Source organism: Gordionus sp. m RMFG-2023, chromosome 1 (assembly GCF_954871325.1).
Source record: "Gordionus sp. m RMFG-2023 chromosome 1, tfGorSpeb1-WG-v2, whole genome shotgun sequence".
Classification (NCBI taxonomy): Eukaryota; Metazoa; Nematomorpha; class Gordioida; order Chordodea; family Parachordodidae; genus Gordionus; species Gordionus sp. m RMFG-2023.
Window position 1 is genome coordinate 10,903,073 of NC_088775.1, and position 132,288 is coordinate 11,035,360.

The window sequence follows — 132,288 nt, forward strand, 5'->3', positions numbered from 1 at the left end:
CTTTTCATGAAAATCATTTTAAGCTAATGAAAATATCTTCCTTAGCCCCCTTACTCCCTTTTATTCAAGAATATTTTCAATATCTTAAACAATCATTTGAAAAAAATAATGTAAATAATAAATTTTTAAACTAAAACTAATTTATAATTCATATTTTTTGAGAAAATATATTTAAAAAAATAGTGAAACCATAAATAATTTTTTAAGAAATAAAATAAAAGCCAAAAATAAGTCGGTTATTGCTACTTTCGTGGGGTATATTATTTTTTTTTATGTTATTTTTTAAGTTAATATATCATCTTTTATTTAAGATATTTTAATTTTTGGTAGAGGAAACTTTACATTTTACATTTTTTTTGGTGTTAATACTATAATTAAAGGAAGATTCCATTATTAAATTTAGCAACTTTAGGAAAATTTATTTTTTTTGTTGATATAGCCTACAAAGTTTAGGATCTGGGTAAATTTTTAGTAGATGAAACTTTGCATTTTATATTTTTTTTGTTGATAATGCTATAATTAAAGGAAGATCTCATAAATAAATAAGATTTAAGCAACTTTAGGAAAATTAATTTAACTTTATTCTGAAAATAAATAATAATCTAAAATTATCAGGTATAAAATATCAGTATCTTAATTCTGATTATTCTCAGCATTCAATGCGAAATTTTGTTGATCCAAATGACAGATCGATCCACACCCAAAAGTTGAAAGGCTGTGGAAGATTTTAAAGCAAACTATAAAAGACATGGGGATAGATAATATTCATGAATATCTTCTTGAATATAGGTGTTTTCGAAAATATGGATTATTAAATTGTTTTCATATTATTATTCATTTTATTAATGTGTATAAATTTTAATACTATATTTCAATTTAATAAATAAAATATCATTCAATACTATATTTCATGTAAGAATTTTAATACTATATTTAATTGCGCCATTTAATATTTGATTTAACCCATTACTACAAAGGTTAAAAAAATTTATTAAACTTCAAAGGTGGTGTATATTTTACCCCTAATACAAAATTTTAGATTATTATTTATTTCCAGAAAAAAAGTTATGCTAATTTTCCTAGAGTTGCTTATATTTTGTATATGAGATCTTCCTTTAATTATAGTATTATCAACAAAAAAATTTAAAATTCTAAGTTTCATCCCAAAACCTTACCTCTATGCCCTCTTTAAAAACTTTGTAGGCATTATAAATAAAAAATAGTAATTTTCCTAAAGTTTCTAAATATTTTTTTATTTATATGATCTTCCGTTAATTGTAGTATTTACACCAAAAAAAAATTTTAATTCAAAGTTTCATCTACCAGAAATTTTGTAGAAAAAACTTTTTTAAATATTTTAAATAAAAAATGAAATATTAATTTTAAAAAAAAATAACAAAAAAAATAACAAAAAATAATATCAAAAAAAATAAGAAAAATAATTCAACATCTAGGTCGCAATAAGAATATTTTCCATAAAACCTTTTACAATAAAGAACAAGCAATGAGGTTTGTGATAAAATAATATACCGCCCTCCCAACCGAAAGTGGCAATAACCGATATGTCTTAAGACAAAAGTAATGTTGCGTTATTCTAATTTCTTAATCTTATTATATATTTTTGTAATCTAATTTTTATTATTTTTTGTAATTTGATTTTATAACTTATTTGCGTAACCTTGTTTTTATAACTTTCGGCGTAACCTTACTTTTTATATTTTATAATATATTTACTTTTTGTTTTTTGTTTGTATTCTAATTTATATTTATAGAAAATGTACATATACCTTAAGAAAAGAAAAAGAAATTAGTTAATAAAATATATTTTTACTGACTCGCACCTCGCGCTATATCGTTAAGATCTTTATTCTTTTCAAGTAAAAAATTTTATATAAATTTCCAAGAAATTACTATTTACTTAAGTTTTTATAAAGTGAATAACTTTAATTTATTCTTTTAAATAAAAGTATAATTAGTTCTACAATTATTAACAAAATTAAATCATAAATTGAATAAACTATAAAAAAAAAAATTAACGCACAATATAATTTTAATTTCAGTGGAATATTAATGACATCTTAAAATACCTTTTAAAAGTAATTCTAGGGTTTTCCGGTAACAGATAATAGAATAGCAAGATCAAAAAGCTCCAAAATGTATTAGGAATTTCAATTATTTATTTAATTATGTTTTAGATGGTCAACATGATAACAAGATTTTAATTATTCATAATGCTAACATTAACATCCAAAATTTCTTATTTAACAGTAGCATTTAAAATTAAAATCAGCCCGTCCTCTACCCCAGTAATTAAATATATGCGCAATCTCGGGTTAAGGCTTTTGTTTTGCCCAATTCTTTTTATCTTAGCCTATAGACGTGTAAGTAATAGTACCATGTAATGTCTAAAGGTAGTCCATAGGCGTAGCCAGGGGGGGAGGGATCCCCCCTTCAGAAATTTATCACTTTTTGTGAATTTTAAGCTAATAAAAAATATCCCCCTTAGTTCTCCCCCCACTCCCTTACCCCAAAAAATGTATGCATATATCTTAAACAATAATTTGAAAGAAAGAATGTAAAAGTTGATATTTTTTTAAACTAAAACTATTCATCATAATTTATATTTTTGGAAAAAATATATAAAAAAAGTGAATCGAAAATGTTTTTTTAAAAAATGGAATATAAGCCAAAGATAAGTCTTAAGTCAAAAATGAAATGTATTATAATTATTAATAATAGATCCAAAATTACTAAATAATATAATATATCAAATATAATTTTTTATAAAGAGTAATTTTAATTTATTTATCTTAATAAACGTAAAACATAATTATAAAACTATTGATAAAATTAAATAAAAAATTAAAGCACAATACAAAATATTATATGTCGTAGATTTACAATATATCTAATTTTATCAATTATCATATGACAATCAAATAATTTTTACCAATATAGAGAATTATATATTTTACAGAAAACTATAAAATATAGATAAGGACATCAGAAAATATCTTTTAAAGACATTGTGGGTAAGATGAAGATTAATTTTTAATATAATTTTTATTTAAAATAAATAGATGGCGGTAAATAATTGAATACAAATTGTTGCTATATTTATTATCAAGAGAATTGATTAGTAAAATTTGTTAAAATATTAACTGTAATATATTCTATAACTCTCAAATATGTCTGCAAAAGTATAATTTTACCTAGTATTTTGTAACCAATTCTATATAATAGAAGAATATCAACGTCTACTTACATTTACTTATTTGGAATAAATTATTACCAATACCATGCTTTTATATTAATGTATATACAAGTAATTATATTTTATATAAACTAATAGAAATATATTTCATATTTGTTTCATACTTGATTTTTTATTAAAATTAACCTCCTATCTTGTAAAAATATTTTATGACTATATATAGACTAAGGTAACCCGGCCTAAGGCCGGGAAAAAGCGAGCCGATTACCCGCACAAAATGGGGTATTGAGGCGAAGCCCCCTGGAATTTTTTAATTCCCCTTCCCCCTTAGGAAAATCCTGGCTACGCCTATGAGCTAGTCCGTAAGAACAGTTTGCTTACAATTTTTATAAAGGGGGGAAGGGGGGTAGGATCGAGGTCGCCTAAATTTATTGGGAGGTTTTCTATTAAATTTTTAAGAGAACTAGGGCAAAATTTATTGCTGTAAAAAATTATTTAATATTTTTATTATAAACTTATTATTATAATACAATGATGTTACTAAACAATGACCAAATTTATCTGTTGGATACAATCATAGTGACTATTTTTCAAATAAAACTTATTTATGGATAATTTTTAGTTATCTTTTCAAATATGAATTTAATGGACTAGACCAGTGGCGTAGCTAGGAATTTTCCTTAGAGGGGGTCCATACATATATAAGACTGGGGGGCTTCGCCCCCCAGACCCCCTATAACGGGCCTTCGGCTCTTTAGCCCGGCCTTCGACCGGGTTTATCTTAAAAATCATAACAATATCTTCGATATTATATAATAAATATAGTTAATGCATCAATAATATATTATTATAATTTCGTAGATTATCTCAAATTATCATTTCACGAACATCAAAAATATAAATATTCATAGTATTTATTTGATATAAAGTAACTTTTAAGTCTTTTGAACGTATAATCTAAAAAAAATATTTGCTCTGGGAGGGGTCCAAATCCGAAAACCACCCCCGTAGCTACGCCACTGGACTAGACCTTCTATCCGCATCATGCCAGACAATATTATAATAATAGATTGATTCATTGTAAATAAGGGGGTTGTTTTTAATTATTCATGTTCCAAATAATAACTATTTTACATTCACTTTTTTTATAGTTGATAATAGAGTGATAATATATAATTAAGGGAGGATATCTGCATTTTTTCCTGTTTAAAAATGCAAATTTTAGAGACCTCTAATTTAATATACTCATTCGCTTAAATGAAGCTAGGTAAAAGACTGTTACAAGAACCGTCGCCAAGGTACCAAAAGAATTATTGTCAAAGTGTCATAAATTCAAATTTAAGATTAATTCATTAAATTTTGATCAAGTCCTGAATGTATATAGTAAAGTGCAAGGGGCCTAGTAATTTACCAATAGATTCTTATTAAAATTAAACTCTACTCTCCAGATTTAAATAGTGTTGTAAGCCAGAGCTAGAGCTGAAAAAATTACCATATATAGGAAAGTGATTAAAAAGAAGGCAAGAACGAAGCTTTTTAATTTCTGAAGTTTAATTTACAGAAAAATTTATTCAATTCATTATTATAAAAATACATACAGTATGAGAAGTCACTTAGTAACAACTTCTTAGTTCAAACCTATATATGATGACAATAGAAGACAACTTACCGTCTAACGAATTTTGTTTGCTATGTGATTGGCAACTAATAAAAGAAGGATCGACCCAACAGCTGTGATTTGTTGTAATACCACCATCTGGTTACTTTGGTTAATGGCCAAATACATGTATCAAAATGAATAGGACTGCTGAAAAGTTAAGGTAGGTAGAGAGTTTAATAAGATGACAAAAAATAAAACGAAATAATAAAACAAAATTTTTTTTTTATTTTATTTATTTTGAATGTCACTATTTAACTAAAAAATTATATCTCTATATATACTTTTTCGATTCAATTTAGTGATACAATCGATGAAACTATTAATATTATGTCAAGTGAAAGAAGTAATATAATAGGCCCGCGAGGTATATATTAAGTTAATATAATATAAAACATGTTTGTATTGAGTTAAATACAATGTTGATATCAAACACGAATGAATGAAACAAACAACTTTTTATGCTACACAACATCTAGTATAATAATTATATGTATAAATCCATATTTAACATTTCACCCTCCAAAGGAACCCCATCGAGGTTCTCCTTGGGCAAAAAAAATAGTTCTAAGTCTTTGAACTTGCGCGCTAGCTGTTAATTGATAAAAATAAATAATTGGTGGCGTTTTATTTTTTTTTTATATTATATATATTGCGTATTAAATAATAGCATTTTATGTTTATCCCAATTTTGCCGATTTCATAATGTATCATTTTATATTTATTTTTTAATTCCGCATTTTTTTTATATAATATATCACTTTATATTTATTTTAATTACGCGTTTTTTAAAAAAAATCAATAATGATTTTTTTATTTAACTTAAATTGTTATTATAGCCTTAAAATATATATTTCGTTATTGTTTTTTTTTATAATACATATATATATATATATATACCTTATTTTATATTTATTTTTAGTATCATTTTTTAGTTTTAGAATCTTAAAACCGTTTTTCTTACCATCGTTATTGTTATATAACATGGTGCCCTCATATATATTGTGCATATGCCGTTAAATATAAAAAATATATATATATATTTTTTTGAAATTATGTAATAAATTATAAAAAATATTTGACATAAAGGACATACAAGGTTAAAAAAAAAATTTCTTTATGCTATTGTAAATAAAGTTTTAAAATAAAAATTTGCAATTTGGAAAAAAAAAAATTGAATACATAATAGTGACAATATGTATCTTTGCTAATTTAAATAAGTTTTTAAAATAAAAATCTGCATTATGGATGATAAAATTAGCATATTCTCCAACAGGGAAGTTAAGTTCCCAAAGTTGGAGGGACCCTTAACGGACATATTTCTCTCAAACAATTTTATCCGATTCAGTAAAAATTGAAACATTGATGAGCAATTTATCTGATGACCTATACGATAAAATTAAGTCATTATGTACTAAGGAAGATATCAAAGATTATAAAATTATTATTAAAAAATTAAAATTTTTATTACCCAGTCAAGATGTTTGGATATTGACTGGGAAGTTTAACCTTGCTTCACAAGGTATTAATGAATCTTTTTTGGATTGGTTTTTTAGATTGTCTAAATTAAGTAGACAATGTAATTTAATTAATGATGATCGCATAAAAGAAATATTGAGAACATCTAGTGTAAATGACAATATAAAAAATAAATTAAATAAAAATATTAACTACACATTAGATGAAATGATTGAAATAGGAAGAAAATTAGATAGTATTAACATTAAATCAGAAAGTGACAAAGTTAATTATGTTGTTAGTAGGGATAAAAAATTTAATAAAAATAATGACAATAATAGAAATAATGATAAGAATTTAGATACCCAAATTATTTCTAATAGGAATGAGATTAATAGTAACTATAATAGACCTAATTATTATTCGAGGCAAAATTTTGATAGTAGGAATATAGAAATCATGGTGATAACAATTTTAGTAATGTTAACGACAACAGGAATAGGAATTTTAGTAACGTTAGAAACAATAACAATATTATAATAACAACTATAGAAATGATCAGTATAATAATAGTAACTATCAAAATTACAATTATCGGTATAACAACAGCAACAGAAACTTTCATAATAATAATCATCAATCTTATAACAACAACTATGGAAGGAACAACGCCTGGTTTAATTATAATTAGAGGAGGCAGATTCAATGTGACGATCAAAATCATAATAATTACCGATATTACAACAACAATTCAAGTTATGAAGGAAACAACGGGTGGCATAATAATGATAACCAAAGAAAACAAATCGAATATGACGATCGTAATCGGAAGGATTTTAACCAAAGAAAACAAATCGAATATGACGATCGTAATAGGTGGAAGGATTTTAATCAAAGAAATCAAATCCAGTATGATAATCAAAACTTCTACGATAGCAATAATTGTAATATGAACATTGAAGAAATTGGGGAAAATAAAGTTGACACTGCCAAAGATAATAATGAGAATGATTTCAATGTCAACAACCTGGCTGAAAATACAGACAAAAGTGATGACAGTGCTTTTATGACTATTGTGAAATTAAATAATATTACTACTACTATGCAGGTCGACACTGTATCAAAATATACTATCATACCTCATGATATGGCTAAAAAAATTGGTATATGAAGAAATCCAGTGTGCGGCTTACAGCCTACGACGGAAACTTGATTAAAATTATCGGGACAACTCATGTTAACGTAAGTTATGAATGAAATATTTACTAGCAGTAGTTGTAGAGTCGAGAAAGAACGCATTATTATGAAGGTAGGCGCAACATTTCGAAAAATGTTGCTTAAACCTCTATAGGCTTATAAAAAGGAGTGGGGCAAAAAAAAGAGCCTATAACCGAGAACTACAGTATAATTTAATTACTTTAAAGGTGGGTGATGGCTGATTTTAAGTTTAAATTCTTTAGTGTAAGTTTTGATGATTACTATCAATATTGAGATTTAATGTTCATAGAATCTGTAAATAAATATGATTAAAATAAAAAAAATTTGCCTGATCAGTAGATGAATTAAACAAACAATATCTAGTATAAATAAAATAATTATATGTATAAATCCATATTTAACAAGGACTTACAAGAAAACTTATCTTATAAGGATATTTTTACATGATTAGTTAATATTTTAGAAAAAGTTTTAGAAAATATTTTGTTTAAAATCTTGAACCAAAAACATCAACGGATGCTTAATATTTTTATTAAACTTTGATAGAGTTGTTTTCGAAAAGAAACTCGTATTTTGAGAGCACAAAATACTAAAAACATTTTTTATTTTCGAACAAATTCCCATTTAAAACGAGAATTATTAAATTATATAATTTTTTACCATAAATTCATAATTTATTCAATAAAAATCAGCGTAATATATATATAAAATTATATAAAAAAAATTTCAATAAATTTTTGCTTATAATAATTTAGTAAAATAAATTGTAAATCGTTTGTGCTTAATTAGGTGAAACTTGGTGGAACATTAGAGGATCACAATGGGCAAATTTTAGCCAAAATGTCTGCCCACTCCAAAATTTTTGTAACCCGCCCATCCAAATACATGAAAAAATATAGATTTCCTTGCCCACTAGCTTAAAAAAAATTTACCCACAGTTTATTATTTAGAAATAAAATTTATAATCTGCTCGTCTTTTTATTTTAATTTTATTAAACATCTAATAATAAAAATGATTCAGATATACTTGCAATATATTATGAGAAAATACAATAATCCCATTTTATAAATAATGTCACATAATTGTAAAAGCACAGAGATCTCTAATATTTATATATATGCTTTCTTTTCTGTAATTCCATCTTGTTCTTGTTTAGATATTTTATATTCCTACTTTTTTTAAATATGTTGGCAAAGATCTTGCAGTTGACAAAATATTCCTTATCTATGGAGTATTTACCAAAATATGATTTCGTTTAATGCATTATTTCGAATTGTGAACAACTTAGAGCTAAACAATTTAGTCTAATAATGTTTTAAAATTAAAAAGAAAATCTTTATATATTTTTTATTTAGCGAGGAAGCTTAGACTCAAATATTAAAATGAGCTTTATGAAATTCACCCTTCCAACGCCATCTTTTTTTAATACAAAAAAACATATTGTATTATATATAAAATTATATTGCAAAATAAGTAATAAATTTAATTTGCAAGTAATTTTTATTTATTGAATCACAATATTTATACTTTATAAAAAAAAATTAATTTAAAAAGATTTATGATGTTTATTTATAACTCGGATAAGCAATTGCAAAAACATTAATAAAATGGAAAGTATTCTAATTTTTACGTGTGGGTACCCGCTAAATCTTAAACAAAAATACTCCGCCCGCTCATTATTTTAAAAGTATTTTTAAACCGCCCATCCGTTCTCTGAGATTTAAAATGAAAATTAACTATTAAATTGAATTCCATTGATATCACATCAAGATTGTGGGGGATGGATATTTTTTTAATATAAAAAAATATAACATTTTTTAGCCATGATGTCCAGCCATTTAATTTAAAACAACAATAAAAAAATTTTTATTTATAAATATTAATTCTTTTAAGATTATTCCTTTACTTTATTGTATTTTGTGATAACAATAAGGCACATTTATTTTAAGCAATTAATTTTTTCAGAATTTTTAAATTTTTTTTTTTCTAATTTTGATTGAATAAATTATAAGTTTATAGTGTAAAAAAATGATATTTTTAACAGATGTTGGTTTTAAATTTCAAAAGAATAATAAAAATAGAGGCAAATACATTGATTGTTCATTATTTCCTTCTATGATGTTCAAATTGAATGGGAATAAATTTAAAAATATGTTTCACGTATTTTGTGCTCTCGTAATGATTTATTGTTCGAAAACAATGATAAACCATATAAATGAGAAAAAAGTAAAGATATGAAAAATAACCTTTATCAATATTTCTAAACATGAATTATGTAATCTGTCAGAATAATTTAGTCAATATTCAGAATAATATATTTATCTAATCTATTTTATTTATAAGGAATATCAATATGTAATTTTATCAACCTTTTTTCTAAGTGAATAGTAATTGCTGATTATGGTCCAACTCAAGTAAATTATTTTTAATCCCATGATCTCTTAGATTTGACTATTAATTAATAAAAAATGATTAAATTGTATTTTTAAAAAATTTTCCTCAATATACTTTACCTTTAACCACTATAGATAAAACATTTAATTAGCCCTAACCCACATCTTTCTAATCTTTAATCATACTTACTTGTCTAGCTTTATATATTAAATCCAATTAAAAAAATTTCCTTGAACTTCAAATACCTTGAGGTAGAGTATTATCGTAATCATATAAGAAGTGGAAAAAATATCAATATATGTAAAGTCCCAACTTAACACATATGTTTGCCTTTCTTCCATAGAATTAGTCGGTTTCTATCTAATTGAGTGTTGTTAATAATGGAAAAATCAAGTGATTTGAATTATGTTGAAATATTAGTTCCTAGACTGCTTTCTGTATGCCTTTATTATTTATTTCAGGCGTTATGTATTTGTTTTTATTAAAATTACAAGGATTTCTTGCTTTTTGACAAAACTTATGAACCACATATTTGTCATTTATAGGGTTGATATATTTTTATCCCTAACCATAATTGTCACTGCATATCTAAATTTAACTTCTGTGAAAGTAATCTTATTTTTTTAGTTAGATAAGTTTCAAGTCATTCTTAATCAGCCTTTCCATAAGCAATAAACGGGGATTTATAAGCGGATCTGTGTCGCTGCTGGAGGGTAGGTATGTCATTGAAAGTAGGTCTGCGACACGATAATTGCACCCTAATCTTTATATGAACTGGCCGTGGGATAGGTTATTCATACAGCTACATTTGCTGACGAGCTAGGTGACGATAAAATAATTAATCACGGGTTAGTTAAATTAGCTTCAAAACAAGTTATTTGTCACTGATAGAAGACGATATTAATTATATGATTAATGCAATGACATATATGTCATTGGATTTATGGGGTTAAAAGAAAGCCTAGATCAAGTCCTTTATATTTTTTTGGAGGGGTAAATTAAAATAATGTTTATGCTAGATTAAATATTTCCATAAATAGATAGGAATAGATATAATTAATCGTCTCTAGGCAATATATTTTCATATTGTCGTTTTAATTTTTAAACTTTAGAAATTTTGAATCTCCGTATAGAATTATTCTCAGACATTTTTTTCCCCCATTTAAATAGAGCCTGGAATTTTAAAGAAATTTAAAAAATTATAAAATTTGTTTTTTAAAATAAAACTATAAATCATGATAATTATTTTTTCTATTTAAAAAAATGGGATGTGCCTGAAAAAGTTCTAATTTGTACTGGGGAACGCGTTTTATAAAGACTACATCTAAAATTTAAATATAGTAATTAGTAACTTGTAAATAAATCGACCATTAAACTTGAGTAATGCAGGAGAGGAAAAAGGAAGAGATTACTGAGAAAATTTTTTCACTGCCTCTCCTACCAGAATTAATAAAATATATTACTCAAAACGATTTTTTTAAAAAAATATTTAGCTATTAAAAGAATAAATAATTGAGAGGTAAGTAGAGTCAGGGCTTACGGGAGAGGGTATAACTCAAAGTCATAAAATGGTAGAGTGAGTAGGGGATGGGGGGTGGTATTGTTATTTAAAAAAACCCAATTTGGGTAAATTTTTTAAAACGGCCCTATTCCAAAATAATATAGTGTAGGCCACAGGATTTTCAAGTAGAAGCACAAATCTTTCTGCTACTTATGAGCAAAATTATCAGGCACACAATATTATTAAGGTTATAATTTTAATTAGGCCGATTTTAAGATCGACCAGATAGGGCTTATTAACAATACAAAGGGAGAGGGAGTGTAAGGAGATATAAAAATGCTATCATCATTAATAAATATAGAGGGGGTCTAAGGCGATTGCTTTTGTTTTTTTTAGAAATTCTTATAGAGGGGTAGCTGCGCGATTTGCCTACATTAGATAATGACAAGTCATTATACGTAACATTTCTTCTAAACTAATTGCATTAAGATATTAATAATCCGATGAGAGTGAATTAATATAAATACAATATTGTTTTTTATTTTTGCATGTTCTGTTTGTTTTAATGAGAATATATATATAAGGCCTATAATAATTAGGGAATTTCAATTCCAATTATATTATTCTAAAATGAATTGATATATTTTTCATTTCAGTCATAATTGTCATGGTTTGTCTCAGCTGAATTTTAATATATTTCTTCAGTATACATATTGTTGTACCAGGTATAATATCATAACATTAGTTTTAAGATATTTTGATTGTAACTTAATAGGATTGTTCAAATTATGAATGATTTCCAAAGTATTGATCCTCGTAAGCAAGAACTATTGGAAGCAAGATTTTTAGGAAATGCTAAAGTAATAGTAATATATTTATATATATTTCATTACCAAAAAAAACGATTAAAATTTTAAATATATATTAATATCTCGATTACCTCAAAATTATTCATAATAATTCTTATTTTTTTAATAAAAAAAACTTAAACAATATATTTAGATCAATAATAATAGCAATAATTCAAACGCTTTTCACAATCCTCCCTCTTCATTATTGATTAAATCACCTATACCTACTCCCGTTTTAAATGCAAATATTATAGCTCAAAGTCCAAATATTTATTCTCACCATTTGTCAAATGCAACTATCACCAATGATTCTAATCAAAGTACAGCTAGTACAGAATCTAGTATGGGCAAGGAATTTATGCCTGCACAACCAGGAGATGTTGTAAACTTTTAAATTATTTTTTATTCAGATCAAATGATAATATATATTTAATTATCACATCCTTTATACATTTTGAATTTATATATTTTAATTATGATCATAAACATTTATATAATATTTATTTGAAATCAGTATTTGGAGATATATATAAAATTTAGAGTTACCCTTTTATTAAAATATACTTTATTCTACTTAATTTGATAATCTTGAAATTTGATACACATATACTACCCTGCTCCATTGTATTTGGCCACATATTATTTAGATTATAAAAAATTTAAATTTAAAATATTTCAAAAATAAATTATTATAAAATACCAAATATATAATGAACAAAATTTAATATAAATTATTAAATTTAAAATAGAGTTTGAAATGGTTTTCAAAATATAAAATCTTCAAAGATTAATAAAAATATATGAGAATGCTTGTGCCATTTTTTGATCAAATTATATTGACACTTCCAATTTTTTTGAGATTATTATATATAAAAGATTTTCCATGATGAGATCACAAATTTTTAAAAAAATCTTGATTTATTTATAAAAATATTAAATTTTGTGATCTTTCAAGATTTTATGCTTCAAAAAATCTAAACTCTGATTTGAATTATTAAAATATATATTTAAAATAAATTCTATTCAAAATTATTGTCCTACAATGCTAAAATATAAATATTTTTGCCCTGCGATTTAGCTTTTATAGCAGTGATGTTGTTTGGCATTGAATTAATAAGATTCTGGCACACATTTTAAATCAAATTTATTCTTTAAACAATCATTTGATTTTAGATGATTTATAACCTTTTGTTTGAGTAACCCTCAAATGTTTTCAATATGATTGAGATATGCTGCATGATAACTTAAAATAAAAATTATGATTCTTTCAAGGTTCCCAGATATAGCAGTATGGAAAATATATTCTTATTACTAAAAGGTAAGATTTGTTTCATGTCTTAATAAGAATGGATGTTATCAGAACTTAGATGATATATTGATATTAACAGTAATTGTTATATTATTTATACATAGAATACTACCTAGGCCTTTTGCATTTGCACAAACCCATACTATTTTACTATATGGATTAATGTTACTTTGTAAGCAATTAAGATGGAAGGTGTCTGCTTATATTTTCATAAACCCATTTTGTTATGTCCCAATATCTATATAAAATTTTGATTTATTGCTAATTGTGTTACTTGTTTATTTATTTAATTTACATATTATAGAGATGATGTAAACAAATTTTAAAATGAGTTTTTTTTGCCTTATAAATGGAATATCATATTGAATATAATTTCATTGATGGGTTGAAATGGAGACTTGTCTTTTATTCACATAAATCTCAGCATTTTTGAAGAAGATACTAACCAATTTTGACAATTATTTTTCATAAAATCTCATTTATGGAATTAGTGTTCTTTATATATCCCCAGGTAATTATATTTCCTTAGTATATACCAAATGTATTGACCAATGGCTAATTACTTTGGTATATTTCTCCCATGATTTACTCTCTTATATGAGTTAATGACCTCACTAATTTTGGAGATGCCTTTTTACATATACCCATTTAAACAAAAATATAATTTAAAACGACCATAAATTAATTAAACTATAATTTAAAAAAATAGGGCAGTTAAATTATCCTGGGCAAATATTTTGATGATCATAATATAGTAGGAAAAAATAGCAAATTAGGTGACAATTTCGGTACTTTGGTATTGAAAATGTTGAAATTTCAGAAAGCATATTTTTTTTAAATGTTTGATTAAGGCAGTGTCCAAATTTTTTTTTTTAATTTTAATGAAATCGTATGTTAAATTTTCACGAATTACATTTTGGACATGTTTTTATTTTTATATTTAAAAAAATGCCTATTTTTTCTTTTTTGATAAAGTTTCATGAGTTTGTGAAACGAATTTTTTGATATTTTGGACACAGCCTAATATAACTAACAAATAAAAATTTTAATTATTTTAACTCGCCCACACGTTCTTTAAAATTTTTTTAACCCGCTCGCCCCCTGGGCTAAAACCCGCCCAATGCAAACCTCTAGATGGGGTATTAATATAATTAGTTAATTTAAAATTAAATTTTCAAATTTATTTTTACTAAAAGTGCTCCAACATGGATAAATCTGACAAACAATCTCATACTAATTCAGAAAGAAAAAGAAAGCGCAGGGTTGATAACAAAAGTGCAGACGAAAGTATTTATATTTGTATATAAATAATTTAAAAGTTTATCATTTAATGACATGTAGAAGTTGTATTTTTATAAACCTGGCTAAGATCTGTATTTAAAATGTTTTTCCCATTTTCAAAACCCAGTTAGAATTTATTTTTCAAAAAAAACTTCTTTGTGCCCAGATTAAATTTCATTATTTTTTAAATAATTTTGCCATTGTTTTTGTAAATTGTTGTTTCATAAGTAAATTGAAAATATAGTAAATTATTGATTAAGATATAATTGAAATTAGTTAAAGTCAACTGTCCAGTTTTAGAGGTTTTGGACCGGGACTCGACCGGGCCGATTTACGGACTGTTTTTTTTTCGAGGATCGCATCCCGGACTGAATCGGTTATTTATGTGAGGACCTTGATCCGGTTCGGTCAGAACCGTGACCTTCATTAATCGAATATAAATTTTTTTAGATAGTTTTATGAGTTAAATTATTTACAAGTTCTGCTTGGGATTATAAGCACTTTTTAAACATATTTATTGGACTAGCGTAACCTGGATTTCTAAGATTATATAGGAATTTTGTGAGCCAGACCTGCAGATTTCTGATTTAAACGCTTATTTTAAAATTTATCTGTTTGGAGGACGCTTTTAGTTAGAATACTTAAATGTATATTTTTAAATCTATTAAATTATTATAGCTAAAAGGGGCGTTCAACAAGTTGACGTTGTATCCACCAAAAAAATCAACGAATATTTCAAAGTAAGTAAAAACTAAATTTTTTAAATCATGATTGGAATATAATGCTTTATTTATATGTAATGCTGTAAACGTTACTACAAAAAAGAAACGCGTTACAGTTACTCGTTACATCTGAAAAATGGAACGCGTTACCGTTACTCGTTACCATTTTTCAAAAGAAACGCGCGTTACCGACTTTTCAAAAAAGTAACGGGCTACTCGTTACTTAAAAAAATTAAATACATATAATGCAAAAAAATATTTATTTTTTTCCGACAATATATAATAAATATACAAAAAAAGAACGTATAAGATTAGAACTTTATTAGAACTTTTTATAGTAAAATTTTCATATATAATTATAATATGAATAAAATTATACAAAAATAATATATTATAATATAACATCTTTATGTAACAATTTTTTATTTATTTTTAACAACAATTGATTTTCAAAATTTTAATCAGATAAACATGAACGCTTAGTACTCAACACAGCTTTCGCCGTGCTAAACACACGTTCAATTGGCGCAGAGGATGGGAGAGTGGTGTTATATTTAATAAACAAAATTTTCAATTCGGGGAATTTATTAAAAATATTTAAAGAAATATCTTTACTTTGAAAAAAGCTTGAAAGATCTTTTTCACAGAGATCTTCATTCATTTCCTCATCAAAAAAAAAATTTATCTTTATCTGAAAATATTCTAGTGTGTATTGGATAAAGGAATCAAGCCTGTTCTTTCTTTATCAATATCTTTTCTCAAACTGGAAATAAGTTCCAGCATTCTTCCTTTATTGACCTCTAATTTTATCCAGGGCCAATCCAATTTAAATAATAGGTGAATTATTGCCGACAGTATATATTCATCATCATAGATGTGTTTGAATCTATTGAAAATATGATAGTCAAAATATAAATTATAAACAATATTTGAACTGTATACCTTTTATCTATGGCTTCCAGGATTGAATCAATAAGCGGCTTACAAAACTTAAAATTATTTAAAGCCAATTTTTTAAGTTTTGATATGGTTATAGTGGGAGTGAGATATCCCAAATGCATATTATCTTCACTCTCTAAAATTGTAAGTGCCGTAGCTATCGGTTCCATAACCTATAAAATCATAGATATACATATCATATTTTAATTAACACTAACCATACAATATTCGTCTATGAACGACTTGTCGTTATCTGAAAATTTTTTTAATCCAGATTTGTCGCAAGATTCATCGAATTTTTGATAATTCACCTTAATAAGACTATTTATTAATTTTACAGAGTTATAGAAAGAATTCCATCTTGTTATAACTGGTTTAATTAAATATCTTCCCATATTTTCCTTAAATATGGCAGCACAGTTAGAAGATTGCCCATGTTTATTCCACAAAAGCTTACATTTAGAAAATGTAATTTTTGAAATGGTTTTATAATGCACATTGTTGAGTGCCTTTTCAGTGTCAATACTTGCAATTAGATTTAAAGTGTGTGCTGAACAGGAATGATGCTTAGGTAAGTATACATTACTATCATTAATATTGATCTTCAAATAGATCAAATAATGGCAGAGGAACTATTTCATCATCCGATTCCTCTCCTTGTTCATATACTCTAATAAATTTTTAATAAATATATTATATAATTTTTTTTACTTTTTGAGCATTATCGGTAATGCATTTGGTCACTTTATTTTGTATCTTATATATGGTAAAAATTTCAAAGATTATTTTTGCTAGATAATCATATGTATGTTTTTGGTTTAGCTTTCTACAAGCTAAGGCTGAAACCCTCTCAAGAGTGTCTGGGTGTAACAAGTGTACTATCATCCCTAAATAAGAACTGTTTAAAAAGACAATATTATCAATTTATAGAATAATTTATATTTTTATATACTGATGATAAGCTGACCAAGAATCCACAGTTGTACAGACAATTTTTGGGATACACAATAAATCCACTAATTTCTTTGTCATGGTGTCATATGCTTTGTTAATTTTTAATATGAGAGTAGGCCTAGATATCACATTTTTAGCAGTGCTTTCTACAATTGAAAATGGTTTTAATTCTGCAATTACAAAATTAAAAACTAATTCATCAACAATTGATTGTGCTATTTTTGTCTTTGACGTAGACGGATTTAGCATCTCAATGAGTGTTTGTTGATTGGTTTTAATTTTTTTTTATTGCTCAAATTTTTATTTATTTTTTTTATTCTTGAAGAATGTATAGTCTATAATTTTTTAATTTAAATATTATTAATTCCAGAGTATTTTTTAAAAAATGACTAAGCTTTTTCAATTGAAGATAAATCTTTTAAAAATTTAATTGCATTTTTTAATCTCTCACTAAGCTTATTGGAAAACATTAAAATTGAAATTATAATTGCCAAAGATAATTTTTCAATTTTTTATCTTTATCAGATCAGAATTATCATATAAAAAGGAATCAGGAAAAATATCTTGATTCAGTTCTCTAAAACAAAATTTCAAATTCTGATATGAAAATCTTGACAGAATAGAGCACTCTTTGAGACATAAAATGATTTGCAGAACTTTTCCATGTGAATTACACTTTAGATTCCCTGCTTAATATCAAAACATTGTTTTTTTTATTTTATTACCTTACATATTAATACCTGCACTAAAGAAAGGTCATTTTCAACTTTAAAAAGGTTAAATAACCAAATCTATCTCAGAGTTCTCACTTTTTAAATTCAAATAATAAATTACAATATGATTAAATTATAATATGTTCTTTTAGTATTAAAATTTTTATATGCAAAACTTAATAATAATAAATTCTTAATCATAATATTTATATGTTTTTTATAAAGGTTTTGCATTTGCAATAAAAGTTATTTATATTTTGATAATATAATCATTTGTATTAGTGTATATATTTTTTAATTTTTATTATAATAATCTGTATAAAATTTATACATTTCAAATTTTATTGTGTACTATCATTAAAATAAATACATGGTTAAAAAATAATTATATATTAATTCATTCTTTACCTTCAAATGTTTTTCCAAGTTTGAGCTACTTAACATTGACGTTGAAATATTTGCGCTGGAACATAATTTACATTTACAAAGTGTATACTTTGTACCAGGAATCTTCTTAATTGGTTTATAATATAATTCAAATTGGGGCCAGGGAAGGGTTAAATCTTCTTCATCTGAAGATGAAGAAGTAAGTACTATGGACATAATATTCTTTTAAAATAAATTATAAATAAATTAATAATATCATTATATTTACTTTGAATTTTGATTGAATATTAATTTCGACTGATAATTTAACAACGAGAGTTTAAAAAAAATGTTGGAATTTGGAAGTGGTTGATATGAATTAAAAGTCGGCTTAAATTATTAATATTAAGAATTAAAAAATAAAAAATAAATAAAAGTAATTTTATAATACAATAAAATATATTTTTCTTTTTATTGATATTTTTTAAGAAAATATAAAGTAACGAGTAAAGTAACGTTTTTCGTTACCGTTACTCAAAAAAAGAAACGCGTTACCGTTACTTGTTACCTTTAGATGAAGGTAACGAATGGCGTTCCCTTTCTTCATTTTTTGACGTTACACTGTTTATATGTGGTTACAAATATAAGAACCGAAAATTTTAAATAAAATGGTCTTTAAATTGGAGGCCAGCGTAGGCCGGTCTTAACTGGCCTTTGGAAATGTATACATCGGGTTGATTTTGCTTGGCATGGCTCATAAAAATAAATTAGCCAGGGCCCATAAAAAGTTTTTGCGGAAGAATAAAAAAAACCCCATAAATTTGCCGCCTTCTAATACTTTAAAAAAAAATTCTGTCTCTGACCTACTATTTACCCAAAAATGTTGATGGATGCATATTTAGATTTTTATCAAAAAATTTTTAAAATATTAATTAATAATTAAAGGCTTAGATTTTAATTTAGGTTCCTAATTATAAATGAGATTAAGTATAGTTGAGTATGCCTTTTAGCAAAGATTATTGATACCAGATTTTTGCTGATGTATAAACGATTCTTGTGTATAAAAATTGGCTGAAAAGAACATTTAAAAAAAATTGCATTAAAAGTAAACAATGTGCAATTTGATCAAATAAAAAAATATATAACAAATATGACATTAATGGATGATAATAAAATGGGAAATATGAATTTTAATTACATTTTTTTTTCTTTTCAAGTTGTGATTTAGTTTATTTTCTTCCTATTTTTTTTGAAAGGAGTCGGAAAATCTTAAAAAAAAATACTCGCAAATTTTTGAAATTTTATAGAAAAAATTATATAAGCTTTTTTTAAATATAAAAATAAAAACATGTCCAAAATATAATTATAAAATTTCAATTAAAATTTTAGAACTTCTGAAAGTTTTAAAACAATAAATTTATAAAAAAAAAAGATTTTAGATTTACGCTCTATTATAGTAAACGTGTACCTTCAAGCGTTACGTTATTTATTGCAGTGTTATTACAGCTGATTCATTTTTAAAAGCCAATTTAAGATAAAGAATGTGTGCAGCTGTTAAGCTTCTATTTATTATATGGTTTACAGCTGAGTGGCGTTGATGTCGCCCTTGACTAAAAATGCAATTTAAGCCATGTCTACCCTTTGAATCAACGGGTGATTTGCATTTGACGCAGGCATGAGGCTGTACTATATCGCAACCTAGACGTAGACCAATGGTTACTCTCAGTTGTTCATCTATCAACGCCACTCAGCTGTAAACCATATAATAAATAGAAGCTTAACAGCTGCACACATTCCTAACAATCTCGAACCATCAAATTTATCTCAAGTAGATGGTTTAAGACCTGATGGTATGACAACCATACCTTGGGCCCTCGGCAAATCACTCATATGGGACTACACGTGTGTTTCATCATTCCCTTCAAACATACATTTCAATTTAATAACACAGGCTGAAATTAAAAAGATAAACAAATACAAAAATTTTAAAAACTTTTTATTCACTCCAGTTGTGACTTCTACTAACGGGCATTTTTCGCCTTCAACATTTTTGTTTTTAAAAAATCTTGCTAATAAAATACGACTTTTCACAAATGAACCAAGAGAATTCCTTTTTATTCGACAAAAAATTCAAATAGAAATTTTTAGACACAATTATGGTTCCTTTTTGGGGACTCAATTATAGAATTTTATTTTTAATTATATAATTATAATTTATAAATTATAATATTTAAGATAAAGCTAAAATAGAGATAATTATTTTATATGATATTTATGAAAATCATATACCTTTTCATTGAATTCACTATTATTTTATAATCAATCGCATATTTTTTATCAACGCATCGCATATGTTTTTCAAATATTATCATAGCATTTTCATCATAACGCTTCATTTTTATAAATTAAACCCATTTATTGGCTTTATTTTTATAATAACGCTGCATTAAATAACGCAACACTTGAACAAAACGCGTTTACTATGGAGCCTTAGTTTTATTATAATCATAGAAAAGGTAATTTGACTAACTATCATAGGGTTGAATAATTTAATATCGGCCTCTAGTCATGAGAAAAGGGTAATTTTAAAGCACCACTGTTTAAAAAAGAAGAAGCTTTAATTTAGCTAATTTATTTTTTATAGAAAATATTGATTATTTCTATAATATTCAAATTTAAGACGGGCCCAATAATATGGATTTTTTTCCCCCGTTCAATAGTTTCTTTATTTGAGTAATAAATATAATATATTATAAAAGAGGAAAGCATATTTTTTTTGGAATTGTAAAAGAGAATTTGCGCAGATTCGGAACCTCTTAATTTTAAATCATTAAGGACAATTTTTAAATTTGAAAAACTTGATTTGGCCGGAAATATATTCATATGTAAAGGATAACACCCAATGTAAAATTATCATTATTTTTTATATTCACCAATTAATTTATGAAACGTATATTGATTTATTTTTTCAGAATCTTAATGATAGTCCTAGACAAAACGTCTTAGCCAATTCTCACAAAACCTTGATGACCAATAACGTTGTTACCTCTTTTTCGGTGAATTTTTTTAAAAAATTTTTTAAACAGTTGTTTATATTCGGATATTTTACAATTTTTCAATGAAATACGTTTGGTTTGTTTTAAACCTTTTTTAAAATTTTTTTTATCAAATTCTAGTTCAGTTCCATTCCCCACCATGCCCAACACTTTCAACCCATCGTCTTAAATCCCCCCTCTCAAAGTCCCTTACAGCATTTAGCTTCGCCCTTTACGAACTCCAACAGTTCCCATTCTTCCAACGCTAAAGCTAATGCCAATCTGAATTCTTTTAAATCGATCGACAGCGGGGGCCTCGTAAATAACGCAGACACTAACAAATGCGGTTATAGCAGCAACAGCTGCTTAAACAGTCACGGCCTCCATCATAACATGTACCAAAGGTCCAGCAATCCTTACTTAAATACTGCTGCCCCCAACATTTCCCATAGTGCATCTGTTTATCTCACTAAGAATTGTCAGGTAAAAATCGGGATGACTTATCTTTGTATATATATTCATTTATATTGGTTATATATTTATATATATATGTTTACTAATATAATGTGAAGACTGAATTGTCGATTGAAATGATTTGTTCTCTAGAATCGCAAAACTCAGCTGAGATTTTAGAAAAAAACGTTGCAATTGATGAACTAGAAAAAGTTTTTAAATTATTTTACAAGTTATATTAATATGAACCCTTAATTTTTTTAAAAATACTCTCGAATCTTAACCCAAGGCCATATTAAATCTATAAATTTATTTAAGGAGTAGTTTTAAATATACTATGTATACACACACTTATGACTTTAAAATATGGGAAATCTTCGAATATAAATGCAACTTCTAAGCAGACGATATAAATTTTAATGTGTAAAAATTTTAAAATACCCAATTTTTTTTATGGAAATTATATTTAACAACCCTCGATTTTTGGCTTGTTATCTTTTAATGTTTTGCGCTAGAAAGTTCTGGTATAGCCTTTCCAAATATGATATCGAATGAACTGTCATTATTATTGATGCCAAGACCTAATTGTCTTAACTTGGTTACCATTTTTCAAAAATCTTAAAATTTTTAGATTTAAAATAGGTATTTGAATTCCTTTTCTTAAAAACTCTTATTTAAAAACAATAATAAACTTACATACTTCGCACTATTCGATATATAGTTTTAGATGATAGTAAAAAAATTATTTTTTATATAAAGTAATCAAATTTAAGACTTAGCCTTAAATATATATATATTATATACATTTTCTAAGACCAATACAGATTTAGCTCAAATAAATGCCGAACTGACAAAAACCAATTTGATTTTGAAGGAACAAATAGAAAAGCAAAAGGAGATTTTGAATAAATGCACTTACACTAAGAAAAAATTGCTCATCGAAAAAGTTTTTCAAATATATATTTTAAAAAAAAAATTTAAAGTGGATGTACATTTTTACCCTTATTTTAATGTGTCTGTTCCTTTATTTTTTAATATTCTTAAATATTGCCAGGATTAGTAGAACTAATCTGTACTTAAAACATAAAACAGTGTAGCTTCGAAAAGAAAGAAGCACGTCAAAAGTGCATGCAAAACCGATTTAGGTTAGGCCAATTCGTAACTCAAAGACAGGGCGTCCATTTTGTGGAGAACTGGGTTGATGGATATGCTTTTACTGAGTTATTAAAGTTAGTTTTTTTACCTCATATTTGTCTTGTAAATTTTCAAAATTGAAGGTGTTTGGTTTGGGGGTTAGGTTAATATTTGGTAGGGTGGGAAAATTAAAACAGGATTTCGTTTTTTGTTTGTTTTTGAATGTGAATTTTTGGCTTTGATTTTTTAAATTATTCATTTTTTCCCAAATTATTTTATTTTTTCCAAATGAATTATTGATGACAATTATCGAGATTTTAAAATTAGTTTTACTTGCCATGGATTTATAATTATATCGTCTTAAAATAAAGAACTAACCCCACTTAGAAAAAAGGTTAACAACAAGCCCAAATCAATCATTCATTTAGCACGTTGGTCTATCTCCCTCTTGATAAGAACGCACGTGAATTTTGGGGCCCCTCCTCGTAAAATCCAGCAAGTTGTTTTCCCGTGGCGAGCCAACAAAACATTGAGCCCAAATTATTGATTATTATAATTGTTAAAAAAAATAACGCATAAAAGGCGCCAAAACGAAATATGTCAAGAGAAGGAGGAACTGGAACGCCTCAAAAAGGCGCTCACCAAGAAAAAGACACTGGTCGAAGGGCTAACCCCATCCGGTAAATCGAATTCTTCCACCTCCGCCTCTCGTTCAAAACCCACCGCCATCTCGTCATCTAACAACCTCCCTTCTTCCAATCACCCTAACACAAACGTCAATAACGCCCTTGGCAGTAATTGCGGCACGGGAGGAAATAACGCCAATAATAACCAAAACGTCGCCATGCTCAGTCTTCCGGCTCCACCCTACACGGCCGTGTCCTCCGAGGACAGTGGTACGTCACCCCATTCCAACAACAACCAACAATTATACAACATAACTAATGTTAATAACGGCAACATGACCCCTATAAGCTCTAATAATAATCTTCCATTTACCTTCACCTCCGTTGGCACGGGTGGTAATCTGGGCTCAAGCAATATTAATAATCACAATAACAAGTTAGCTATTGTTTATACCACGTTCATGGCTTTGATTTAAAAATACTGAGATTTTGGTTGGATAAGTTTGGGAATGAAAACAAAAGTTACCATAATGAACAGAAAAAAAAATGAAACGTTTCTTTATTAAATCTGTTAATCATAATGCCATTTTATTGTTGTTAAACGGCTAGTGGGTTGATTTTTAAAAACGGCTACTTCAATATTCTATCCAGAAAAATATTCCGTAAGCCCGAAAATTTTTCTCATAGATGATAAGATTTGGAAATCTCGAGGCTCAGGCAATATTTTTCTGGCTAAAATATTGAGTTTGCCCTTAGTCGGTCAAATCTAACCTTTTATCAACACTATGCCTTTTTAATAAATTTCAGCTGCCATTGAATTCGCAGTAACTTGGAATCTCTCAATTTTAATTCATATACTGTAAATTCTAAAATCTTGATTTGACCGAAAATTTAATCCATCGTAATTGAGAGTACCTACCATTTAATCAGAGATTTTTTTAAAAAAAATTATGCAAAAAATTAAATTGCATTCACAGTTCGGCGAATTTGCGGTGAAATAAACAAAATATGTTGTATTTTTATATTCTTCACCGCCGTCACTTTTGTATACTTCCCCGCGAATTCCCTCTAACTGTGAATTTAGGGTGAGTATTCCATACATGCTGGAATATATTTTCGATTAAATCAGTTTTTTTTAAATAAAAAATTGGCATTTTAAAATTGTGAGAAACTGAGTCTCGCGCGGATTCCATATCTTAAAATACGACGCGTTTTTTATTGTTTTAATCATTGCACGCGGAACGTATCATTAGTTTATAATCATAATTTTTAAAAAATAATTAAGTTAAAGCCTATATTTTTACTTTACAATTCCTCGAGTAGCCTCACCCTTATGGAATATCATATTCAAGAAGAGATTTTGAAGCTTCGACAGCTTCAACTCAAAAAAGAGGAGAGCGACCTACAAATCGATCTGGAAAAATTGGAAAGAGAACGCAATTTGCATGTTCGAGAGCTCAAACGTATAGATCACGAGGATCAGAGCAGGTCATTAATAAAAAAAGCATAAATATTATTGGACAAGATTTTTTTTTAAAAAAAAATATCGATGACAACCGATACTTTAACATGGGCCAATCCGATTCTATAAAAAATAAACTGTTATTCAATTGGTTATCGGCAAGCCAACTTAGCAGTCATATTGGATCGGCCTCATCTGTGACACATTATTTCCCCCCAAAAAATTATCATTCAAAAATATTTCTTTTTTATTGCTATGACATTTTCTTATAAATTGTTTTTGATACGAAAAATCCCATCACTCATAAAACGAATCGATTATTCAATTCCTGTTTTTTAAATAATAATCCTTATACTAATTATAAAAATAATTAAAGATATAACACCCCACTTATTATGACAACAGGTGTAATGTACCTTAAAAGCTTGTTAATATTTTGTACAATCTTTTATTAATGATTATGTATATATATAATAGATTCAAAGATAACGTGATATTAAATGAAAGATATCTTCTCCTAAATCTATTGGGCAAGGGTGGATTTAGTGAAGTTCACAAGGTAATTGCTATTAAGGTTAAAAATTGACGGTTAAAGTCTCAAGTCCCATTATAATTTACTCCACATATTTTGAAATAATTTATTTATCTCTTTTTTAATTGTTAGGAATTTGTTAGTATATAAATATTATATGGTGAATTTTAAACTTATAGGGGTACGATCTTATTGAACAGCGCTACGTAGCTTGCAAAATCCATCAACTCAATAAAGACTGGAAAGATGATAAAAAGGCCAATTACATAAAGTTTATACAATATTTCATATGCGTTATTTAGAAGGAGGGTATTGAGCATTTAACCACTCCGAAATTTTTTCTGGATTTATATGTTAAGAAAACTTTTGATTCCCCCCGCCCCCATCTTTACAGCTTAATAGGGATTTAAGAAAGTATATTTGTGGCATAACATGTGAATTTATGCTACTTTACTGCAAAATATTTTACATATATACTACTTTACAATATGGCCTAATATTTTAAAATACAAAATAGTGCTTAAAAAATGCTTTCTAACACTCATAACTGTAAATAATGAACCAAGATACACAATTCATATTATTTTTATATTTATTAATAGGCACGCGGTAAGGGAATACAATATACACAAAGGACTCAATCACGATAAAATTATCAAATTATTTGATGTTTTCGAAATCGACAATAACTCGTAAAAACTAATATAATATGCTAATTATATATTTTTTTATTATTATTTAATGTCAATTATGTTTAATTTTAATGCCAAATTTGTTTATGGCTTTACTTAAAAAATTTTGTTTAAATTTCTTGCTTTCTTAATTTTGGTTGTATGAGTTAGGTTAAAATTGTATCTCCATAACCCTGCATTTATAGTTAGCGGGCGTCTTATAAAAAAATATATTTCAAATTTTATAATATATCTCTGTTATGTAAATAGATTAATGTATATTATATTTATAAGTGATTTATGAATAAAAATATTTTATATACTTTAAGATTCATGAATATTAATTATACAGTGTTGTGCAGATTTAGTTCAAAGCATTTCCATATTTTTTATTCGTTTTATAAATAAAATTATTTAACTTGTAAAAATAGATAAGAATATATAAATATGTTATTTTAACAATTTTTTGCAAGTCAAATAATTTTATTTTCAAATAAATTAAAAAATATGGAAATATTTTCCATCAAATCTACTCAACACTAATATATTTAAATGACTTATGTTATGGTATAGTTAAATTATAGTTGTTATACTATTAAAAGGTATATGAGATGAGTAGATGTATGAATTTTACAGAATACAAAATCCGAGACCGGTAATCAGCCAATATCAATTTAATATCGGATCGGATCGACCTTTAGTGGTATCGATACACTCCTATAAAAAACTTACAAAAAATCGGAATTATTTTTCTTGGTTTTAATGAATTTTTTTTTTATAAAAAATGGGTTTACCAGCTTTTGCACAGTATTAGAATATTGCGATGGTAATGACCTAGATTTTTACCTCAAGCAGCACAAATCCATATCCGAAAGGGAAGCCCGCAACATAGTATTGCAAGCCATAAGCGCCATCAAATACCTGAACGAGATCAAGCCCCCTATCATACATTATGACTTGAAACCGGGTAAAATAAAAATCAAATATATTGATAGCATAAAATGATACCAAGATAAATGTATCAGTTTTTTTTAAAGATTTTATTATCTAGCTTTAAATCTTCTTTAAAAGTAATTTACTATTGTTTTCCCAGTTTACTAATGAGTAATTTACTATTGTTTTCCCAGTTTACAAATGATTAATTATATCTAAATAATACGAAAAAAATCTGTTACATGATTTAATTCATGCGTGTACATTACATACTGATAAAATCGCTCCAATTGAGCCTATTTTAAAAAACGGCTAACTTAATATTTGTGCTATCAAAATATTTTGGCTATATTTTTCTGCATAAAATACTGAGTTATTCGTTTTTAAAAATGTGCTCAAATGGAACTATTTTTGCATCACTAGGTGTACATATTAAATTTTATTTTGTTTGTTAGCACCTTGTTAATATGATATAATATTTTAGTTTTATTTACGGGCTATTTACCAGCTAGTTAGATAGTTTTATCTTTGAAAAGTCTTATATTTTTTTTAAAAAATGAATATATTATTTGATATGAGACAACAATTTCTTATATATTATAATGTTAATTGAATGGGCGGTTTCCTTCGATCAACATTTTGCATATAATTATAACCAAAAATATTTTCCCCAAAACATTTTTTTAATCAAGGAAATATCCTTTTACAAAGCGGTAGCGTTAGTGGGGAAATAAAAATAACCGATTTTGGACTTAGCAAAATCATGACCCACGAAGGACCCGACACATCGCTAGAAATGGATTTGACTTCCCAAGGAGCTGGAACTTATTGGTAAAAATGTTATTGGGGGAAATAATGGCATTTGATATGACAATTTGAAAAAAAATTAGGAAATTCAATTTAAATATTAGTATTTTAAAATTAGATATGAATGTCTCAAAATCACATCATATTTTTGAAATGATTTTTTTAAAAACTTTTATTAATGTTTAAATATTTGATTATAACCTATTTGAATTAATTTTTTTAAAGATAATTACATCGGTATTAATTATATTATGCTGCCGTGAAAATATTATGAGAATTATTATATATTTTTAATCATCCGTTTCTATTGTTCAAAGTATTAAATGGACACATTATTTTTATATGATATATTCTTAAGTACTTTTTTTTTGCTTTATCATAAAATTCAGGTATTTACCTCCCGAATGTTTCGAAATCGGTAAAATTCCGCCCAAAATATCTTCCAAAGTCGATGTATGGAGTGTAGGCGTTATATTTTATCAATGTTTATATGGCAAAAAGGTAATTGGGGAAATTTTTTTTGCATTCTTAAATTTTTTGGATATTTATTAAAATAACTTATTATATTGTTTCTTTGCAATTTTTTAAAAAATGAATAATACAAGCCCTTTGGACACAATCAATCCCAAGCTACAATTCTCCAGGAAAAAACAATTTTAAAGGCCAAAGAAGTTGAGTTTCCTAATAAGCCATTGGTTAGCGCCGAGGCTAAAGTATTTTTTAAACATTTTTACTATTATATCCTAGAACATCTCTAGCTCCTACAATTTAGCATGCTTAAGGAGTCCATTTTTAGTATTAATCCGCTTTCAAAAAAACATTATGAAAAAAAAGAAATTTTTTGAGTTAATTTTTTTTAAAGTGAAATAAAATTAAACTATATAATATACTTTTTATACTTACATTTCACGTGTAATAATTATAAAAGGCATTTATCAGGAAATGTCTTCAATACCGGAAGGAAGACCGAGCCAACATATTTGATTTGGCCATTGATGATTACCTGAAACCGAAAGAAAGGAAAGGCGCTTCAAATCTAACATCCGTTACGTCTAATATCAACACTAATTGCATATCGTAAATTAGATAATAAAAAATTTATTTTCGCGTACCTTAAAAAACAAAATAGCGCGAATTAGGTACTATTTAATCGAAAGATATAATTCTTCTTACAAACAAACCAAATTTATAAATACCAGATTATGTTTATATAAAAATATATATAACTTATAATTGAACATTTTTTTTGTTTGTTTGTTTTTTTGATCGATTATAAATATATATATTTTTTTATTATCGTTTCAATTTTCGCACATTGCTACTTTATTATTTTTTCTTCTCTTTCATTGTTGTAATTATTATGCTTTTGCACCCCTTTAAGTAATTATTTATTGCGGAATCTATGTCTTGTTTTTACATGTTCTTAATATTTAAAAGAGTTTTAAATGCTAACACTCTTTCCTTTTCAAAAATATATAAAATATAGGATAGGACCTAGTTTTAATTTTAAGCGTGGTTAATTTACCATTATTGAAAAATAGGAAACTAGATTTTCACTTTTACTAGCACACATATATACCTTTCAAAGCTCAAATTTTGATTCATCTACATATTTTAAAGTTAAATTTTACAATTACCTTAAAATTATGACCTTCATCGCTCTTTCTGTTTCTTACAATCTGCAGGATTATATTATGTGATGTGAAATTATATATTTTATTTATTTTTTTATGAATTTTTTTCAAAAAAAATTTATACAAAGCGGTGAGCCATTTATTAAAATATTATATAACTAATATCAATTCGTATAAATTGGTAAAATAATTACTTTACCTTCCTCGCCCCCCCCCTATCCAAAACACAAAATGTATGTATGTTCAATTATATTATTGATTATATACTATTATATACACATATATATACATATACAATTATACTATTGCGAACATAACTTATAACTGAAATGAACAACTAAATAAATTTTAAAAAATTTATTATGTTGGGACTTCATTTTCTTAGATAATCTGAATTTATCAATGGTCATCCGTTAAACTATTGTTTATGGCTGAGAAACGTCGATGGTTTTAGGATTTTGGAAAGTTTAGCGGTCCACCGATTTAGCTTATATAGAGCCATCTGTGGACTTGCCAATGCCAAGTATGGGATGCACATGAGTCGGAAATTAGCAAAAGTTTTTATATGGTTATTTTTGTGCTTTATTATATGACCAGGGATCTAAGGGTGCGTTTCAGGACGTATAATGGGATTTAGTTCCATTGCTCCTAGAAGTATTGATTAAAGATTTTTTTTCCTATTGTATCCGTATATCATTTATCGAAGGTAGCTTGTTTGAAAAGGCATAAAGAATTGAGATAGGCCTTTATCCATATGAGAGTATTGTATTATATTGTCAAACAACAAATTATCTTTATCGATTTTTATATAATATATTATTCCTAACTCAATGAGATCGGGAGGGACACCATACTAGGATGGCTAATAGAGGGTTTCAAGTATAACCCATCGAGGTTGGCGTTAGCATAGCATTTGGTCGTGACTTTGATTTTAGAAATATATATTCAGATGTTTAATAACACATATATCCTTTGGAAATCCTCCAATAATAAAAACGATTAAGACGTATGGAGGTAATAAATATGAATATTACAAAAAAAATAATAAAAAGGGTAATAAAATCAAGAAAATGGTTAAAATATCTATAAAGTAATATTTATAAAATGAGGCGGTTAAAGTTTTGCAATGATTTTTTTTAAAATAAAAACATGCAAAATCCTTGTTTTAATTAAGGCTGTATCTTTTTATTAAAAAAATTTCTATTTTTAAAACTTACTGCAACAAAAGAGATTACAAAACTTGATATGTCACTTCGGGAGGGGGGGGGGCAAGGGCTCTAGTTACCTGAAAAATTTGAAGAGCCCCCTTAAAATTCTTATTTTTTTCGCAAAGGCTAATGATGCTCATGGTTGATAGTTAAAAATAGCTATTGACACTTATTTTTCACAAAATAAAATACCTTGTGCTATTCGTTGAATAATTTCTATTTATACAAGTCTTGACCGAATATGGACCTGTTTGGACCTAACCCCAATTTTAATAGTTTCCCAACCTGAACCCCCCCCTCCCCCCGATAATTTTGTCGGATCCAACGCCTCTGTTTTATGAATATTACTTTCAAGAATTACACCTACATTTTTTCTATTAACCGTCAGCATTTAGTAATTTGATTACGTTTTCGTTAAAATATTTCACTTTGTCAGCAGTTCGATAATATTAAAAATAATTTGGACCGGACTTACAAATAAAATTTTCGATCTTTGAAGAGATAAAAAAAATGGTGGAAGATCGGTCGCTAAATTTTTTTACTCGAATAAAGTTGGATTTCATCGATCCGATGCAAGGCTCAATGACATATAATAAAAACTGGAACGTTACATTCAAAATGTATGTCAATATAAATCAGCTGGTGGTGCGCCATTTTGATCTGGCATTGTAAACAACTTTAAATTAAAATTTTAATGCAAACTTTTTTAATAAAAAAATTATATAATATCAGTTTTCATTCATAATAAAAAAATTTATAGGAAGCCAAACTAGCATGCCAACAGCTGATTTGGGTTCAACTATTGTATTTTAATAAATGTCGTCAGTCCGGTAAATGATATAAAGTGATTGATAAGACTTTCATAATTACTGTAACACTAACAAAGGTATCAGTATTTGCTTTCTAATAATTTCAATTTTACGAAGCCAAGATAAAAATGGGTGGCGAGACTGGTAAGTACTATAATTTACTCAGCTATTTTTTTTTCGTTGAGATAAATTCCATAGCCGCGGCTCAATGTCGGTGCACACTTGTTCAACTTGAGAATAATTTTATAAAATTTCCAATATTGATGTGAAAATAAAATGTAATCCCTATTAAAATAAGTTAAAAAAAATAAATAAAGACTATATAACTAAAAAACAATATATTTTATGGGGTGGTCATCAAAAGTTTTTACAGGGCTTGATCAATGCTACCGAGCCGGAGAAGTATAGGTTAATAAAAAAAATTAGGTTAAATTTCTTATATATTGAAAAAACAGTTGTCGTGATATAATATTTTTATTTCATATATATATTGATACAATATGTTCATTAAATATAATAAATGTTTATTTTTTTTACCATTCTGAGGCGATATTTTGTAAAATATAAAAAAATGTAAAATTATTTAAAAAAATATTATAATTATTTTATTACCACTTAAATAAATATCTTTAATTATGTGTAAATCTCAATAAAGCAGATTTTATATATTAAAATATTTATATTTATTTAAAGTACATTTATTTAATTTTAGCAATAGTTGTCTAAAAATAAATTTATACCTTAATATCAAGATGATTATATATAGGGATAATGTTAATATTATATCACCAATTTAATAATCATTCATAAATAACCTTTTTATTTATTTTGTTAGTGTTACATAAGATACGATAAAAAATTCGTATAAATATTTATATGTATATAATTATTTCTACCTAGGTGGCGCGATTTTTTATTTTTTAAATAAATTTATTTATATAAATAAAACATTCATATATATATATATATGATAAAGATGAAATAAATTTCAACCTAATTTTAAAACTAGCTAAGTTTTTATATTACCTGCAACAGAGATACAAACAGAAAATAATAACTACTTTACTCAAGGGGAAGAGAGACTCTTAGTATTTTTTTAAAAATATTTCGAACATTCTGTGGGTCCTTTTTCTATAAGCCAATAATATCAGATTCATCATTTCTAAAATGGCGAATAACCAGCTTGGTATATGCTATTTATACAATTTATTGTGGTAAAATATAAATAATTTATAATAAATTACTGAATTTTAGCAATTATAAAGCTTAATTTATAACCCTATAGAAAATGTTAGTTCTTTGGATGAAATAAATGGGGGATAAATTCGCAGATTAATTGATGAGAGCTGAATTAAAATACTCTCACCTTTTTCAAACATTAATATAATTAAAATCTTTCGTATTTGGACGTTTTACAAAAATTAACAATATTGTAGCCGTTGAATTCAATATTTTTATAATATAGATAGTTTATAAAAATATTTTAAAAAATATATATAATATTATTTATTGAAAAGAAATCATTAGGGATCCATCCGTCATTAGGGTTTGACCTTCCTCGGAGACGATGAAATTTCCGCTCATCTCGCTAATAGCATTCTCGATGACAGCTTTAAAAACTTTATAGCAATAATGCTTTCAATACTATTAAACGACAAGACACATCTTAGAATCCCGATTTGGGGAAAAAAGTTATATAAACTTTTTTAAGCAAATCCCTGAGCTTTGATTATTTTCCACGAATCAATTCTTTTTTTTAAAAAAAATTATTTTTCATATACCTAAAATCTTTTATGCCCTGAGATTTGCACCGATCTACAAATGTAGTGATTTAGTTTCTCATGTAACTCAAAACAAGGGTCTCCTCAAAAATTATAATGAATATAAACTACAATTTCCTGTTTTAGCCTTTATTTTATCCCGTCTACCCGCTCAAGATATCATCAACACTCCACTTTGCTTTAAGTTCGCATATATTTTACCTAATATATGTTGTAAACACACTCTTAATAATAATGTAATAATATTTTAATAAGTAATTTAATTTATTTATGAAAAGATTATATACTGAAATAAAAAAATTGTTTGCACGATAAAAAAAAAGAATGAATGATATATATTTATTTACAACATGATTGACGATTTGTTCTTTAATGGATTTAAAAGTGCCAATAGGAGTAGCGCTATTTCAAAATGGCGTTACAGTCGACTTTGATATATGGACACTTTGTTTTTAGCAGTAAATCTCTCAATTCTAAAAATAATTTAATAAAAATTTATATATTCACAGTAGAATAAATTATCCCAGTACTCTGCAAACTTTGTTAAAGTCTAATAACAGGATCCAAAGTTATGCACAGTTAGACAAAGAAAATTCAAACTTTTCAACATGTAAAAATCCATTTTATATTATATTATATTTTATTTTTTTATTAAATTTTACATTTAAGCAAACAATAATAATACAAATTGCGTTCCCTAAAATTAACCATAATTATCTAAAAATTTCGATTTGAATTTTTTATCCAATGTATAAATTTTTTTAAGCTTTTTTGGTAAAATGTCTAATTTTCTGCTTAAATTTATAACTGAATTTTATTGGTGAGAAAAAGCAGTTGATGGATGTAGCTATAGGAATAAAAAAAATTATTAAGATCTATTTTTTGCTATTTTTGATCTTTTTGGTTTTGTGAATTAATGGCAATACATAAATGGAGGGGGTGGGGGCTAGAGTAGTTTGCTTCCAATTTTTTTAATGGAGGTAGGATATAGGCATATAGAACGATAGGCTAGGGGTGAGATAAATTTATTAAGGAGTTATCAATTAAAAAACGGGCAAAATATATTGCTGAAAAATTATTCAATACCTTTATTATAGACCTATTATAACCATTATATTGCTAAACATTGACCAAATTGATATATCGCATACAATCATAGTCATCATTATTCAAATAAGACTTTGGATTTACGCTCTCTTTTTAAATTTAATTTAAAAGAGTTATACATTATATCAGCAAATTTATATTAGTGCCAAACAATATACTATAATAATTTATTCATTGTGAATGATAGCCTTTTACAAATTTAATTCATGTTCAAATAACTCTTTTACATTCACAATTGTTAGTTGGTGGCAGGATTTTCACTAGCCTTTGCTCCCAGGGGGCTCAACTAATATATTTTTATGGGGACTTTGCCCCCCCCCCATATCCCCTATTTCGCCTGTCTTCGGATGGGTCTTCTTTTAATATTTTACTTTTTAGATGGAATTTGCAAACCATTAACTAGTATTGTAAATTTTATTATCTAGCATATAAATAATGAAAGTAAAACAGACATTTGGTGATATTAGGACAAAATTTTTTAATACAAAATATTTATCTATTTATTACAGTATTAAATATTCGTCGGAATTGATATATTATAATTTATAATATCAAAGAGCATTAAATAATTGTGATCTTGAATATGAAAAAATTTTACAAGTACAGAATTACAAAAGTGGAAAATTTTTCTACAATGCCTTCCTACAGTACTAAATGTTTGGGATTGCTGATATAAAAAAAATTATACAACTAAAGAATTACAAAATAGATAGAATATGTTTTTTATTCCTACACTGACTCATTTAAAAAAACTTTAAAATACCACACAAGGCATTATAAATTTTAGCAACTCACATTGACAAAAGCAAATAATATAACGATCTGTAACTATTTTTTTTATATTTCTATCATTCATAAATAATATTTCTTCACAATCCAAAAAATCTAAATAAAATTAGTTTAAACGTGTATTTCATTAAATGTACTTTGAACTGCAACTTATTCTTTATCCAATATACCTTTATAAATGGATTGTTGAAGTAACATCACTTGGCAAGTGCGCGAAGGGGCTCAAGCCCCCTAAAAAATTTAAATAGCTGCCTGAATAAGAAAAATCTTTTTAATGGCTCACTGATAGCCACCTAAATGGAAAAAAAATCTGATAGCCCCCTCGATATTTTTTTAGAATTCTATTATACGTTATATATAGATTTGTTATTAAAAATTAATAATACTATATAAAATCTATTTTAATGAGTATTATTTTAATTATTATATAATATATATAAATTATATTTTCACTATGTTAACAATAGCAAAAATTCTGTATTAAAAATGGAATATTTATCACTCAGAATGTCTAATTATCAATCAATCATTAAAAGATGAAGCTTAATCGATTTAATATAATTTAAATTATTTTACAATCGTAATTAAATAAATAATTGAAAATAAAATTAATCCACTATAATATTTTGATTTGTGTTGGCCAAGTTCAAAGACATTAATCAACTATATTACTCATTTTTAGATTTAATACTATACCTCTAGTTCTTTGTTAAAACTCAGTATATTTAATTAAATTTTATTCATTTATTTTGTATTTATTAGAAAATAAAGAAAGAATAGATATTGAGTGTGAGATAAAAAATTTTTATGTTGGAACTAGAAGCTATTTGATGTTGATGATATTTACAGAAGATGCGAGGCAATAAAGGAGTAGGAGTCCAACAAAGTACATATAAATATAGTTTTTTAATTTTACTATTCATTAGATAATAAAAGAAGGTAAATTGTAGTCTGATAGATATAAATTGGAAGCAAAAAGGTTAAAAGAAAGAAAATAGGTAAATTAATTTATATATAAAATATTTTATTTATGAAATAATTATAGCTATAAGTGAGGTTTAATCTAGAGATATTAACTATGATAATATTAATTTTTTAATATAATTAAAGATAAAATTAGTTATGGAATCTGATGAGTAAGCTAAGCCAAGTCTGATTCTTGGTAGCAACAATCCATATATAGGGTCACACCTTACTAGTCTTTACTAGTGTTTTTAATCGACAAAATTTAGTCGACTAGCAAACAATTAACTATTAGTTATAGTCTAAAATTCGATAAACTTTAGCATGCTAATTAGTTGATTAAGACTTAAATTAATATTATTTATTTTTAATATATTTATTTTAATAAAGTTTTTAGAAATATAAAAAATCTACCCTAATTTTAATAAAATAATAATTTTGAAAAATATGCAAAACATTAGATTTAGTGTCAGCCAGGCACTAAAAGTAAACAAATTCCGATATAATTGAATAAAAAAAATATAATAGAAATAAAATAAAATAAAATAAAAGCAATTCAAATCAGTTGACTAATCGCCCAATTTAGTCGCTAAAGTTTAATCTATTTTCTCGATTACGACAATTAGTCGTAGTTGGAAGAAGTCGACTAATTAACAACACTAGTTTTTACAATCTCAGAGGACTCAAAATAATTGCTTAAATTATCTTAAAAATTACCACGTTTTTAAAGTTAACTATTGTATTTACAATATATTTTATTTTAATTTTTTAAATGTCCCTTCATTGTTATTGATGGTTGAAGAAAAGTAAAAATATTATTTTTTAATCTGTTTTATTCATAAAATTTGCTTCTATATATATATTTTCTACATCAAGATAAAAACAAAAAGTAATAAAATAAGTAACAAAAAGTAATAAAATAAGTAACAAAAAGTAATAAAATAAGTAACAAAAAGTAATAAAATAAGTAACAAAAAGTAATAAAATAAGTAACAAAAAGTAAAATTATAAAAGGGCAAATACGATTAAGTAACAAAAAGTAAAATTATAAAAGGTCAAATACGATTAAAATTTAAGACAAAACAAAATCATTATTCAACAAAAATTTAAGATAAAATAAAATCATTATTCAACATTCCCCTTCTTCTAAAAGAAGCTTTCCCAAAATTTTATCTAATCTGTCATAGAGAGTTTGTTGTCAAAGTAGTTTATCGTTTTAGTCATCAAGTTGTTTCATAAGTCATCGTAATCGTTGGCTTGTCCCAATCGTTGGTTTGTTTAAATCGATTTTGCACATTGGTTTGTTTAAATCGTTAGCTTGATATCCTTATCGTAAGTTGTCTTTATAAATCAAGATTTTGACATGTAGCTTGCTTGGTAGTACTCAGTTGTTATTATTATCAGTAAGTTACGAATATAATTCATCAAGTTGGATATAAGAATAAGTAAAGAATGATAAATCAATAAGATTGTTATATAATATTTTTAGCGTTTTCATTTTTGCGTTTTAGTGTAAGCGTTTTGGTATTTAATTTACTTTACGCGTTTTAATATTTAATTTACTTTTATATTTTAAGTTATGTAGTCTTTTAAATAAGCAGGTTTTTGTTAAATTCGCAAAGGTCTAGAAATCGGTATTACATTATTTTTATCAGTAATTTTTATATTTTTGTCCACACTTCCCTTCTTAAAAGAATCCTTAGAATTAGAGTCATAATTAATAAGTGTGTTAAAACAATTTCTTATTCTTAATTGATCTAAGTGTCTCCTCAAAATACCTTTATCTGTCTTAATTTGGAACATCATATCACTTTCTTTGTGTGTGACCTGCCTTTACACCATTTATCATCACCTTGTACTTTGTACCAAACAAAATCTCCTACGTTAAAGGTTCTATTTCGTGGTAAAGTAATGTTGATTTTGTTCTCCTTCTTTTCCAACTGTTTTATTAAGTCCCATTTAACTCTAATATCTTGATTGAACATTCTCTTGAAAGGTGTAACTCCTGTAGTATCATTACGCGTGTTTCTATATTTAAATAAAAATTTGTCAAGTGCGATGTCTAAGTCACTTTTGATATTCCTTTTCATATGTGTTTTGAACGTTCTCACCATGCGTTCTACCTGGAATTGGATTGCTGGTGATAAGCAGATGTGAGCACATGTTTGATACCATAATCATTGAGAAATTTTTTTAAATCGTTACTTGTAAAGTTAGTGCCGTTATCAGTAACTATAGTTTCAGGTATTCCATATAGCGAAATAGTTTTGAAAATTTATTTTAAAGTAACATCCGTCGTAATATTTTAACAGGAATAATGATTGGAAATTTTAGGCATCGACTATTATCAATCAATTTCTTGTGAAGAACGGACCCGCAATCTATGTGTACCCTTTCAAATGGTTTGGTTGCCAACCCAGGGTTTTTGTATCTTTTTAGCATTGTCATGATATATATTACAATCGTCACAACTTTTCACTTCCATATCTATGTCATTATTTATACCAGACCACCACATGTAATCTTTAGCTAAGGATTTGATTTTTCCTGCTTCATGTAATGATCTTCATGTAATGACCTTCATGTAATGACCTTCATGTAATGACCTTCATGTAATGACTATAGTACATTTTTTCTCATAGAAGACGGAATTATGATTTTGTTGCTTTTGTAAAGGCTATCCTTAATTATACTTAATTTCAATTCAATGTTTTTATAGATATTGTTCTTTATAGGCCTGTTGTCCTTTATATCATTTGTGACTTGTTTTAAAATATCTTTGAAAGTTTCATCACGTATTTGATTAAAATTGATAGGTAAATCCCCAAAGTCATTTATTATAGTGATATTTTCAACAATTTCATCATGACATTTTTGTGGCAATCTAAAGATACAATCAGGAACAATATTATATTTATCGGTTTTATACTTTATATTAAAATCATATCCTCCTAATGTTATATTCCACTTCTGGAGTCTTAAGAACATAGTACTATTATCATTAAGACCCTTGGTAAAGATGTGAACAAGAGGTTTATGGTTAGTAATAATTGTAAATTTTGTGCCGATTAAGTATTCCTGGAACCTTTTTATAGCGAACATAATAGCGAGAGCCTCACGCTCAATATTGGTATAGTACATTTCGGATTTTAATAAAGTTCTCGACGCGAAAGCTATTGGGTTTTCTTTGCCATCTTTTTCAGTATGAAATAATTCAGCTCTTAAACCACATTTAGATGCGTCAGTGGCTATTCCTATAGATAATTCAGGGTTAAAATATGTCAAAGAAGGAGGATAACATAGGGGCCAGGGGGAGCAAGAGGAAATCCCCCCCCCATTCAGAAATTTATCACTTTTCGTGAATATCATTTTAAGCTAATAAAAAATAACCCCCTTAGTCCTCCCCCCACTCCGTGACCCCCAAAAATGTATGCATATAACTTAAAAAATAATTTGAAAGAAAGAATGTAAAAGTTAATATTTTTTTATAAAAATATTCATCATAAGTTATACATTTTTCGAAAAAAGCATTTATATATGAAAAAAAGTGAACCAAAAATGCTTTTTAAGAAATGGAATATAAGCAGAGTTGGGCAGGTCCTCCAGAAAAAGAATATAGATACAGATACAGATTCTTTATAAAAAATGAATCTTAGATACAGATACTAGTATCTTTTTCAAAATATCAAAAAGATACAAGATAAAAGATACTTGTATCTTTTACTAAATTAGAGTATCTTAAATACAAGATCCTTTTAAATTATAAATACCAATTAAATTAGATGAGTTTATAAAATACAGTTTTTATTATTTATTTGTGAAGAACATAGCAAACCAGTGGCGTAGCTACGGGGGTGGTTTTCGGGTTTGGACCCCTCCCAGAGCAAATTTTTTTTTTAGATTATACGTTCAAAAGACTTAAAAGTGATTTTATATCAATTATATTTTTTGGTTTTGATGTTTGTGGAAGGATATTATATTACTATTGAAATTATTCTGGATAGTATTATTATAAAGTCATTGAGAATAATCTACTAAATTATAATAACATATTATTGATGCATTTAAAAAATATATTTATAATATATTATCGAAGATATGATTATGATTTGTAAAATAAACCCGGCCGAAGGCCGGGCAAAAGGGCCGAAGGCCCGTTAAAGGGGTTTGGGGGGCGAAGCCCCCAGCTTTTATATGTATGGACCCCCTCTAAGGAAAATTCCTAGCTACGCCACTGTAGCAAACACATATAAGAATTATTTGCAATAATTAATAAAATATTTATAAATTAATTATAATAACCAGGGATTTTAATATTAGTTTTTACCTATTAATAGCTTAAACAGGGAAGGGAGAGTAGTATATTTAATGGGAGTTGAAAATTTGCAAATAAGAAAAAAAATAAAATCAAATGATTTATTAGAATTGCAGGTTATTTTCTGTGTTGTTTTAAATATAGCTTATATTCGGAGTATATGGCTAAATGGCATCTCTAAAAAAAATATACTAGTTTTATTTTATTCATAATCTTTAATAAGTATTTATCATTACTTATTTGTGATTTTTATGTATTATTTAAATTAGTTTATTTTCTAATATGACTTATTAATTCTTGCGTTTGTAATATCATATATATATATATATATATATCATGTAAATATCTTTTCAAATTTTTTTTATATATTTCTTGCAAAATCATTAATTATATATAAAAAATATCATAATATTGTACAACTTTATATTATAAATATTAAATACACAATTATTATTAAAAAAAAATATACATAAAAATGGATTTCGATTTATTTATAAAAATAAATGATTTTATATATAATTTTTTTAAAAATTTTATAACATTTTATTTTTGTTAAAGAAGCCATTTTATATCGGATCAAATTTTATAATATTGGCGGATAACCGATATTTTAAAATGGGTGAAACGGCCCGATCCGATCCGATAAAAAATCGGCGCATCCCTAATATATTTTATATATAATTATTTTAAGTTCTTATTAGAGAAAATATTTAAGCTACAATTGATATATAAAAATATTAGATAATTTTAAAAGGCTCTTAATAAAATAATTATAATAAGGTAGAATTTAACTTTATTAGTTATATTTTATTTATTTATAATATAAATAAAATTACATTACAGTATTTATTTACAAAATTTAATCAATTTAAAATGCATTAAAGAAAATTATTATGTTTAATAATTAATTAATAAATATTCTGCCATATTGTTATTTTTTTTGCGCATTCTGTTTATAAAGGTGTGCGAGATTCTCTTCAGAATCTGTTTTTAGTGAAGCTGGTGATATTGACAGTTATTATCGCCGCAAGCTGACCTCTGATAAATTGGAAATATTGGTATTTTTAAAAAGAAATCTTCGTTATATTAATGTTAAATATTTATTTCAAATTTCATAATATAATTGTTTATTACTTATTATGTATATAGATTAATGTTATTATTATTATATAAAAGTGATTTAATAATAAAAATATTTTATATACTTTTAGAATTGCAATTGAATTGAATATAAACTATAACTCATCATTATAATATATTTGAGTGACATAAGTTATGGTATAGTTAAATTATAGATGTTATACTAATAAAGTATATTAAAAATTAAAAGCATTGGTATCTTTAGAGAATACAAAATATAGATACGATATCGGATCGGTAATCGGCCGATATCAATTTAATATCGGGAATATCGGATCGGCCTCCAAAAAGTGGTATCGACACACCCCTAAAAAATATATATCCAAAATGATTTTAATTTGTAATCAACCATCTTCTATAAAATTTTTTAATAACAATTATCTAAGAGGGACTTAAGTATAGGTATTATTATGTTGATAATTATAAAATAAAAATATAATATACTTTAATATGTTTAACAAAGTTTGTAAAGGAGTTTGTTGAACCTTTAATAACTTTTTTACTTGTGCAATATTGACATTCAGCTTGTACCTTGTTCTTTTTCACATGAATTACTTTATTTTATGATTCGGATTTGATTCAGGAGAACCCATCTCCATAATTTCATCTTCACTACTATGATTGTTAAACATTTTACAAATTAAAAAATATTACATATAAAATATATCCTTCTCTTATTTAGTTTTGGTGTTGTTATTTTTAATCTATCTATCTTTATGACCTATAACATTTCCAACTAATTTTGGTTATCAATATTTTTAAAATATAGCGGGAAAAAATAAAGAAAATAATACAAGATTTCACGAAGAAAATAAAGTTACATTGTGTGATATGTAAATGTTTTAAACAAGAATATTAAAAAGAATCTGTATCTGTATCTTTTTAAAGAAAATGAAAAAGATACAAGATTCTTTTCAAAATAAAGGATCTTAGATACAGATACTAGTATCTTATTAAAAATGTCAATAAGATACTGAGTACAAGATACAAAAGGATCTTGTATCTTGTATCTTAGATACAAGTATTCGCGGTACTGCCCAACTCTGAATATAAGATAAGTCTTAAGACAAAAGTGAAATGTATTATAATTATTAATAATAGATCCATAAAATTTCTAAATAATATAATATATCAAATATAATTTTTTATAAAGTAAGTAATTTTAATTCCTTTATCTTAATAAAAGTAAAATAAAATTATAAAACTATTGATAAAATTAAATCATATAAATAAAAAAATTAAAGGACAATACAAACATTGGAATATTATATGTCGTATATTTACAGTATATCTAATTTTATAAATTATCATATGACAATCAAGTAATTTTTACCAATATAGCGAATTATATATTTTACAGAAAACTATAAAATATTGATAAGGACATCAGAAAATAACTTTTAAAGACATTGTGGAATCAATAATATGAAGATTAATTTTTAATATTTTATCTAAAATAAATAGATGACGTTAAATAATTGAATGCAAATTGTTGCTATATTTATTATCAAGAGCATTGATTAGTAAAATTTGTTAAAATATTAACTGTAATATATTCTCTAACTGTCAAATATGTCTGTGTAAGTGGAATTTTACCTAGTATTTTGTAACTAATTCTATATAATAGAGGAATATCAACTATATGCCTACTTACTTTTTCTAAATAAATTTCTTATACTTGTTTGGAATAAATTATTACCATGCTTTTATATTAATGTTTTACAAGTAATTTATTATATTTTATATAAACTAATAAAAAATATATTTCATATTTGTTCCAGGCTTATTTTCTTTATTAAAATTAACTTCCTATCTTGTAAAAATATCTTATGACTATATATAAACTAAAGTAACCCGGCTGAAGGCCCTCCCAAAAGGCGTCTGGGAGCGAAGCCCCCAGTAATTCCCCCCCCCCCCCCCATTTAAGAAAATTCTGGCTACGCCTATGAAGATTAATCAACTTCTTAAGTTCATTAAAACTTCTAGAGTGTTCTAAGTTCCAAGACCCATTTTTCATTGTTGACGATTTTATATAGAGGATCGGCTATTTCTGCAAAATTGTTCAAAATTTTTTTATACTTGCCAGCCATTCCCAGAAATGTTGATAATTCAGCAGCTGATTTTGGTTCTGGCATTTTAATTATTGCTTCAATTTTGTCATGATTAGCATGAATCCCCTTGGTGTCAATGTCATGACCAAGGAACCTCACTTTATTTTTAAAAAACATACTTTTGTTGAAGTTAGGTACTAGCCCAAACGATGATGTTCTATCAAACACTTTTTTTATGTTAATTAGGTGAGCTTCATCGTTTTTCCCAGTTATAAGTAAATCATCAATATAAAATATGACATCTTGTCACCGAAAATTTGGTCCATGATCTGTTGGAAAATTGCAGATGAGATCTTAAGCCCAAAAGGAAGTCTAGTAAATTGGTAATATCTCTTGTGCGTAGATATAGTTAAAATATTTTTGCAACTTTGACCTGTAAGAAAGAATTTTTAAAGTTAATCTTCGTAAATTTCTTTCCTTCTGAAAGTTTAGCTATTAGATCTATAATTCGGGGTAGTGGGTATCTGAAATCTTCTAGAGCTGGGTTTACGGTGTCCTTAAAATCAGCGCAAAGCCTAATGCCCCCATCATCTTTGTAGACGGCGGTAATAGGACTTGCCCATCGAACATCATTCACCGGCTCAATAATTTTATCATGCATCCATTTTTTAAGTTCGTTGCTCACAAGATCAATTTTTGAATAAGGAATACGTCTCGGTGATATAATTTTAGGTTGGGCATCTCTTTTTAAATGTAACTTGACACTTGCTTTGTTGATTGGCCCATTAGTCAATTTGGATTCGCACTCTTTAATCAATTTTTTTTATTACATCTTCGTAATTTGTGTCAATATTTGATAAATTTATTAAAAATATATTTGAAAGCGTTGATCCATGTACGTCCCAACAAGCTATTTTTCCTAGACTCAACGACCGCCGTTTGTAAATATTTTGAGATACCTTCATAAGTCACTTTAACTTGTGTAATGCCGATGATCTTAATTAAATTTGCGTCATAAGCGGCATGTAACTCGGATTTTTTAACATCTCTAATACCAAGTTTTAGCCAAACCATGAAGTATGATGGTATGTTTAAATCCTGTGTCTACTTGCATAGGTGTTATAATATCATTCACTTTTAAAGTAGTCTTAAATGCCTTATCTTTATCATTAAGCATGCCCCCAGATAAATTGTTTATGTTAAAATCGTTATCATCTTTGTTTTTTATAGAGTTGACTTTCTCTTCAACAATTTCTTCATTATTTATATTATGGTCATTGTTGTTGTATTGTATTTGCTTTCTCTGACTGTTGTCGCTACCTCTGTAATTATTTGAATTGTTATATTGTATTTGCTTTCTCTGACTGTAGTCGCTACCTCTATAATTATTTGAATTGTTACTATAGGATTGGTAATTATTATGTCCGTTACTATATTGGATCTGTTTTCTTTGATTATTATTATGCCATGTATCATTTCTACCATAATTAGATTGATTATTATTGTTGTAGCGATAGTTTTTATAGTTTAAGTTATTATAATTATCATGGTTTCTAGAATTATTATTACAGTAATTCCTATCATAGTATCTAAAATTATTATTGTCATAATTCCTATTAAAATTATTATCTATATTATCATAATTTTGTCTAAAATTATTTCTAAAATCATTATTAGGTCTAGAATAATTATTATTGTTATTTCTATTTCTAATGTTAAAGTTTTTATCTTTGTCAGACCTTTTATCGTGATTCATAAAACTTATATTATCAATATCTAGTTTATCATTAATGCTATCTAATCTAATTCCTATCTCCACCATTTCGTTTAATTTTAAATTAGTATTTTTACTAAATTTATATTTTATTTTATCATTTAAGGTAGACGTTCTTAATTTTTCTTTTATCCTACTATCATCTGAAAAATCACATTTTTTATTTAATTTAGATACTCTGATGTACCATTGCATAAAGGTTTCACTAGAACTTTGGTAAGATAAGTTAAATTTGTTGATTAAAATATTTTTATCCTGTATTGGTAAAAGGTATCCTAATTTCTTAATCACTATCTTAAGATCTAAAATCTCAGTATTTGAACAAATTTAATATTATCAAACACACCATCAGATAGATTATTAAGTAAAGTATTTAATTTAACGGAGTCCGATAATGTGCTGGTCGAAAGGTAACTTAACACCCTATCTAAGTAAATCTCAGTCAGTGGTCCAATAAGTTTTGGGAACTTGTAAGATCTAAAATCAGGTAATTTTATGTCCATTTATTAATAACTTTTATAAAATATCACATAAGTTATAATATGTCATGAACAAAAATGTTAATTGTTTTCTTTTTTTTAAAATAAAAATAGAAATTTTTATATTTTTGTAAATGTGCATTGCAGTTGTATAATTCAGATTCATTGTAAGCAAAGAATTTTCCGTCAAATGCCTCATAGCAACGTAGAATTTCTTTTAAACTAAAGAATTTAAAGGAGATCTCCATTGGCAGGTCCTCGAGTGTATTGGACATCACAATTATAAGTGAATCCCCATAATATATCATACACCGAGACCTCAGGTAGAACATTGGATATTTTAAAAGAAAACATCGAAAGTTGTATAATAAAATATTGTAGAAATTTTTACCTTTTATAGGAGAATTATGGGGGGAAAAAAATAACTTTTTTTATTTAATGTTTTTACATGTTAAATATTAAATCTCACCATTAAAAAAAAATGGAAGAGAAAAATTTAAAAAAATAAAATATAACACATAATGGCGAGTTTTTTTGCCACTTTACCCGGGATACCATGAAGAAAAGTAAAAATATTATTTTTTAATCTGTTTATTCATAAAATTTGCTTCTATATATATATATTTTCTACATCAAGATTTGAATACAAAAACAAAAAGTAATAAAATAAGTAACAAAAAGTAAAATTATAAAAGGTCAAATACGATTAAGTAACAAAAAGTAAAATTATAAAAGGTCAAATACGATTAAGTAACAAAAAGTAAAATTATAAAAGGTCAAATACGATTAAAATTTAAGACAAAATAAAATCATTATTCAACAAAAATTTAAGACAAAATAAAATCATTATTCAACAATGGTTTAGCCTTACAAAATGTAAATAAGATAAACGTTTATTCAATTTCTTTTTTTTTGTAAAGACAAACGCTATTATGTTACACCCATATTTATTACCACCTGGTAATTAGGGGGTATATGATTTGCCATTTGTGGTTCGAATGAACAGACAATAATCCTGCTGGGTTTTCGATGTTTTAATTGACTTAAAAAGTTTATGCACATACATCGAGGGATAATCTTTATATAAAGACAAGATTATTTGTGTTTATTTCTTATTTTTTTTCCTTTTTAAAAATTATAATTTTTATTTACAGAAATTAAATCAATAGAAATAGACTGGTTTTATTTCTGTACCTATTTATTTTAATTAATTATTTAATTAATAAATACTGATCATCTTATAAATCATTGTTTATTACACGAAATCAGTAAAGTAAAGTATAGAACGATGTGTGTGTCACCTCTATTTTAGGCCTTCCTATTTTTGGTGATTCTTCACCCTATTGACAATGGCTAGTGTTATTAAAAAGCCCGATTCGGGTCAATTTTTAAAAACGGCCCTATTAAAATTATAACCAGAATAATATTGTGTAAGCCTGGTAATTTTGCTCATAGATGGCAGATAGGTTTGGGCTTCTACTTGCCAAATCTTGAGGTTTACACAATTTTATTTTGAATAAAATCGTAAGAGCCGTTTTTAAAACCAACCCAAATCCTGCATTTTAACAACAACAATGGTCAAAGTTACTACTCCTAATCCTAGCTCAGAGTTAGCCTGCGAACCTAATTCTTAACAACCCTCGCGCCTTTTAAGTCTTTTACTAACCATGAACCTTGTACTTCATCAACGCTATCATTTACCAAAATTACCTTCTTTTTTTTAGCTAAGATTTTTAAAATTACCTTTTTTTTAAATATTACATTTGGTATTCAAATTTTTCAGAAGGCCCGAGGCCTTCCCCTTATCTAGTAACTCTACATACTAGGTTGTCATGAGTTTTGTAGCTTATCTTTGAGTGGCTATAAAAAATAGTATGAAAAATTTTCATTATTGAAATTTAATTTTGGTTAGTGTTTAAAAAAAGCTCGCACATATCGTTTAAATGATTTATTCGTGCTAAGAATTGGTATATATTTATTGTATAAAATAAAACGCTATTAATTTATTAAGATGCAGAAACTGTTAATATCATATTATATTGTTCATATAATCCATTTTATAATAAGATATAAAATGACATTACTTTTTTTACAATTATGTCATGCTAATTTATTTGTCAGGCCACAAGTGTTAGATTGACTCACAAGTCTGTCAAATTAGATAGATATGAAAACTGACAGTGCTTCTGCCCATTTCGGGTTTTAAAGTATAATAACTCTCATTATGAGGCGGTCAAAATTTGTATTTAAGCCTAATATTAATCCTAATAAAGCCGCTTCTGATCCAGTGCAAAAGGAAAATCAAATTTTAAATAACGATAAGACTCCTGATAAATCAGACGAATTTGATAAAACAAATCCAAATGTTAATCTCCTGAACGAAAATGATCAAATAGGGACTCAAGAAGATAAGACAGTGAATTTAGAAAGTAGCTTGATTGATCAATCATTAAAACTTCAAGACAAACATTTAAATACCTGCACAAATAATTTAATACAAAATACATTGGCCTCAAATGAATCAATATCTGATTTCCAAAAAACAGGTGATCTTGTTAACCAATGCAATCAAATAGAGATCCTAGAAAAGTATTACAAATTTTTTAAATGTCTAATTAATTTATATAGAGTTGATTCTTCTAAAGCCTCTGCTCCAATTAAAGAGGTACAAAACTCAACCAAAGCAAAAATTAAATCCAAAGTGAATTATTTTCATGTATTAAGGAAAAATATAAGATTATTAATAGGTGGATTATAATTCTCCATTGATAGAGGAAGATTATGTTGCAATAAATTTGACTATGAAAGACTTAGTATATTTGAATCCTAAATCCAACCCTATGAAGTAATAATATTTAATTATATCATCAAATCATTTTTATTATATTATACAATACTACTATCATAATAATATTAACCAATACAAAATTGATTGAATATAATATAAATCAATTTGCATATTTAATGAGTTTTTAATATATTTAATATTATGTGTTAGATATTTGGTTATAAAATAAAATTTATTTGTATATTAATATTCTAAGTTTCTTCTAAAAAATCAAAAATAATTATATTTTTATCCATAATTCAAGTGGCATTAAAAAATTTATCCTAGTCCTCTTTTAAAATCTATTTTATCCCTAGCCTTAGAAAAGATCTGCTCATGTGCTACTGATGTAGCCTGCTGTGTGAGATAGTTCATTGCTATTCTGGTCGGAATTAGAAATCTATATTGATTCTTTCCCTACCAATCTAATATTTAGGAATTAATTGGATATGAAATATCAGATAAATAGCTTTGGATTTCATTTATATCATCTTTCTCAGCTTCCTTAGATATCCCAGTCCCTATCAGCCCATCCCTGACTATTCTCTAATTTTTAATTAAAATAATTAGATATGCACTGATATTAAGGCTGATATGTATTTAGTTTAAGAGCTAAAGTCATAACAATTTATTATATTTTTTGTTTACAAAAAACAAGAATTTCAATATATAAAACTAATATTTTATGAAATTAAAATCAATCATTTATATAAAGATAATTTTATTTTTAAATATTTAACTAATATTTGTTTCCAATATTAAATTGTCATGTTATCAGCCTTGATACTAGGGTTACTGAAATGGAACCTGAGGGATTCGGATTTGAGAACTAGTTAAGGTTTTAACCATTTATGATGTCAAACTAATTTTGTCTATTAATATTTTACATACAAAAATTTAAGATTAGAATATTTGCATTATTTGTATTTGATCTATATCTTTGAATTGAATAATTATATTATTTGTATTGGTACTGATCGAATAATTATTTATATTTGTACAAATAATTAATTTGTCGAATATTCGATTCAAAAATTAAAATATTTTCAAAAATGAAAAAAAAAAAAGATTTATAGATTTGCAAAAAAAGGTAAAACAAAAATAAAAAATTCTGCAAGGAACATATTAAATACCTAAAAATAATTTCAAATTATGAATAATTTTGAATATTTTCGAATTATTTCTAATAATAGATAAAAAAAATTATTTGACAGATAATATATTTACCTTATTTGCAGGGAACTGAACCTGCTTTTCTTACATTTAAAAAATTACCCTACCCCCCCCCCCCACTTCAATCAATCCATTTTAATTTCTGACTGGTCCTAATCGCAACACATTATATTCACATTTTCATTTTTAGAAATATTAAATTTAAATTTGTAAATTCCTAAAAGTCAATCAAAAAAGTTTGCTAAAAACGGCCCTCCCAACAAAATTTGTTGGATTTGAATTATGATCACCATTACCCCTAACAATGGCTTTTATTTCCTCTCTGCTGATAAACAAAAATATCATTCTTAAATTAATTAACTAAACTTTTTAATAATGTCATGCTAAACTATGCCTAATTAAAAGTCGATCTGCTATCTTATCCATCAGCAAAATGCCTCCATTCTTATTTGCAAATGCAGTGTCACGCTCCGTCGATTATTTGTTTTCGAGCAATTGGCATTTAACAATATACTAACCTTCGTTCATTAGCAGATAAATCAACGTCATGTATGTTTAGAAGCTTACCCAATGTACAATAATTATCATTTGCCAAATAAAGAATTCAGATACTAGCAGGCAAGGCTTAGACATATAGCTATATAGAGCACGAAAATTTAATAAAATAATCCAAAGTTCATTATTCAAAGCCGATGTTCCTTCACATCTTAAACCTCGAAATACTTCAGTTGTAAGTAATTTCCGGCCTGATAGACACACTTTAACTCCGTGATATACCTGGGACGTTACATGCATACACATTTTTGCCCCCTCCAATAATAATTATAATCAGGGATATGAACCCTCCTTCTAAAAAATGGGTTCGGATTTGGGTTCAGTGAAAAATCTCTAAACCCGTTCGAGTTCTGGGTTCGGATACCAAAAAAATAATGACTTATTAAAATTAGTTAAAATAACAGAATTTATTTTATTAGTATTGCCCTAAAAATAATATCATCATTTATTCGTGATTTTGTACTTCTCTTTGTCTTACCATCAATTTAATAATCACAAACAACAATATCGTAAAATAGATATTATTATATATTATCATCATGTATAAAAAAACTTATAAATCTGATTTGCTGGCTAAAATTTAAAAATTTTTACAAAAATGGCCGATTCTTAAATGACTAAAATGATTCCATGAAAAAATGAATAAAACACGTTTTTTTAAATTAATATTTTTTTGAATAATAAAACAATTGTTTTAAATAGGAACTCTTTTATAAATGAATATCATAAATTACATGTTTTTTATATTTTTGACATATAATTTTAAATAAATAATATGAAAGTTTAAAATAAAAAAATAAATTTTTTAAAAAAAAATAAAGCTTGGACCCTGAACCCTAAATTTGGTTCGGGTTTGGTTTGGTTCGGCAAAATATCGAGGATTCAGGGTTTGAGTTCGGGTTCTTATCCCTGATTATAATTCATTAGGAATTGCGAAAAAAAAGAAAATCCCATAATTATTCGCATTTAGCTGAAAACAAAATATTGATATCCATATCCATCGGAGTTTCAACAAACTGTTCATTCGGAAAAGAAGCGAAATCCCTAAACAAACTCATCATTCAGATAAAAGAGCTCTAGAGCAACAATTTCGAGGGGCCTTTTTGATCATAAAAAATTGGGTTCGAAATGGTACCTTACAATTTTAAATAATTTTAAGTCTTGGGTATCGGTTAATATTGAAAGTATCAGCCGATACTCAAAATTAGACGAAGAGCCAATCAAGCGATGAATCTCTTAAATATTCATTTTATAAAATTTTTGAAAATATTCAAATTATAGGTGTATTGACATATATATTTTTTTAAATTAAAATTTTTATCTTTACTCTATTTAATCTTAAATTTATCTAAACTATAGTTATTACTCTTCCTATTTTTAAATATGCTGATTTACAAAATGGATGGTAAATATTTGTCAGTCACCCTCCCCCCCCCCCCCCACTTCCTTTTATAATTAAATTCTAAAGGTGTATTTGTATTATAGTTTAAATATATAATGCTAAATATATAATTATATTAAGAGAAAGCACGATACGCTTATAAAGTCGGGCGTCCAAAAATTTGAAATGTTTACTTGGATCTTAAGGGACCGACAATTCCGACTAATATTTTTATGGTTTTGGAATTATTTATTTGATTAAAATAGTGGGAATTTTTTTTTAACATAGCCCTTTATTGCGCACATCAGATTTAAATACACATACATCAAAAAAAGATATGATTAATAATATAATTTTTTTTACAGCTCAACTCTGCATTCATAGAATTTGCGGCGAAGTATACAATATTACATTTTTGTATAGGAAACCGGGGCACGTTGAGTGTAGGGGAACGATAATCCACTCTAGGCGATAAATTTATAAGATTGGAAATATAAGCTTAAGACCACCTTCTAACAACATTTTTTCAAAGCGAGAAAAAACAAATACACCTGAATAGATATGTCCTTCCAAACACAACGAATGCATACGATTTTGCGTTATTTTAAATATCAAACTACTTTAATATTTTTTAACGAATAAATGGCATTGAACAAATTCCTTTTATAAACTTATCTGGTGAATTGTATAGGCTATTTGAAAATAATTTTGGTCCTGTATGTAGTTTTGCCTATTATATTTTAATAAGTTAACATTAGCTTTGAAGTATCATGGTTTCATTTCTGGGAATATACTTTTTACACTAATTATTTATTAAAATATTTTTTGACGTAAAAAATCAGCTTTGTTTGTTTGGAAGTAAAAAATATAGATAATTACGTCATACATGATTAGCTAAAAAATATTTATTATTTTAGTTTTTACAGACGATTATGCCAATTAATCGATCTTTGAATGGTCAAATTTAATCATCGTTTTTATGACACTATTCATAAATAAATGCTTATTATTAAATTTGGGAATATTTTGATTCATTCTTGTTTTTTCACTTTCTCTGGTAGAGTTGTTTTCTTGTTCAATTGAATAACCATTTTCTTTTATACTTTTAATTAATCGTAAATTATGATAAGCACTAACTAATTTTCCCTTAGTCTTTTCAATTGATTTCGGTTTTATATATGAATATTACTTAAGACGGACTATTTTCTGTCTGAAAAATAAGTTGAATCATATTTCCCTCTAAGGGGTAAAATGGATGGATAGTGTAGCATTATGCTTACATCAAAGAACGATTTTTTAAAATCATTTCAATGAAAATTACTATATATTTGTAATGTTATTACGATTTTTATCAAATAATAAAATTATATACGCTCATATAATTTAAAGTTGAAAAAAATCTCACATTGCCGCCAACATATATAAATAATAATTATAATGTTTGTTCAAAATTTTGTAAAACTTTTATTATTTTATATAGGGTTTGGAACAAAAAATACTTTAAATTTTTTATTTATGATTGCCTAGTTTTTAATCAGTCATTAATTAAATTAAATCCAACACTTGTGATAAAGGGTAATTTTATGCTCTACTCCTGATATCTCCAAAGTATAAAAGCTAAGAAGTCTAACATTTGTCCCTGATATAGGTAACATGGACTTTAAATGGGAAAACCCTGTTGTTTTGATCGATTTGACAATGGAACTCTTAATAGTTTTTAAATAACTAATTAATTAAAATTCCGAGCTAAATGTTACCTAAAGCACACATTTATATTTATGGCTCAAATTTAAACATTTAAAAATCAAAGGTCGCCTGTTAAACCAAACACTACTAACCCTCCTACCTCTAGCGCTAACAAATCCAAGGATGTTGATAAAGATGATAAAATCAAATCAGGTGATACGATTGAAAAGTCTACGAGCGCAGCGAGATTATCCACTGACAAGATTAAGTCGATTGCTCCTCAGGTAAAGATAGGGCCGGATGGAGATATAATTCTTGATACAGACAGGTTACAAATTTATATATATTTTTTGGACACAATTATAAGGGGTAAGTTTAGAGGAGGTATCCACGCTCTTGACAATCCATCTCGGGTATTATAATAATTTGTGGCCTTGAATCGAACCGAGCATGCACGGGTTATCTTTTGATGGAATTTTAAATTTACAATTCTTTTTATATTTGTTACTGGCAACGTTTAGCCTCTACATTCCAAATCCGGAGCAGAACGAAGAGACGTTTACTAAGCCAGCTATCCAGGAAGAATACGATCCATTTGGCTATCTTAAATATTCTAAAAAACATACTCATCATAAAATATGGACTTCTGAAGGTTTCCCCAACTAACCTTTATCTTTTTTTTTCTTCACATTTTATTTTAATTATCAATATTAGTATCATTTCTTATTTGAATTGTGGAAATTAAATTATATACTTATGCCATGCAAAATAAACTTTTGTCCTAAAAATAAATTTCCCCTATTTATATATATTTCCTTTTCCTTCAATCTTATATTAGGAGTCAAACACTCGTTATATTTTGAGAAAAATGTAAAGAAATAAATGTTTATTACTATATTATATACATAAATATTTATATTTATTGTCAACAGAAAACGTAAAATTTTTCAAAGCCCTAAGTGTTCACGGTATAAATTTGGCAGGCATAGCGAGCGAATTTCATAATAGGGAGAGATCCGAAATCAAGAACAAATTTAAACGGGAAGAAAAATTGAATCCAAATATGATCGATATAGCTTTAGAACAACAGTAATATTGATATGTATATATAATACTATTAAATCATATCACACGCTATAAAACCGGCTTGAATACATTTTAATATATGCCGGATTTATTCGAACCGGCCCTGAGTTATTGTCCTAACCCTAAATGGTTTTAATAATTATCATTAGCATTTTGAAATAATTTAAGAATCCAGCCCTAAAGTGATTATATTAAATGATAAAAATGAATATGCAATTTGTACATCGATTATATTGTAATTGATTACTTTTTGTTGATTTATTTTGTAAATTTCCTTAAGTTAGGGGGGGGGGGTAGATCAATATTATCTTGAAAATATAAAAACAATTCAAAAAAATAAACAAATTTTTAAATATTTAATTGGCTTATCTTTTACCGATTTAGATTTTAATTAATGATCTATAAATATAATAATGAGACTCTTTTTTTTATATATTTATACCTTTCTTCAGTCGATTAAATTTCACATTTTATAACAATTTTTCTATAATGTTATTTATATATTATTATCATAGTTCGAAAAAAAATCAAACTTTTTTTGAGCAAAAATCTTAAAATTTGTGATTTCATTTTGTAACATTTTTTTATGCATCAAAATTACAAAATGTTTACTTTTATAAAAGATTTAAAAAAAAATTTTTTTTTTAGCATTTTTGAGGTAAAATTTGATAAAAAACTTTTCTTTAAAAAATAATATTATTTAAAGATTTTATTTTTCAAATTCTGATTATTTACATTACCAATTTCAACGAAGCCCAAAATTAGAAGATTTCCTTAAATTGCTTTTCCCGCCTAAACCGTCTCTCGTGCCGACAAAGAGTAACGAAAAATTGACCTCTCTGATCGCTCAAAACTTTTTCAAGAAAGTCAAAATTTGTTTGAAAAATCTACCTGTTGATGATACTAAAACTAAAAGTTTATAAAAAAAAAATTTTCGCATAAAAACCCATAGGCGATCCTTATGACGGTGTCCTAAATATGGTTTAAAAATTCGCAAAAATAAGGAAACTTTCAGAAGTTTTTAAATTTTAATCAAATCGTATGTTAAAATTTTAATTGTATGAAAATTACGAAATTTTTCGAATTTAATTTTTTATATTTAGGACACAGCCTATAGTATTTTATATATTTTTTACCCCCGGGTTGTTTTTCTTTATAAAACAATATTATTGTAATTATTTTTAACGCTAATTGCTAACTTGATAAACAATGACTATAATTTGATTGGGTGATAATTTTTTTTAAATGGATAAAATCTCGGCTTTTTTCAACATTTTTGCAGAAAACAAATATGATATTAAATTCGAAATTCCCCTTAGTGAAATCATACTGATATATTTTTTTTAAAAAAACCTGGAATGATCTGAATTAAACCAGTGCTCTATAAACCCTCCTGAATTAATGACGCTCTCCCCCTTCCTGTAATACCATTCGTAACTCTATATTAGAGGGCCGTGGATTAAACTATTATCTATTTATATGGTACAGACATAAAGACAGACGTTCGTGATTCACCGAAACACATCTAGCTATTTAAAAAAAAAATTAAACCTATATGCATTTTACAGAGCGTAATTTTTTTTAAAATAATTTAGTTTTAGCGAAGTATCCTGTTCTAATCGTTACTTTGTAGGTTAAATAAATTATCTTTTTTAAATTCAAACTAACCTTTTAAAAAATTTTTTTTATCCTCATCCATTTATATTTATTCTTTCTTTTGGTTAAAGCTAAAGAATCTATACCAGATGATGTATCAGTTGCTTCGGATTCGAGCGTGTTTATAGAAAATGACGAAGACGATCTAGCGAAGTTACTAATCTAAATTTCTCTCTCACTCACGGCTGAGTATTATAGTGTTCTATATTCATTTTTTCGAAATTTTTTGTAGGAGAGCATTTTCTAAAAAAAAGATACTTCTTCTATTTTAGTTTAGAGAAGTCAAAATAAAGGATTAGTCTAAATTATATTTTAACATTTTTTTATTGGTGATATGGAAGAATGCAGTACTGAAAGGATTTATTTATCGAAAAAAATGCATTTTGCAAAAAATTGGACATAGAACATTATAATGCTGAGCGGTCGAATTATATTTCTAAATATTATGGGATTATTAAAAATGAAAGTGGGGAATGTTTTGTTTAATGAATATAATTAAAGCTAGTGCTCGGGAATCTATTATTTTTTGAATGTCCATTAACAATGGACGAGATAAAAATAAAACACACAAATTAAATAAAACTTATCTTCAATGCTGGTTCGATTTCCTAAGCATTCACTCATCGTTGATATGTACCTTTTTCAAAAGATTTTTTTAATGTTTTCTATATAAAATTTATCCTTATTTCTAAATTCTAACTGTTTTTTAAAATTAAATCATTCACAAAATTATTTTTGAAATTCAAAAGGTGTTTGATTTTTATAATTATAAATAAATATTGCATCATGTTTTTATGCTAAGAAAATATTATACTTTGATCCAATCTTTAAATTACAAACTATGTATATTCAAATGCATTTATCAACCTTGTTGCTTTAGAAAGTAGGAAGGAAGAAAGAAATAAGGAAAGCATGAGTAAAGGTAACCAATAATATTTGAAACATCGTAATTTCACAAATAAATAAATAATAGTGAAACAGAATTTGAGAACTTGTTTAAACCAACGAAATCAGGTCGTACGCCCAAACCTTCTTACAAATTTATCACGCAACCGGCGAAACCCAATAAAATTGACCCCAAGACTCGAAACAATGCCAGAGTCCGCAAAATTAAAGAAATAGAAGTTAATAAAACTACTCCCAAGAAGACAAAATTATCAACGAAAAGGAAGAAAGATGGGAGAAAGTATTTATTTATAAACTCATTAATAATTATAATTGATATTTTGGAAAAATATATAACAATTTTTTATTTTAAAATATTGTAGGCTTTTTGGGATCAAGTTATTAGATTTGCGAATAGCTATTGATATGGTGTCTTTAAAATAAAAACATTTGGTGGGATATCCTTATTTTTGATCTGATGATATATATGAAATTGAAATAGTTTTTTTTTTAAAAAAAAATTCGCTTTATACATGGTGTCTGGATGGAATTTACTAGCTTCGAAAGCTTTATACTTTGCCGTATTTGTTGTATAATGCTTTTCGGTATTTTCCCATCTTCCCTATTGACCTCTACGGATTCTAGCGTAAATGTGAAACTAAATTGAATGAGTATCTTGCCTCTTGACATTGAAATATTTTATGCCTAATGATTCTTCCCTTTTCATTTGAATTTGCAATGACAAATATGATGACTACTGGAATTTATAGTTGCCTCTGTCAGATATTCGGATATTGAGTTTGAATAATAATTATTGAAAAAGTGTAAAGTAGTGTTTTTAATCGGCTTGATTTTTAAAAATGGTTAACCCGATATTTTAGCCAAAAATATTACGCAAGCCTTGTTTGCTCATAGGTGGCAGAAAGTTTAGGACATCTATTAACGAATTCTAGAAGCTTGCATATTTTGGTTAAAATATTGGATAAGCCGTTTTTAAAATTCTAGCCGTTTAACAACACTAGTATAAAGCCATATACATTACTCAAAAAGGTACCTGTATTACATTTGCATTATCCTGTGAATAGTAACTAACGTTTTATTTACTAAAGCCCCAAAGCAAAAATACATTGCATAAAAAAATATTTCCTCTCGATAATCGATATATATTTATTAACTTAAAAAAATAAAGAAATAATTGCACTTAAAAAAAGGTTATTGAAAGACGGGATCTCCTAATGTAAAGGTCAAAATGATAATGTAAGTTCATCCTACCCCGACCTCTTTAATTGATTTTAGGTATGTATTTGTGATTGCATTTCTGGAAATGTTGATTGATTATTGTTGCTTTACACAAAAAAGTTATTATTTTGAATCCTTTTATATGAGATCCCTTTTCTAAAAAAGATATTTGAAAATCTTTATGTGTTTAAAGCTTGGGTTTTTTGGTTTGGATAAAGATTGCACTCAACAATGCTAAGAGTTGATTTCGTATATCTTTTTGAACTCAAAAATATTTGTCATATTCAGGCCAAAATAATGATGATGGTAATGTTTTTGTGGTTTTCATGTAGATTAAATGACGCATATTAGGCGAAGTGCAAACCACAAAATGGCGCTACAGCTGACTCTTATGTATGGGCACTTTTAACGCCAATCTTGTAGTATATATTTCTACATCATTGGTTCAGGGTCCCCTTAAAACAAGATAATTTAAAATTTAGTCGAGGTTGGATCCAATCTCAATATAAATTTTTAAAATCAAGTTCTGATTAATATAATATGATTTTTAAAAAAATATTATATATATTATTAAATATAATTTATAAAATAATGATTCAAAATATGTTTAGCAATGCGATTAAAATTCTGAGCTCATTTACCGGCGAGAAAAGTAATGAAGCCTTTATACCACCGTTCCTATTAAATTCTGCCAATCTTGAGGAGGAAATCCAAGAAGGCCTATTTGATTCTCGCGTGTACGTATTTCTAAAAATTATTAACCCTCTAAATTTTAAACTGGTGCAATAGTCTATTAGAACACTGGGGGGTTATAGGGGCTCAATTATTTGTATTTACTATAGCTACACCGATACACAATTTTTTCACTTATTCGAACCGATATTTATTTTAAACAGCACCTATCCGATACCGATATACTTTTTGTCATCATTTATTATAATTTAAGATAATGGAATAATAAATATCTATAAATTTATTTGAAAGCGTTTTAATCAGGACAAAAAAGTATCAAAACTTTAAAATTCTAAAAATATGTCATCTTTAAATTTGTAGAAAGGCTTTTATTTATAAGATATATAGTAAATAATGTCTTATTTTGTTAAGTTTGGGGTCCTTAGAGAAGAATTACACATATAGTTCCATATTATAACATTTATATATTATTAGTGACGCCTTCCTTCCCAATTTTTTTTATAGGAGTTATGAAGATTTATTATGGGAATTAGTTTTAAAATAAATTTAAAAAAATGTCAATAAAAAGTATATAAATTAGGTATTGGTTAAATTTTTAAAAAATATCGGCGATTCGATATTTTTTTTAAATGTCTAATATCGGTATTTAACATCAAAACAGTCCTAGTATTACTATAGATTCATTATTATTAATCGAATCAAAATTATAAGCTAAATATATGCAAAAAAAGAACCAATCCATGACTTAATCATTATTTCATAGATTTATCACATTTTTTTAATATGACAGATCTTCCCCTGCCTACACCAACGAATACAATGAATGTTGCGTCGAAGAAACGATTGTTTGTAACGATATAGACCAAAACCAATCGGCGGCATCCGTCATTTTGCTCGATCAAAATAATTTGGAGTCTATTTCCCCGTCGCAAACGCAAAACCTTAAATTTGATCTTGAAAATTCTGATTCCAAAGGGAACGATATATTTGTTTTGCCTCAACAATATCTCATCAAAGATCAAGTTATTTTTAAAGAAAATTATATATTAGTATATTATAGAATTATACCAAATTCTTTAAAAGCTCGGATCCGGATCCCTCTTTTGATCTGGCTGTTTTTTCAAATAGCTGGATATTAGCTGGTTCTTTTTTCCAATATATTATCGCATTTTTTTAGGTTTTCTTTTTTATTAATTGAAATCTTCTCATAGTCATGGAAAATAGGGGCAGGACAAGTCTATATTATTTTTGTTGGGGAGGTTTCTTTCTTCAATATTATCAATTAATTAATTTTTTTAAGTAAAGAAAGCAGTTTTTATATCTTTATTTTTTAGGGCTTGCTCAATTCAATAATATTTTAAGAATGCTAAGTACTAATCACTTAGCCTTAATTAATTTTATTTTTTTTTAAAAAAAAATCCTATTTATGGTAAGCTATATTTAAGAAATAAATAATTTAATAACCAGCCTCCCCCTCCCCCATATCGTCAATTTTAAAATTATACAATTAATGCATATAAAAATTGAAACAATTATTAGATATTAACAAATAGACATCACAACATTTGGTTGTGGCCTCTGTCATAATATTTTTGCATTTGGGTATCTTGCACTTCATCTTTTTTTCTACTGAAGGTAGGCCAATGAGGGGAAGCTCGTTTAATTTCCTTCTCTATAATTTGGGTAATGTTTCCTTTTTTCTTTATATCTACTTTCGACGAAAAAGTCTTATTTTTCGAAGAAATACTTTTTCTTCTCTTGCACAAAACCTTAGTTAATGAAAGCAAATCTAATAATTTTTAGCCTGGCAAGAAATTCGAGGTATTTATAATCCCTTCGATAGATGAGACACGTGTTTATTTGAAAGCGTATCAATTATAGGAAATAATTTCCTATAATACCATTTTTTTTAAATCTTAAATGTATTCTATAAAGAACAAATAGGGAATTAATCAACTCAACGTCACCCATTGATTTATTATTTGCTTTCATGACATTTAACTTTAATATATCTTGCATTTCATACAATTCTTTTTATGCTCCCCAATGGAGAGACTTCAACAAACTAACTAAAAGATAGACTGCCTACCCGATTGTCATACCATTTTATAGCTCGTAACTTGAGGTAAAACTCGCCTCTTCTCTTTTTTTCGTTAATTTTTATCACTAATAAAACTACAACTTTTTAGTTGGTTTGCTCTAACCCTAGTAAGACTTGAAATTCTCGCTTTGCTAGTTTGTTAATTATTGCTTTGGATTGCAAAATCAACTATCAAAAAATTTTATAATTCATATTTTTTGGAATATGTTGAATTAGGCACAACACTCGAAAACCCTAACATACATTTAAATAATAATAGTACATGATTCCACATGGTCAAGAATGTCATGACCACTTAAAAATCAGGCTTATATTATAGATTTTGCCCAATAGATTGAAAGAGTTTGAAATGTCATAAAATTTATGTATAGATAAACAAATAATGTTCAAGGGAAAAAGTAGTAAAATCAAAAAACAAAATTGGGGTTTAAAATGTTCTTATTATACAGTAGTGATAAAATAGTTTTAATTTTGAACATCCAACCGAAAAATTTAATAAGTGCCGGATCTTGGATTGTAGCAATTCAGTGTTGAGCCTAATTCAATATTCAGCAATAAACGTTTTTGATAATTGGTTTTGCAGTCCAAGTCGACAATTAATGCTAGTACAGTTAGGATTCCATTTTATATAGCAAACCGTAAAAAGATTTACAGAAAAAAAAAGAAAAATGCGTTGGAAGAGAATATTATCTAATAACATCAAGTTACGGGCTAGAAGATGATGACAACCGGACAGTGTACCTGTTAATTGGGTTATTGTAGCCTCTCGCTTGGGGTACATTGAAAGATTTGGTAGGAAAACTAAGATTATTTAATAAATTAATGGCTAATGTAGGGATTAAAGAATTACTCTATAGAATCCATTTGCGATGGAAGTACTGGTAGAAGGATACTATCCACATAATTGATATGCTCTTTTAATAAACGGGTGGCTCCTCTATCAAGATTATAAATCCCCAGGTCTTCTCGCCAGATAAAATAAATTATTAAATTTTAATCTCTCAGTAGCTAACATTTTATGCAAGAGAGTAAAGGGAACTTCTTCAATAAGGCGGAAACATCATTCAAATTCTAGGGCAGGAAATTAGGCAAGATCAAATTGTTCATTGGCCTACCATCATTGAAAAAAGGGGGCTAGAAAAATATTAGAAAAATGATGGACCCATTATCTAATAATGGTTTCAAAAATTTTAATACATATTGATCGTATACACAAAATATAATATTAGTTTGTAAAGGAAATAAATTTTTATAATCTAAATTGCCCAATGTGATTTAAAATTAACAATCAGGAAAAAAATTGTTAAATTATTTATTATTAATATAACTAATCATATAAGATTAAATTTAAAATTAAATTAAATGTTGATAAATATTAAATATATATATATATAATTTTAGGATTTAATGCTTCTCTTATTTATTATAAAGGTTTACCAGTTATTCTTAGTTCCTCAGCCTTCACAAATCCCTTCCTGACGAAATGATTTTTTTACTAACACAATTATTGTACTGCCTATGAATCTTAATTTATTAATATTATCAAATTGGAAAGCATAATGATTATATATATATTATTTTTTTTATACTAGCTAAATTTTTTATAATAAATTTATAAATGTATTTTAAGAATAAATTATATTGAATAAAATTATCTACGCCCATAAATATAATTCTGAATTGTTAATTATTATATCACCCATAATAGTTTTGGTTTATATCTTGTAAAAAAAGGATTATTTTTTATAACCCCACCTCTCCTTTATCAATTAATAAAAATAAAGGGGCCCATCATTTACAAATTAAATTGTTGTAAAGGTGTTTCTACCTTACTAAAATATTAATATCGAATCAAGGGCCCACTTGAAATTTTTGAATTGCCGTTGAAGACTTATTACTCAAAAAAATGTATGTTAGTTTTCATTTTTACTCTTATCGAGATATAGAGCTTTTACTCTCATGCCCCCTCCCCCGCTTTCCCATACAGTGATAATTAATTTTATAGCACTGAAAAAATAACTTAAAGAAACACTTAAGCGAAATGTACTTAAAAACAATAAATAGGAAGGAACAATTTTTGAGCGATTTCGTATATCTTCTAAATTCAATAAAAAAATTCTGAAAAGATTTTTAAAGATATCTGTGAAATCCATTAAAAATTATTAGCTTTAAGAAATTTTCATAAGGGAAAATATTCTGAGCGCTTCAGTTTTTATTCAGAACGAAATTATATAAGTTATATATTCTATTGATAGTGCGGATTGAACACTTATGTATATATTTTTTTTATATAATTTCTAATATTAAAAATATAATCTTATTTGTTTTTTTTAAAAATATATTTTTAATTTGATATTGTTCATATTTTGTATTTAATTTTAAATTGAAACCGCTTTTTAAAGATAAAAAATTTGTTACCATAAAAAAATATTATACTAATTCTAAACAATTAAAATTTGCATACCATAAGAAAAATCCTTCAAATATAATGATAATCGAGCAATTTATATTTTGCTAACAAAGCAACAGGCAATTTTAATCGAAATTGTCTTCAATCACGACTTTATCAATATTCAATAATCAACTAACAAAAAATTTTGAATGTAAAAAGGTTATTTTTTAGAACTTAATTAAATTTAAAAAAACTCATTATTTACAAATTACTATATTTTTAGCTGGTTATACCTCATTTTTAACCAAAAACTATTACTTTGGCCTCGCCTGGGGGTTTTTCTTAAAAGCATAGCAGCTTAAATTTGAAAGAGGCTAATATAAATTAAAACTCCTTGATGTTAAACGATTTCCTCAGGCACATGCCTGTAGAATAATTAGCCGACATTTCGATATTAACAATTTAGCATGAATATGAGTTAGCTCGTAGAATGTCTAACCTAACTTTTAAATTACATTTAAAAATAGCAGGAAATTATCCTGAAATAAGTTTAATTTGAAAATTAGTGACTCGGTATAAAATATCAGTCCATATTTATAATCTATTTAATTATGAATTATAGCAAAATATTATAGAGATCTGCAAGCCCGGCCCGAACGGGCTTAGGGCTAAATATTTTTTAAGAAAATTTGGGTCAGGTCGGGTCTTAGAAATTTTTTAAAATATATCTAAATTTATCAATTTTAAGTCAAATTTTTTATCTAAAATAAAAATATGTGATTTTATTTATAGAAAGTAGACGCCAAATAACATATATCGTTTATTTTGAGTAATTATAAAAATTAATTTCTATACTTGAAAAATTAGGCCCGATACAGATCACTAATATATTATCCATAGATCATTCTTCAAAAATATAGATAACACTAAATAATTATACCCTACCCCCTCCCCTCAAAATCAATGCCTACCCACAACCCTCCTTTAAAATATTTGGATGCAAATTGGTCTATAATTTTGTTTAGTAAGGATCTCCCTGATATAAATAAATGCTTGAGGAACATCAGAAAAGTATGATTTGTCTCCTTCCTCTGTGTAGAACTATTATAAAATTGTATAGATATGCAAGATCATTTTTAAAAAAACTTCATTATTATAAAGAATATTTCCGCAAAATATTTTTATTTATTAATAGACCATTAATATCAAAACTATACTGCCCAAAGAATTGGATGGGCAAGGCAACTTTACGGAAGCATTCTTATTTTTATCTTAAAATCCTTGTTTTTCCTTAAATGTGTAAATGAATGTTGAAATTTACATATTTTAAAATAATTTGGGCTTCTACTACTAAATTTTAAAGCGAACATATTTTATTTGTTAGTAGATCCTAAGCAAATTGAATCCATGAGATGCAAAGCCATTGCAATCGATAATTGGATATTTATTTTTCACAAGTGTCCAGGTTTTCTTCATTAATTGTAATATCTATTATGATGTAAATTTTTGGGTTTCCTATTTAAAAGCATGTGTCCTTTTATAAATTAATTTACAGAAAATGATTGCTATAATAAAATTAATACATTATCTATATATATAATCCTCAAAAAATGTCAATCAAATTTAGCCAATAGTTTTCTTTTAAATATTATTTGTCCAATCAAAATGATTATAGCAGTCACAGTCACAACTGTGACTTTATATAGTCAATTATTTTACCTGATAATAGTCAATTATAATTTTGTTAATATATTATGTAATATTCAACTTCTTTATTAATTATTGGACGTTTGTCCTACTTAAATAGGGAGTGATTCTTAATAATATTTAATTAATATTAACAAATTCGGAAGTATTTAATTTATGTTAAATTGTAGTTTTAATCTCCATGATATTTAGCGCCATCTATAATATTATATTTTATTTTAAATAGCATTATATTTCTAAGTTGAAATGTAAATATTTTGTCTTAATTGATGTCAAATATATTGTTCTTTCTATATATCTATAATTTATCTATCTATCTATCATAGCAATTTTAAGCCAATTTAGATCATATTAGCAAAATGGATTTAATCTCCTATAAATCATGGAAAGCATTTCAGAAGTATTTTGAGGCAATAGACAGGAAGGAACATTAGTATGAAAAAAATGTTTGCAGATAATCCTACAAGAGCTAAGGAATTCAAATCTATAATATATATATTCAATAAAAATCATCATAGCTTAAACATATCAAACACGCATTCATAAACCAAATCGAACCGCCATTTTCAAAAAAAGAATTTCAATACAAAAAACAATTACAAAACATATAATAATATAATAATTACAATAATTGATATTTTTTTTAACAGACACAACATCGAGCAAAACCTTCAATCATCAGTAAATAATTATATTTTTTAACAGACACCACATCGAGCAAAACCATATACTTTCAATTTACACATCTTAATCTTGAAGATACTGAAAATCAAGAACAAGTTGAACATTACTGTGGGCCATTAAAATCTATTTTATTATTTTTTTTAGATTCCTACACAAGATACCATTCAACAAAACCAAACAATGGAACGTTTCATACTACCAAAATCTAAAGAAGGCATTATTGCTTCAACAAGAGTAAATTTTATATTTTTTTTAATTTGTATTGTATGTTAGCTGATCAGATTTTTCCTATCTTATAAGATGTGATTCCGAAATATATATTTATTAGGTGAGGGGCTATTCTAATATTTTCCATTATTTTTTATAATTATGTTTATGAAGTATATATTTAGTAATTTTATTTTATGTCCACAATAATAAATATTTTAAACTAAACTTATTTTTATAAAATTGAGTAATTCTTATATTTTTAAATTTTAATAATAAATCAACATAAGGAGAAAGCTAGAAAGAGACAGGCACTTTGTCGTATCAAGAAAAGGAACGAGCAAAGTCTTATTCCTACAACATCCAACCATCTTGAAGATACTGGAAATAAACAATTTGCTTCAACATCCAATCATCTTGAAGATACTGAAAATCAAAAACAAGTTGAACATTACTGTGGGCCATTAAAATCTATTTTATTATTTTTTTTAGATTCCTACACAAGATACCTTTGGTGCAATATCTAAGTATAATTTTTTCAGTGATCCTATATCAATAAAAACAAATCAAGTTAAAAATTTTAATTTATGACAATAAATAAATTTATTTAAATTAGATTCCACGGATCATATTGCCGAAATGTGCCATTCAACGGACTCTTAATCTACCCAAATCAATAAAAACAAACGAAGTTAAAAAATTTAATTTATGTTATCAAATAGATTTTTTTAAAATTAGATTCCACGATATATATTACCGAAATGTACCATTCAGCAGAATCTTAATCTACCAAAATCAATCAAAATAAACCAAGTTAAAAATTTTAATTTATGTTAACAAATAAATTTATTTAAATTAGATTCTACGAATCATATTACCGAAATGTACCATTCAACAGAATCTTAATCTACCCAAATCAATAGAAACAAACGAAGTTAAAAATTTTAATTTATGTTAACAAATAAATTTTTTTAAATTAGACACTACCAAAATCTACTATTCACCAAAATCTTAATCTACCCAAATCAATAAAAACAAACCAAGTTAAAAATTTTAATTTATGTATAACAAATATTTTAATAAATATAAATTTCTGAATCACATCTCATAAGATAGATAAGAAAATTTTTGATTTATCCATCATCAGGGGCTATTCAAAATTTATTATTTATTTATGAAGTATATGGTTATTAATTTTAATTTATGTCCACAATAAAAAATATATTTCATCAACTAATAAAAAAGAAAATTCTTATTTCACTATCATCTTGACGGGCAAAATATAAGATAAAATAAGTATGTGCTACATAATCGTAATTACCCATGGAATATTTTAGAAAAAATTATTATAAGCCTGGCATATGTTTACATCAGAGCCGGTGTATTGATTGTGAAATCAATACCCATTGTAACTTCAATACCGTATTGATATCATTATAGATTCAATACCGTAGTGATATATTGCTATTGTAGAATCAATACCGTATAGATTTTTAAGATGTTTGCATCGCTTCAAATATATTGGCGACCATTAAAATTATAAAATATTTATTTATTATATATTTTTTCATCGCTTTATAAATATTGGCGGCCATTTTCGATTTGTAAAAATTTTATTTAAAATAGATTTAATAGTTTTAAATATATTAAAATGATAAATATGATTTTCTATTCTTTTATATAATTTATCAGGGAATTTATTTATTTTACAATTCTTGATATCCTATATATTTTATATTTGTTTACTCATTATTTGTAATTTGTGAAGTGCTATATAATTGTTGATTCAAAGTTTTATAAATGATATTATGAATTCAAATAAATTAAATGGACCTTATTGATTGAGTTTATAAAATTTTGTGATTCATATATAAATGTCGAATCAAAGATTTATAAAAATCAATAACGTATTGATTTTTGATGGTATTGATTTTACAATTACACCGGGTCTGCAGGTCTCTGAATAATCACAAAAATATTAAATTATATGTATAATTTTTAGCAGGCCTCAAATTTATTTTAGATAAATATTTCTGCACAACAATCATTAGTACAAGAACATTATTGTGGATTACTCAACACTAAGTGCGATTATTGCGATTCTCTAAATTTTTTATTGGAAAAACCCACAGATGGCAAATTTAAGAATTGCTGTCATAAGGGTAAAGTTAAGATACCATCAATCCGATATATTCCTTTTTTACAAGACCTTTTATCTAATCCTAACAATGAATTTCATTCAAACTTTATGAAATATATAAGATCTTATAATAGTTCACTTGCGTTCGCATCCATGGGAGCACAGATTTCTAATAGTTTAAACCCAGGCCCATATTGTTTTAGAGTTCATGGGCAAATTTATCACCGAACATCTCATTTATATCCTTCCACTGGGATGCCTCCTAAATTTGCACAACTATATGTCCTTGAGACCACCCAGGCTGTTAATGGCAGGTTGCACATGAAAGAAAATTCTGGTTGCAATGAGGATCTCTTAAAAAGATTAGATATTTTAATAAGACAGAATAACCCATTTTCTATTAGTTTTAAAACCTTGGGAGAAATTGAGAAAGAAGAAAAAAATAGGGCTATTCAAGAAAATCGTCCAGTTCAAAAAATCAATATGATTTTTGGTGCAGATCGCTCAAGTGACAAGCGAAGATATAACATTCCTAATATAGATGAAGTAGCTATGATTTTTACAAATGATGATGGTGAACCCCCATTTAAACGGGATATCAAGGTCTATCCTCGAGTTGATGGTAGTGATCTGATAAATATAAATATATTAAGCCCTAATCTTGATCCAATGGTATATTCTCTATTATTTCCTTTTGGTGACCCTGGTTGGAAACCAGATTTAAAGGGTGAAGATACAGGGCGTACAAGGGCAAATATCTCACTACTACAGTTTAAAATATTTAGATTAGCAATTCGTGAAAATGAATTCAACCCAACCCTTTTTGCTGGGAAATTATCACAACAATATATTGTTGATTCCTATTTACAGGTCGAGGCGAATAATTTAAATTTTATTAGACAAAATCAGCCAAAATTACGAGTAGATGAATATTCTGGATTAATGGACTACTTGGAAACAAAGTCAAACAATATAATTCCCGGCAAAGCAGTAATATTACCATCATCTTTTCAAGGTTCTCAAAGAAATATGCGAGAACGCTATCACGATGCAATGGCCATTGTGCTCAAATTTGGCAAACCTGATTTGTTTATTACTTTTACATGCAATCCTAATTGGCGTGAAATTAAGGAAAATCTATTTCCCTGGCAAAGTCCTACAGATAGACCAGATTTAATAGCCCGTGTTTTTAAATTGAAATTAAATGAATTATTGTTCGATATAAATAAAAAAAATTTATTTGGTAAATCTATGGCTTTTATATATACAATCGAGTTCCAAAAAAGAGGTTTGCCTCATGCCCATATACTTATTATTTTAAACGATGATAGCAAAATTGAAACATCTCAAGCTATAGATAAATTTGTTTGTGCCGAAATGCCAGATAAAATTCTCGATCCTAAACTTTTTCAGATTGTTACCCATTTTATGATACATGGTCCTTGCGGGATATTTAACCCCAAATCGCCTTGCATGGAAAATGGCATATGTACCAAAAAATTTCCGAAGGATTTTCAAATGGAAACAAGACCAAATATTGATGGGTATCCATAATAATGGTATTACAATTCTTTCCGGTAAACCTACGGATAATCGTTATGTTATTCCATATAATCGATATCTAATGTTAAAATTCAATGCTCATATTAACGTGGAAATTTGTACATCTATTAAATCGGTAAAATATATCTTTAAGTATATTTATAAGGGCTATGACTGTACTAATGTTGGCATAATGTTGCTTCAAATATAAATATTCATGACGAAATTAAATCACATTTAAATGCGCGATATGTGAATGCATGTGAATCAATGTGGAGATTATTAGAAAATAATATGCATGACCGCTCGCACGCTGTTATTCGCTTAGGAATTCACTTTACAACAGCCAGTATATTTCACTGCTGGACATGAAAGAGATGCTTTATTGAGATCAGAAAATAAACATACTACTTTAACGGCATGAGTTAAATAAGACAGATCTAAATGCTAGACAATATCTTTATGGGGAAATACCTTATCATTATGTGTTTACAAATTACCATTGGAAACTAAGAAAAAAACGATTAAATGTAATTTCGAGAATGTATTCCGTTCATCCTAATTCTGGTGAACGATTCTTCCTTCGATTATTATTACTTCATGTTTGCGGGGCTACAAGTTTTGATTATTTAAAAACTATTAATGGAATTTTAATGAGTACTTTTAAAGAGGCAGCTATTAAAAGAAATTTGTTATCAGATGATAAAGAGTGGGAATCATGCTTAGAAGAGGGATCAATATATCAAATGCCGTCACAACTTCGGAGTACTTTTGCCTTTATCTGCATTTTTTGTCAGCCTGAAAATCCTGCATATCTATGGAATAGGTTCAGATTTATGATGATTGAAGATTATTTGCGTCAATATTCAGAAGTAATTGCAATAAACATGGCTTTAATGGACATTGAAAACGTTTTTCTTGATCATGGTTTATGCTGTCAAAGTTTTGATCTTCCCTTCACCTACAAAAATCCCCCCAAAACAACATTATGATGCTCCCACGAATAGATCTAGCTCCAAGTGACTCTCAGTTACCATTTACTTTAAAAAGACGACAGTTTCCTATAATTCACGCTTTTGTGATTACAATAAATAAAAGTCAAGGACAGACTTTTGATCATGTAGGCTTATTCCTCCCTGAGCCCGTCTTTGCCCATGGACAACTATATGTGGCTCTTACTAGATGTAAATCTCAAAATAATATGAAAATTATGATTTTGCCATCAGAATTACAAGGAAAAATTTTAAAAAATGATAAAACATTCACACAAAATATCGTATATAATGAAATCTTAAATTCATAATTTGTAAGAAATTTAAAAAAGTCACCAACTTTGTTATTCACCATCAAATCACCAACTTTACATCATCTTCAAAAACTAAACCACCTTGAGCAAAGAAAAGAGAACTTCTTCACCATCGCTAAACCATCTTCCTCACCAAAAACAGTATATTCTATTTTATAATTTCAATTTACACGTTTTATTTCAGGTTATTTACGGCAAACTACGAACAAGGAAATCACAACATCATCTTCAAAAACGAAACCACCTTGAGCAAAGAAAAAATAACTTCTTCACCATCGCTAAACCATCTTCCTCACCAACAACAGTATATTCTATTTTATAATTACAATTTACACGTTTTATTTCAGGTTATTTACAGCAAACTACGAGCAAGAAAATCACAACATCATCTTCAAAAACGAAACTACATTGAGCTAAAAAAAGAGAACTTCTTCACCATCGCTAAACCATCTTCCTCACCAACAGTATATTCTATTTTATAATTTCAATTTACACGTTTTATTTCAGGTTATTTACGGCAAACTACGAACAAGGAAATCACAACATCATCATCAAAAACGAAACCACCTTGAGCAAAGAAAAAAGAACTTCTTCACCATTGCTAAACCATCTTCCTCACCAACAACAGTATATTCTATTTTATAATTTCAATTTACACGTTTTATTTCAGGTTATTTACAGCAAACTACGAGCAAGGAAATCACAACATCATCTTCAAAAACGAAACCACCTTGAGCAAAGAAAAGAGAACTTCTTCACCATCGCTAAACCATCTTCCTCACCAACAACAGTATATCTATTTTATAATTTCAATTTACACGTTTTATTTCAGGTTATTTACGGCAAACTACGAACAAGGAAATCACAACATCATCTTCAAAAACGAAACCACCTTGAGCAAAGAAAAGAGAACTTCTTCACCATCGCTAAACCATCTTCCTCACCAACAACAGTATATTCTATTTTATAATTTCAATTTACACGTTTTATTTCAGGTTATTTACAGCAAACTACGAGCAAGAAAATCACAACATCATCTTCAAAAACGAAACTACATTGAGCAAAAAAAAGAGAACTTCTTCACCATCGCTAAACCATCTTCCTCACCAACAGTATATTCTATTTTATAATTTCAATTTACACGTTTTATTTCAGGTTATTTACGGCAAACTACGAACAAGGAAATCACAACATCTTCATCAAAAACGAAACCACCTTGAGCAAAGAAAAAAGAACTTCTTCACCATCGCTAAACCATCTTCCTCACCAACAACAGTATATTCTATTTTATAATTTCAATTTACACGTTTTATTTCATTTACGGCAAACTACGAACAAGGAAATCACAACATCATCTTCAAAAACGAAACCACCTTGAGCAAAGAAAAAATAACTTCTTCACCATCGCTAAACCATCTTCTCTCACCAACAACAGTATATTCTAATTTATAATTTCAATTTACACGTTTTATTTCAGGTTATTTACGGCAAACTACGAACAAGGAAATCACAACATCATCTTCAAAAACGAAACCACCTTGAGCAAAGAAAAGAGAACTTCTTCACCATCGCTACCAACAACAGTAAATTCTATTTTATAATTTCAATTTACACGTTTTTTTTCAGGTTATTTACGGCAAACTACGAGCAAGGAAATTACAACATCATCTTCAAAAACGAAACCAACTTGAGCAAAGAAAAGAGAACTTCTTCACCATCGCTAAACCATCTTCCTCACCAACAACAGTATATTCTATTTAATTTCAATTTACACGTTTTATTTCAGGTTATTTACGGCAAACTACGAGCAAGGAAATCACAACATCATCTTCAAAAACGAAGCCACCTTGAGCAAAGAAAAGAGAACTTCTTCACCATCGCTAAACCATCTTCCTCACCAACAACAGTATATTCTATTTTATAATTTCAATTTACACTTTTTATTTCAGGTTATTTACGGCAAACTACGAACAAGGAAATCACAACATCATCTTCAAAAACGAAACCACCTTGAGCAAAGAAAAAAGAACTTCTTCACCATCGCTAAACCATCTTCCTCACCAAAAACAGTATATTCTATTTTATAATTTCAATTTACACGTTTTATTTCAGGTTATTTACAGCAAACTACGAGCAAGGAAATCACAACATCATCTTCAAAAACGAAACCACCTTGAGCAAAGAAAAGAGAACTTCTTCACCATCGCTAAACCATCTTCCTCACCAACAACAGTATATTCTATTTTATAATTTCAATTTACACGTTTTATTTCAGGTTATTTACGGCAAACTACGAGCAAGGAAATCACAACATCATCTTCAAAAACGAAACCACCTTGAGCAAAGAAAAAAGAACTTCTTCACCATCGCTAAACCATCTTCCTCACCAAAAACAGTATATTCTATTTTATAATTTCAATTTACACGTTTTATTTCAGGTTATTTACAGCAAACTACGAGCAAGGAAATCACAACATCATCTTCAAAAACGAAACCACCTTGAGCAAAGAAAAGAGAACTTCTTCACCATCGCTAAACCATCTTCCTCACCAACAACAGTATATTCTATTTTATAATTTCAATTTACACGTTTTATTTCAGGTTATTTACGGCAAACTACGAGCAAGGAAATCACAACATCATCTTCAAAAACGAAACCACCTTGAGCAAAGAAAAGAGATTGAAATCTCCTTTTTTAGGTAAAATTTTCTATATTATAAAATTTATTATATTATATTTTTTATATGGCTACAAATGCATATGTGTTGTAACCCGATAATCATCAACTCTTGAAGTATAAATATTTATTATATTTTCTTATAATTCATATCTTTGTCTCTTTTTTTCTATTTCTTCCTTCTTATTTTCATTTTTTTTTCATTTCTTTGCTCCCCTAAAATCCATCTCCTACCTTCACGCGGTGGGGAGTGAACAGTAATTCTGACTAACAGGAGCTCTGGTAAATAATGTTAGTATTTAGGGTGCTAATAAGAGATATTGTTTCATTTTTGTAATTTAAAATATAAATTTCGAAATCACATCTCATAAAAAGGAAAATGTCTGATTCATCCATCATCAAATAAAGGTAAAATATATTATTCATCAATCATTGAATAAAAAAGACAATTCCTCTCTCTTAGTCTTAATGGGTTGGAATTGGCCTGGAGGGGGGAGGGGTAAAAAGAATTATCGTAAAAGAACGAATAAAATTCTCATCCCCGTCATTTTTGACGGGTTATCAACTAGTACTCTTATATTTGTCATCATCATCATTAATATGATAACTTTTTATTTTAATCTTTCGGTTACTATTTTTTAGTCCTTTCATACACTGTTTAAAAATTTTTACTGAGTAAATATCTTGAGATTATTTTAGATGCTGTTTTTAAAGATTTAATTAATTTCTTCCTAGCGTTGCATTATGATAAATAAATAATTTAACCTAACAATGGTGCTGCGAAATTATAAATATATTTCATATTTTATCAGAAATTTATATTAGTTGAATTAAAATTATAAGAGGAATTTGGCCTACCTTATCCTATATCTTTTTAACCCTACGTCCTTATCCTTATGTTATTATTAATTTTATATATATTTCAATCAAAAAAAAACTCTCTCCGATGAATATTGCTAGAGTAGTTTCTATTATATAATAGAAACAAAGCACAGATATGTGAACTAAAAAAAATCCTGATTTTGAACAAAAAAACATAAAATAAAAATTGGGGAAATCCTTACAATAGGCATACACATATTTTTAGTGCTTCTATCATTTTTATTCTAGCAGTATGTCAATCTTGGAAATTTTTCCTTATTTTGCAGTTAATGCGTTTTTTTTAAACTATCAACCCAACGGGTTGACGCTCAAAATACAAACTAGAGATATGCAAAAGTAGGCTCGGCCGGGTTCAGGCCAATTTTTTTAAAAAGTGTTAGATATGTCGATTTAAAATTTATTAATTTTTTATCTTTCGGCGAGGTTTTATTTGTAGTTTATATTAACGTTTTATTTTATCATCGCAATTTATGTTTGTTTCTTAACTTTAAAATTTTATTTTATCTTTTTATATTTTCGCTAAAATTGATTTATATTTTTTGTTATTTGTTAACAAGTTAAATTCAATTTTCGAACATTTTTATATTCCATAATTGATTATTTTTATGATTTATTTAATTTTAAAAAGATATAAAAAAGAACATTTTTTTTATAAAAGGAATAATGAATTTTTGATTTATAAAAAAAACTTATTTCGATTAGTGATTTATTGAATAAACTATCATTGACGACATATTGATTACTCTATTAAAATAAATATTTAAAAACACTACTAAATCTCTCTCTTTTCTTCAAAAAGAAATCGGGTTAGGGCTGGGCCGAGCCTAATATTTTTTTAAAAAATTCGGGCCGGGTGGGGGTTTGAAATTTTTTTTATTATTATATCTAGGAGTGTACCGATACCACTTTTTGGAGGCCGATCCGATCCGATATCATATCTAATTTTCTATTCTGTAAAGATTCCAATGGTTTTCATTTTTAATATACTTTTTATTAGTATAACATCTATAATTTTACTATACCATAACATATATCATTTAAATATATTATAATGATCAGTTATAGTTTATATTCAATTCAATTGCAATTCTAAAAGTATATAAAATATATTTAGTAATAACATAAATCTATTTACATAATTAGTAATAAACAAATATGAAATTTGAAATTAATATTTAAAATTAAAATATCGAAGATTTCTTTTTAGAAATACCAAAATTTCCAATTTACCAGAGATCAGTCTTCGGTGATGGGGACTGTCAATATAACTAGCACCACTAAAAACATATTCTGAAGAGATTATTGCAGAATTTTTAAACAGAATGCGAAAAAAAATAACTAATTACTATTAAAAAAATTAAACATAAAAATTGATTTCGATTTTATATATAAAAATTAATGGTTTTTTAGATATAATTTTTTTTTTAAATTTTATATTTGTTAAAAGCGCTATTTTTTATCGGATCGGATCAAAAAATTTTATAATATGCCGATAACCGATATTTTAAAATGGATCCGATATAAAATATCGGTACATCCCTAATAATATCTGAATTTTTCAATTTTATGTTGAATCTTTAATGTAAAATAAAAATATTTCATTTTATTTATAGAAACTAGGTGCCATATAACCAGAGTTGTTAAACGCTATTTTTAAAAGTAGCGCGCTACCGCTATAGCTATTTGTCAAAAAAAGTAGCGCACTACCGCTTTCGCTATTTGTCAAAAAAAGTAGCGTCCTATTAGCTACTTTTTATAAAAAAAAATTTAGAAACAAATTTTTTTTTGCTTATAATGTAAATGTATAATAAATAATATATAAAAATCAACATTTATAAATATAAAAATATAGTTAGTTTAGATTATAAAAAAATAAGCAATATGAATAAATATTTATTTTAATTTGTTGCATTTTAATAATATGTCTGGCATCCTATAATTCTTTTAAGGGCTAAGGCTACAGACCTTCTTTTTAAAGTCCTAGGGTCTAACCAATGGCCTGTGATTCCCAAATAAGCTCTAAAAATATTTAATCAGATCAATTTATAAATATAAATAAGTTTTTACCTTCTGTTATGTGTCCAACTATCTGCCGTGGTACATACATAAGATATATCTGATAACTCTACTATTAGAGCATCTTTCATCACTTTGAAGTTGTCGGCTATTTTATTCATAAGTGTCTGGCGACATAAAACAGTTGTGCCAGGGGATAAAGTTTTAATCATCATAGTAAATGATGGATTATCAACCAAGGACAATGGCTGAACTGTGTCAATAATAAAATCAACAATTACTTTATCAGCCAATTTTTGTGAAATATTGGCATGTTTATTATCAGTTAATTTGGTTTGGATAGTATTTGTCTTTTTGAATGAAGATTCTCCTATACCAAAATTTTTTTATATGTTTCTCTATTTCCTTATAGCAATTGGCGTAAACAGTCATAAAATAAATAATATTATAATGTAAAAATAACAATTTACCTTTAGGTGTTTCTTCAGGTTATAGCTACTCGATTGATTTGATGATAATTTTTTTTTACATTTTAAGCACAGGAATTTGAATCCAGATTTTGTTTTAATATTTTATTTAAAAAAATTTTCAAATCTAGGGAATGGGAAATCGTTATTAGAGCTATTAAGTACATTTTCTTCCATTGAATCTTCCATGTCTGAATCACTTTCAAGGATTTGGATATCCATGGGCGATGCCATTTTAGATTATTAACAGAGATTGAAAATATAAATTAAAAATATATTTAAATTTCAAAATTAAATAATAAATTATAAAAATTATAATTAATTATGATATTATATTTAAATTTTCATGTTTATACCTACATTCATTATATTTTTTAAAACTACTTCGCTATAAAAAAAGTAGCGCGCTAAAAAATTAAATAATTTTAAAAAAAGTAGCGGCTATTAGCTATAGCTATCAAAAAAGGTAGCGCGCTAAGTTTAACAACTCTGCATATAACATATGAGTAATTATAAAAATTAATTTCTATATTTAAATAAATTCGGGCCGGGCCGGTAAATTTATTTTAAAAAAATTCGGGTTGAGCCGGCAAAATTCCTTTAAAAAAAATTTGGGCCGGGTTGTGTTGAAAAATTAGGCCCGATGCAGATCATTAATATACACTAATGTTGATGCATAAGGAATTGGGCAGTATTTTTGAATTTCAGTTTTTATTACACACTGTGTCTGATTGCATCTTAATATTTAATTAAAACTTTCATGTTACTACAACAAGAGTGTATTTAAGTGTTTATACAGTTATCTTTTTATTATAAAAAACTATCAAGTATAATATATGAAATATCAGAGATTTTGTTAAAATTTCAAAAATATGATGCATTATGGAATTGTAGTTTATATTGTATCATTGAGCACATCTAAAACTAGAAAATTTATAAATGTTTATATCTAATATTTAAAACTTACATGTTCCTGGATAACAAGAGCTTAGGTAGCATCTTCAGAAATTGTATAAATAATTTTTGAGTCAGCCTTTCTTTCAATTTGACTACTTAAAATTGATACCAATATTTTTTTGTTTTTATCATTGAAAAGTTTCTGTTTGACCTATTAAAGGTAATTATTTTGAAAAAAATTGTAAATTTTCCATAATCATTTTAAGTTTGAGGCCATAAAAGTTTCTTTCTCTAATTTCACATCACTAAGCATTTTAATTTTAGTATATCAAGAGCATAATATTGAGATGTGTTTAAAGCTACATTATCAAACTAATTCTTGTTTCATATTGTTATCCCCATTTTTTTTCAAAACTAAATTACATCTAAAGGAAATTTTCTTACCGTCTTTTGAACCAGGTTCTTTATAGTAATCAAATAAATCTGAACAGTATTTATCAATTTATTTCATTACATAATTAAATCTTTTCCAAAGTTAGTATGCTGCCAAAGTCAACCTCTTCTTTTTTAAAAAAATAGTTCTTTATGTATATAAGAAAATTATTAATCAACTTGCCAAGAATTTAAAATACATGCCAAATAATTTTAAATACTGCCCAAATCAATAAAAAGTATAAAATTTATAAAAATACCTACCAAATATTATATCTATTGCCCTTTTAATAAAAATATTGCCCATTTGGATTAATTTTAGTGTTCATTTTTAAAAAACTTCACAAATAATAGGTTGTCTTATTTGAACTTCAATTTGTCAAAATTTTGAAACTTACAAACATTATGCTAAATTTTCTCAACAGATATGGGATTAGTATTTAATTAAATTAAGATATCTCATAATCTAATATTGTCCTTAGGTTAACCTATATCAGAACTTAACATGCAACATATTTTATTTTGATTAATAAGATAAAACTATTAACTTAAATTCCTATTTATTATTGTAATTATTATATAAAATATTTATGTGCATATGATATAATTATACATTTTTCTATATTTTATTATTTAATTATATAAAATTATTATATCTTAAAATATTTAATCATAGTAACAAATAAAATATTTTGTGCAAACTTAAAATAAATATAATTTTATTATGTAATGATGAAATCATATTAAGCAGCAGTTTTTCTTATTTGTTATTAAAATATTTTAATCATAGTAACAAATAAAATATTGTGTGCAATTTCACTTATGTGATGTTAGAATCATAATATAAGCAGCAGTTTTCCTTATTTATCATCTTCTAGCTTCAATTAAAAAAATTTCAGGACATATACTCCCACCATAAGAATTTGACTCTTATAATTTTTCAATTCTTGCGTTTAAAATCATCTTTCTGAAGGTACCATGTTACATAATTCATAATTATAACATCAATAGAAAAAATAATTTCTTTTTCCTATTGCTAAACTGTAAATTATGGTTTAACTCATTAGTTATGTTAAACGTTTATGATTAGATGTTCTTGGAATTTCTATAACTATATAAATAATGCTTATTTTTTTAATATCATTTATTAATATATTACTCCAAAATAAAAATAAAAATTAAATATGAAAAACCTTTATATAAATCCATAGCTGAAATTTTATTAACTACCTAAATAACTATATTAGTGGCAAAATATCATATTTTAACTAAAACTAACAAATATAATTTCTGAATTATAATTACAAATAAAATACTATCCAAAAGAAGTTATAATATAATTAATTTAATTAAAATCCTTTATAAGTTTTCTTTTATACACATTTTCCTAGATAACTAATATTCTATGGTCTATAAATTTATGAAAAATAGGTGGCATGAAGTTTTGATAAGTTATATTAGTATATAAAATCTAATTGACAGCAAAGTTATAACTGATTCGTGAAATATTTAAAATTAAAAATAATTGTTTTTAGGCTAAAAATTAACTAATATGTTAAAAGTCCTATTGTAAATTTCTTATCTCATAAAATTATTAATGCAACTATATTCAAGGGGGAAAAAAAATAACATATATTGGAGTCAGGTTTCACTTGTAAAAGTTATCGCTTCTCGGCCTCTTGGCTAAGATCAAAGTGTAGTATCTGTTCTTATCAGCTTAATATCTGGTACGTCCCCTAATGGGGACCAGTATATTAAACTTATTTTTGGAAATTTTGGGGAGGTGCTCTGGGCTTGCTCATCCCTCCCCTAAGGGTCAACCTGGTATTGCAGTACCTCCAGGAGTGGCCCAAATAATAAATCAATTAAATTTAGAACTAATAATGTTTTTAATTGCGTTAAATTTTGTGTTTTTTTAAAGTTTTATTTTGCACCAATAATTTAAAAAAACTTGAAAATATTATTTTATAATTATTGCTTTCAAACGTGTTTAATTTAATTGTTTTTTTAACCTACTAGGCGGGATCGTCCCATTAGGATGTTGGGATTGTCGAGAGCGGAGAGCAGGTTGATGGTGATGTACCATGATGCGAGGCTGAATTGGATATAGAGGAAACTGGAAATCGTGGATCCTCGGGGGAGAGAGAGCCACGAAGGACTGGCGGTGAGTATGGTTCCGATGTATATTGGTATGAGTTGGCTTCGGGAATTGAGCAGGGAATTTGGGGAAAGTCTCTCGTCGATGCTAGCCTTGGTTGGGAAGGCGAGGGCTCCAAATGTATTACTTTACGCTGGGGAGCTACTGGTACGGTAACCCATTCTTAGGCTGGTGTATGATAAGGGAGTTTGAAACTCTGATGAGGGGGATATAACCACCGAGAGCAACGGGCTTGGAGGTGGTGACAATGCGAGAAAGTCGGAATCGTAATTAGCTCTAGACGGTATAGGCTGGGGTGTAAGATGAGCTATGGCCCGAGGTATGATTACAGGAGTCGTTTGATCAGAGTCTCCGCGCAGTACCGTTTGTTCACATATATCAGAGTTTTGTGATGTAACCCGTGGTTGAAGATACCATGAGGACACCAATGGTTGGGAGAGTGCAGGAAGATTGGGTGGCACGTCTCGTTAACCATATATTGGAAGAGCCAATGTTAGCCATCGGACTCTGGTATCCATTAATACGGGGAGCTGAATGCCATGGCACAGAGCGTGTTGGTATTGGCTAGTTAGTATTATGAGTGGCACTATTAGTAATCCAGGTGAAAGGTGGATTCTCATTGGAATGATATATAGAAATATCCTGCAGGCTAGCGGTTAGGATAAGATGGATCGTGCCCTCCGGACTTGCAACTGAAGCTAGCATCAATGTAGTTACTGAGCAGTCGATACCAACTCGCTACGTGCCATGGCATTCAGCTCTCCATATTATCGGATACCGGTGGCCACATTGGCTCTTCCAATATATGGTTAACGAGACGTGCCGCCCAATCTTCCTGCACTCTTTCAAGCCCATTGGTGTCCTCATGGTATCTTCAACCACGGGTTACATCACAAAACTCTGATATACGTGAACAAACGGTACTGCACGGAGACTCCGATCAAACGACTCCTGTAATCATGCCTCGGACCATAGCTCATCTTACACCCCATACGATTCCGACTTTCTCGCATTGTCACCACCTCCAAGCCCGTTGCTCTCGGTAGCTATAACCCCCTCATCAGAGTTTCAAACTCCCTTATCATACACCAGCCCAAGAATTGTTATCGTGCCAGTATCTCCCCAGCGTAAAGTAATACATTTGGAGCCCTCGCCTACTCGCCAAGTAACTCGCCTTCCCCACCAAGGCTAGTCATCGACGAGAGACTGTCTCCAAGATCTTCCCCAACTTCCCTGCCATCACACACATATTCAATTCCTGAGGCCAACTCATACCAACATAGTACATCGGAACCCTACTCAGCGCCAGTCCCTCGTGGCTCCCTCTCGCCCGCGGATCCACGATTTCCAGTTTCCTCTATATCCAATTCAGCCTTGCATCATGACACATCACCATCAACCTGCTCGCAATTCTCGACAATCCCAACATCCTCATGGGACAATCCCGCCTAGTAGGTCTAATGCCGCTCAACTTCAACTTAATCCGCCCAGTTGGAACTCAGCCCATACAAGAGTTGAATATGACGCCCGCACGCGTCCCAAGCCCGTCCAGCCTGTTCACTTCATCCAACCGAATGTCCACATCAGACGACCAGCACCCAGATCCCACCCACAAATCCAGGTTCCCCCATCTCCCTTTCCAAATCGTATCACTAGACCTCCAATTCGTCGCATTTTCTTCCCGAATCATCAGTCCAATCGACCTAACTCGGGTGGTGCCATTCCAGTACCCAGACCTCGCCCACAAATCCATACTCCCCCATTGCTCGCTTTAAATCGCATCGCTAGACCTCCAATTCGTCGGATTTTCTTCCCAAATCATCCGTCCAATCAACCCAACTCGGATGGTATCATTCCAGGAGCCAGACCTCGTCCACAAATTCATGGTCCCCCTTTGCCTGCCCCGAATCGCAGAACTAGGCCTCCCATTGGTCGTGTCATCGACCCAACTCGAATGGTGTCATTGGGATACCATTAACTACGAACCAATATGAGGCGTTGAGTACCGTAGATGACGTTGACGTGGTCGTATCCCAGGAGTCACCATCAACAAGGATGGCAGCTCCACCAATAAGGAGTTCCATGCTCACACCTCGGGGCACCATTCTGATGCTACCATTTGCTGAGAGAATAGGGCGGTTCCTGAACACACCTGCAGCGGAGGAAGAATGGACCTCGTTTACCTCGGTCATGGACGGCATGATCTCGACGGCCCACGAGATACTACGGATATGGCCACGAGGTTGCAGAGTCCGGACACCTGGAAATGATAATGATAACACGGAGAATCCAGGTAATTCGGTGGACCGCAACAATATTGCTTGTGACGGAGAGCAGTCCAAAAGCTTTACAACAATAACCGGAAAAGGGCAGTCCGCCAGATTGTTGAAGGGTCTTCCTCTCACTGTAAAATACTTCGCGAGGCCGTGCAAGCCCACTTCGAATCAACAATCGGGATAGCAGCGGACTGCGATACGTCAATCTACGGCATCCCGGAGATAGCATCGCTGGAGATAAGTAGCTTTACCGCGGAGGAAGTATCCAACCAGTTGCAGCTACTCTGCACCCGGTCCTGATCAACTGACCTTCAACAATTGGAGGAGACTTGACTCGCAGGCTACATTGTTAACCCACGTCTTCAATGTATGCCTAAATCATGGTAGGATCTCTGACTCTTGGAAGCAGTCTACGTCCGTGCTCATCCACAAGAAAGGTGATCAAGCAGATATCCTTAATTTGAGACCGATATTGTTAAACAATTGTATATACAAGAGGTACACTGGTCTCCTAGCCAATCAGATATCTACTCACGTGGATGATAACGGCCTTATCTCCAGAGGGCAGAAAGGGTGTGTTTTTTTAAAGTTTTATCACTATTTTATAATTTAAAAAAACTTGAAAATAATATTGTATAAATGTTGCTTTCAAATGTGTTTAATTTAATTGTTTTTTTTTAAATAAAAATTATATAACGAATAAATAAATATAATTAAAAACTAAAATAATAACTTCTATTTTGTTAAATTTTTAAAAAAATGATCTAACAATTAAAAAATCACTAAATAAAAATTGCAACGATATTAAATTTTTTAAGATAATCTTTTTTTTATAACATTTTATTTAATTTTATTAAAAATGGAAAAAATAAATATTTTGCTAAATTTAAAAAAAATATGATTTAACAATAAATTATAAAAAAATCACCAAATAAATTATAGCGCCAATAATTATATCAATAGCTCCACAAAGTATTTTAAATATTTTTTTGATTATTTAAATTTAAAACTTTTTTTTTATTGAGAAAATCTAGCAGAAGAGATAATTTTTGTCCTAAATAAAAATCTTCTTATAAATTAAAAAGCATAAGTGTAATAATAATAACTTTTTAGCTAAGTTCTATCTTCACGAAAATTTTTAGCTGTTTGCATTGTTAATTTTTTTACATATATATGGAAGAAAGGTTTGGACTTCTATTTGCCAAATCTCGAATCTTACATAATATTAATTTGGCTAAAATCTTAATTAGAACGTTTTTAAAAATTGAGACAAAACAACACTATTTTATATATCTTATTCAAAAATACTTCTTTTCTTAAAATTTATTAATTTTTGGATTATAGAAAAATATTTATTTTAAATAAAAAATAATACTAAAAAATTACCCTACGATTTAATGATTAATTATATGTTCTTCATTTTAATTTGGAATTCTATTAAAAATGAAAAGTTAAAGATTAAAAAATTCTATTATTTATATTTTATATTAATAATCATTTTATTACTTATTATATATATCACATATATTATTTTATTTATTAATAATGGCATTATTATTTCTAATCATAAATAAAGGAGCTCAACTTCGGGTCGGATTGAATAAAAACCCGGATCTGTCGAAAAAAAGACCAAGATTTTGGTCGAGTCAAAAAAAACAAACCAGATTTTGGGCTAGGTTATGTTTTATGACCCGGATCGAGATCGTAAAAAGGACCTAAATTTTGTATCTAGGTCGAAAAAATCGACCTATGTTTTGTGTCGAAGACCCCAGTTTTGAATTAACTACTATATAAATTATACATATTATGAAATCGACAGGGCATTTGCGTAAGAGAGTGGGGATTTTCTCCTTAGCAAATTTGCCTTTATCATTTTAAATTAATAAAAAAATATATCTTTACAGTCTCATAGCCCTTCTCCCCTTATCCTTAAAAAAAATGAGATTTTTTAAAAAATATTCATGGTGAAAAAATTCAACACATAAATCTTTCCCCATTTACTAAAATCGGATTCCCATGTCGCAGGATTAGATCCAATTTATAAAAAAAGGAATAAAATTCATATGAAATAATTTAACTGAATAAAAGTGAAGCCTTAAATTTAACAAAATTTTAGCTTTTATTGAATTATCTAACAATTTTGATACCAAAAAATTTTTAAGAAAATTTAGAATAGCATATACTTGAAAAGAGACGATATTTTCCGTGAATGGAGAGAACATTATCTGCGACCTTATATAAGAAATTGTAGGAGAAAATCATCATGGGAAAGAATAGTCAATTTCGATAACTATGGGCATTAGTAGAGGCTCAGAGAATAAGAAAATCCAGAAAATATAAAAACCGGAAGAGGAGATATGCTGGAAATAAAAAAAAATTGAAAAATATTAATTTATTTTAAAAATTTATATACAAAAATAAATAAAACGGAGAAAATGTATGCATGCATATAGATGGACAATATAAATAAATAATATTACAAAAATATTTTAAAAATTATTTTAAAAAAAACATAATAAAATAATATTATTTTTTTAACAACTTCTAATTTATGTATATTATAAAAAACCGCTTTACAATAAAAAAAATATTTTGAACGCATGTCATGTGATGTGATTTTCATAAAATTTTTCCTAAAACTTTTATTTATTTTTTATTATTCTTATTACATATATAGTAGATATATTTTTTTATTATATAACTTATAAAAAAACTTCAAAAAACTTATTGTATATAAAAAAACTAGAAAACAACACTCAGACAATATACAAAAAAAGTAATGTCGTTTTCAAATGTGTTTAATCGTCGTTACCACTGCAAGACCGTAAGTAGCATTTTTTTCACAATACGTTTTTTTTGGATAAATGGGTTCATCTTATTAAATATAATAAAAAGAGGTAAAGAAAGTAAGATTTTATTTTAATATACATATTGAAATTAAATATGAACAAGCAATTAATTAACGTCATCCTTAAATATAATATTAATTATCCAATAGTAATACTATTTTTTCAATTTTAAATAAAAATAAAAACTCCTAATCTTCGTGGAGAATTTAAAGATCAAAAAGAATGCACAAATATTGGAACAAAGAAAATGATATAGTTTCTAAAATGTTACAATGCCTTAAAAAGAAATGTTTACCCATCGGATCATAAATTTAGTTTAGACACGACACATTCTCAGAATTAAATATAGATCCTCTAAGAGAATACAATATTCAAAAAGAGGAAATAATAAAAAAGATTCTTCCATAATTGAAAAAAAGATCATTAGCTTATTAATGAAAAATAACATTCTTACTATCCAGTAGGTAGATAATATAAAATTTTCCCCCTGATATCCAAAACGAAAACAACCAATATTAACATTTTATAGTAAGTTAAATTTTAAATTTCTTACCTAAAAATATTTAATACTGTGAGTGACACATAAAATTCTTAAACTGTTGAGGGTCAATGGTTGGTTTGGTGATTCAGAGTATATTACAAATTGAAACCCCCCTTTCTTTAAAAAGGATATTATAGATTAAAAAATTCAACAAAGTTTAATTGAGTTGGACTAATATAGGTAATCAAAATTTTAGATATAATTTTAATTCAAGCTAATGCAAGCGCAAAGCGTCTTTTTTTGGAAACGGGGGATCCCGGGTTCGATACTGGTAGGTGGCAAAAAATTGACATTAGGTTATATAATCTCCTTGAATTTACTTGAAGATGATATGAAAACGATCATGTTTTGATTATGGAGATTATATACTTTAGATAACTCCAAATCAACATGTTTAATAATTGAACGATATTAAAATGCGTTATTAAAAATACTTCATGAAAAGAGAAGCAGTAATAAATTTTGAATTAATAATATATTAAATTTGCAGTTCACCCAATAATTTTTTTTTAAGTTTTTTAAAATTTTAATGGAAAGAAATATGTATAATTTTATTTTCAAATAGAATTAATAAAAATCAAAATTATTAACTTGGAATTCGAATAAAATATATCAAAATTTTGATGCCTACGCTGGTCTATTAAAAATTTTATGAAAAATCAGATTTGCTAGGCCCTGCCTGATATTTAATACGTAAATTGTCCGGCTTTTTATTCAAAAATTTTTCAGCCTATCTCATTAAGATTTTTTAAAAAATTTCTAGAAGTGAGTATTTTTTATATTACATCCTATTTTTCAATAAATCATCTCCTTATCCGGTCGGTGACAATTCCTTTTTTTATACAATTTTTTTTAAAAAAAGATTCCTTGATTTTACCTAACAAAAGGAGAACGAATTTGAAGAGATTCAGAAAATTTAGCGGTGATAGTGATAAAGTTGGTTGAAGATGATAATTCTGACTCCTGTGGAAAATGTAAACTATATTATGGAATGGAAGATGAAGAAATATTAATCAGTTTTCCATGTCTCAAGTTAAAAATTGGTTTGATCATAGGTATTTTTTTTAAAAAAAACTAAAATCTTAGTAGTATCATTTTAAATTATTAAATAGCTGTTGTCCCTGGTTTGCTTTTTTCTAAACAGAACTCTATTTAAAAGTCTATTTAACTTCCTCTAAACAGAATAGAGAGAGAGGAAAAATTATTTAGATTTAAGAACATCACACTCATTTAATTTTATAAAAAAATGGCGATACATATTATCATACTTGAGCGTTTGGTAGTTAATCATTTAAAAAAATATAAAGTAAATAATACAAAGGGTTTATAATATATTATACAACACTTTATTTATGGAAATTATTCGGAATTATTACACAAACGTAAGCAGAAGCAGACGGTAAAATTTTTAATAATGTTTACACACTATAAATTTCCACCAAAATTTAAAATAATATTTAGCAAAGCTCATATAACTGTAAAAATATAAGATTAAAGACAATTGAAAAGAATATGTTAATAAATCAAAAATAAAACTATTTTAGTAAAATAACCCTTTGAAATAAAATTGGATCTCATTGTTAAATATTGAACGTTTATAAAGAATAAATTTAATAATCATAAATAGGAGAGACCTGCAGGCCCGGTTATAAGCCCGGCTCGAATACATGAGCCGGGTCATATATTTTAAGACCGAATAAATCGCCAATTTAAAAAAGAATCCTGGCGGGAGGAAAAACAGGTGGTGCAAATCGTATCTATACAGGTCTCTGATAGATATATTAAAAAAAAAATTTTTAATAAATAAAAAATTATATATAGAGGTATCCACAATAGATCTGCAAAAGTAAGCCCGGACCGTCGTGTTCGGACCTAATATTGTTAAAAAAAATTCTAGCCGCCGGGTCGGGCCTAAGAAATTTTTTAAATATATCTAAATTTATCAATTTTATGTTGAAATTTTTATGTAAAATAAAAATATGTGATTTTATTTATAGAAACTAGACACCATATGACATATATCTTTTATTTTGAAAATAAATTCGGACAAAACTTTTTTTAAAAAATTTTGGGTCGGGTCGGGCTTGAAAAATTAGGCCTGATAGTTAACAATACAGGGTTTGAAATGTGCAAATAATTATATTTTATTGAGAAATTCTGTGGGATTTTTATCCTCATTTTTTTTATGAGAACAAATTATTCGAGCAGTTTTTTATTAAGAAATGGACAGTAAAATAAATCAAGATGGACTGTAGAAAAAAACATTTAATAAGTATTCTACATTTGTGGGCAGTTAATTTTTAATTTTCAAGTTTTTTATTTATTAGGAAAGTATTTAAAATATATAGTAAGTTTTAAAAAAAATTGGCAGGCATAAAATATTTGGTAAGTTAATAAAAGATTTTCCAGATTTTTTATTTACTTGGGGAGTTGTATTTTCTCTAGTACCAATATTACATCAAGCTATATCAATAAATTACAATTAGATAAAAACCAAATTATTTTTGCTAGAGTATCTCCATTCTTTATTAAAAAATGGGAATCAGCAGTTTCTGAATTTGTTAAATATTTTGAAATGGAATGACTTGATTCAAACAACACATGGTATGAGGGTTTTAAACACTTACACCTAGCAGCAACAATTCACTAGAAGCAAGCAATAGAGTAATTAAAGATGAAAATACTTTTAGAGAACGCTTACCTTTATCGCATTTTAAAATTACTGCTATGAAGATAGTTGAAAAATAGTCTTTAGCCTATACTTCTTTTCTATGACATATCCAACAATTACTTTAGAAATACGGACATCAGGTTATAGCTGGGCAAAATTTTAAAAAAAATATTTCATCAATTATAAGGGATGATTATATTGAGTACCCCTGCTGATAAATTGCAAGTGATTATCAGGATGAAATAAATTTTCTAAAAAATTTAGAATGGATTAAGTTTTTTTTTCCAGGTGGATTTTGGGAATGTTTATATGATATCTATAAAATTAACAAGGTTCGATTGTTTATTATTTTACAATTTTGTTCACTATAGAATATTTTTTTAAAATATATGTACTAAAAAATAAATGTATTTTTAATATTTTTATTTTTAAATTGATCGGGTTCTGGCAAATGTTCATCTTCTTTCAGGTCGGTTCGAAAAAATTGTCTCTTGCAGACTTCTATTAAACCGACCTGGATTCTCGTAACCGAACTTTGAATCTAACAATTATTTAAAAGTAATTATCATTTTATATCGTATGGGTAATAATAATAACAAATTTTTATAATTTTACAAATCGTGATAATAGAAATTTTAAAGAATTCTTTTTTTTTGTTTCATTCAAATATTTTACCTTCAAAAATATAAAAAATTGAGGTAAAAATAATTTTAAAACATAAAAATGAAATTTATTCCATTAATTTATTATACCCCAGATTGAGAAACAAAAAACTATTATTATTAGTAAACTATAATTATATTTAAAAATGTCCTAATTTTTCTTTTTCTTTCACTTTTATCGGGAAAATAAAAAACAAATCTTATTTCATTATTATATTATAAATAAAATAACAACATTTTAAAAAATAATAATTCTCTTTTTTTATATATAAAAAATATAAATATAATGATAAAATAAAATTAAATATAACAATTTTTCATAAAATATCAATAGTATATTTATTATTTATTATACCTATGTAAGTTGTTTACCTGGGTGTCCTAAACAAAAGGTGCGTCTAATTCATGTTTATTATTATTATTATATCTTTATAATTTAAGTTTTTTTTAAATGTAATCATAAAAAATAGTAATAATATTTAGAAGAGCATTTTTAACGTTTCTTCAGCGTTTTATCTTTTAATAGTAATCTTTAACTTTAAATGTGATTATTATATATTATAAGGTTGAAAGTGATCATAGCTAAAAAGAAAGAAAATCGTTTTTTTAAATATAATTTTAAATGATAAACATTTTACCATGTTTTGTTGGAATGTAAATAATCATGTTTTGCAACACTATTCTGACCTTAATATTCTGGGCAACATTTACCCCATTTAGCATTTATTGTGAGGTGAATTCTCAAAATTCTTTATCTGCCTATTTGGATTATAAAGGTTAATTATAAAATAAAGAGGTGTAAATTAATTTTTTAAAAAAAAAAATTATTTTGTTTACAAAAAATAAGGAAAAATGATTGATATATGTACTTTATTACATCCCTTTAAGCCAACGACAGTAGTATTGTCGCTTTACCTTACCTTGTATTCACAATTAGCATTAGTACCAATTCGCCTTGAAATGTATAAAAATACAGCATATTTTGTATACTTCGCCTCGAATTTATGCTAACTGTAAATGCAGGGTTACTCCTAAATCAAATTATTTACGCGAGTCTATTTTTTTTATTAAAGGCACGCGCACCTCTCGGTGACAAAAAAAATATGCCCTTTTACTTTTGTTGCTAAATTTTTTTTTATCTCGACCTACCGTTCACATGAAAGACAATATTTTGATTACGCCCACCACCCCCCCCCCCTCCCAAAAAAATTCACCTTTAACTTTTTTTCTAAATTTTCAATACTTAATTACTTCTTTCCTTTTTTGAATTTATTCTATCATACTTTTTTTTATTTCTTAAATTCATTTAACAAACAAAATAATTACCATTTATAAATCAAAATATTTTTATTAAAAGATGAATGTCCATATTTTGAGTTTAATTGTGTTCTTCCTTCCATTAATAACGATTTGCTATAGAAAAATAACGTTTCAATAGAAGCCGAACTTGCCGAGGCTAATTAAATTTTACTATCAAATTTTCTCAAGAAAGGAAATGAATAGTTTTCCAGCTTACAAAACTTCAAAAGATTTTCTAAGTTATTTGATTTATGAACGGTGAATCTTTTAAGTTCATCTTCACAACTTTTATGGATAGGTGTTTCAACCTCATAAGACAGAATAATCTAGAAATTCTCTAAATATTTCATTTAAACGCAGTTTTTTATATGTGCAGGATAATTAGAAATCAAAATGATAGTTGGTATTATTGTCTTATGTATATCGTCGAATTTTAAATCATTTAGCATTTTAAAGTTATTTATATATATATACCTTTTCACCGTCTATAAACTTAAGACTTTTGAAATTTGGCATTATAATTAAGCCTACCTTATGTAGTGGCTACATAGTAAATCTTCCTTTAAAAGAGATAGTCCAGTTTCTTAGGGTTCTTATTATTACTGGATCACCTTCTTAAGATTGTTTCATTAATTTTTGATCCCATAAATAAACTTCAATTATAGTAGGATGAATCTATGCTTAGATTATCTTAGCATTTTTGAATAGTGATAAAAAATATCTAACTGGTATATGATATTTATATCAAGGTTAATCTATATAATTCTTGTTTGTTAAGCAGGTATTCTTTTATTTCTCAGAAAATTAAAACAATAATTAAGGTGTTTAACTTTATTTTTAATTTTGACTGACTATAATTTGAGTGCAAATGATTAGTATATCGTAAAAATAAATTATAATAAAACATATTTAAATTAAATATCCATTTAAACGAGAGTTTTAAATCTTTGGAATGTTGATGATTGATCAAAAATTTTTTGAGGTAATTTGGATTCGCAGGAGCTGTTTTTCTCTTTAAAATATGATGAACCCCTTCAAAAGATTATTGGTACAAGGTCCATCAATCTTATATATATCTAAATATAAAAATAAGGAAAATATAAACTAAATATTATGCTTTTATTACCTTTTCTATGTGTTATGGGGAAATATGTTGTTACGGCTAAGAAATATAGTCGTTCCATATAGTCACAGAATCAAGGAGTACAATTTATTCATACTTGGGAAATATCTTCCCCCGTACAAAACGGCAAAGTTGTCATAGACTTCACAGCCGTGTGAACGTTGGAGTTATTCTATAAACTAACTAAACCAAGAGATTTACATCTCCCTCTCAATGCTTGTGAAAAATGGGAAAAACATCCTAAAAATTATATTAAAAAATATAATATAAACAGTCATATGGGAAATACAAATGTGAGAACATGATATAGCAGCTGCTTTAAAGTCTATTTTGCCAATTCTTGGATTAAATGACTGAAAGGTCCCATATAATTTACATGATTGTAACTTTTATCTATTTAGATAAAAAAAAGGTTGATGAACTCCTCACCATCACCAATAATCATTTGGAGGGGTTTTATCTAGCCTTAAAGATAAAAACTGCTCACTCGCATCCTAACGTCTATTACCTCATAAAATTTTGATCAATCATCAACATTCCAGCCATTTAAATATTATTCAGAACAACAATGGATCTACAGTAAGGCAAATGAATTGAAAATATGAACAAATATTTTATGAGTTATTTTTAAATAAGATATCATATTTAATAAATTTTTAAATATTAAAATAAATTATTTATATAATATATCATAAATAACAAATAGATTTCCATTTTTAGGTTAACGCGCCGCTAACTTTACACAAGACTGGGGGGGGGGGGTGCTTCTAATTTTTCTTAAGAATTTATTTTTTAATCTATAAATTATGCGGGAATTCAGCCCCTCCCCCCACCCATTTTATATCTTATATTGGCGGGCATTTGGCGCTCTTTTTTCGGCCTCCGGCTAGTTTATATATCCCTAATAACTAATTATAATATATATATATATGTATTCGTTAATTTGAATAATATCTCACCTAAATTAACTATCACCCTTGACTTTTCAGGTAATCCACCTAAAAATGTTCAAATTTACGCCGGAAATGATAATCTGGTCATCGAAGGGAATACTAAAGTACTTATGTGCGACTCAGAATTCTCGGATACTAACATGAATGTGCAATGGATCAAAAATGGTAATTATTTTAACGAATCAGTCCTATCGAACAATCAAATAGAGGAAAAGTTTTTCAGGATAAATAGCGCGCACGTTTCTGACGGGGGTGTATACCAATGCTTGATGAGGAACGATTATGGCGCGGCATTAAGTTTACCCCTAGAATTAAAAATAGGTTATTTAGGAAATTTTAGCCACACTGGATTATTGCGATCACGCGTCCTACCTAAATCCGTTAAACCCGATGCCTTTACATCGACGTATGAATATATTGAAAAAATAAACGGTAAAAATATACTGGATATGGGGTTCGATTATCAAGACGACCTGAGCTCGAAACACGAATTTTCAGAGGATTCATATGTTATAATAAGGTCACCTTTGATAGAGAGCGTTCCAGAAATAGAATACATTTGGTACAAAGATGACAAAGCAATAACACCCTTAAGCAATCTTGACCCAATAGCGACAAACAATTACATTCAGCTGGAATACGAAAATAGTCCCTTATCTTATTCGTTACTAATAATTAATCCCTTATCGAAAATGAGTCAAGGCAATTACTTTTGTAAAGCCACAAATCCAATTATAGGCATATCTCGGAAAAGCCGCCTTTTCTCGATATACGTTAAAGGTATTATTCAATAACAAAATAAAATATTAAGGGAATAAGTATAATGGAAATATAAATATTTGCACATAAAATTTTATGATCTATCTAATAACAATTTTAATCTTTTTACCCATTAAAACATAATTCTTTAATAAAATTTTGATAATTTTATTCTATGAACTAAAGGGTCAGGAGAGTCGAACCGGTCCGACAAAAGCCCTTAGTTACCTTTACCCAGCCGGAAATAATAATGAAAGAAAAAACATAATTGACTAAAATATAACAGGCCCATAGCAGAAAACTTCAGTTAACGTGGGGAGGGGGGGGATAGCAAAATTTATTTTTGGGATTATTTAATTTTATTTAAATTAGAAACAAATTAGCGCAAGTTTGGAGCTGAATTATAAGCTTTTAAGAAAATTGTGAAGTTCCACAAGATTTTTTTATCTAAGAAATATATTCTATAAATGAAGATAAAATTTAATATTATTTTAAACTCTTGCCCGAACTTCACCTGAGCTCGAAAATTAAAATGATCAAACTAAACTAAATGACCACCGAGTTTACGATATTTTCCTATAGATGTCAATTTTCGAGTTTAACATATATGTTTTATGTTTGTTGGCAGGCGAAATCAGGTTCATTTCACTTAGTTTCAGCCATACCTGTTTATATAAGATTTCTAAAGATGACATTTAATACACAAATATACGACTAGAAGCGAATATTTTAATTATTCACATCATATTTACGAATTAAGAATATTATTTCTGATTATTCGAATAATTTTTAAAATTTATCTCATTTATTACTTTTAACATAATTTCATAAAATATGATTGCTATATAATGCTAAGAATTTCTATAGAATGAATATATAGTCGAACGAGTCTATTATTTTAAAATAATAATATATACATTTTTCAAAAATTAGTATTAAATGCTAGGTGGCGGCAATGTGTTATTTTTTTCAACCTTAAATCATTTATTGAGCGCTTTTTTTAAATTTAAAAATCTGATTTTACTGGATATAATATTTAATCATATTTGAAATATCAACCCTAATGTATGAATCTCAGACAAATTTTGTCATGAACTTTTTAAACTTAATATAATAAATTTTTTAACATAAATTACAAAAGACTCAAAAGGTTAACGATAAAATTGTCTATATTTCATAAAATAGGTTTTCTAAACATGCTGGAATACATTTTCGGTAAAATCAGATTTTTAAATGCTAAACGCGCTCAAAAAATTATTTAAATTTGAAAAATAACACATTGCCGCTAACATATACTATAAAATTAAATTAAAAAAAAGAATTATACCCAAATTTGTAATATTGCCGCTGCCCTTTGATGAAGGGTGAGTCAGAAACTTGTGCTATATTTTCATAAATTTGCACTTATAATTGATAAACTATTTTCGTGAAATAGATGTTTATTTTACATAGAATAATAAACAACAATACGTATAAATTTAAGTTTTATATTTTTATTTAAAATATAAAAAAATAATATGATCTCTTTTCGTTCAATGTTTCGATTCGATGACATTCTTATTTTTCGGCTTCAATTTTTTTAAGAGTATTATTATCTTCTATTGCTATTATTTTGTTAATTGATTCGAAATAGAATATTTCGGATGTAGGTTAAATTTATTTGTAGATTTAAGATGATGCGCATTTAATTTATTATTTTTTAGGTAAATTTAGCTACAAAAAATTTATATTATGCCCATCTTCCGATCGCTAAAAAAATATAATGATAAAATTTGTTCTATTTGCAGAAGAAGAAGAAGAAGAAGAAAAAAAGATATATGTTTTAGACAAAAAATTAATTTCATTTTTAATTTAAATTTTCAACAAAATAGTGAAAACAATTGCGCGTTATGAGCGTGTACTGGCTTGACTTATTACTATAATATATGTAAACAACCTTAAATACAAGACAATTTAATAAAAAAATTAACGAGAAAATAAATATGAAAAATAACAATGCCACCAAATATTTAAAACAAACCAAAATAGGGTGTCCCAGTTTATATGCTGTGTAGTTTAGGCTAAACAGCGATTAGGTATCAAAATTAAGTAGAACCTGGACACAGCCTATATATTATTTCTTGTTAGAACCTTTTTTTAAAATTATAACATGTAGTTACGAGAAAATCGATAATGGCACAACCCATAGACGGACAACTTTGGTGTGGGCATAGTGTTGTTAAAAGCCTCGATTTGAGCCAATTTTCAAAAACGGCCAACTTAATATTTTATCCCGAAAAATATTAGGCAACCTAAAAATTTTGGTCATAGAGGGCATAAAAGTTTGGACATCTATTAACGAAATCTCGAGGCTTAATTTTTTTCTGGCTAAAATATTGAGTTAGTAGTTTTTAAAAACAGCTAAAATCGAGCCGTTTAACAATTCTAATTGGGCATCTATTTTCCAATTAGTCACATACGAAATCCCAGATTAACTAATCTGTTATATATATTTTTAGAATTTGAAAAAATGCTCAAAGTTATGAAAAATCATTGAAGATCACAAAATTGATTTTTTTTTTGTTTTAAAATGATCAAAATAATTTTTTCATAGGCATAATAATCACAAATTTAGAAGATATTTTTTTATAGAAAAGAATTTTAGGCAAAATTTGATCATAAAACTAAAAAAAATTTCAGATATCTAAATATTTGAAGATTGTTTTTATTTTGAGAAGCATTTCAAACACTGAAAACCTGGCATATTGTTACAAGATATTTTGTGACATGGTGGGACAATGTAATCTGAACTGAACTATAATTTATTTTTCTTCTATTCTTTTTCTAAAAAAACCATTATTGTTTTAAATTTTTTAAAACAAAATTTTAAAAAATATTCTATTGTTTTCTTTTAAAAATAAGTTTGCCTTGCCTGCCATGATTATATATTTTTTTTATCAATTAATTTACATTTTTTATTCGGAAGAGGTTAAATGAAAACATCTAAAGGAATGTCTCCTTATTTATTTATTTTTTTTGAGAAAATGTGAATTTTTTTTCTATGATTATGTATTTGTATACACCTAAATAATAAGCAAACAAGTTCATATAATATTAGTTATAAAAGAAATAAATGTATGTGATCATATAGAGTAATTATTTAAGAGAGCTAGTGTTCCTTAACGGGCTCGATATTCTCGAAAGCCTAAAATTTTTTTATCATATTGCACATCAATAAACGAATTCTCGATGCGTGCACAATATTATTTTGACTTAAAATTGAATCGAGCTGTTTAATAACACGACAGCAAGCTTATATAAATAAATTGGATTTCTATCACCCCCCCCCCATTCCTCTCCCTATATCTATTATATGTTATCCTCTAGATCACCTCCCAAAGATATAAATAATTTTTCGAATGTCATGGAGTTAGGGGGAATATCGTCGCTTGAGAATTTGAATATTATATTTCCAGGAGATCCATTTTAAATTAAAATTCCATTGTTTTTCATAGGATTGTTAACCTAGTATCTGATTTAATTTGAGTTAAATTTACAAATATTTGAATTTTTTAATGTATGCGACGATATGTAGAGGAATTTTAAAGAGCATTTGTGTTAGTCTTAAAGTCATAATGTAATGGTTAATGAGATCATTAATCGATGATCTTAAAAAGTATTTTGTGCTTATTCTGCATATTATTTTTCTTAAATATTGGATTAATATATTATTAGATTTACAACTAAAACCAATATATTATATGAAAAATTTTTTTTCCTCGGCATTTTTTTAAGATGTATTAACCTTTTTGGAAAATTAACAAACATGATATAAAACAAATTTAATTTAAAATTTACGAATTAGGTTTAATTATAGCAGTTCGTTAAAAACAATTAAACTGATCATTAAAGAATTATCTAATTTGAGCGTCAGACACAATTTATACTTAATTATTTTTAAGTTTTTACAATGCTAATTTGCAAAATTTCAGCTTAACTTACATATTTTTAAAAATAAAAGAAAACCCTAAACTTATTTAACAAACATGTGCGAACCGGGAGGGGCAAATTAAATTTTTTTGAACTATTCATGCATAAAATATTACCGACGAGCCTTGCAAATCTTAAATATTCTTTGAAATAACATAATTAGCTTATTTCATTATATTTTACGAACTGCCTAACGAAATTAAAGTCTCTAAATAAAATAAAAAAAATTTTAATCCCTATTTTATGGAAAATTATAGGCCGGCCTGTACAAATTATGCCTTTATTAAGAAATTTTTATATTTTTAGACAGCGAATATTCAGATAATACGATTCCACAGGTTATAATCCCGCCTAATAATCAAATGCTTCGAATGGGAGAGCCCAAATCCAATTTTCAATGTGTACCATATATCAAGTATATAAATGTCTTGTTTTTTTCGATTTAAGACAAATATGGTTTTAAAACATATTAAATTTTTTTCAAATTAGATCTACCGCAGATGATATAAAAATTCGCTGGTATCACAATGGGTATCCCATTTTATCCAATTCCCATTATATCGTCTCCACGAGTGGCATATTTATGACAATCCTAAACGCCGTAATTTCTGACTCCGGAAATATATCTTGTCAAATAACATTTGGAGATGGTCGCCGCGAAATTTCGCAATCAAGTCAACTAAAAATAATTGGTATAAATTATATAAATATATCTCTTTAAAATACAAATAATTATGTGTTAATCCATATTCAATTTTTTAAAGAGAAGCCCATTGTCTTAGGTAAAACTTTTCGCCAAATCGATATTAACTACGACGCTAATTTTAGTCTTTCATGTGAGGTTGATCTTAGAAGGTCTTCACCTGTAATTTCATGGTTTCATAACGGTAAACCACTCAAGTCGTCAAAATATATAGTAATCAATTTCCATTCATTTTTATACCTAACAATGCCTACGGTTTTTTTAAAAAAATACTTAGACTGTGTTCTGGTTCAAATTATTTTAATACTTTGGCTAAAAGTGCATTTGAACTAGTTGGTTGACATTGTTATTTTATGTATTTCTTTTCTCATTTTTTTTAAAGTTTCTTTCGTTTTTTTTAAAGTCGAAGTTAAATGACCTGCTAAAAAGCCGGCTGTTTTAGTAATGAGTTGAACCAGGACATCGTTTTGTAACTTAGGCAATTTAACTTAAATTAATATGGTTCGTTGGAGCACACTTCCATTCATCTTTAACAACATTCATTATAAAATTCAGAGTCGTTAAAATATTATGTAAAAGGTATCGATTATATGATATTTTCCTATCTACATATTAAACTCTCGGATGTTTATCTGACATAACAAATAGATTTCGAAGTTATTCATTTATCCATAATATTACATTTTAAGAATCATCAAATTCAGAACCAATTTGTTTAAAAAAATATAAAGTTGGCCGAAAAATGGTTCATTAAGCAAATCAGAGATCAAGCCCATGTATAGACATTAGTCCAAAATATTAATTTATCAGTAGATTGACTTCTTGATTTTTAACTATCCATTAAATGAAGGGAACCTGTAGATTAAATTCAAAATACCTTAACATTATCTAAATTTCTTGAATCATTTAAAATAAAATAATAAAAAGCATATCCTGGATAAAGATCTAGTCATAAAAAATTTCCAATTTATTAATGATGGTTTGTATCAATGCTTCGCCGAAAATTACGCCGACGCAACGTCGCAAAACTTTTGGGCCCGAGTTAGCGGTATATTTTTTTTATTATTACCCTATTCTTTAAAATATATTACTTTATTTTAACTTTTTACTATTCGTTAGCTTAAATCTATTTTTGATGCAACTGTCCATTGGAGTGGACATAGATTTATGTAAAATACAGATACGCCGATAACAACGGTCTAGAGAGCAAATTTTGATACCGATGCCAATCAACATAAAACATCCGAATAATCAAATTATATTTAAAATATTTTATTCTTATCATAGATTATCCACCTATACTTTTAAGTAGACTTCAGAATTCAAGCTCTGTTCTGTCCACAAATATATCGCTTAATTGTTCCTTCATTAGCAGGCCGAGGGCTAAAATAATTTGGATTGAAAATGGTTCTTATTTATTATATATAAAATTTTGTGATTTTTTTTTACCAAATTTATTAATCTTGAATTGAAGATTTTATTAATCATTGAAAGAAAGAAAGAAAAAAAATGAAAGAATAATATAAATATTTCTCTTTATTTTTTTATTATTATTGAATAGGTAAAATTATTTTAGAAGAAAAATCTGTCATTGTTTATACGATACCTAATGGTGGACTCCCATATACAAATGTATCTTGCTTGATTGCGAATTATTTAGGATCAGTCAAATCCACAGCCATAATTAAATTAATAGGTATGAAATTATAAATAAGTTTTAAAATATTTTCTAAATGATTTTTTTTACTTCTTTCAAAAAAAGCAAAAACCAAAATCATCCGTTCAGATAGAAAAATACTCAAAGTGATCATAGGCGAAGGTGTTTCTATACCATGTCTAATCCAACACGACTCATCTATTCCCATCTATATCGAATGGTTCAAATCGAATACCCGATTAGTAAAAGCTAATATTTTCCAAAATAATTTATCGAACATGCAAAAATTTGACACCACATCTACGCGTTACAATTTGAGATACGGAGAGAATGATTATTCACTTAATTTTATTAACTCGCGTAATACGGATAAAGGGGTATATTCTTGCAAGGTCTCTTCGTCGGCCGGGGATGACGAGCGGAACATCTCGTTAGAAATCATGGGTAAAATAAAGTCGATGAAAAATTTACAATTTATATTTTCCTTTATTGTAATTTATAAACATCTTAATTATCATATTATTAAAATAAATCAAATATAGAGTTGCCCTTTCCCCCGCTTGATGTAAGGGCAACCCTGGTCAAACCAATTAAGGATGGTAAAATTAAAATAAATTGGATATCCAACTTTGACGGTAACAGTCCAATATCGCATTATATAATTCAATACAAAAGACCTCGCCTTAAAGGTAAAATCATTTTTTATATAAAATATTCCTAAATATTTATATAACTTTGTTTCTGCCATTTTTTTTAAAGAATGTTGCTGGTTGTACCATTCTAAATTTTTGAGCAACTCTTCAGAATTAACGATACAAGATCTGCCATCTGATTCTGCATATATTTTTAGATTAAAAGCTTTAAACGAAATTGGCGAAGGGGCTTGGAGTTCACCCAGTAACAATATTACGGTTCCAATCGCAGGTAATATAATCCAAATTATATATTTAAAAAACCTACAATATTTATTTATATTTTTTAAAACAAGAACCCGATATAATACCAAAAAATATACACGGCGCGTCATCCGGGTCTAATTGGATTTACATATCATGGCAGGTAAAGTATTTAATAAGCGCCATTATTCAAATTATATCAAAACAATTAGATTTCTACAGAAGAACTACTAAAGGATCGGATTTTAGGTTATATCATAAACTACAAACTCGCTGGATTTAAAAATGACCACTCCTGGTTGCAAGAAAATTTAGCTAGAAGCTCTGTAACTAGCTTTAACCTAACAAATTTAATTCCCTGGAAAGAGTATGAGATAAAATTAGCTGTGTATAACAAGGCGGGAACCGGTATTCCAGCGGAACCAATTAAAGTTTGGACCAATCAAGGAGGTTTTAAATAAATATTTTATAAAAAAAAATATTTTAAATTAAAAAATTTTTTTTTATAACAGTGCCCGAAATCGCCCCAGTTATAGAAAAAGTCGTCGTGTTAAATTCTACTGCTTGCAGTGTATCCTGGATCTCTCCAGATCCACAATTAATTAACGGGATTATCGTGGGCTATAAATTTCGTTTTTATGAAGGCGTGAATTTGGGGACAGCATTTAGGACAGTGACACACGTGATTACAAATGTGAAAGACAGTCGATCCGCTTATTTTTCTAGCCTTCAAACATTGGCCATTGGCGGACTTCAAAAATATTCCTTTTATCATATCGATATGAATTGTTTTACCGAGACTGGTGACGGGCCTTATTCACCGCTCCCAATAAAATTTCGCACATTTCAAGACGGTTTTTAATTTTTTTTTAAATTTCTTTTGATTAGTTTAGATACAATATTTTAAGATAGGTTATTTACATTTTATTATATGTCCTAATTAGTAAAAACTTCAGAAAAAATGGTTGTGAATAACGAAAAATTTCGTAGGTTATAAGAATAATTCAACTAAATTTCTTTTATCAATTATACAAATAATAAATTTTTAAACCAAAATGAATATAAACTTTTTTTAAGTGCCATCAAAAGTTCGCAAAATATCTATCACAAATATAATGACGTCATCTGCCACCTTAAGCTGGTTAAATCCCATGCGCATTAATGGGATATTAAAAGGTGATTATATTATCATTTAATTTAAGCAGAGTTTAAAATGCTATCCAAAATATATTATTTAAATGAAAATTTTTTTTTGAGAATGCTCAAACAAAGTTTTTTGATCAAATTACATAAAATTCTAAATCTTTATAAAAAAGTCTTTCATGATAAAATAATAAAAAAAATTTTAAAAATGATTTTAAACATCTTCATGATTATTTGGGCAAAAAAATTTTTTTTTTCAAACTCTGATTTTAATTAAAGCACAAATACCTTAAATTATTTCTTTATTTTGGAAAAAAATAATAATACAAAGGTTATAATATCCAATATTATCCGAGAAATCACAATAATTCCTCACAACATGAAATAAAGGAAATATTCGTCGACGCTGAAACGGAAACCTTAAAATTATCGGATTTATTATATTCGATCGAATATATTGTAAACATATCGGCATCCACCGAAGTAGGGAGGGGACCTGTTCAATCTATAATTTTCGTTTCCGGATTTAGACCCAGTTTTTACTTATTAACATAATAATGTTCTCTATATATTTTATGATGTTACCGACAATATGCATTATCAGGTATAATGAGTGTAAATTGCCGGATTAATATTTCGGGCAATCTCCATGAAAAATCGTTTAATATATAAATTTAAAAACTAAGTCAATAGTTTCATACCAAAAATTTATGGGGTCAAGTATTTTAACAATACTGGAATTACATTTTTTGGGCAAAATCGCATCTTCAAAAATTTAAAAAACCCGCTCAAATAAATTATTTTTAGCGTTTTTTTATATTTGAAAAAATCTGATTTCGCCGGAAATGTATTTCCTGTGTAAAATACCTATTTATAAATTTCATAATAATGTTTATAAAGAGAGCATATCACACATATTTTCCTTAATACTCAATTGCGTATATAAGAAAAAAAATTATATTTGAAAATGTGTTTTTTTTCAGATTTACTTATTTAATTTAAAGCCTGAGTTAATCATAGCTCACTACACGAGAGATATGATACGTATATGCGTCATTAAAATCTCTGAGAAGAGGACCCTCTTATTTAAATCAACATACAGAGGCCAGTCTCCATTTTATATTTTAGTGACGAGGGGGAGGGGGGAATTGAGGACTCTTGTGTTAATTTTAGCTTTGTATAAGGAATACATTTAATAAAAAATGGATTCCACAAATCTTACCTTTACAGACTATAACATAATTAAAAAATTTATCATTTTGTTTAAAAGCCATTCCCGGCCAACCAAAAATATTAAATGTCCAGAATAATTCGACCAGGGCCAACATATCCTTGGAATTCGGTTCTGACGGTAATAGCAAATTGTTATCCCTCGTAATAATGGCCAAATACAAATACGATGATAGCTATATACAAAATTTAAGTTGGTTCAAAATAGATGAGATATTCATGGACAACAACAAAATGACTAACGAGAATATTAATATAACCATATCTTTGAAGTTTTTTTTTATATATTAATTTTTTTATATATTTATTACTCCTCTTTTATAGTTAGCGTCAATTCGCGGAGGATTATACAAAATATGCTATATTTTGGTATTCTCCGCCATCAATTCGCTCGCTAACTGTGAATGCAGGGTTAGGTTTATTTTTCAAAATCAATTTTGGATAATTAATTAGCTTCGAATTATTATTTTAAATTATTTTTGTTTAAATAGGGAGTCGAAGGAAATAGTTGTCTTAAACTAGATGAGAATTTTAAAAATGAATGAAGGAATTATCTCATAAATATATGTAAGTATTTTTTTTTAAATTGTGGTTAATACGAGATTACTTAAATCGATATTGCCGATTTTTTTATAAAAGTAATATAATATTTTTGTTTTGCATATTAGGGTCTTATTAAATCATAATAATAATATTATTATATTTATTTTTATTATGTGAATATTTAATTGAAAGTCCTAACACATACTACCAGTTGGCCGTGAAAGTAAAAAATATGATAGGCGAAAGTGATATTAGTCAACCTTCTAACATGTTTAAGACCGGATTATACTATCCGACCGTATCTCCAAAAATTATAGGTAATAGATGTTATCGTAATCGAACGTGCATCGTTGTGTGGATTCCCTTAAAGTATTCAGAATGGAATGGACCACCCTATGCTTACGATATAAACATTTATAATACCATTGGAAAAGCCAAGTTATTGATATATTTATATATTTTTTCATAAATTTAATATTAAAAAAAACAATATCTACTAATCAAATCACTCATCTCTTTATTATCATTCTAGCAACACGTATTCTGTAGAAAATTATCTCGCGACATACTATAAATTCACCGATCTAATGCCTTTCACAAAGTATACTGTAATCATCGTGTCCCGTAATACCCACTATAAGCATGATAACGGCTCGCGAATCATTCTCAACACTTTTCCTCATAGTAAATTTATACGACATATTTATTTTTTATATAATTTAAATTGCTTCCAGAACCCTTAGCCATACCTAAAATAGTCTCAATTAATTCAACAACTACCACTGCAATGATATACTTTGAAAAAAATTGGGAGAATTCTTATGATCTAATTGATTATCTCTCGGTTTACAAAAATAAATAATCTAAATAAATGATTTAAATTTTTTTTATTTAGGTCAAAATACTTCTGAATTCAAATATTTACCTTGAAAAGATATACGCTATTAATACACTCAATCAATCTTATATCTTGATTTTGGGACTCGAACCATTAAACTCTTACTCTAATATCTTGACTTATAGGAATATGATGGGATTAGGAATACCGAGTGTTCCTTCTTATTTTAAAATGGACAAATCAAGTATATTTATTTATAAAATACAAATTTAATCATTATTTTAAACTATCAAAGCTCCCTTGCTACCTCAATACATGCAGTTTAAATTAATTAACAATCGATTTTTATTAAATTGGGCGCCACCTTCGCACTCAGTACTCGACGATTTAATATATCAAATATCTTATAAACTCAACACCAGCAAGCATTGGACTAATACCGTATATACGGAGAAGCCGAATGTTACTCAATTAATGGTATCATTTATACATTTTATTTTAACGATTTTTTTTTGCTAATATAAAACTAACTAAATCTTGAATATATGGCCTTAAAATTTTTATCGAAAAAAGGACTCATTTAAATATATTTTTATAAAAATGTTATCAATTAATTGTAAAATCATACAATGGTATGTTTATATTTACTTAAAAATATATATTTATATCGCTTTTTTATATTAAAATATATATATATGTTAGCGTCACCGGCAATGTGTTATTTTTTGAGCCTTTTTTTTAATTTAAAAAATGTGATTTTACCTGAAATGTATTCCATTTGGAATACCTACCCTATGAAATTCAGATAATTTTGTCATGAACTTTTAAACTTAATATAATTTATATTAGTTTTTCCATTGCTTTTTCATACAAAATATAAATCAAAAGTTATCAGTAAAATAATCTACAATTCATAAGATAGGTTTTCTAAACATTCTGGAATACATTTTCGGTAAAATCAAAATTTTAAATTAAAAAAACGCACTCAAAAAACAATTTAAAGTTGAATAAACACATTGACGCTAACATATATAAAAGTATTTTATTTGAAATTAAGTAGTGAAGACCATATAGTTTTATTGAAGGTTTACCTTTTTTCTTTCCAATTTTTTTTAAAAAGATTCTCCTCATTCCTAATATTTTTCACAAAAAAAAATAAAATAAATTATTTTTTAGATATCGTCAATATCGCCGAATCTAATATACGATTTCAGAATTCGGGCTCAGAATGAAAAAGGATGGGGTGATTTTTTGACAACGCAAGCTTTTATACCGATTAATAATACTAATATGTTTGAACGTAAGTTTTCAATATTAAATTTTAATTTATAGGGTACAGTAAAACTTGTCTGATTTGGGCTCTTGATAATTTGGGTAACTTCCTTAATTGAGGTTTTAAGTCTCAATCAAATTTTTATTAACTATTATGTATTACAAAATTGTTGATAAATTGAGCGAAAATCTTAGTCCTAACGGTGCCAAAATTAGCCTGGTTTTACTGTGTATGTCATGGAGTTTCAGCAAATTTAAAACTGCTTCATTGGCCCAGTTTTTTAAAGTCAATTTTTCAAAATTTATATCATTTATAGCTTTGCATTTAAATTTGGCAGGAATTACATTTTATTCCAAAATGTTTATAGTATAATTACCCTATAATTTAATTTTAATCATGAAATTTTCGATTATCTTTAATTATCATGCACAATCTAAAATTGATTTGAATTAAAATTCATCTGAAATTTATAGGATAGGTACTATACACATCCTGGAATACAATTCATGCTTAAAATTTTTTAAAAAAAACGCACGTTTATAAATGATATATGTTTTAAAGATGTACATACCGAGAATTAGCGATATCTACGACATATGTATGTTGGCGACATTGCCTTTTTTTCGAATTTCAAATCAATTTTTGAGCGCGTTTCTCAAATTTTAAAAATCAAATCTTACCTGAAATGTGTTACACAGCATTTTTAAACCACCTACTATATGAATTTTCAGACAATTGCCGATAATTTTTGAATTATATATAATACATATATATAAAAATATACTGAAAATACAAATATAAATTATATTAAGTTCAAATGTTGATGGCAAAATTGTCTGAAATTTGTAGGGGTAGATATCTAATCATGCTGTACATTTCCTGTAAAATCGAATTTTTGAAATTTAAAAAACGTGCTCAAAAAATGATTTAAAGTTTTAATGAAAATAACACATTGACGGAAAAATCATATTGACGATGGCGCTAACATATAAAACATTATAATGAAATAAATAATTATTATACTAAAATTGAGACGTGTTTACTAGAATATAGCACCCTCATCAAATAATAATTTATTATTTATATAGTTAAATAAATTTAAACATACAATATCAAAAAAATACTGTAAAGTTTTTAATTGTAAAGGGAAGCAAATCTATATAAAAAAAATTATAAATTAAATAATAAAAAACTGTAATGCAAAAATGACAATAAATAATCATAAACTTAAGTAATGATTAAAATTTTTAAAAGGTTGTTGAATACAAATCAGCTGGTTACATGCCATTTTTTTTGTTTATGAAAAGTTTTAATATAAATTATTTCTATGGGGAAAACTAAAATGGGATGTCATCAGCTGATTTTATTGATAGTATTAATATGAATGAATGGACTGTCTTGGTGGTATTTTATCTCATTGCAGTGAGTCTCATAATTTAACCGTTTCAGTAATAATAAGATTTAGGGATGATTATTCTGAATTAATCAAAATAGTAATAATATATAATTCCTTTTATGACTGTTTCTTTTCGTGAGATGAGAGTATTAATTTTATTTTTCTCCTGAAAATCGATATGATTTCTTTTAAATTTGTTTGAATTTTTTCTTATGCTCGTGATACCTTACAACTTAAAAATAATTCCTAATATGATTGTTATTTTACCTTTTTTTTGTTTTTATTTTGGGGAGTAAAAGAATTGTAATTTTTAATATATATTTTAGCAATAGGAGAAGAAAATTGTACGTTTAAAGTCATTTCTTACAAAAGTGATGCTAGGATGGTTACGGTCACTTGGAAGGATCCATATCAAAATACTCCATTTCCGACTAGATATTATTTTTTAACTTATCAGAAAATGGGGAGAGATTACGAATTCAATCGTCCAAAAAATATCGAGTGGAGCGACGCGAATAATCTTATTATATCTGCCAAAGAATTCTATCATTTAATAAAAAAGTTCTTTATTGAAATACCCACAAAATAAATAAACCATATATATATTTTTTTTAGTTTGGATCCTTCCAGTACCTACCTGTTTAAAATGAAAGCCGCGAATGATATAAATGAAATATGGTTGAAAAATGGCAAAAATAATGATGATTTCATCTTAACTTACAGATCGCCAGATTTAGCTCCATCTCGATCTGCCACGATATTAGATATTAAGATTATAGAAAAACAAAACGTGAAAATAAACTGGAAGGTATTTATTTATACATTTTAACTGACCTGAAATTTTAGTAATAATAATAATATCGATTATTTCTTCTTTATCAAGATATTTTAAAGCAAATTTTTATAAGGGAAAATTGGGAAGTTTGATTTTGTCTTTGTGTAGAATTAAGCAGTGTGAAAAAAAGTATTTTTTGAAAATTTAATATTATTTTTAAGTAAAATCTTATTAAATCTCAATTCTTGAATTTTTTTTTTTCAAACTCTGAGATAAAGCGCAATATTTTATTCCCTTTTCATGATGTCCATTTTATGTTTAACGTTTTTTTAAGCCTATACCTGCCAGCACTTGGAACTCAAAATTTATTTATTACTCTATTCTTTTTGCCAAAATAACCGACCACACATATTTGACCGATGTTGATTTAATTACGATGGAACACAAATATAAGGAGGGATTGAAAGCGTTCAAAAATATTAACGTACAAGAGAATCCTAAAAATGAATACGTAATCCGTAACCTGATTCAAGAGTATGGTACTGGTGTTTACTCATTTCACGCTGTGGCATATAATAATATCGGTTACTCGAATATATCCAACCCGATTTTAATGTTTTTAGGCGAAAGTTAGCAATTTTTTTTTGAATGAATTTACAAAAATGACATTCCTTTTTTTAAAAAATATATGTTAGCACCATCATCCATGCCTCCCGTTCCTAAAGTAATCACAAAAAATTCAACATTATTAGTACTTGAGCCATATTATGACAATTTGAATGGATCCTATTGGCTTACAATCTATTCGTTAAAAGTTAGTTTAAAAAATTTTTTTTATGATAAAACACCAAAATCAAATTATTTTTAAAAACCTAATCTCCATTAGCATCGCGGGGGGGGGGTCATCAAGTGTAGTCGTGCTTAAAAACAAGAGCGATATTTAAGGCGCATGCTCAAATCAGATTTCTGAGCATGCCCTTGCCTCTTTTTCCGCGAAAACCGCATTATCTGAATACTTAACATGTTAATGCTTTGAAAAATAATATATATTAACAGTTAAGGTTCCGTGAAGCCGAAAAAGACGTATATCAGTATTTAGACGTTTACTGTTCGACTTGTTTGGGTGTTGAACAATTTCATGAAACCAAATCGATAACGATCACGAATCTAAAACCATTTACTACATATTTTATTGATATCTCTTATCAAAATTTGAATGGAGTTGGCGCTTATTCATATCCCGGTATTAGGATCACTACTTCTGAAACTAGTTAGTAAAAAAAATATTACTTTTGTTGGTACAAATGAATAAACATAAATTTTATTTTAGAGTCTAGTCAGCCCTCAAATATCAGACTTAAAGATATTACCATGAGTAGTGTTAGATTATTATGGGATCCTCCGAAGGCACCCAATGGAAAAATTCTGCGATACAAAATCGAATATATATCTAACAGTAAAAAAAACAATTAATGAAAATATTTTTAATAATTATATATTTTTTAAATATTAGATTTTAAAGTAGAAAAAATTATTGATATACATAAGCCACGTTCTGTTGTTATTAACGGATTGATACCGTATGCCGAGTTCAATTTTGGTATAGCGGCTGAAAATAGTGTAGGTTTAGGCATATTCGGTTACACCAAGATTTATATTGGTCCACAGCAAAGTATATTATTATATTCTCTTAATTGATTTTCTGATATGATATTTTAATAATTTTTTTTTGTCCCTATGTAAATTTCTATAAAAAAAATGTTTTCATATTCTAAGCATTCTATTTATATCATAACTTATTTCTACCCTGAACAGGAATTTTATCCATTTTTAACAAATGATTATAAAAAAATTATAAACGCCATAAAATTCGAAACTATATTTTAGATTCCCCACAAACTCCATTGAAAGTCGACTTGTACCATAATTCAGGCGAAAAACATTTAACTCTGACATGGTCCTTATCAAACTTGGAATATGACATACCTATAGAAGGATATTATGTGGAAGCTTTTACACAAACGGATGATAATATAACTACATGGCAAAATATGGTAATATAATTTTATTACTAAAAAAACTATTTGAACCACTAGGCCTTTACCCCCTCAATATTTTTAATTTGAATATTTATGAATAAATTTCAAATATTTACTTATAATTTGGAATATTTACAAATAATTTTATATATGAATTATATGAATAATTTTGAATTATAATAGACCCAAAATTATTCCACCGAGTAAATATTTTCCTTATTCATCATATTCGAATCTAATAATTTTGTTATTCCTAATTTATAAATCAAATAAAATAACAACAAATAATTTGTTTTTAGGCATACATTATGCCAACATTTTTATAGTTTTAAAAATCAAAAAAAAATATGGTTGCTTGACTACTATTCTGAATAGAATTACCTATAATTTTTTAACTAACATTAATATTTTTGAATATCTGGCAGAACGTCGCTCTCGATTTAGATTCTGAGGGTAATATTTTTTAGAAAATGGCGCCTAAACCCAATCCGATATAATATCTAATAAAAAAACTTTAATATGTTAAATAAATTTTTTTGCTATATTTTTCAGTTTACAATTCACGAAAACGATACTACCTATTTTCAAATACCTATCCAGAGTTTAGCGATTGGAAGAAATTATTCGTTCAGGATGATCAGTTTCAATTCCCATGGAGTCAGTAATTATTCCCGATCGACTCATTGGATGAATATTACTCCACGTAAATAATTAAAATTATTTCTTTTTAATCTAAGATAAATTTATTTGTCATAATTTTAAATGTTTCTCCAGCTTTATATACATTTTTTTACTAACCCAATCAAATTCTTTAAGCATATTATACATATTTTAAATATATTTTTTTGAAAAGAAATGATAAGAGAAATAAAGAATAAATCAATTTTCTACAACAAGTCCTGGTTTTTGATCATCATCGCTCTCTGTTCATCCATAGTCATTGTGTTATTAGTATCCTATTTGTGTTGTAAAAGCAAAGATATAGAATTTCAAAGTAATTCCCTCATTTTTCAAAATAATAAACTAAGAGCTGGATAGCGACCATAAAGATTTTTGTTTAACGACCCTCAGACGAGGCTGGATTCATAATCTTACACGATTTAATAGCCGGGCGATTTTAAAAGTCTTTAAATGAGATCAATTTAAAAAAAATAATAATTAATCAATTTTTTGGATTATTATCATGCATAAGATAAAATTGATATTAATTAAAAGAAAAATTAATCACATAAACATATTTTAAAAATCGATCAACTGTTAAATCGTATCAGACCAGATCCCACTATGAATACAACCTAATACGAAATTAATTATTTTTATTTTTTAAAAAAATATTTTGTTTTAGAAAAAGTTGTTAACGACCATAATGGATTGGGACTAGGAGTAAATTCGATCCTAAATTTGACATCGGACCATATTGACCCCCGACATGGTCAAGAATCATATCTAGGAAAGCCTGCCGATATAAATGATAATAGTGACTATCAGATAAGGAGTCAAATCAATAGGATTCAAGGCAACACAGTATCGTCCAATAGATCGCGTCGAAATATCAATGGCAGTAAACGAGGGAAAAAATCTCTGAATGATAAATCACATAAGTAAATTAATATTTTACCAAACGTTAAATCTTTTTTTTATATTATTGTTTAGTAATTAAAAGATTCCAATTCTCATTTATGTTTTTTATATAAAAAAATAGTTATTCAGATTATAATGTAAACGAATTGCACAACATAGAAGGAGTAATATACCCGATAGAATATGACAATAGCGATACTCAGAGATCTACTCTGCAAAAACCAATTTACAGTCAAAATTTTGGTAAAAAGGTATCTGAGAATTCTAAATTAGGAACTTTTTCAAGAAATGATAACCCTTCAAGGAAACAAGGTGTCGATAATTATGGTTACGGAATAGATTACAATACTTTGAGTTCCGCGATGTCTATTAATGAAAAACCATTGGACATTCAATCCTACACTCTACAGAAAAATCAATACGAGGTTTGATATATATTTAAATATTATTTTTGGTTTTTAGACATAATTGTTGGTTATGGATTGAACAAATAATGTAATATAGGTTTAACGGGGCATAAAAAACCTTTTATTTTGTCACATTTTATTAGAAATATAAAAAGCGTTATTATTTAATAATTAATAGCAATACTTTAATACTATAAAAAACCTTTTATTTTGTCACATTTTATTAGAAATATAAAGCGTTATTATTTAATAATTAATAGCAATACTTTAATACTCATATGTAATTCAATTTTTTTTAAAAAAACGTAGTTTCAACAGGATCTCAATAACGATAGCGACATACAATCCTCATTAGTTAGTCACTATACAACGTCTCATTACAACAGAGAAAATATGGTTTTAAACCGGGATCAAACCACCCACTCTAAGAAGAGTAAACGTCATCCTAAGCCAATTCAAAATACGCTTTCTAAAGAATCTCGTAATCCTTACGGTAGCGTAACGGATTCCATTTCCACATTTGCGTCTCCTCAAAAATTCAAAAATGACATTTCGAATCAGGCGAGATTTGGAAAAAAGAATTCTAATAAGTTCGATTTAATGGTTCCAGGTACCAGAGCTCCTCTTCCCCCCATGAATTCATTTATATGACACTCCGAAAATATATATAATTACAGGATTTTTTTCCACTAGCATGCGTTGTTTAACTATTTATAAAAAAAATGCTCAAATGAATAATACAAATTTTACAAAATCTTTAAATATATTATAATACACTATAATAATTCTGTATCATATGTTTTATTTGACACCTAATTATTTTGATATTTTTCAAAAGTATTAAAACTAACTTTTTATGTATAAATTATTTAACTAGTATCTAGTACGCCGCTCGACATAACTATTATAAATTTATTATTTAATGCAATAAGAGCGAATATTGAATTTACCAATAATTATATATATAATAACATGTATATACAAGAACTAACACTATATTAAATATTATATATATATATGTAAATATAGCCATGCATATTTATAAAGATTGGAAGTTAACGAATAAAACTATATTTGCGATTGTTCTTTGTTCGATTAAAACAAATATCACTATATCCTATTACCTATAAAATAGGGTATTTTCCGGAATCTTTTTGCATCCATTTGTTCTTTTAAATAATTGTATCTGAAAACGGTATATAAAAATTGAAATTTTATCATTTTATTTAAAAATAAATGATTATGACTTACGCATCTCTGCATCTCAGATTGCATTGTCGCGGACAACCTTGTCCTATTGTTAAAGCCAACGACGTGTTGACAGCGCAACCGTATTTTTCGTAAAGATTCTTGCAAGACCCCCATATATTTTGGCACATTGAGTCTATATTAAAGATTAATTAGTGAAAAATATATTCTATATCATCTAAAATATATACCGCATTTCTCAAATAATTTCCCGGTAAATTCGTCACCCCGCGTGCATCTTCTTCTCCCAAGACATAGTTTGCAACTTTGCTTGTGTCCGGCTATGTACGGAAAATCCATTTCACCTTTAATATTACCTCTTCACTACATTATTATTTGGTAAAATATTTAATTTTTTTTTACTTTGGGCAATAGTTGCAGACCCAGTGATAAGTTCGATTATAAGGATCGTTAGGACATATAGCCATTGCACAGCCTACGTAGTTTGTCGAGCTCCAAACTAACTAAGACATTATAATATGTTTTAAAAAAAAATTATATTCTTTTATGTTAGCGTCAATGTGTAATTTTTTTTAACCCATTTTTAAAAAAAATTAAAATGTTTAGAATACCTATCCTATGAATTACCCACAATTTTGACCCTAACCCTTGAATCATTTGCCCAGTTTTCCCTAAAGAACAGAGGTTTTCTAAACATGCTGGAATATATTTCCGGTAAAAGCAGATTTTTTAAATTTGAAAAAATGCGCTTAAAAAATTATCTAAAGTTGAAAGAATAATACATAGACGCTGACATGTGTATTACTTGGGTATAATGCTTTATTGGTAGGCCATTTTGAGGCCCTCCGTATCTGAAGCCATCGCCTTCCTTGAACCACATAACTATAATATCTTCCCACCCGCCTAAACTTGGCGTGTAAGCTATATTTTGACCGCATCCCAAAACTTTGAACTCTATTTTCAAAACCATAAATTTTTAGTACATTTGATTGAAATTACCTTGAGGTGTTCTTTCCCCTTCGCTGTCATGTCCTTTATAACATTGTTCAACTCTGTTCACTGCAAGATGGGCCGCTTCTTCTAACCACCTCTTGTAAAAAATAACGTTTATTTAATTTAAAATTTTTACTTTTAAATATATCTCTAAAAGTCAACTTCAATTTTTAAAAAATATTATTCAACTTATAATAAAGTTTATTTATAAAAGTATTATGTACACGTCAGTAGCGTCACTGGAGGCGGGGGAACGCAGGGGCTCGAGCCCACTGAAATTTTTAAATACCAAATATAATTTTGGATAATGTTAGCTAAATAGCTAAAGTTGATAAAAAATAAGGTAAATTTGGATATGTTAGCTAAAAAAAGAAAGTAATGTTGACTAAAATAAAGAAGGGAATTTTGAAAAAAACTATTTGAACCCCCTGAGATTGCATCGTGACGCCTCTAATACGCGTAGATTAATGGTCTCATTACCAGTGTTGTAGTCCTAAAATTTGAGGAGAGGGCACTAGTTACTCTAAAATAAAAGGGTCAGAAATAGAATTTTAGTGCCACAATAAGAGGATATTTTTTTTTTTGATTGTTTATACATTTTTTAAGGAGTTTATATATTGATGCATAGCATATAATATACATACACTATATTATATAAAATAGCTATTTAAAAAGTTATATAAAAATTCAAATGCCGATCGCTTAAATTTTATTATGATATATATAAAAAATTAACCACTCGTTATTGGGAAAGGTTGTTTTATAATTAAAAATGCACAATTAAATTAAAAATTGCAAATTTTATTTATAAAATATGTTATGTTTATTTCATGATAAAGATTAATATTAATATGCTATGAAATACCATTTTAAATAAAATATCAAGGGGAAGGATAAATATATTTTCCCTCTTTACGATTACACCTCTGCTCAATAGACTTATAGTATATTACTTAGACTGATTTTTTCCAAAGTAAAGGGGACATTTATGTCTGACCTTTCTACCAATAAATTTTATTGGAGGGCTTTAGGCTCATTTATTGCAGTTGTAGGCCTTTGACCATTTCACATTTCGAAATTATTATTATTAATATACACAGATTTTATTAACTTCATAACAAGACTTTCTTTCTTTCTCTCTTTCTTTCTTTCTTTCTTTCTTTCTTTCTTTCTTTCTTTCTTTCTTTCTTTCTTTCTTTCTTTCTTTCTTTCTTTCTTTCTTTCTTTCTTTCTTTCTTTCTTTCTTTCTTTCTTTCTTTCTTTCTTTCTTTCTTTCTTTCTTTCTTTCTTTCTTTCTTTCTTTCTTTCTTTCTTTCTTTCTTTCTTTCTTTCTTTCTTTCTTTCTTTCTTTCTTTCTTTCTTTCTTTCTTTCTTTCTTTCTTTCTTTCTTTCTTTCTTTCTTTCTTTCTTTCTTTCTTTCTTTCTTTCTTTCTTTCTTTCTTTCTTTCTTTCTTTCTTTCTTTCTTTCTTTCTTTCTTTCTTTCTTTCTTTAATTTGTCAAGCATTTTACATGAGGTAAAAATGAATTAAATCAGTCTGTGTATAAGTTCATGGCCTCAAACGAAATCATAATTTTTTTAAAAATGTATTATATACTAATTTAAGCATGTCAGAAGCAGGAGGGGATACATGGCATCGATAATGATTGTGACTTTTGACAATTTTATAGATATCACTTGGGCTAGTCGAAATGATTTTGATGCCATATTTATTTATCGTATAATTCTTAATTTAATTTTTTGACAAGAATTTTAAAAAATATAAATATGATAATATAAAATGTAAAATGTAAAAGGCACTAATCTATCCTTACAAAATTAGAATAATTTCTTGTTAGATAATAATCTGGAAGATTATACTAAACAAATTTAAATAATCATCCTAGAAAAGCCAGAATAATCGTAAAGTCTTTGCATATGGTTCTCTTATATGATTCCCATGTTTTTGTTAATCAAACTTTTCGAATTCGCACATATGTAACATGTTTATATATTTATCATTATTACATAGTAACATTTTAAATCTTTTTATATTTTTATTTTACTCGCTTTTACATCGTTATCTATTAATTACGATACGGAATCAATTGCCGTATTATATAAAAGATAAAAGAAATTTAGTTGTTTGACATCTAATATTTAGTCCAAATTATATACAAGTTCCTGCAAAGCTCATAGTAGGATAAAAAATTCCTAAAATCGGATTTACGATAATTTCCTCTATTAGATTTGTGTTATTTCTAAGTGTATATCGGGTGGATCAAAAAAACACGTCATGTTTTGTAAAATTTATAATTCTAAAACGCATCACTTGTTCTTCAATGAAATTTCGTATTTATTTTAAAGAATATATACAACTTAATATTCTCAATTTTTTTTAAATAAAATTTATATCATTTTTTTACCCTGTACAATTTATGTTTTTCACTATATTTAAACATTTTTTATTTATGGAATTTCATTCCTTAGAAATAAAGTCACGATTAATTTTTAATAAAAAAGATACCTAGATATAATAAAAAAAATTTATTGGTGATTTTTTTGCATCTAAAAATATTTGGTTATTAAAAAATAAAGTTATGGAAATACAAAGAAATTAATTTTTTTATATTCAAAGTTCGAAAAAAGAACAAATGTAAAAAATAAACATTGGACCTAACTCAAAAATTTTGGTTACATCATTACGCTGGATGCTAGCAAATTATAATGCAAAACATAAAAATACTTTGAGATCTTTATTTGAATACAATCTAACACTATCATCTTCCACTGATGAGAACCAACTTAATTTGTGCCTTACTTCACAAGTTTCTCTGAAGATCCAAAAGGTTGTAGTCTATTTTATTATAAACTTAACGTCTTTAATTCATTCCACACTTGATAATGTAGACCTAGATCAGGGGGGGGGGCTTGTGTTTGGAATTTGGATCCCATATTTTGAAGTCACTTAAGCACGTTCCACCTTTTCTAAGGGAATTCATCAATCAAACCGCATTCCAAATCATTCTCCTCGTGGAATAATTTTTTTTTTTACCAGTTCAAGATTGATTTTCTTTTGATAACATTTTTAATTTACAAAATTACCGTTTTGAACATTTAGTGGTGTTAATAAAGGAGATTTATTAATAAAATTAGTTTGATAACAAATTTTTGAGTGGGTCCCATCCGAATATAGTTGATCATAATGGGAAACCCATCTAGCTTATTTAAAAAAAATATGTTTGATCAAATTTTCTAAAAAAGAATTGAAGATATTAACTTTTTCATAATATTTTTTTAATAAAATACGAAATTTCATTTTTAATGAAAGGAATGGCATGTTTTAGAGTTATAAAGGTTTCAATGCGATTTGTTTTTGTTTGAGCCACCCGTGATGTAGCCTAAGGAAGAAAAACTGATAATAGTATTATAAATTAAATAAATAATACAAAAAACTTATTTTCGAATTGAATTAATTATATTCTTTCTTTTCAAATAGTAAAATCGATCATAAATACTATAAGGAATAAGGGAGCTATTAGACTATCAAAATAGAAAAAATTTTTTTCCAACTTGATTGGATAGATATTTTAACTATGACTCTAATAAACCCTTACGATTTCAGTTGATTATAATTTTGATTATATCAAAAAATATATATATTACTCTTGTGTCAACCATGCTTTTAGGAATCCATTCAAAGATTAGACCTCGATTGTCTTCTCTAGGTTCCCATATTTTCCTCAGTATTAATTTGCATATAATACCTTTATTATAAATTTTATATTAAAATATTTATTATATATAGTTAGTATTGTATGTGCATAATTAAAAAAATATTCTTTGAGATCTCAAACATTTAAATCAGTAGTAAAAAAAAATATTTTTTTGCAATTCTGACCCCCAAAGGCTTTCAGTTCTATGATCCTTTTTATAAATAGTTTTTTTTAAACCCAACCCAACTAATACGACGTCAGATAACAAACAGTTAGCCTATGTTACTAGAGACATAGAACTTTTGAGAGTAAATCTTGCACCAATTTATGTTGGATTCTTATTAAATCTGTTGTTAAATCACCTAAAATTTTGACCAACTCTAATACAGCTGAGCTGCCAAATTCTTAGCCTAAAAAATGATTTAAACTTTTTCTTAGAGATTGAAGCGATTTTTTTTAGGAAGAAAACTAAGTTATCGTGTTGGAGTTAGCTAAAGATGAGATTTATAGAGTAATCGTATAAGTGTTTAAAACAAATAAGAAACTTATTAAGTATAATGATGAGATTAAATCGGGAAACATCTATCAGTAAAAAAATTTGAATTATTGAGATTTTTGTACCTTTTAAATTTAAACTTATTTAACCATAATAATAATTGTATCATTATAGAAAAAAAATTTAAATTCGTTTGTTCTAATTTTTTTTAGAGGGTCTTTAAAAACTTTTTGAAAACAGTATGAATAAACATAATATCCTTATTAAGAAATGACATGTTCCAAAATCATTTTTAGCTCTAAAGCAAGTAATATACATTTTGAAGGATTTATAAAGTATTTTTTAGAATGTCAAACGCTGGCCACTCTGGTCTTTATTTTTTAGGACAAAACACATCCTAAAGGTCCCATTGATGCGTCCTAAAATAGATATATCTGGGACAGTACGTATCCATGCCTTCCCACCCCTAAATTTTGAGTCGCAATAATTAAATTCATAAAGTCAAAATTTTTAAAAATAATTTTGTACCCCCCCCCCTTCGCTATCAAAAAATCTATCCTGGGACTGGACAGAACGTCTCACATGGACGCCAGATTCTGAATGGGACTCTAAGCACTTTAAATCTGAGAGAAGCGTACATTTCTTCTCGATTAAATGTTTGACCTTTTCTAAGTATAATACATTTTTCTTTTTTAAAAAATAACAAAAACTTTAAGATACAATTTCAATTTGGTCATGTTTAAAAAAAAGATTCGGGAAATGTCGAAAACACAATAAAAACATACGCTTAAAAGCGAGGGGGGAAAAGAGGAAAAAAAAAATATTGGCTGATTATATTTCTTACTTTTTGGATCTGTAAAAACAAGAATTAAAATCAAGAACCCGGAGTAATGCATAAAGATAAGATTGGTTTATTTTTTTCTTCTTCTAAGTAATATAATTTTTAACGATTATTTACATAATTTTTTTATAGATGGTAAAAAAAAATAATAACTAAAATTAAATATTTTGAGATATATTTTTTATTTTTTGAAAGAAAAAAATTGCGAATTTAAGAGAAAGAGAAAAAAGAGTACAATATTTTGATTTTGGAAGAAAAAATATGTAGACCGACAAAATATATTATTTTATTTATTTTATATATAATTTTTTTAATTACATTTATAATAATTTTTAAAATAATATAATATATATACATAAAGGGTCATAACCGTAAAAACAAAACTGGGACTATAACAACACCCCCCCCCCCTTCCCCCACTTAAACAGAATTATATTTTATGTCTTATAACCACATACAAGTGTATAAAAATATAAAAAGTCGGTTATTGGGCGACATGGTTCTAATTGTGTATATAAGGTAGATATGCAAGGCATGCGGCGGTTAAAATATCATGAAGCATGCCAATTTATCATCAGATGATGGTCTGAGGCCAGATGGTTTAACTTCAAAACCTTGACCATTCGGTAAATTCTTAATCTGGAGCTCCACGTGCATTTCTTCTTTTCCAAATTTTAATTGAAATCCAGCTAATATTGGAGACAAAAAAAGAATACGCTAAGTTAATTAATTATTTTTTTAAAACATATGTCAAGTATCGGGGCTATTACATGAGAGCACAATTTTTCCCTCTTCTAAAACAATATATTATATCTTTAACCAAAGCGATGATCTTTTAATGAACTTAATTATGTAAATATAAAATATTGTATTTATATATTATAAATAAATTTGTAAAAGCCAAGCCTTTGGGACATTAATTAATTATAAATTTTGTCATTTTGTCAAATTATTATTTTTAAATATTTTAAAAATAACCTTATTTACAAAATTATTGTTTTAGCACCTTTAAAATTCTTTTTATTCATTTTTATTTTACAAAAATATTATCATGTCACAGGCATACCATGGGTCGTTAGAGAGTTTAAATCTCCCATGTATCCACCTTATAAAAAAATTAAAAAATTTTATAGATATGCTGAACAATGCTATGCGAACCCTGTCTGAATCTATATAATTATTATTATCTAGACATCTAGTTTAATCAATCATTGCCATGATTGGCGTATATGTTGTTCAGCGTGACTATATTTATATTGATGAACACTTCTAAATGATTAGACGTGAAAGTCGCAGATAAAGTTGCTATTTTAAATAAAATTTCCTTTTTTTGACTTTTTTAGATAGAATATCTCTTTTTTGCTAAATTTCTTCTTTTTATTGTTAATTTTGATTTTTTGAAAAATATAATAATATAATTGCAATAATATTTTTATAAACTATCTTTTAATTTTTGCAACCGCCTTCTAGTTCCATTACTTCTTTCTTAAAAACTAACAAAATGCATTAAAAATAAACATGCAACATAAAATCTTCTGCTTTTTAAAAAATATTATGAACATCTAAGTCAAATTGTCAACTTTAAAATAAAATCATACTAAAATTGGGTATACCTTCCACATTTATATAAGCGATGTTTTTTTAAAAAAAGACCTTTGTAAATCTCGTTTTATCTTACAATGAATGGTAAATATTAATTATTAGTATAAAAATAACAATTTTATTTTGTTTTGCGGGCTTCATCTTATTAGCATCAGACTTAATGTATATGAAAGTTTTGGAATTTAGGCTCAGAGGTAAAATATTTTACAAATATGTTTTTTATTTAAATAAATGACTTTCCAAATGATGAATATTATAATAACATCTAATAATAAGATTTATTGTTGAACCAATTTATTTGAAAAAAAACACAATAAATTACATGTAATATTTCTAAAAGTACTACTATATTTAGTATTCAATATTCAACAATGCATATAAATTTCGATATAATAAGAGGAGAAATTTTTTTTATATATACGCAGTTATTTATCTTTTTAGTGGATGGTTACAAACGAATCTCTTTTTGCGTTTAAAGTATTATTTTCAAGATAAATGCTTTTATCTTCAAAAAAAACAACTTTTTTTATCTAATATTTTATTATTTATTCATATTTATGTCATTTAAATTTTAAAGACCTCAATTAATAATTTTTTTTTTGATAATCTTTTCTTTTGTGATATATGAATTACTTTATTATGCTCTGAATGTAATATCACATCTTCATAAATGATTTGTACCTTATATTTAAAATTTTTTTACCAATAATGATATATTCTTATATAAATTTATATATTTTTTAAAAAAAAATAATTTTGGAATTTTTCGATATCAACAATGTTTGGCGTTGCCAAAAAGATCAAATCTTTATATCGTTCTTTTACACATATCGCTTGGGCGCAATTTTTTGTCAAAATACTTATAGTTTTTTTATAAGGTATAATCTTAATATATTAATGTGTAAAAACTAAATATAATATCTATAAATCAAAATAATAAGTTTAAAAAAAAGTTTTTTTTTAAAGTATAAAAAATAGTTAAAAAAATAAAATTAATATTTAAAAAATATTTATTATAATAGAGTTCCCAAAAAGGAGCTTAATTAAATTTAAAAAATTTGATCTCGATTTATAATTATAACTAAACATTAGGTGGACGTGATATAATTTTAAGATTATGCCTCTAATTTATTTTATAGCCCATTTATGGCAAATATGTAAAGTATAATGTTGTTAAATTCTTTTTTTAGGAAGAAAGTAATTCCATTCGTTCTTATTATCGAAAATAACTTGTAAAGATGACCTTTTTTATGAATGGTATGTGATGTCTCCGTTACTCGTTACATTTGGGGTGGAGATGGAGATTTGCGAGGGAGGCTTGGGGAGATTTGTGAAAATTTGTGCTAGGGTTTTATGAATATTTCTGATAGGGTATTGGGGAGATTTGTGATAAGGATGTGTGGATCTCTAAAAGGAAGGGAAATGAACCCAGCCTTATTTTATGGTAGGTTGAAGGGCTCGCTAAGGATTCTCAGCGTGTAGTGTAGGAAAGATTTTGGGGTGGTGAGAATAGCCGCAATGAGATTTGTAGGACGGTTAAGAATTCCCAGCATGTGGTGTGAGAAGTTATGGGGGTGATGAGAATGACCCAATATGATTTAGTGAGAGACCGGTTGAGGATCTTCAGTGTGGTAGTATGGTTGGTGAGTTTGCGAAAAATAAAGATCAATGGGGGAAAGGGAATTAATTTTTGGAAGAGAGAGGGGGGAGGGTGATTTTGCCTCGATAAATAATTGGGGGAATATGGGTATTGTGACGAAATTTCGAGGATAATTAAATGGTGTGATATGAGGTATTATTAAAGGGAGATTTGTATACAATTTGGTCTTGTAATGTGTAGTTGAGATTCAGATTGCTATTTTGTATAAATAGTGAAATTTATGAGGTGAGAAATATATTTTGAAGATTAGTGGTTGATTATTTAACGACGTTTAAGGGAAGTAATTTAGAGATGACAGGGGGGGGGCGAAGAGGGAATAATGTTCTGAAGGTTAGTGGCTTAATGTAGTGAGCCATGGTGAATCGAAGAAGGTAGTTAGGTGATCTACAATTTTTTTTTAAATCTAGGTAGATTGGAGGTAACCGAAATTTGTGGCATATATCAGCTGCGGTAATTTTAAAACCCAATATTTCACTTTATTAGTTTCCATATGAATCTGTGCATTGTAGCTCAATCAGTTTTGAGAACCATAAAATCAGTGGGGGTTATGTTTATATTATTTTTTAAATAAATATGATAAATATAAAATCGTTTTTTTTATTACGAATATGAATATATTTTTTAATACCACCTATATCTATAAAAAAAATTCCATAAACCTTTAATTTCTTATTTTTTCTTTGTGCTGTATTTTTCTTTTAAAAGATTTCATCCACCCGAGATGATTCCTTTTCGACTTTCTCTTATGGATCTGCATCCATTCCGATATCGACAGTCCATTAATATATTATCATATAAAAATCCATTTAGGAATTCTAAAAAATTTTCATTAGGAATACCTATATTGTTGAAGTTAAATTTTTGGCAGGTAGATTTATTTTATTCTCGCCAAATCGAGCATTTAGTTTCTTAGACCAATTTCTTTTTGAATACGTATATATCGCAAAAAATTTCTAAAATAAAAAATAATTTTATTCAAATTTTTTAAGTTCATTTTACCCTCCTTTTCAAAGCAATCCATTAGAAGGGACTGCATGATGCTTTCTAGAGAAATTATAAATTTGTTTATTAATATTACTTATTTGGGATTTTTTTAAAGTACATAATTTTAAATAAAAGTGGAATTTCTGAATCTAGCAACATCTGTAAATATTTACCTGCATACAACATCTAAGGGTAGAACCAATTTGCCTCCAATTTTTTGAAAGGGTAAAGAAATAGGCATCCAAAGGGGGTAGGGTAAAGTAAAAAATGAACACTATTTGTAGATTTAAAATTAAAATAACTGATAAAAAAAAATTTTTACAAAGATTTTTTCTCATTCATTTAAAGATAACATTTTAGTACTGTTTAAAGTTGCACACGCTCGTGGCTAATGCATAGAATAATGCTAGTAACCACTAGTTGATTATCACACTCCTGGCCTAAATAAATATGAGGCCTGAAAGAGTTTAACTGGAATTGTTTCGAGGTTATAAATGGTGGCTCATTATAAGATTTTTAAAATTAATATCATATGATGAGCATAATTGTTGGGTAAATAACGCGACCGAGGCTCAAAAGATATTAAAGGGGGTAGGGGTAGATTTTGGATGGGGTTTATCTCCAATAAATTTTATCTCGACGCTGTCTACATAATATTTTATTATTGTCAGCATGCCATTAATAATTATTTGTTATATATCAGTTAATCAATAAAAAAAATGGTTAATTGGCAAAGGGACATCAAATAACCTGATAAATAAATATCCCAATTTATTTCTTTCATAGAAAACAGCATCCTACCTGTTTGAAAATTTCAAATTTTATTTAAAAATTTTAAAGATTTTGTTAAAATCGAACTAGGACTCTATTTATTACTTGTAATGTTGTTAAGTTAAATCGGCGAAATCCTAACAGTCAAAAAAATTCGCTAAGCCTTAAGGCAGAGTTTATTTTTTTCACAGCGTCCAGTGGGAACGTAATTTCTCTGTTGCTAGTTTAATATTGAATTTAAAAGGATATTGATTATCTCCATACAGCGTTTACATGAGCGTGGGGGGAGGGGGTGTAGGTGTAGCTTGCTTTCATTTTTAATGGTGATAGGTATCTAAGTGAGTGAGATAAGGGTAATTGGGTAGTGTTGTTAAATGGCTCATTTTGAGCCGATTTTTAAAAACGGCTAACTCAATATTTCGTCCAGAAAAATTTTACGCAAGCCTCAAGATTTTGCTCATAGAAGGAACAAAGGTCTAGGCATATATTATCGAAATCTCGAGACTTAGGCAATATTTTTCTGGCTAAAATATTGAGTTAGCCGTTTTAAAAAATCGGCTCAAAATGAGCCGTTTAACAACACTACAATTGGGGGGTTATCAATTAAATTTTTAAATGAAGTAGGGCAAAATACATTGCTCTAACAATTTATTAAATACTGATTATAGACCTAATTTGCTAAACATGGACCAAATCTATATTGCATACAATCATAGTCTATTTTTCATATGAAAATTATTTATGTATAATTTTCTACCATATTTTTATTTAAATATAATTTAAAAGGGTTAGATATTCTATTCAATCGGCAAACCCATATTCATTGCTAAACCATATATTATAACAAAGTATTCATCAAATTTGGGAAATTAATTTAATTCATATTCTAATTTTTAATAGTTTGAAATAGAGTAATGATAAATGAGATATTTTTAAAATATATAAGGAATTACAATTAAAAACTTGTAATTAAAAAAATATTAATATTTCCGCCGATGATGGGCGAAATGTTTTTTAGGATAGGTATGGCTGTTTTGGGTTTAGTAATAGATATTGACATTAAATTTTAGTCCATGAGGGAAAAAAAATTATGAAAATTACTTAAAACTTTGTTTTATGGCTAGTTAAAAGTTTTTGATACTAGGAAGACGTTCTCTAAAACCTTTGGGTTTAGTAATAAATTAGCATTGCCATTACTCCACGAGAACAAAAATCAAGGATATTTTTTAAAACTTTTTTTAAGCCTGGTTAAAAGTTTTTGATACTAGAAAGATGTTATAAAACCTTTGGGTCTTGTAATAAATTAACACTGCCATTATATTTTATTCCACGAGGAAAAAAAGAGGAAAAAATTATAATTTTTAAAAAATTATTTATTTTAATTCTAGTTAAAATTTTTAACACTAAAAAAATATTCTAAAACATTTGGATATAGTAATATGTTGGCACTGCCCTTATATTTTACACCACGAGGAAAAATATATATGAATTTTTTTTACAAATTTTTAAGCCTAGTTAAAAGTTTTATACTAAAAGGATGTTCTAAAACCTTTGGATTAGTAAATTGACACTGCCATTATATTTTACACCACGAGGAAAAAGAAATTATGAAAATTTTTTAAAACTTTATGTAAAAATGAATACAAAATAATACTATAATTTAATATTATGATATTTTAAAATTCTAACTTTAATAAATCAAATGCTAAATTTTTGTTATTTTTTTTATAAGCCATTAAAACTAAATTTTGTTAACGTCAATCTTTCATCGATTTAGTGTTGTTAAAAAGCCCGATTCGGGTGGATTCAAAAAACGGCCCGATTAAAACTATAGCCAAAATATCATTATGCAAGCCTAAAGATTTTGCACATAACAGACAGAAATAATTGGACAATCGATGTTTACATATTATTATAGCTAAAATCTTAATCGGGCTCTTTTAAATCGATCCAAATCCGGCTTTTTAAAAGCACTAGATATTGGTATTGTTAATAAAAAGATCGATTTAAGTCAATTTTTAAAAACGATCCGATTATAATTTGGCCAAACCGATAGTGGTTTAAGCAACAGTAATTTCTCTTCCATTAAATTCTTATTTTTTTTTATATAAAATATAAAAAATTAGGGGTGGTCAAAATTCCCCCCCTCCCCAAAATAGGTCTAGAATGTGGCCTTATTAGAAATGAGTGGTTTAACATTTAAAACATATATGGGATTGGTAGTTGATAAGAAATGATCAGGCAAGTTGAGCAAGGATTCTATTTGTAAATTCAAGTCATTAGGATAAATAAAAAAATTTTAAAAATTTATCTAACATTAATATAAATCTTAAAATGTCCTCTAATTTATATGCTAAAAATATATAATAATATGTAACTACTAAATTTTTTATATCAAATTTGGAAAAATTTGCAACACAATATTATAATTAATATATGATTTAAGCAAATTTTTATTTATGACCTCTTCCCCTCCCCCCTTTCTTTTTAGAAATAATAATAACTATTTTTTTACAAAAGATCATTTTAAAATTATTCGTTTATCGTAAGTAGACTTTTTTATATTTTAAAAGTAAAAATTTGCAAATGCAAAATATATAAACCACATTACCAATATCTACTATTTTCATAAATAAAAAATACAAATTTAGATGTATAAATAGTGTAACAAATAATGGAAAAATGACAAATTATATAAAATATTCTTCAAACGTTAACATCCCGTGAATTCACACATAGGCATTGTTTCATCGTTGTCGCTGATATATTGCTTTTCTTAGTAATAATGGCTAAAAAAATACATTCGCTGGCTACAGAGGTAGTTTGTTGAAACAAGTAATCTTTGCTTTCGTCTAGAGCTTTTGAAGCTATTCATAAAAAATGAATAATTTAAATTTCTATACATTATTTTATAATTATTAAGTAAATATCGAATTCAAATCAATAGGTTCGCTATAATATCTATTAAATAAATGCAAATATCTGAGATAGTAAATTTTGAGGTAAATAAATCTTACCTTACAGAAGATCATACTAGTGTTTCGTATTCGGCAAATTTTAGCCGAGTTTTTAGGTGAAAAAATTACGACTAGAACTAATTAATGTAATATTAGATATCGGATAAGGAATTCGGCTAATCGTCCTCAGCGTTTTGTAAATTAAATATAATAATTTTAATAAATAAAAGGCTACGCTTAGCCTTGTGTAATGCTGACGGATGATTAGCCGAAATCCTTATCCGATGAATAATTTGTTTAGCCGATTTTTAGACTAAGCCTAATTAGCAATAGTCGATTATGCAACACAAGAACAGATCACATATAATTTGAAAGTAAAAATTTAAATCATGGGAATATCCTTTTAAAAGTAATGAAAAACAAAATTTAAGTTAAGTTGCCAACAGAATCACTTCGTTAGATTTTAAAAATTAGAAAATAACTAGATCATTAAGGAATGTAATTTACTCTATTTTTTCCCCCAAATCTGCACACACCTGTCCATCTTTTATCCGGCCTTTGGCGGCCCTTATATGGCTTATTCCCATTATACATCGTTTTTATTATTTCTTATATTTTTGGACCACGTTTTTAATAAAAAAATTACATAATAATCACGTATTTTATGAGTTGCACAGTTAAAATAATTGATTTCATATTTAAAATGATTACATATTACATATAGCAATATAAAATATAAATAATACAAATCATATTGCACCGATAATAAGATTAGATTGTATAAAATCAAGCATATTGAAATATACCCAAATAGTATTTAAAAGGATGATTTAAATTTATATTTTCAAAATTTCCAAGTGTTTTATAGTGGTCTGATATTGTGTTGCATAATTGGCTAATCCTAATTAAACTTAGGCTAAAAATCGGCTAAGGAGTTCAGCTAACCATCTGTCAGAAAAACACAAGACTAAGCGTAGTTTTATATTATTTCTTTATATTTATTAAAATTATTTTATTTATATTACATAACGCTTAGGACGTTTGAACTCCTTATCCAATGTCTAATTTCAGTAATTAGTTTTAGCATTTTTAAGCTAAAAACTAGGCTAAGTTAATTTGAGGTCGGCTATTGCCGATTACGAAACACTAATCTAATCTTCTGTAAGATAAGATTTGTTTATCTCAAAATTTACTATCTCAAATATTTGTATTTATTAAATGGATATTATAGCAAATCTGTTGAATTTTTAAATAACAATTGAATTCGATATTTACATAATTAGAAATTAATGTATAGAAATTTAAATTATTCTTCTTTTTTTATTGGTACCCTCAAAAATCCAAATTTTCCCTTAGCCTCGTTGGCAAAATGACACTTGATCTAATGGCCAGTCGACCTCTGCATATAAACTAAATAAGGCTATGAATTTTTGTAACGAACGATGATTATAATTAAATATATTTTTTACCTTGTTTGTACCTTCTTTTTTTATTTTTACAATTTCAAAAATCTTAATATTTTATTATGTCATAATTAACATGCATTTCAAAAGGGCTGTTAATTTTCTAAATTTTTTATTTTTAAAATGCACGGAAATATCAAATATTATATAACTAATAATATAATACAAAAAAATAGATGATTTATTTGAGAAAAATAATGATGAAGTTCTAAATTTATTTATATTTTTAGCCAATTTGCGAAAACATATAATATTATACCCACATTCCTTATCCACAGAATGTGATAAAATACCACATACATTTTATGGTTCTAGGAAAAATTATCTGCTGATGAAAATCTTTATATTAAATTAGTACTATGATATTTAATAAAAAATAATATTGCGTTTCATATCATAGAAAGTCAATCTTTTAAAGACATATTTAGATATTTGAATAAGAATATGAAAATGAAAATATGGTGCAGGAAAACTGCCACCAAGCATCTAAGACACAATATATAATTATGCCCAAAACAACATAATAAAAATTTTGGATCAAGAAAATTGTCAGTTGTCATTAACTACAGATATCTGGTTGGGGCTAAATTCGTTATCTTATTGTGCACTAACCGTCCACTTTATAAATAGTGATTGGAAGATGAAAATTTTTTTACTTGATGTAATAGAGTTCCCGCATCCTCACGCCGGAGTAGATATATTTGATTTAATAATATCAACTCTTGAGGAATTCCAAATCGAAAAAAAAGTATTATCTATAACCCATGTATGCAGCAAACGTAATAGTAGCTGCCGATTTGTTGGTTGATTATTTCAAAATAATAGTAACATCAATTTTAATAATAACAGATGCTTTGCTAAAAATAAATTAAATGTTCTGTAGGAAGTATGGCCTGAAGGATGTTCCATTGACAGTTGTCATTAACTACAGATATATGTTCAGGCTAAATTCGTTATCTTATTTTGCCATAATTGTCCATTTTATAAATTGTGATTGGAAGATGAAAATTTTTTTACTTGATATAATAGAGTTCCCGAATTCTCACGCCGGAGTAGATATATTTTGTTTAAAACTCTTGAGGAATTCCAAATCGGAAAAAAGTATTATCTATAACCCATGATATTGCTAATGCAGCAAACGTAATTCTAGCTGCCTATTTGTTTGTTGGTTATTTCAATAATAATGTTAACGTCAATTGCATGTCTAGGCATCTTGCAAAAAAACATATTATAATTAGCAACATTTATAAAAGTCCAAAATTTATGCAAAATGAAGTTAAGTGGAGGTTTTAGGATTTTACTAGATATTGCTACTAGATGGAAGAGTATGTATTTAATAATAAATACTGTTAATAAAGTAATATTTCATTATTTGATTTGTTTTATAATCATATTTTAATTAGAATATTGACGCCATCATTAATATAAGTAAGAGATGTTTACCCAATAAAGATAATTTTAGCCAAGAGGAAGCAAAGTTATTGAATGAGCTGGATACATTTTTATATCCATTCTATAAAATAACGAGTGACTCTCCCAAAATCCTACCTTCAGCCTTATCGTGGCGGGGGAGTGGCAACGTCTTTTGGCGGCAAATGGAGGTCTAAAAGGTTCCCTGTGATCTGGGTCTAGAATAGGATCACCGTCTCCTCGACGGGGTGTAAAAACCACTTAAAGAGGTTGATGTCAGGAAGGGCATCCGATTGTAAAAACCATGCTACAAAAATTTCCCTATGGTTACATTAAAGCATGGGCGGGGTACAGCCCAAAGTACCCCGTGGGTCTCCTCATCCGCCTACGACAAAAAGAAGGATGGGAAACCTGGTGGAACCACTATTCATGAAAATGAAACCTATGACGGCCATAAACGACCTAATAAAAAGTGGAGAAACCAGTTTACGGGTGATCGAGTTAGGGTCGCGACATGGAATGTTGGGAGTATGACGGGAAGAGCGGGAGAAGTCGTCGATGTATTGCACAGAAGACATATAGAGTGTGCTGCATACAGGAGACTAGATGGAAAGGAAATGGGACCAGAATGATTGGCAAGACTAGCGAAAAGTATAAATTCTTTTGGCAAGGAGGTAATGATGGTAAGGCTGGAGTTGGGGTATTGGTTGCGGAGAAATACTTAGACAAAGTAGTCGAAGTGAGAAGGCTAGACAACCAGATAATAGTTATCAAGATGATTATTGGTAGAAAGCTATATAATATGATCTCGGCATATGTTCCTCAGGTTGGAAGAAGTGAAGAAGAGAAAGATGTATTTTGGGACAGTCTATTGGGGGTGACATCGAGACTGGCAAATGAAGAGGGGATTATCCTGGCTGGCGATCTGAATGGACATGTGGGAGCGAGTAGTGAGGGTTATGAAGGAGTACATGGAGGGTTCAGTTACGGCATAAGAAATTTGGAAGGAGAGAGGATTTTAGAATTTAGTGATGCTATGGATATGATTGTTTGTAATACAATGTTTAAGAAAGAATCAGAGAAGCTGGTGACTTATAAGTCGGGTAGTACCAAAAGTGTTGTGGATTACTTGTTATTAAGGAGATGTGATCGATGTATAATAAAAAATGTGAAAGTGATACCGGGAGAGGAATGTATAAATCAGCATCGACTAGTTGTAGGAGATCTCACTCTTAAAGGTGCCAGGGTCACTAAAAGAAAGTTTGTCCCAAGGCTGAAGGTTTGGAAATTGAAGGAGGAGAATGCTAGACGTCAATTCAATATGGCATTAGCGATTAGGGAGGCGGAGGTGGCACAAGCATCTGGGGTGAATGACAAGTGGGAAGCCATGAAGAAAGCTTGGGTAATGACAACTGAGGAGGTATGTGGATGGACAAAAGGGCCGCCTAGACATAAGGAGACTTGGTGGTGGAGCCCAGAGGTAGCGAAAGCCGTGGATGAGAAACGGAGGTGTTTCAAAGTATGGTATAATAGCAAAGAAAATAGTGATAATGAT

At 27.3% G+C, this 132,288-nt stretch overlaps 6 protein-coding genes, 1 long non-coding RNA gene and 1 other non-coding gene across 10 annotated transcripts; 5 read left to right on the forward strand and 3 right to left on the reverse strand.

The window, feature by feature from the left end:
• The first annotated feature begins 12,105 nt into the window (after window positions 1-12,105).
• On the forward strand, window positions 12,106-30,135 carry LOC135922483 (serine/threonine-protein kinase tousled-like 2). The gene is made up of 20 exons (XM_065456850.1): window positions 12,106-12,168; window positions 12,219-12,303; window positions 12,446-12,676; window positions 14,800-14,890; window positions 15,563-15,624; window positions 21,551-21,634; window positions 21,755-22,096; window positions 22,186-22,278; window positions 22,881-23,012; window positions 23,159-23,295; window positions 23,783-24,262; window positions 25,150-25,314; window positions 25,766-25,847; window positions 26,000-26,091; window positions 26,423-26,512; window positions 27,289-27,458; window positions 28,117-28,255; window positions 28,621-28,732; window positions 28,837-28,944; window positions 29,160-30,135. Exons 2-20 carry the CDS (start codon window positions 12,232-12,234, stop codon window positions 29,310-29,312), a joined length of 2,835 nt encoding a protein of 944 aa, XP_065312922.1. The 5' UTR covers window positions 12,106-12,168; window positions 12,219-12,231; the 3' UTR covers window positions 29,313-30,135.
• A 14,302-nt stretch (window positions 30,136-44,437) lies between these two features.
• On the reverse strand, window positions 44,438-45,850 carry LOC135931518 (probable serine/threonine-protein kinase clkA). Its single transcript, XM_065468693.1, has 2 exons — window positions 45,100-45,850; window positions 44,438-44,835 (listed from the first exon to the last, which is right to left on the reverse strand). Exons 1-2 carry the CDS (start codon window positions 45,848-45,850, stop codon window positions 44,438-44,440), a joined length of 1,149 nt encoding a protein of 382 aa, XP_065324765.1.
• Window positions 45,851-48,470: 2,620 nt separating this feature from the next.
• LOC135931828 (transcription factor TFIIIB component B'' homolog) lies at window positions 48,471-63,139 on the forward strand. Its single transcript, XM_065469134.1, has 12 exons — window positions 48,471-48,870; window positions 48,910-48,982; window positions 49,029-49,126; window positions 54,028-54,231; window positions 54,425-54,555; window positions 54,836-54,992; window positions 55,744-55,904; window positions 56,717-56,798; window positions 57,619-57,831; window positions 59,381-59,506; window positions 60,253-60,484; window positions 62,995-63,139. The coding sequence occupies exons 1-12, from the start codon at window positions 48,506-48,508 to the stop codon at window positions 63,040-63,042; spliced, it is 1,890 nt and encodes a 629-aa protein (XP_065325206.1). The 5' UTR covers window positions 48,471-48,505; the 3' UTR covers window positions 63,043-63,139.
• Window positions 63,140-66,044: 2,905 nt separating this feature from the next.
• Window positions 66,045-70,247, forward strand: LOC135931526 (uncharacterized). Its single transcript, XM_065468704.1, has 4 exons — window positions 66,045-66,062; window positions 66,491-66,580; window positions 66,844-67,009; window positions 68,605-70,247. The coding sequence occupies exons 1-4, from the start codon at window positions 66,045-66,047 to the stop codon at window positions 70,245-70,247; spliced, it is 1,917 nt and encodes a 638-aa protein (XP_065324776.1).
• Window positions 70,248-78,370: 8,123 nt separating this feature from the next.
• On the reverse strand, window positions 78,371-85,776 carry LOC135922427 (uncharacterized). The gene is made up of 3 exons (XR_010570898.1): window positions 85,530-85,776; window positions 78,551-78,691; window positions 78,371-78,507 (listed from the first exon to the last, which is right to left on the reverse strand). It is a non-coding gene; the product is annotated as an uncharacterized LOC135922427 (long non-coding RNA).
• LOC135923067 (U2 spliceosomal RNA) lies at window positions 80,576-80,770 on the forward strand. The gene has a single exon (XR_010571125.1). It is a non-coding gene; the product is annotated as a U2 spliceosomal RNA (small nuclear RNA).
• A 1,942-nt stretch (window positions 85,777-87,718) lies between the features above and the next one.
• LOC135922974 (protein sidekick-like) lies at window positions 87,719-113,712 on the forward strand. Of its 3 annotated transcripts, none has more exons than XM_065457538.1 (36): window positions 87,719-87,791; window positions 93,481-94,224; window positions 98,479-98,587; window positions 98,662-98,864; window positions 98,937-99,088; window positions 99,803-99,923; window positions 100,163-100,282; window positions 100,437-100,571; window positions 100,638-100,976; window positions 101,075-101,221; window positions 101,292-101,456; window positions 101,521-101,591; window positions 101,641-101,878; window positions 101,941-102,282; window positions 102,506-102,604; window positions 102,903-103,106; window positions 103,842-104,073; window positions 104,537-104,782; window positions 104,877-105,028; window positions 105,079-105,188; window positions 105,240-105,426; window positions 105,478-105,659; window positions 106,359-106,482; window positions 108,178-108,412; window positions 108,467-108,659; window positions 108,961-109,255; window positions 109,322-109,440; window positions 109,683-109,896; window positions 109,957-110,082; window positions 110,140-110,298; window positions 110,514-110,680; window positions 111,218-111,368; window positions 111,519-111,659; window positions 112,011-112,266; window positions 112,368-112,671; window positions 112,963-113,712. In XM_065457538.1, the coding sequence occupies exons 1-36, from the start codon at window positions 87,728-87,730 to the stop codon at window positions 113,302-113,304; spliced, it is 7,188 nt and encodes a 2,395-aa protein (XP_065313610.1). In that variant the 5' UTR covers window positions 87,719-87,727; the 3' UTR covers window positions 113,305-113,712. The 3 variants fall into 3 exon arrangements, with proteins under 3 accessions (XP_065313610.1, XP_065313611.1, XP_065313612.1); XM_065457539.1 differs by having other exon boundaries at window positions 112,972-113,712; XM_065457540.1 differs by having other exon boundaries at window positions 108,961-109,210.
• Window positions 113,702-119,966, reverse strand: LOC135922975 (cysteine-rich venom protein VAR8-like). Its single transcript, XM_065457541.1, has 9 exons — window positions 119,890-119,966; window positions 118,500-118,600; window positions 116,452-116,580; window positions 114,862-114,952; window positions 114,668-114,816; window positions 114,265-114,365; window positions 114,093-114,220; window positions 113,905-114,037; window positions 113,702-113,839 (listed from the first exon to the last, which is right to left on the reverse strand). The coding sequence occupies exons 1-9, from the start codon at window positions 119,939-119,941 to the stop codon at window positions 113,764-113,766; spliced, it is 960 nt and encodes a 319-aa protein (XP_065313613.1). The 5' UTR covers window positions 119,942-119,966; the 3' UTR covers window positions 113,702-113,763.
• Between the last annotated feature and the right edge of the window lie 12,322 nt (window positions 119,967-132,288).

What these genes read in the sequence shown, in the direction of transcription:
- LOC135922483 (XM_065456850.1), top strand. Translation starts at nt 12,232, where the DNA reads ATGAATGATTTCCAAAGTATTGATCCTCGTAAGCAAGAACTATTGGAA. An exon ending in ACGTTGTTACCTCTTTTTCG is followed by an intron (nt 21,635 to 21,754) that starts GTGAATTTTTTT and finishes ATCAAATTCTAG; the next exon opens with TTCAGTTCCATTCCCCACCA. An exon ending in GCTTTTACTGAGTTATTAAA is followed by an intron (nt 23,296 to 23,782) that starts GTTAGTTTTTTT and finishes AACGCATAAAAG; the next exon opens with GCGCCAAAACGAAATATGTC.
- LOC135931518 (XM_065468693.1), bottom strand. Translation starts at nt 45,850, where the DNA reads ATGGTGGAGATAGGAATTAGATTAGATAGCATTAATGATAAACTAGAT. An exon ending in ACATACCATCATACTTCATG is followed by an intron (nt 44,836 to 45,099) that starts GTTTGGCTAAAA and finishes AATTGATTAAAG; the next exon opens with AGTGCGAATCCAAATTGACT.
- LOC135931828 (XM_065469134.1), top strand. Translation starts at nt 48,506, where the DNA reads ATGAGGCGGTCAAAATTTGTATTTAAGCCTAATATTAATCCTAATAAA. An exon ending in CCTAAATCCAACCCTATGAA is followed by an intron (nt 49,127 to 54,027) that starts GTAATAATATTT and finishes TAAAAATCAAAG; the next exon opens with GTCGCCTGTTAAACCAAACA. An exon ending in AGGAAGAAAGATGGGAGAAA is followed by an intron (nt 57,832 to 59,380) that starts GTATTTATTTAT and finishes AAATATGTTTAG; the next exon opens with CAATGCGATTAAAATTCTGA.
- LOC135931526 (XM_065468704.1), top strand. An exon ending in GCATTATTGCTTCAACAAGA is followed by an intron (nt 66,581 to 66,843) that starts GTAAATTTTATA and finishes AATCAACATAAG; the next exon opens with GAGAAAGCTAGAAAGAGACA. An exon ending in AAAACAAGTTGAACATTACT is followed by an intron (nt 67,010 to 68,604) that starts GTGGGCCATTAA and finishes AACAATCATTAG; the next exon opens with TACAAGAACATTATTGTGGA.
- LOC135922974 (XM_065457538.1), top strand. Translation starts at nt 87,728, where the DNA reads ATGGAAGATGAAGAAATATTAATCAGTTTTCCATGTCTCAAGTTAAAA. An exon ending in CGAATGTTACTCAATTAATG is followed by an intron (nt 105,660 to 106,358) that starts GTATCATTTATA and finishes ATTATTTTTTAG; the next exon opens with ATATCGTCAATATCGCCGAA. An exon ending in CAAAGATATAGAATTTCAAA is followed by an intron (nt 111,660 to 112,010) that starts GTAATTCCCTCA and finishes ATTTTGTTTTAG; the next exon opens with AAAAAGTTGTTAACGACCAT.
- LOC135922975 (XM_065457541.1), bottom strand. Translation starts at nt 119,941, where the DNA reads ATGCATTACTCCGGGTTCTTGATTTTAATTCTTGTTTTTACAGATCCA. An exon ending in AGGGGAAAGAACACCTCAAG is followed by an intron (nt 114,817 to 114,861) that starts GTAATTTCAATC and finishes TTTTGAAAATAG; the next exon opens with AGTTCAAAGTTTTGGGATGC. An exon ending in CAATAAAGCATTATACCCAA is followed by an intron (nt 114,366 to 114,667) that starts GTAATACACATG and finishes ATAATGTCTTAG; the next exon opens with TTAGTTTGGAGCTCGACAAA.